Source organism: Myotis nattereri, assembly GCF_964212035.1.
Source record: "Myotis nattereri genome assembly, chromosome: 1".
NCBI lineage: Eukaryota > Metazoa > Chordata > Mammalia > Chiroptera > Vespertilionidae > Myotis > Myotis nattereri.
In genome coordinates this window covers 141,535,538-141,671,067 of record NC_138075.1, presented here as the reverse complement: position 1 = coordinate 141,671,067, position 135,530 = coordinate 141,535,538, and the positions used below count along the sequence as shown (strand labels likewise).

The window sequence follows — 135,530 nt, the reverse complement described above, 5'->3', positions numbered from 1 at the left end:
TTTCAAAGCAGAATCCAAATTTTACCACAATTCCTGTGACTTTATTTATGCCACACTATCAGCGATAGTACAAGAATCCAGTCTATTTAACTGTACTGCAAATGTGTGAAGCAGAGTCTCCTTTCAGCAGCCAGTAAGTGCAGACAGCTCAGAAACAGGGAATAATGAAGCTATTAAGCGACTCCATAAAGAATATTGTAAACTTATACAGTACTAGGAAGAAGACGTCCTGTAGCACGCAGAAGCCAGCCCTGGATAAGAGATTCTCAGACAGCTGGTCACCCACATCGCTCAGCGGAACGCCTGGTATACAGAAGTTGTAAAATTGGGCTCATTTATATTTGAAAGCAAGCATCCTGCCAATGAAGAGATGACAGAAATGGAAAACAGATTGTATAGAGGAACATGGTCTTTGAGTAATAAAGCAGTTGTTTGATCTCTTTCTATGAGAGCAATTCTGTGAATTAGAGCAGCAATTTTCAGCCGGTGTGCCAAGGTGTGCTGCAAAATTCTTTAAAACTTGCAATACCTGGCTATTTAGTGAGGGGCACTCACCTCTTGTCCCTTAGATTGTCAAATAAAAAAAATGACAATAAGCCAACACAACAATAGCCATCTGATGTGAATGAGTCAAAATTATACCTATTTTTCTGCCAGGTTGGTAAAAAATATATTTTTATGTGTCGCAGAATTTTAGTAATTCATTTACGTGTGCCATGAGATGAAAAACGGTTGAAAATCGCTGAATAAGAGGATACTTAGTAGATTTTTAAACTTCATTTCACAAAGCCAGGATTAATAAAGATGCATGGCATGGTATTATTTATGTGAACAAGAGAGAAAGCTTTTCTTTTCTGCCAGAAATATTGAAGAGCTCATATTTGAATGAGCTTCACGCAGTGGGCTGTGACCAGGCCAGACAGAGAACAATTATATTACTAGCTTGCTTTTTCCCTCTAAGCTTGGATATAAAATTTAATCTACACAGAAACAATTTAAAAAAAAATAAGAGAGATTATCATGGTTTTTCTTTTTACACACATCTGTTCAATAAAATCTTAATATCTGGTGTCTAGTAGTCAGTCAGAAAGAATAAAGAAAGAAAAGTTTTTAAAAGAAAGAACTCTATTCAAAGGTTATACTGTGGTGATGGAATTTTACACACAGCTTTCATAAATTAAAAGATCTGAATACTGTTATGCCTTTAAGTTTTCAGTCCTTCCTTTTATATCTTTTATGGAAATGATTACAAGCCATGCAAAAATATAATTTCCAAAATATTTATTTAAATATCTGCAATAGGAAAATCCAATGTCTTTTAGTACTGTTTTCTTCAATCCCAACCAAAATACTAAATTGGAAAAAAATTGGGCATAAATTAAACAAATAATTTGTGTGACTTCCCATAGCTTTCACATGCCTTATCCTAAAGCAATTCCTTTTTTAAAAGATAGTAATAAATACATTAAGATTATGCCATTTATTAAAAATATTTTTATTGATTTCAGAGAGGAAGGGAGAGGGAGAGATAGAAACATCGATGATGAGAATCATTGATCGGCTGCCCCCTGCACATCCCCTACTGGGGATCAAGCCCACAACCTGGGCATGCCCCTTGACTGGAATCCAACCCGGGACCCTTCAGGCCCCAGGCTGATGCTCTATTCACTGGGCAAAACCAGCTAGGGCAAGATGATGCCATTTTTACAAAAAAATAATCATATTGAATATTCCTTTATGCCCAACATAGCTGAGACTTCTAGCAGCCCCTCCATTCCACTCTTTAAGGCTTCTCTTTCCATAGGCATCAATGTTTAGGTAGACACATAGCCACTCATCATAAAAGATGCATTTCTCAGGCTCCCTACCAGCACAGTGTGACCACATGACTAAGAATCAAACCTCTGAACAGAGAAGTAGAGGGTTTCAGAGCAGCTTCCGTGCACATTACCGAATGTCCGCCAGTGCATGCCCTTTTGACCCTTTATTGACTTAATCCCTTTCTCATCCTACTGCTTAGAATAAGTCACCATTTTAAACTATGGGGATGAGGCCATTCTCTAGGGATGGCAAAGTGGCAATCTGGAAGGAATCGCATTCCTTGTACTACCTGCTCTAAACTTTTATAGGAGAGAAGTATCAAAATACTTATAGAGTGACCACAAATCCTTTTTGGAACAGACAGAAGCATAAGTCAATAAATTAAAAATAAAATCAAAACTTTGGTATTCAAATGCTCATAAATCTAATAATTAAGCATAGCCCACATACCTCATAGATTATTTATTGTTTTTGAACTTTTATTGCTATTTAGTAAATGTCTGTTACTTGAAATTTGAGGATCTGTACACATAAAAGCCAAATGGGAAATGAGACATTTCCTTAATAGTTCTGAATTCACTTACGTGGTACACTTTTAAACTAGTATTTTGCTTTTTATTTGTTGTTGTTGCATCTCTGTTTTTATTATTGAGGTAAAATTTGCATGCCATAAAATGAAATACTAAACTTTAAAAGTATACAATTCAGTATAATTAAGTATATTCATAATGTTCAACTTTAACTTCTATTTCCCCAAGATCTTTCACCATTCCAAAATAACCTCAAAAGAATTAAGCACTCACCTCTATTCCCTTCCCCACCTGCCCCTGACAATCACTGATCCGCTTTCTGTTTTGATGGACTTATCTATTCTGAATTACTATGTTTTCTTGGATAACTGGCCCCCTTATCATTATGTACAACCCCTCTTTATCCCTAATTGCCCTTGTTATGAAGTATGCTTTTTCTGAAATTAATAGAGCTACTCCAACTTTCTTTTAACTAATTTTAGCACGGTATATGTTTTTTCAGCTCTGTAGTTTTTCTTTCTTTTTTTAAAATACCATTTTTTATTTAAGTTATTCTTTTTAAAAATCAGAAACAGTATAGATGATTTAGCAAGTAGCAGTTACAGTCTACTAGACACTCACTACAGGCACAGTGAACATACTTCAGAGTTTACTTTGACAACTCTGGCAATTCTTTCACCCTGCATTCTCTTTACGGTATATTTAATTAAATCCCTTCATGCTCTCAAATCCAAAATCATTAATATGACATGTTTTCATGTCCACTTGGATATTGTCCTGTCTAACCTTATGACGGCCTTCTGAGATTAATTTAGTTCAATTTCAACAATTTTCTTGAATGTCTATATTTGCACTGGGTGCTGGACAGATACTAGTATGGCATATTATCTTCCAGTTAATAGCAAAAAAAATGCCTTTAGTATACACATTATTCTTCTGCTTGCATTAACTCACTTAATTTTCAAAATTACCTCCATTTAACAGATAAAAGAAATTAAGCACTAATAAAAAGATAAGAAATTAGCTAAAGTTGCATAGCTGGGTGAATCTTAAATCCAGGCTGACTGATTCTTGACCGCCATGCTTTCTACCCTCCTTTAAGAGAATTATATCTATACATACAAAAACAAAAAACAAAAAACAAAAACTATGCAATTAGGGTATTTACCAAAAAACCAATAAAGGAAAGTGCATGAGAGCATCTCTGTGATTCATTTTCTGTAAGAAAACTGAGAAGAGCTTTACAAAACAGTTAGCCTTTCGGCTGAATATTAAAAGGCTAGAATTATCAGCCGAGTTGAGAGCAAAAGACATTTCAAGCCAAAGGCTCATCTTGAGGTGATCGCCACACCCTGCATTGGGGGTTTTTATACTCCAGAGTGCACAAGAATCACATTTGAGATGCTTCACAGTCATGCAGATTCCTGACATGCACTCAGACACGTAGTTCAAAGATACTAAAGATCCACATTTTAATAAGTCTTCCAAATTATTTAAATGCAGGTAATTTTCAATTTATAGAAATTTAGCATCTGTCTTCACGCTTCCATCTTTCTACAGGCTCAAACCTTTCACCACCAATCTTGCTCCAAGCAGGAAATTCTAAAACTAATTCCAACCTCCAGCAGGCAGACTCTAAGGAACACCAATTCAATATTAGATTTAGCATCCATCACCCTCACTTCTGGTCTAGTCCTAATCTTGCATTTAAAGGCAAATAACTAGAGTATTCCACTCTTCCTTTTTTTTCTCCTCATAATCACTTCATACTAGTCTTTTTACTGTTATTAAATACTGAAAAGACTCACCTGTTCCAAAGTCTATATATGAAGTGAATTGGAATCCTTGCTTCCATCACATACTTAGAACAACATCTCCAAAACTAGGGCTCTGAATACTATATGCTGTCCAAAGCCCTACCTATCTACTATAGTTCTGACCCTGATTTTTAGCTCAGAGGATTTGGAATCCAGTTCTCCTTACTGTATTTCCAAGTGTCACCTGCTCCCAGATTGCCAAGCTATGCTCCACCTGTCAACCAAGATACCATTATTCATTCATTCTATACATATATATCATACATCTGGCCCGGTTTCTCATTATCTCCCCTAACCATGGAGAAATTTGGTGTGTTGCTAAGGAAAAAATATTGTTTCTTTGCATTTTCTATAAATTAAAGAATGTAGTACACAAAAGATAAAGGTAGCTCTAGACAGTCACAAACCAAGGATTACAGAGAGCTTTTAGAACTTACAGTAAATCAGGCAATATTTGCTGTCAATAAGAAAAACCATTTTTAATACATATATAATATAAAATTCTAAGCTTCCACTATCTCTTTTAGTTATTGAACTGGCTCTTTTAAAACATGCTATTTAGAAACTAGACCACAAACTTATACCATACACAAAAATAAACTCAAAATGGATAAAGGACTTAAATATAAGACAGGAAACCATAAAAATACTAGAGGAATCCACAGGCAGCAAAATCTCAGACATATGCCAGAGCAATTTCTTCACTGATATTGCTCCCAGGGCAATGGAAACTAAAGAGAAAATAAACAAATGGGACTACATCAAAATACAAAGCTTCTGCACAACAAAAGAAATCATCAACAAAACAACAAGAAAGCCCACTGCATGGGAGAACATATTTGCCAGTGTTATCTCCAGGGTTTAATCTCCAATATTTACAGGGAATTCATATAACTTAACAAAAGGAAGATAAACAATCCAATCAAAAAATGGGCAACGGACCTAAATAGATACTTTTTGAAAGAAGACAGAAGGAGGGCCAAGAGACATATGAAAACATGCTCAAAGTCACTAAATATCCGAGAAATGCAAATCAAAATGAAAATGCGGTACCATCTCACACCTGTCAGAATGGCTATCATCAACAAATCAACAAATGACAAGTGTTGGCAAGGATGCGGAAAAAAAAGAACCCTCTTGCACTGCTGGTGGGAATGCAGACTGGTTCAGCCACTGTTGAGAACAGTATGGAGTTTCCTCAAAAAACTAAAAATGGAACTCCCATTTGATCCCGTGATCCCACTCCTAGGAATATATCCCAAGAAACTAGAAAACCCAATCAGAGAGGATATATGCAGCCCTATGTTCATAGCAGCACAATTCACCATAGCTAAGATTTGGAAACAGCCCAAGTGCCCATCAGCAGATGAGTGGATTAAAAAAGTATGGTACATCTATACAATGGAATACTACACTGCTATAAAAAAGAAGGAATTATTACCATTTGCAATAGCATGGATGGAACTGGAGAGCACTATGCTAATGAAATAAGCCAGTCAGAGACAGATAAATATCACATGATATCATTTGTGGAATATAATGAACAACATAAACTGATGAACAAAATCAGATCCAGAGACAGAGAAGCATAGATCAGACTGTCAAATCTCAGAGGGAAGGTAGGGGAGGGTGGGGGGTAAGGGGAGAGATCAAGCAAAGGACTTGTATGCATGCATATAAGCCTAACCAATGGACACAGACAACAGGGGGTGAGGACATGAGTGGGGGGGTAGAGGAGTTGGGGGGGTAATGGGGGATAAGGACACATATGTAATACCTTAATCAATAAAGAAATTTTAAAAAATAAAATAAAACATGCTATTTAGCCCTAGCCAGTTTGGCACAGTGCATAGAGCATCTGCCTGCGACTGAAGGGTCCCAGTTTCGATTCCAGCCAAGGGCACATGCCTAGGTTGTAAGCTCAATCCCCAGTAGGAGGTAGCCAATTGTGCAGGAGGTAGCCAATCAATAAAAATATATTTAAAAAATAAAACATGTTATTTATACTTAATATTCTGTGAGATAAATTAGAGCAGTTTAGGCCTGCTCCCCACTGGCAAGTGGACATCCCCCGAGGGATCCCAGGCTGCCAGAGTGATGTCTGACTACCAGCTTAGGCCCAATCCCTTGGGGAGAGGGCCTAAGCCAGCAGGTGGACATCCCCTGAAGGGTCCCAGACTGCAAGAGGGCACAGCCAGGCTGAGGGACACCCCCCCCCCCCGAGTGCACAAATTTTTGTGCACTGAGCCTCTAGCTCTTCAATAAATCTCCACCTTTGCTATACCACTTTCTGTCCGTGGATTCATTCTTTGATTCTGGTGGACAAAGAATCCAGGTTCTAGTCCAAAAATTCCATTTCAGAAGAATGAGAATGTAAATATAAATTCAAAGGAAAATACCCATTACCTTGCCATCTCATCACAGCCAATGTTAGTATTTTGAGGCATATTTTGTGATATGTTTGCTGAATTTGAATGTCAATCAGGAAAATTGTTGGACATATACTCAGAAGCAAAACATGATCCAAATGTATAATTTTTTTTCAAGTGGAGGGGAGAGGATTCTTCCAAGGCTAATAGGAAACTATGCCTAGAGACTTTTCAGTATCTATTTATTCACTCAATCTATAACAGCTGCATGTATTTTGTTCAAGCACACTATGGATCATATTTAATTTCTTTATAAAATTTAACAGATGTTTACAATTTAAAAGTCAGAGGAAATGAAATAACAATGAACTCAGTAATCAGCTCAGAGTATGAAAGAAGTGATTATTATAGAAGCAAAGGTATCAACAAAATACCCAAGGCCTTGACTATGAAAGAATACACTTTAGTTTAATAAATAAATCACAAAGGAGGGTTGAAAAAGTGTAGAAGCCTTTTCTATCATGCCTGGAAGAATGACAATGCACAGACCATATTCACTAATCATTAATGGTATTTGACTAATCCCACAGCATCCAAACAAGACAATTTAATGCTTCATAATCAACCCAAGGATTCAACTGTGAGTCCTGGAAAAATAAACGTAGCTATTTGTGCTTTATTGGTCATTCATATTTTAAGTAAATAAATTAAAACAACAAGCTTTGGCCGGCTCTTATCCTGCCTGAAGATAAAACATAAAGAATTTGACAAAACAAAGAGCACTCAACCTACAGTTGGCTAACAAATTACAGAATTTGCATTTTAACAAGATATCTATATGGTTTATAGATACACTGAAGTTTGAGAAATACTGTTTTAAGGGCTGGTGAAGCAACAAAATAGGGATACCTTCCTCCTAGGCCTTTCCCCCCAATCAGAGCTGCCCTGCAGGAATCATGATATATGTGAAGGTGGCTGACCTTCCACACCTTACACTGGTAGGCCTCTACTCCAGAGACTTTTACCATATTATTCTTCAATATCTCTCCTAAGGCAAAGAAAACATAAAGCCACAGGATCTGAGGGGAGATTTCATTTAATTGAAGTAACAACATTCATGTTTACCTATAATTTCCACCCTGCAAATATTTGGCAAGCACAGACATTCATCCCTCAATCCAGCAAATGTTGATTGAAAACTGGCTTCATGTCAGACATAAATATTTTCCTATATAATAAAAGCCTAGGTGGCATCACGCCCTCGCGTAACGCCCTTGAGTGACGTCGTCACAAGATGGCCACCGCAAAGTCATCACAAGATGGCCACCACAAGATGGCTGGCAGGGGAGGGCAGTTGTGGGTGATCAGGTCTGCAGGGGAGGGCAGTTGGGGATGACAAGGCCTGCAGGGGAGGGCAGTTGGGGGCAATCGGGCTAGCAGGGGAGCAATTAAGCATCAATCAGGCTGGCAGGGGAGTGGTTAGGGGATAATCAGGCTGGCAGGCAGGCGAGTGGTTAGGAGCCAGCAGTCCCAGATTGTGAGAAGGATGTAAACCAGCAGTCAGACATCCCCCGAGGGGTCCCAGATTGGAGAGGGTGCAGGCCAGGCTGAGGGACATTCTCCTCCCCCCGTGCATGAATTTTGTGCACCAGGCCTCTAGTATGAAACAGAATTAAAGCTGTTGTTTGTATAAACTGATGAGAGAAAGTCTTTATTTTGATCAACTAGCATATTCAGAAATCAAGTCTGAAAATATCTAAGTTATCCAAATAATTGTATGACTTATCCTGCCAAGATATAATAAGACTACACCAAGAAAATAAAGGAAATAGCTTGTTTCCTTGAAGTCACTATTATATTTTACATGGCATTGAAAATATAAATTATGTAATTTTTTGAAAAATGTTTTGTTCTGAAAGCTGACAACGTTAACAGCAAGTATTTCTATACAAGGCAATTTCCTGACAAGTTGAAGTCCTTGTAAAATCATAAATTAACTAGGTACTTTCATATATTACATTAGAAAATAATACTTGTCATTATATTTTATAATATATATGTCAGGTACATTTTTATATTTGTACTCAGGAAATTCTTAACAATGAATGCATTTAATGAATCTAAAATACCAAACCCTGCTGAGAAAACACAACAATCTAGAAAGTGATACAGAAAGTACAGATTTTTCCATGTAGGTCTCATTCCTTTTCTAAAACTAAATGTAAATGCTTGCTAAAGGCTGTCATTCTTTTAGATCGTCAGGCTTTATTTTTTGCTTTTTTCGTGGTACAATGTGAATAATCTTCAAAAAGCACTCTATTCACTCCCACAATGGAATTCATCCCTGCAAAACACTGCCTCTGTTTTATAAATGGAAACAATGGACTTGGGGTTGACAGTTTTTTCAATCTCTCCTGCTGATAGGAATGATTTCAGGCTAAGACAGTAAAAGAGGATACCATCAATTTTTTAAATGAAGTTTGCAAAGGAAGAAAGAAACATAAACAAATATCTTTAAAATACAGATTAAAAAGTATATTCAGACATAATAGATGCCAGAGGTTTCAGAGGTGCATATAAAGAGGCCCCAAGCTAGCAGAATTAGAGTAACAGGCTGAGATAAGGTGTGAACAATACCACACAAAAAAGTCCTGCCCTAAAACTTCTTCTGCTGGCTATTATTCTGCTCCTCTCTTCCGGATCCCTTTTAAGCCTAAACCTGGAATGAGATTCTCTTTTTTATATGCAGATATATATATATATATATATATATATATATATATATATATATATATATACCTTTTGGTAATATGTAAAAATTATTTGGGAAGGATAGGCATACAGTGCACCTTCATTTATCAACATTCATTAACTAATTTGAGTGAATTCTTCATCTTCTTAAAACTTTTGAAATAAAAAATCATAAGCAATAAAAATAAATGTTGAAAATATGAGGTACCAATTCTCTACAATCTCTTTTGAAGGAGAGAAGCAGAGGAAACACTTCCTGACTCATTCTATGAGGCCACTATTATACTAATACCAAAACCAGAAAAGGACATTACAAAAAAAGAAAACTACAGACCAATATCTCTCATAGACATAGATTTAAAAAAAATCCTCAACAAAATATTATCAAACCAAATTCAACAATACACTAAAAAGATCATATACCATGATCAAGTGGATTTATCCCAGGTAGGTAAGGCTGGTTCATCAGTTATCAATTAATTATAATCCATAACACCAACAGACTAAAAATAGAAAAATCATAGAGGCCCGATGCACAAAATTTGTGCAAGGGTCTTGGCCCCTGCCGCTGTGGCTTCATCGGGAAGAACGTCGGGTCTAATTAGCATATTATGCTTTTATTATTACAGATCAGTAGATGCAAGAAAAAGCATTTGATAAAATAAAAACCAATTCATGATTTAAAAAAAAAAACTCTTAGTAAATTAAAAATAGATGCAAACTCGCTCAAACTTTATAAAAATTATTTATAAAAAGCACACAGCAAATATCATATTTGATGGTGAGAAACTTTTCCACTAAGCTTTCTCACTAAGATCAGGTGTAAGACAAGTATGTCCTCTCTGACAAATTCTTAGCCTTTGCTAATGCAATAAAGCAGACAAAAATAAAAGGTGTACATATAAGAAAGGACACAATAAAACTGTCTTTGTTCACAGATAACATGGTCATGTATTTAGAAAAGCTAAAAGAACCAACAAAAAAAACCTTGGAACTAACATTATAATAAGTTTACAAGATTAATATATAAAAGTCAATCACTTTGCTATATATCAGCAATAAACAAATGGAATTTGAAATTAAAAACACATTTATATTGGCACCAAACAGGTAAATACTTAGAAATAAGTCTAACAAAATGTGTAAAAGTTCTATAGGAGGAAAACTGAAAAATTGATTAACAAAATCAAAGAACTAAATAAATGGAGAAATATTTCATGTTCATAGACAGGAAGACTCAGTGTTGTTAGGATACCAGTTCTTCCCAACTTGACCTATAGCAGTGGTTCTCAACCTTCCTAATGCCATGACCCTTTAATACAGTTCCTCATCTTGTGGTGACCCCGAACCATAAAATTATTTTCGTTGCTACTTCATAACTGTAATTTTGCTACTGCTATGAATTGTAATGTAAATATCTGATACACAGGATGTATTTAGGTGACCCCTGTGAAAGGGTCATTCGACCCCCAAAGGGGTCGCAACCCACAGGTTGAGAACCACTGACCTATAGAATGAATGCAATCCCAATCAAAATTCCAGGAAGCATATTAGCAAACTGATTTTAAAGTTTATATGGCAGGAGAAAGGCTCAAAATAGCCAACACAATAATGAAGAAGAATAAAGTTGGAGGACTGACACTACTTGACTTCAAGAGTTACTATAAAGCTACAGTAATCAAGGCAGTGTGGTATTGGCAAAAGACTAGACAAATAGCCCAGAAATAGAGAGGGAACACAATAGAGGGCCCAGAGAGAGACCCACATAGAGTTAACTGACCTTTAATAAAGGAGTAAATGCTATGTAGTGGAGCAAAAATATCCTGTTCAACACAACCGGACATCTATATGGGAAAAAAATTTGAAACAAGACACAGACCTTATTCCCTTCACAAAATTAAGTCAAGATGGACCATAGACTTAAATCTTACCTAATAATAGACAAACATGCAAATTGACTGTACTTTTGCTATGCCTTAAGCCACACACACCAGGCAATCATAGCGACTATATGCAAATTAACCCAACCAAGATGGCGTCCGGCAGCCATGGAGCTGGAGTGAGCAGGAGGCTTGCTTGCCCCTGCTATGGAAAAAGCCAAGCTTCGCAGCGGCTGCTATCTCCTCTCAAGGCAACAAAGTTTCAATTATAGAAGGTAAATAAACCCAGATACCTGCTTCCAGTCGCCATGGCCACGGAGCTGGAGCGAATAAAAAAAAAAAAAAAAAAAAAAAAAACAGAAAAAGGAAAGGCTGGGAGCTTCCGTCACCAGGAGGCTTGGTAAGTCTGAAAATAGCCATCAGCCCCTCACCCAGGCTGTCCAGGCACCCCAGTGGGGTCACCCACCTTGAAGGGGGGCTGGGCAGCCTGAAAACAGCCATCAGCCCCTCACCCAGGCTGGCCAGGCACCCCAGCAGGACCCCAACCCTGATCCAGGACACCCTTCAGGGCAAATCAGTCAGACCCCACCCGTGCACCAGGCCTCTATTCTATATAATGAAAGGGTAATATGCAAATTGACCCTAACAGCAGAACGACTGGGAATGACTGGTCACTATGACACACACTGACCACCACGGGGCAGACGCTCAATGCCGGAGCTTCCCCCTGGTGGTCAGTGTGCTCCCACAGGGGGAGCTCTGCTCAGCCACAAGCCAGGCTGATGGCTGCCAGTACAGCGGTGGTGGTGGGAACCTCTCCCGCTTCCTCAGCAGCGCTAAGGATGTCTGACTGCAGCTTAGGTCTGCTCCCCGCTGGCAAGTGGACATCCCCCGAGGGTTGCCAGAGGGATGTCTGACTGCCAGCTTGGGCCCTATCCCCCAGGGAGCAGGCCTAAGCCAGCAGGTGGACATCCTCCGAGGGGTCCCAGGCTGCAAGAGGGTATGGGCCGGGCTGAGGGATCCCCCGGCCCCTGGTGCACAAATTTTTGTGCACCAGGCCTCTAGTGTAAAATAAAAAACTATAAAACTCTTAGAAAATAAGATAGAAGAAAATTTAGATGAACTTGTGTATGGCAATTACCTTTGAGGTATAATACTAAAAGCTCAATTCATGAAAGAAATAATTAAGCTGGACTTCATTAAAATAAAAAAAAATCTGGCCTGTGATTAACAATGCCAAGAGAATGAGAAGACAGAGTATGAGGAAAATATTTACAAAAGACACAGCTGATGGACTGTGATACAAAAAAAATAAAAAAATAAACCTGATTAAAAACTGGATCACCAATCTTAACAGACACTTCACCAAAGAAGATATGCAGATGGCAAATAGTGTTAGACTCTGGACTTTGGGTGATTATTATATGTCAGTGTAGGTTTTTCCATTGAAAAAATAAAGAAGAGAAGAGAAAATACGAGGTATCAAGCCAGGAAAATATACTCAGCATGGGCATGAATCTATAGGAGCTAAGCAAAGCTGTTGAGGACAGGACATTGTGGACATCAATCATTCACAGGGTCACTAAGGGTTGGAGCCAACTCAATGGCACGTAATACACACAGAATCTTCCCAGTGTTCTGGAAAAAGGGAGAAATAGGTTGGTATCAGATTTAAATAAGAAAGTAGAATGAAGAGCAATTACTCTTGCAGTGAAAATTTCAACTACTTCATAATTTGTTATTGTCATTCATGCTCCATGTCATAGAACAGAAGACCCTATGTTTTTTCAGCCATGACCTCTTTGGAGTTTTGGAACATATATGTGATGAAATATGTTTTCCTATATTAATTGATGTATTTTTTAGTCCTGGTTATTCATTTTACCCCATGTTCTTTCCTCTCACTTAAGCAAAATTCCTATTATTTCAATACAAGAATTTCATCATAGAAAATAATTTTAAAAAGAATTGAATCATACGTTTGGTGTTTTGAAATAACTTTCTGACACTCATGGTAGAAAAATATAGTTTTGACAGCAAAGGCTTCTTGAATTTCAAAAACTGAAACTTTGGATCTCCCAAAGTGTGATGGATTCAGCTTATAACATTTAAAAAAAAAACACAATAAATTTTGGGGGGAAAATAGAGATCGTTAATACACCCCACCCCAAACTACATAAAGAATCTTGGGACAGAAGGAATAAAGAAATCGTTCAACCTTAACTTTTTTGTTCCTTACAAGATAGAAATCTCCGGATGGCTTGAGATTTCAATGAGCTAGAAATTTAATAGAATTAGAAATTAGCTAGAATTTCTGGAGATGGAAAGTACAATAGCTGAAAGAAAATAACTAAAAATACAATTTTAAAAATCAATAGAGTAATTAAAATGATACCTTGTGAATATTCATAGCATTCCTACTCATGAGAACCATAATGTGGAAATAATCCAAAGTCCTATTAATTGATGAATGGATAAATAAAAAGTCATATAGCCACATATAGGATTATTATTCCACATTAAAATGAATAAAATGCCAATACCTGCTATAACACAGATGACCTCAAAAATATAAGTGATAGAAGCCACACACCAAAAGACTGCATGTTATATGATTCTATTTATGTGAAATATTCTGAAAAGATAAATTTAAACAAACTATTTATTTTGGGGAGGCAAAATTTTTATTTTTCAATTATAGTTGACATACAATATTATATTAATTTCAGGAGTACAGCACAGTGATTCAGCATTTATATAACTTATGAGGTGATCATCCAGATTAGTACCCGCCTGGCAGCATACGTAAGTTTACAATATTGTTGACTATATCCCTAGGTTGTACTGTACACCCCAGGACTATTTTGTGACTACAATTAGTACTTCTTTTTTTATTATTATTATTGCTTAAAGTATTACAAAGAGTATTACATATGTCTCCTTTTTTCCCCAGCCCTTGACAATCCCCTGGCCTCCCCTACCCACATGGTCTTATGTCCATTGGTTATGCTTATATGCATGCATACAAGTCCTTCGGTAGATCTCTTACTCCACCCTCCTCCTGCCCCCCAACCCTCCCCGGCCTTCCCGCTGTAGTTTGACAGTTTGTTCGAGGCAGCTCTGCCTCTGTATCTATTTTTAAACAAACAATATTAAAAAAAAATAAAGAATTTAAAGAAGCAAAAAAGCAGATTTGTGGTTACCTATAACTAAAGGGGTTGGAATTAGGCTTAATAAGAAATGAGATTGGGGGAAATTGGGGAAGTAATGGAAACGCTCTTAAAAAATGGGTTGTGATTTGTGGAATATAATGAACATAATAAACTGAAGAACCGAAATAGATACAGAGACAAAGAAACATCAAACAGACTGTCAAACTTCAGCGGGAAGGCAGGGAAGTCGGGGGCGGTAAGAGATCAACAAAGGGCTTGTATGCATGCATATAAGCATAACCAATGGACACAGACAGTAGGGGGGTGAGTGCATGTGCGGGTGGGGGGGGTAGGAAGGCCAGGGGGAGGTCAATGGGGGGGGGGGGAAAGGAGACATATGTACTACTATTTATAATTAAACAATAAAAAAATGGGTTATGGTATGTCTACACAACTCTATAAATTTACAAGAAATTATCAAAATACACATTCTTTTTCTTGCACTAAACCAGTGATGGCGAACCTTTTGAGCTCGGCGTGTCAGCATTTTGAAAAACCCTAATTTAACTCTGGTGCCATGTCACATATAGAAATTTTTTGACATTTGCAACCATAGTAAAACAAAGACATATTTTTGATATTTATTTTATATATTTAAATGCCATTTTACAAAGAAAAATCAACCCAAAAAATGAGTTCGCATGTCACCTCTGACACGCGTGTCATAGGTTCGCCATCACTGCACTAAACCCTAATCTCCAGTGAGCCTTTGCACCAAGCACTGCCTATCATTGTACTGCTTATCTAGAGGACTTCCTTTCCACCTAGGCAAAAGGCAATTCCAAATTATTAGCAAGTCAAAAAAAAAAAATGGTTTTCGTGGGACAGACATCGCACTTTGATATACAGTAGAGGACATTCTTAAATGAGTCTCTTGATTCTACTGTAAGTTTGTGGTGCCTTGATTCCTGTTAAATTCCAATAGTTTCATCTTTTTTTTCTTTTCACACTTGCTTTTTCTACTACTGTTGCAGATGTCAACACAATAAAAAAGGCAAAAAAAAAATGTCCTATTATGAGAATTGTTTTGACCTAACATACCTTCCAAAAGGGGCTCTGGGTTCTACAGAACACACTTTGAGGCCACTTTACTAGAAGGAGAAGGATAATAAAGGAGGTCTTTTAATGCACGCCTTCAACCAAATAGATAAACTGGATTTTGCAAAAGAAAAATCATGGTGACATGATCTGGTAAGAAAAATAAATCATGACCACATTTTCAGAACCAAGATTGGTGATTATCTGAGTAAAGATTTATTTTGTGTAATTTCTGAGAGCCAAGAAGTAGTCTGGATACCATATGTTAGAATTTCCAAGACACTAAGCAAGTTTATAATAAACAATGCAGAACATTTAGGATCTATATAATTTTTTAAAAAAGATACCTATATGCCACAAACACAAAGAACATCTTTTTTAAAAAAGACCAAACAATTTATTGTTCTGAATGGTCCTCAGCAAGCTATATCTACTATTTTTCTTCATTTAGCAAAAACTAAAGGCAATACAGAAACACAAAGTGAAAACTAGGAAAAAATAGAAATAAAAGCAATGCAAATAGTGCAGAAAATGAAGAATACTATCAACTTTTTCTGGAAGATTCTATGTTTTGTATGACATTTGCTGGTAGACATTAAGACTGCCATCCATCTCAGTATTTACCCACTAAATTTGGAAATCAAATTTTCTGCCTGGCATAAATGTAGTCAGCAAATATTAATTGAGTACTGATTATGCTAGGGCCAGACACAATAATAAAATGTAGAGTCTAGCTGTCAGGAACAAGCCTTCATATATGACACAATATTATTATAAAATGGTCCTGAGATATTGATTGCTCTTTACTATAAAAAGAAATCAAATGGCATTAAATTCAGTCCTGAGTCTAAAGATCTTCTTACTGAGAAGTTATACACCTGCAAGCTGCAGGCCGAATATAGCGCACAGGATTGTCTTGTTTGGCCCATGGCATATTTTATTTTTATTTTAATAAAATCTGGATTTCTGACTACTCTTGAGTAACTGCAATATATCACAATCAGGCTTACATTTTCACATGACAATTGGCACACAGTTCACCCCAGAACCTCCCTCCCCCACTTCCTATTCTTTCTCTATTGGCAACCCCTATCCTGGTCCTTTTAGACCCTTGGCTGCTCCCAATCCTGATGGTAGGGAGTAGCCAGAAAGTGGGAAGATATTTACCTATTTTTTAATTTCCCAGTGGTTGTTGACACCAAAGCAAAACTAACAAAAAGAGTACTTAGAAAACCTCAAAAGTCCTCATTTTAAAAAGAGGAAAGCTGTGGGTATCTGCACTTCTCCCCTATGGTGAATTTGAGAGAAGAGAACTCGAGTTTGAAGCAACTAATAGTGAACATAAAAAGGTAGATAAATCAACTAATATTTCCATATGGCCAACCATGTGTAAAACTTGGTGCCAGATATGTTAGGGGACCAAAGCAGAAGCCTATGGCCAGATACATTCATGGTCTAGTATCATGAGTTCCAAATCATGAGCAGCAGACACCTGAGATGCATATACCAAACATTGTCAGGCCCTATCTCCAAATACACAGTAGTCAAATTCTGAGGAACTGAGGGTCAGGGCTTCAACACCTAAATTTGCAAGTTGGGTGGAACATAATTCATCCCATAACAATACTCAAACAAGAGCCCCCTCTTGTCTGGATTTGAGGGTGGTATTATAAAGATTATTGTAAGAGCTTTTGAAATTCAGATAGTACATAATTAACATACAACATCTGCCTGGTGTGAGACTGACTGCTATATATGAGACACTATATATGAGGACTAGCCACCATGTAATAATCTTCAATTTCTACAAAATAATGAGGCAGTTGAAAGTTGGAAATCTGGGTGGAGAGGAAGAATTTTCACAAGTCAAGTAAACCCACCAGAGTATTCAGAGTAAGCATTTGTGGAATTTACATAGGGGACCAATACACTAAATATATATATTTATGTTTTAAAGTTGTATCACCTTCAACCTTGGAAATTTGCATTCATCTCTGTATTTGTTAAGCAGCAATGATTAATTTCACAATATACAAATTATATCCAACCCAAAAAAGTCTTCCACATAACAATGTTCAATAAAATGTGATGCTTTGGCTAATAAAAGAAATTATAAATTTTTAAAATTAAAATAGACTTGCAACTGAAAGAATTACTGAATCATAGAATGGCAATATTAACCAAGATTGTTGTCCAGTCTTCCTCCAATATCTTCCTTGAATTCCAGAAAGAGTGTAAACATCTTTCAACCTATTCTACTGTTAAAGGCTCTCTGAAAATTATGAAATAATTTCCCACCCCAAATACTGTGTCCCAATGACCCCATTTCTACTTTTGTCTCCCTACCTCAGTGGTAGGCAAACTGCGGCTCGCGAGCCACATGCGACTCTTTGGCCCCTTGAGTGTGGCTCTTCCTAAGCCTTAGGAGTACCCTAATTAAGTTAATAACAATGTACCTACCTATATAGTTTAAGTTTAAAAAATTTGGCTCTCAAAAGAAATTTCAATCGTTGTACTCTTGATATTTGGCTCTGTTGACTAATGAGTTTACCGACCACTGCCCTACCTGATGTCCCCAAAAGCAGGCAGAATTCCCTTCTAAAATGTAACAACCCTCACCATTGAGAATTTTTCCTCAAAACATATTTCAATCCTTCATGTGCAGTTTAATATCAATTCTTCTTTTCTTCAGCAGAAAATGGACAATATTAAATTGCTCCTCCGTCTTCAGTTTAATAAGAAAAAAAGAGTAGTTTCCAGTAATTGTATACATCGCTAGACACAGGAATCAGAGGAGAACCAAGTACTCTCATTCAGCAGCTGCACTTTTGTCAAAGCACAATTCTACTGGCTTCCTGTATCCAAGTCATTGCTTACAAAAATCAACTCATTGGAACACACACCCACAACAACCAAACTTAGAACACACACACGCACAACCACAACAACAACAACAACAACAACAACAACAACAACAACAACACAAATCAAGTGAGGGAGCGTAGTTATAACCTTTCTGAGGACACATTTTTTTCTTCATGCTAAATGTCTTAGGTATTGTAGTTGAAAGTCTCTTTAAAAATAAAACTTGGATTTTATGGTGTTGAACTAAGACAACAGACTCAAATGTTGAGGGGTACATTTTAAAAAAGAAGTAGCTAATTTTAGGACCAGTAAGCGATACTATGGTGAGATCAAATCAAACTGGTGTTGGGTAAATAGACCTGAGAGAACGCTTCTCTGCCGCTGCTTGCCATCATCTCCACAGGCCCAGGCTTTTGGAGCCATTACAATTTTATTATGAACCCACAAGAGGAGGATATTATTAGTCACTTAAAAGTCATCTAAATACATTTTAAAGCTGCATAGATATAAAAAGAGCAGAATAAACACTATAAGAATAGCTGGACACCATGGTACCCAGAAGTCAGGTTGCAAACAGCCCTGCTCCCCGGGCTTTTACCACCCACAACCACACCTTCCAATTGAAGGAGACTGTTTTTATTTTGGCTTTATTTGTTTCTTTCTTTATTTATTTTTTAATGATATGAACCCACATACTAGTATTCCTTTATTTTAGAAAACAGCAATACATGTTAGATTTTGTCCAATGCCATTTAAAAAACTGTTGAGACATCACATACATTTTCTCCTTTGAGCTATTAATATGGTGCATCATGTTAATATATTCCCAAATATTAAACCATTATTGTATCTGTGTGGCAAATTCTACTTTGCCTTGATATAATTAATATAGCAATACAAAGTTTACAAAAGTTCATAACTCTTTGAAAGCCAAAAAACAGCTCATCTGGTAGCAAAACCTGATCGGATTTGATGCAGGGTTACATATATAGACTTCTTTCTTTTAACTTAATTTTTATTGTTTACACTATTAGAGATGTCCCCATTTTCCCCACCTTTGCCCACCTCTCCTCTGCCCTCACCCTTCCTTCCCACTGCCTTTTTAAATCTTCATTTTGACTTGGTTTATTGTGGGAATTTGGGGTTTGTTATTGCTTTTTGTTTGGGGGGGTGGGGGAGAGATAATAAAGTCAAAACAAAACAAAGAAGCAAGAAACTCAGTACTTGATACCATCTATTATACTACAACACATTGATAACCAATACAGGAGAGAATTAGGTCTCCCATTTTGCTTCTATCTTTCCTTTAAGGAGAATAATCTTCAAACAAAGAAGTATATAATAAACATTTTCAAATATAGAGTTGAAATCCAAAATTGGTGCTATGAGACTTGAAGAGCTACTATCCAGTTAATTAGTTTTTTGTTTAAGTTCAAGTGGATCTAATGAGAATGAATTCTATATCTGAATAGTAAAGGAATTTGCTGGTGTAATGCAGGATAGGTATCCGCATTTGAGATGTAGTAGTGAATAAAAGAGATGTCAGAAGACTGAAGATTAGCAAGCAAATGTTCCATTTTCCAAATATATTTTCTGGAAATGACAAACTTCAAAGTTTATTTCAAACACTGGCCAAAAAAATAATATCTTGAAGAAATCAATAATAGGGTGTGTGAACATTTATTAATAGGAGCCAGTCAAGCCCTATGAAGAATAAATCATGCACTTTCACCTAATATCTTTTTTCTGATAGCCAGGCTGACATGAAATGTTATATTTGGGTTGTAGCAAGTCTTTTGAAATTTTTAATGATAAACTTACTCATTAGGAGAAAATTGACATAGATAATATTACAAGTGAGTGAATTAATAGCTAGGTGAGTAATGAGAACCAAAGAATGTTGGTTAATAGATCAAATTCTATCTGTAATAAATTATCTATTTTAATGCTTTCACCAACATTTGTATGAAAATTTTGACTATCTACTTATAAAATTTACACTAATAAAAGAGAAAGATGCAAATTGATCGTACCTTCGTGACACCCACCAAGCCAATGAGGACTGGGTATGCAAATTAACCCAACAAAGATGGTGGGTTAATTTGCATATGCAGGCGCCAAGCAGCCAAGGGTGGGGCAGGGCGAGAAGCTTGCGTCATCGCCATGGCGACAACGCAGGCATTCCTCACCGCCCCAGCGGATCCGGGCCTCTGGGCAGCATGGGAAGGTGGAAAGGCAGCTCCGGGCCAGAGCAAAGGCAGTCCCGGCAGCTAGGAGAAGGAAGGCCCATTCTTGCATGAATCTTCATGCATTGGGCCTCTAGTTTACAAATAAAAAGAAATTGGAGAAATAAGTAATATGTTGAGGGCATAATCAAGATCCAAAACATGCAGCCTATACTAAAATAACTTTAAGAAGATTAAAAAAAAGATATATTTAAAGGAAACATCTAAAATACTACCTACAGATTCCAAAACATAAGTACATAAATGCAAAATTAGGGAAACATAACTAATTTTTTTTTCCCCTCTGCTAAGATTCTTGCCTACAACCTCAGGGCAACACTATCTCCCTAATAACACAGGGAGGGGGAAAGAGAGTGTTCTAGACCTTTAATAAGGTGTGTGAAAAGGACCAGAAGCAAATTATGCTCTTTTGTTGAGGAGCCAGCAAACAACTTAGCTGAACTAGAGCCAGTAGCCTGAGGTAAAGAACAGATTGACAGATCTCAGAGGGGAGGAGAGTGGGGAGGACAGAAAGAGACCAACCAAAGAGTATATATGCATAGCCCATAGATATAGACAATGTGGTGAAGGCCTAGGGCGGGTGGGGGCAGGGTTGAGGGGATAAAGGAGGGTGAAATGGGGGACATCTGTAATGGAGTCAACAATAAAATAAAATAAAAAGAGTAGTAAGGACAGAGGAGTGAGACTAGAGGGAGGAACTGATGACAGGCTGGGAGTAACTGTTGGGACAGGAAGCAGGCAAACAGCAAGAGACTTCAGAAGAAGAGAAACAATCATGCCAATACCATCACAGCTTTTTTATTCTTCCTGCTGCCCTGTGTGTTAGAAACTGCGTTGAAGGATGGGGGCACAAATCCTGCTAAAAATGCTGTCATTACCATCCAGGCAAACTGGACGTTCTTAGTGACAGTGGAAACATGCAGTAGGCGCGAGTTATACTCTAGGAGACATGGATAATTCTTCTCCCTGCTGCCCTGTGGGGCTGGCCACTTCAAAAATAAAAACAAAAAAAAATTTAATATAAAAATTGAGTACAAGATATTGTGTGAGGCATTTTGGAAGAAACAAAAACAGTAGTCCCCTTTATCCATGGGGAGGAAATATTCTAAGACCCCCAGTGGGTGCCTGAAGCGGTGGATGGTACTAAATCCTATCTATACTATTTTTTCCTATACATACACACCTATGGTAAAGTTTCATTTAGAAAATAGGTACAATAAGAGATTAACAACAATAACTAATAATAAAATAGAATAATTATAATAATATACTACATAATCACAGTGATATGAATGTGGTCTCTCTCAAAATATAGTGTCCCCCAAAAAAATGTATACACGCACTTTGAATAATGGTAAAGGCAGTGTTTATTAAAATACATTTCATTTTCAAAATTGAGCTATCGGTTGTTAAAGTGTATATACATTTTTGAGGGACTCCCTGTATGATACTGTCCTGTACTCACTCACCATCTTCTTGTGATGATGGGAGATGATACAATGTCTACATGATGAGATGAAGTGAAGTACTCAGAATGGTGCACAATTTAAAACATATAAGTTGTTTATGCTGAAATTTTCCATTTAATATTTTCAGACTGCAGGACACTGTATAAGCAAGACACCAACTCTGCCTTGGGAGCTAAAAAAACTAGACGCTTTCATGCACATAGGCTCCAAGGCAATATCTGTATTATTCAATGAGTAGGACAAACACAGTACTAGAGATGCTCAGAAAATAGCAAGACCCTTTTTCACTGGGCTTGAGAGGAGGTCTTCTTGGAGGAAAAGGTCCTTAGCAGCTAAGTGAGTAGCCCCGGCCTTCCCTCAATATGAGACAGCCTATAATGTGGATAGTATTCTAAAACCCTCAAAATACAGAAAAATTATGATTTCTTCTGTCTGCCCTCCAGATCCTCTCCTACCCCTTTTCACCTTGTTCTTTTCGCTGGGAGTCTGGCCTGAGTGGACTGCAGCAAACGTCGAGTTGGTTACAGTCAACCTGAGACACCAGCCGGCAGAAGGCAGGAGGACAATGAGGTCAGAGTCCTTCGTGCTCTAATCTCCTCCCTACAGACCGCCCAGATTATCTGTGTCTGTCTTTCCAAGGACAGCTCCTGACCCTCTCTCTATACCTCTCTCACCGGAAGTGGGGCCCATTCTCTCCCCTTGCCCCTTTTAGCCAGATGATGCCAGCCCTGAGGAGCTGCACTCCCCCTACAGCCTTCAACGAGCCCTGCCTACACCTTTATAAATTGTCCTTTTATTTTTATTTTTTTCTAATCCTCACCTGAGAATATTTTCCCATTAATTTTTAGAGAGAGTGGAAGGGAGAGGGAGAGGGAGAGAAGCATCAATGTGAGAGAGACACATCAATTGGTTACCTCACGCACACACCCCAACCAGGGCCAGGGATGGAGCCTGCAACCGAGGTCTGTGCCTTTGGCTGGAATCAAACCCGGGATCCTCCATTCCAAGGGCTGACGCTCTATCCACTGGGTCAAACCAGGGAGGGTAAATTGTCCTTTTATTAAACACTGCTCAGTTACCCAGATTAAGCGTGCCATCTTTTTCCTGGTAAGACCCTGGCACATACCTTCTGGGTATCATATTCAGATGTCTAAACTGAAAATTCTTATCAAACCTTGAAATATGAGTCTTTGCTTATGGAAAATGAAATATTAGAGATTTAAGACCCCAATCTGACTATATAAGGATTCTTAGGAAGGAGGTGTGTTTAGGCAATCAGAAGAAGCAGGCACAAGGTCTCGCTTTTAGCCATATCAGTAGTAACTTAGGGAATGCAAATTCAGAATTGGAAGGACAGATGTGAAGTACAACACATCAATAAGATAAATAGGCCCTGCCTTTGCACTAATGGATCAAGCTAAAGACAAGTGATGCCCTAGCCCAGTGGTCGGCAAACTCATTAGTCAACAGAGCCAAATATCAACAGTACAATGATTGAAATTTCTTTTGAGAGCCAAATTTTTTAAACTTAAACTATATAGGTAGGTACATTGTAATTAACTTAATTAGGGTACTCCTAAGGCTTAGGAAGAGCCACTCTCAAGGGGCCAAAGAGTCGCATGTGGCTCGCGAGCCGCAGTTTGCCGACCACAGCCCTAGCCTTCCAGGTATAGAGAAACTGGGAGTCTTTTCAACCATGCTTAAGAAGCATGACCCATTATTCCCGCCACTGCAGCCACCACATACTTCTGTCCCAGAGGAGGTCACCACAGACCAAGCAAAATCTTAGGCCTTTGGTAACAGAAATACACTAAAGTAGTCTTCCACATTTGTTGGCATTTGTTACTTGCGTTAGTAGAACATTGCAAAGGCAGCTTCAACCTTATTGGTAATACTACTTCTTAGTATGGGGAGAGTCATGTTCTTATTTTGTTTCTCTTTTTCCCACTCCATCTGGCCTCACCATTTGTCTTTCAGTGCTCAAAACCTCAAAGCTGTGCCTGCAGGAGACTCCAATGGAAATTGGAGAGAGCAGACGAGGTTCACATCACTGCACAGCACGGCCAACAATTTAAAATTACCAATCAGACCTCCCTCTGCCATTCCACCTCAGAGGCATTTTTCAACGGTTTCATCTTCCTGAGCTCCAGCCACCCCATCAGATTGCAGGGTGTCCTCCCTCCTCCCACCCCTTTTCTCTTCTCCATCCTGAATTCCAGACGGTCTCCCATTGGTAATCAAACACACTATTAAGGTAGGTTTCCAAATGAAGATAGTTCTCTCCTTGAGATGAACCCTCTGCGATAGCTTATTAAAGTAAGACAGTGTTTTCTCCCTAACACAGCTTTTAATGGAATGCATTTTAATGAGCATATTTTTTAAATACATTTTTATTGATTTCAGAGAGGAAGGGAGAGAGGGAGAGAAAAATAGAAACATCAATGATGAGAGGGAATCATTGATCAGCTGCCTCCTGCATGCCCCCTACTGGAGATCGAGCCCACAACCTGGAATGTGCCCTTGACCCGAATCAAACCTGGAACCAGTCCATAGGCCGACGCTCTATCCACTGAGCCAAACCAGCTAGGGCTTAATGTGCATATTTTAGGATCTTCTGCTTACAGATACCATAGGTTTATGGATGAAGAACATTTTTGGAGACTTCCCTCCTGTGATAAGGACCTTTAGATTTCAGGGTTTAGAATACCCAACTCACACTTGCATAGTTCCTTTCATAGCATGAGGCAAAGGCCAAAGGGGTTGCACAACACAGCCTGACCCTGGCTGGCAGGCACAATCAGTGCTGAATACTTCAGACCTCCTGGCACAGCTTCTGCACACAGCGGATGCTCGATAAATATTACTGACTGATTGATTCTGGCTCCAGTGGTCCAGAGAGCTCACACAGAAACAACCAGTTTTAAAAAGAAACTTGAGTTTCAGGCTAATAGGAAATATTCAAGCAGATTCTGACTAGGGAAATCTTGTTCTGGAACAAATTGAATTCAGTTTTCACTTTTTTATTTTTAATTTTCAAACTAGTGCTCTGCTATGGGCTGATGCTGCCCCCCCTCCCCACACCCCAATTCATATGTTGAAGTTTTAACCCCCAATACCTCAGAAGATGACTATTTGGAAATAGAGTCCATAAAGAGGTAATTAAATTAAAGTGATGCCATTTCGGTGGACCCTAATCCAATATGATTGGTATCCTTACAAGAAAGGGAGATTAGGACACAGACATGCACAGGGGAAAGACAATGTAAAGAAACAGGGAGAAGATGGCCAAATTCCCACATTAAAAAAGAAGTTATTTTGCCCAGCTGGTGTGGCTCAGTGGTTGAGCATTGACCCACACACCAAAAGGTCCCTGGTTCAATTCCCCCCTCAGGGCATATGCGGGTTGTGGGCTCACATATGGGGTTGTGAGCTCAATCCCATGCAGAAGAAAACTGATCAATGATGTTTCTCTCTCTTAGATGTTTCTATCTCCCTATTCCTCTCCCTTCCTCTCTCTCTAAAAATCAGTAAAAAATATTTTTAAAAGAAAGCATGTCTAAAAAAGAAGTTATTTTTATTTTGAAATAGCAAATTTAGAGATAAATATAACCTAACAGTGCCTACTACTTGACACAGAGATGGCCTCTCTCTCTCTCTCTCTCTCTCTCTCTCTCTCTCTCTCTCTTTCTCTCTGGAAAAAAGAAAAGTTATTTGTTAGTGGGCCAATTTAATCTCGCACAGGTGGGGGTCCCTCAGCCCAGCCTGTACCCTCCCCAATCTGGGGCCCCTCAGGGGATGTCCGACTGCCTCTCACAGTCTGGGACCGCTGGCTCATAACAGCTCGCCTGCCTGCCTGATTGTCCCTAACTGCTACCCTACCAGCCTGATCACCCCTAACTGCCTCTGTCTCACCCTGCACCTGGAACCCAGCCTTCCCTCCCTCTATGAACCAGGAGATCACGATTTGATTCCCAGTTAGGGCACATGCCCAGGTAGCGGACTCAATCCCCAGTAGAGGGTATGTGGGAGGCAGCTGATCAATGATTTTCTCTCACCATTGATGTTTTTTCTCTCTCTCCTTCTTCCTTCATCTCTGAAATCAATAAAAATAAAATTTTTAAGACTACTTTGCACAATTATAAATAAATAAATTTTAAAATTGAATTAAATGGACAAATTTTTGATAAATTACAACTTAGCACAAGTTACAAAAGAAAGAAGAAATATAAACCTCTAAATAGGCCAATTTCTTTTCTAAAAAAATATTTTTATTGATTTTAGAGAGAGAGGAAGGGAGAGGGAGAAAGAGATAGAAACATCAATCAGCTGTCTCCTGCACCTGGGATTGAGCTGCAACCTGGGCACCAAGCCTGAAACTCAGGAAACCCAAAACTCGGGCATGTGCCAGAATTAAACTGGCAACCTCTTGGTTCATGGTCAATGCTCAACCACTGAGCCACATTGACCAGGCTAAATAGGCCAATTTTCATCAAAGAAACATGAAGAAATATGAAAGAGCTATCCAACGAAAAAGCACCAGACCCAAATGTTTCTGGGGAGAATTCTACTAAATATTTTAAGGTCCTACAATTCTAATGCTATTTAAACTGTTTCAGAGCATATGAATGAGAGAGAAACTAAATTAAAGTTAAAGATGCAGGGATAATATGTACACCTAAATTTTAAAAGTTTACATAGGAAATAAAACTACAACCCATCTCCCCGATGATTATCAATGTAAAAATTTTTAAATAATATGTTAGCAAATGGTATCTAGTAGTACACTAAAAGGCAAACACGACATGACCAACTTATTCTTATTCCAGGGATGTAAAAATTGTTCAATAGTAGGAAATCCACTAGTAGCTCAAAGGAAAGAAACATCATAGAATTATCTCCACACGTGCTGAAAAGGCATCTGGCAATATTAAAGAGCAATTCTGGATCATAAAAAGAAAGAAAATAGTTAATGAAATGGACTCACTGGTTGCTCCCTTCATCTGATCATATGCTTAACAGGAGAATATTACATGAATTTCTGCACAGGTCTACTGAGACCATTTGCTTACTATCATTAGTAGTATTTAACATTTCAAGGCAGTTAGATGATCAAACACGATTCAAAAAACATCTACCAACACCAATGAGGAGAATAAATTGGAGGAAGGGCAAAGAATTCTATAGGCCAAAAGCAGATTTAGGAAGCTGTTGCAATAATCCAGGAATAAAAGGACAAGTGCCTGAACTAAGGTAGTGATGACAGGAATGGAGAGTCACAAGCTTTAAGTTTTTAAGAGAATCAGCTCAATACGATTTAATCATCGATGAAATATTAAGAAATGAGTCCCAGATTTCTGGGCTGGGCTAGCAATGCATCAGAGGGTCATTCATTAAGAGAGAGAGCACAAGAAGATATTTGTGTAAGAAAATGACTTAATTTTAAAGAACTTGAGCTAGAAGAGATGGTGAAAATCAAAGGGGGACTATCTATTGCATGGGTTCAGGAGAGATTCCAACACAAAAAGTCGATTGCTTTATCATTTTTTTCTATTTAAGTCTCAATGTTATCATTCTAATCTTACAAATGAAGAACCAGTCTGTAAATTATAGAACAGATAAAAGCCAAGGGAGTGAGACTCTATCTCAGCACCTGCCTCCCAGATAGAAATCTGACCAACAGAGAAAGGTCCTGATACAAATGGTGCCTAACCATGCACAGGAAGAAACAACAAACAGCAAAAACAACATGGCCTCAAGGACTGATATATCAAAAGTAATAACATGAGCTTATAGTTGCATGTGTACATAAAATGTCTGAAATGTCTACTTCTGCATGTATTGTTTTCATTTGATACTAATAAAAATCTCAAATAGTATTATTTCTACTTTAAAGAATTAGAGAAGCTAGTAAGTTACACAGTGCAAGTAAATTCTAGAACCAGAATGCCAGCATTTATGTTTAACATAAATAATGTTTCGGTGTTCTTTATTTTATTTTATTTATTTTACTGTGTGTGTGTGTGTGTGTGTGTGTGTGTGTGTGTTCTTTTTATTAAAACATGCTACCTCTCCATAACGGTATATGGAGTAAGGGCTAATAATTTTTTTTAATCAACTCAAAATTTTGAAACAAGGAATGAAATGACCCCAATTAGTTAGATCACTGAGATAGAACAGAATATAACTCATGATACAGATAAAATAATTATTTTTTATAGTCGAATAGAGAAGAAGTAGCTCTGAAGAGAGTCAGGCAAAATATGAAACCCATATTGGATTTCTGCTGATTCACTCTAAGGAACAATGTAGTAGGTAATAGTGGAATTTAACTTGAGCAACCTTGAAGCCCACGTAGAAAGCAGAGGGTTTGAGGGCACAGGTGGTGTTTCTTCTGCTTCTATTGAAGATGATGATTTTGAAAATGAAACAGAACAGCAGCTACATAGATGTTGCACAAGAATATGGTTTCTTAGTTCCTAAGCCCTACTGTGCCAGTCTAGTGGAGAGCATTTCCATGAGGGAGGAAGAAATAATGACGTGATTACAGAGTCATATGTGGAAGGAGTGACATTCTCCAAAGGTACCCAATGAGGTTTATTTACTATGAAGTCATGAAATTTAACATATTTGATGTGCTTTACTCAATGCAGTTATTGTTCGTTGGGGAAGCCTCTTTAATTTGGCTCCTGTGTCATTTTGTCATTGATCATAGTAGTTATTTGGTAGCTTCCTCATTTTCTGATGACAAGATCTTTCAGACTCTTGTACATTGTCTGATGTGGACCTGAAAACACTCATTTCTAAGGAAACTCTGGATTCTTCTTATGGAGAAAAATCATTGAAGACCACAGCTAGGCTACTATAAGGTATTTCTCAGGACTTTTTCAGCCAGGAAACACTTGTTTTAAGAAAATATATATCATGAGTTTATGTTAATATTTCCAATCCAAATTTAGGATATTTCACTTTCTGTTCATACTTTTTATATGTGTGTTCTCTTTTGCTAAAAATATTAGTTCCTAAAACATTAACATAATTACTTATCAGTTTTCTAACAATAGTATCAACATTATTACTAACACTGACTACTGAAAAAAAAATTTTTAATGTTTCCTAGCTGTTCTTTTTCTCCTTCTTGGAGTATATTCACTAGAGCTGTACTGTCAAATTATTATAGTTTAAAGTCACATGAAATATCTACTCTCAGCGAGGTTCACCTAACAGCTCAATTTGTTTCATTTTACTCTCAATTTTTAGGAACTGCTTTCTATTTTGTATTAATTTTTATATGGTTACATAAAACATAAAAATGGTTCCAAAGTCAAATCTAAAACCAAAAAATAGATTCTGAGATTTCTTACCCTTCCACTCTCCCTACCACTATCAATGTGAGTCTCTAATGCAGCGGTTCTCAACCTGTGGGTCGCGACCCCTTTGGGGGTCGAACAACCCTTTCACAGGGGTCGCCTAAGACCATCGGAAAAAACATATATAATTACATATTGTTTTGTGATTAATCACTATGCTTTAATTATGTTCAATTTGTAACAATGAAATTGGGGGTCACCACAACATGAGGAACTGTATTAAAGGGTCACAGCATTAGGAAGGTTGAGAACCACTGCTCTAATGGGAAAATAGTGCCCCCTAGGGGACATCTGGTTCACCACTAAGCAGTGCTGCTGGCATCTGCATGTGCAGGCCAGAGATGCTATGAACCATCCTACCACTGCCCATGACAATCCTATAACAAACAATTGTTCATTCAAAAGTTTCAATAGTATTGTTGTCGAGAAATCCTGATCTACAAGTAACACTGTTTCCTTTTAGTTTGGAACTCTTTTTTGTTATAATACAAGCCAAAAAATATTACTTCCTTAGAATAACAGTAAGCATCATATACAGATTTCATGTTTATTTTTTACATTAATGATCTACCATGGAGTTCATTTCAAAGCAGCATATAGACATATTCTTTATTCTTTTTAAAAAATATATTTTATTGATTTTTTACAGAGAGGAAGGGAGAGGGATAGTTAGAAACATTGATGATAGAGAAACATCGATCAGCTGCCTCCTGCACACGCCCGACTGGGGATGTCCCTGCAACCCAGGTACATGCCCTTGACTGGAATCAAACCTGGGACCCTTCAGTCCACAGGCCGACGCTCTATCCACTGAGCCAAACCAGTCAGGGTCATATTCTTTATTCTTTATTAAAAGGGCATAGTACTTCATTATGGGGATGTATAATAATTTATTCAACTATCGTTTATTCATGGATATTTGACTTAAGGTTTGAGTCTTTTTCTATTGAAAACAGTTTTGCTGTGAGTAGCTGTTTTGGTACTTTTGTCTACATATTTGCAGTAAATTCCTAGAATTGGGATTTCTGGGGCCAAGATACAAATATAACTTGGCTAGATATTGCAAATTCCCCTCCTTAGAGGTGTATCTTCCTGTATTCCCACCAGCCAATAGAATATATTGTCAATTTTTTTATTATTAAGATGATTGAGAAACGATATGTTACTGTAATTTTAATTTACATTTTCAATATACATAAGGTTGAGTATTTTTTCAATTTATGTAAAACCATTAGCATTCATTATTACTTTTGAGTTAACTTCTGCCAATTTTTCTTAGGGTTACTCGTTTCTTAGTGTATTTTTAGAATTTGTTTTATATTAGATATAGTGACCGTTGGTCTGCATTGTAATTCACAAATACTTTTTCAAGTTTTTGTATTTTAATTTCCTTATAGCTTTTTTCCATGCAAATTTCTTTTTTATTTTTGTGCAAATTTATCTGTCATTACCCTATTTCTTCTAGATTTTTGAATCCTTATCATTAAAGTCTTTCCATTTACAAATTATAAAGGAATTGATATATACATGTGTGTGAGTAGTTGCATGACTTCTCTGATACATTTGGAAATTTTTCTGGTGTATGATTCAAGAAGGATCAAATTTTATCATTTCCCTGTAGCTATTCAGTTATGTTAACATCACTTATTAAAATATCTTTCTAAGAGCACTGTTTTGATGAGCTATCTTTATCCTATATATCAATTTCTATATGCATTTGGGACTACTTCTGGATTTTTTATTCTATTATATTAGTCTAATTACATTAGTTTGTCTATTATATTAGTCTGTTTGGTTCATGTTCCAATAATATCTGCTAAGACTAGCACCCCTATCACTTATCTTATTTTTTAGGGTTTTCCTGGATTTTTAGGGTTTTTCTTGCTTAATGTCTTCCAGATAAAAATTTTAATCAACTAATATAACTCCAGAAATAAATTTTAATCCAGTTTTTATTTGTATAACATTAATTTATAAATTAACTTAAGAACAGTGTTCATCTTTTGGTAGTCATCTTTTTAGCCAAGAATATCATGTGTTTTTCCATTGTCTCAAAGCTAATTTTATGCATTCTGGAGATGTCTCATAGTTTTTCTCATATAAGTTTGAATATTTCTTGTTAAGTATATGCACAAATTATAATCCTATTTTAAAAATATCCCATAATATAATTTTCAATTTACTCAACTATAAATTCAAAGTATTTAACTGTACCATGGACAAATAGATACTTTCTTTATTTCAAGTCACTACATAAGTCAAAATTCTAAATTAAAATGTCAAGAATGTGGGGATAGGTGGGAAGAGATTAACCAAAGAATTTATATGCATTTATGCATAACCCATGGACATAGGCAATAGTGGTGAAGGCCTGGAGCAGGGGAAGGGGATAGGCTAGAAGGGGTCAATGGGGGGGGGGGAGGGTACATCTGTATAACTTTCAACAATAAGCACAATTTTTTTAAAAATGTCAAGAATAATCATGGAGCAATAGTTGATACTAGAAGTAGATCAACAAACATATTTAAAAAATGGATTCTGAGGATTACTCACAAACTATAATGCAAATGAGTGTAAAGCTGTAGAACACATTAGTAAACAGATAATTTGGGAGCATTTAGAAAAGAAGATAGTGAAAACCTGAAGTTAAATAAGCATAATTCCTATTAACTGCTTACTAGACTACCAAATAAGGAGAATTAGGGTATATATTGATTTTTTAAAAAATATATTTTATTGATTTTTTACAGAGAAGAAGGGAGAGGGAATAGAGAGTTAGAAACATGGATGAGAGAGAAACATCGATCAGCTGTCTCCTGCACACCCCCTACTGGGGATGTGCCCGCAACCAAGGTACATGCCCTTGACCAGAATCGAACCTGGGATCCTTGAGTCCGCAGGCCGACGCTCTACCCACTGAGCCAAACCGATTAGGGCTATATGTTGATTTTTGACAAGGGATTTGGAAAATTCTTAGAGATATGAATTAGATAAAATAGCTAGATAGATATTGGTTAATAACATTATATAAATTTCAGGTATATAATATAATTTGATCTCTGTATACTCTATTGTGTGCTCACCTCCCAAAATTTAGTTTCCTTCCATTACCATGTATTTGACTCATTTTCCCAATTTGCCCTTTCCCTCAATCCTTTTCCCTATGGTAACCATCATTCTGTTGTCTGTATCTATGAGTTTTTTTTTATTTTTTTTGTTAATTTGTTACTTTTTGTTTTATATTCCATTTATAAGTTTTTTCCTTTTCTGCCTGACTTATTTCAGTTAGCATAATACTCTCAAATTATCTATGTTGTCACAAATGGCAATGTTTCATCTTTTTATGACTGAATAGAGTTCTGTTGTATACTAGAGGCCTGGTGCACAAATTCATGCACCAGTGAGGTCCCGAGGCCTGGCCTGTAGGATCAAGCCAAAACCAGCTCTCTGACATCCCCCGAGGGTTCCCAAATTGCGAGAGGGCACAGGCCAGCCTGAAATGCCCCACCAGTGCACAATCGGGGCCGGGAAGGGACCACTGGAGGGCTCTAGGGCGTGTCTGGCCTGTCTCACTCAGCCCTGATCAGCTGGACCTCAGCAGCAAGCTAACCTACTGGTCAGAGCGTCTGCCTCCTGATGGTCAGTGCATGTCATAGCAAGCAGTTGAGCAGTCTTAGCATATCATTAGCATATTATGCTTTGATTGGTTGAATGGCTGACTGGACACAGCATATTAGGCTTTTATTATATAGAATATGTACATTTCCAAGGAAGACAGATGTATGAAACAGACATATGAAAAGATGTTCAACATCACTAGTTATTAGGGAAATGCAAATCAAAACCACAATAGATATCACTTCACACCTTTTAGAATGGCTATCATCAAAAAGACACAAAATAAAAAGTATTGGCAAGGATGTAGAGCAAAGGGAACTCTTGTGCACTGTTGGTGAGAATGTAAATTAGTGCAGCCACCATGGAAAACAGTATGGAAGTTCCTCAAAAGTATTAAAAATAAAATTAGCATAGAATCCAACAATTTTTCTTTATGGCAAAAAAAAAGTGAAGACACTAATTCATAAAGATATATGTACTCCTATGCTCATTGTAGCACTATTTCTAATAGCTAAGACATGGGAAAAATCTAATTGTCTATTGATAGGTTATTGCTTATTGAAAATAATAACTAGGTTGCTGATTAATAAGTATCAATGAGGAGAATGTTCTCTAGTGAGTTGCTATAGAACTCTGTTCTTGGCTGTGTCCTGTTCAGCATTTTAATTGATAATTTAAATAAAGACAAAAACCATACTTCTCAAATTGTATTTGATGCAAGGATAAAACCAATTGCTACTGTAATGGGTGACAAGATCAGAATGCAAACTATTCTTCATAAGTTTAAGTAGGTTAAAAATGAACAAGAAAACATGTAAAAGTAAAACATAAAGTTTGAAGCATAGAAACAAAACTTCAATAGCTTAAGTATAAGATGAAAAAGACTGACAGAAATTCCAATAAAAACAACTAAAGAAGTTTTACATGAGCAAAAGTACATCAAATAATAATGACTCGTGATATCTAAAATAGTTATATATTTCATCATTTGCATTAACAGGAAGTTAACACCCAGATCAAAGGAGGTCATAGTACTCAATACTCACTGTAACCTGACAACGACCTGCCACAGTAATTGGTTTAATTCTGGGCACCATACCTTCAGAAGTACATTGACAAACAACAGTGTGTTGAGAGGACAAGGACAATGAGGTCCAGGGAAACTACTTTACATGAGGGCTGATATGTGAAAGAAAGGACAAATACAATATGCATCATCCAACATGGGATAATAGGATCAATGTACTGAAATTGGTAAAAAGCTGTGCTTATTAGAAATAGCCATAGACAAACTTCTACTGCACCAGCCTTGTATATAAAGAGAAAACAAAGAACAATGTACTTTAGGGATAGCATATCTTTTATTCAATGTGTCTTTTTTGCTTTGTTCACCTGAAGGATGGAAAAAACCTTTCATATCTTTATGTGTTATTGCCAAGATGTCTATTGTTGCAAACTCTGATTGTGTATAAGCCACCTATCCAACAAACAGCCTGGCAAAGGGTAAGGCTGGCAACATGGAAGAATTCTATCATTGAAACCAGTGTTGTTGGACCAGGAGTGGTGGCACCGCACCACATTTGAAAGAATGTGAAGATATTTCGGTTGTCACAATACCTAGGGGATACTGCTGTTCATTTAGTGGGTAGAACCAGAGATCATGAACATCCTGAAAGCATGTGAGGCTGTCCTTACAACAAAACATTATTCTGCCCAAAGTCTCAGTAGTGGCCATGTTGAGAAACACATGTTTAGAGCATGACTGTGTTCATGGCACACCTTAAACACTAGAATATTTGGCTGCAAGAAGGAATGCAATTGTATACGCATATTTTTACAGATAATCCTTGGATGACCTTCAGCATTATCTTGCTGTCTGAGTTGTAATTTTTACTGCCTTAACTTCCATCCCTTAAACTCACCTGGCCAATTTCTCACTCATTCCAGTAAACACGAGCTTTTCCTTGGTACCAACTTGGTGATAGACGCCACCTCTCATATGTTCATTGCAGCAAGCTGTGCTCCGCTTCTCACCACATCTTATTACACTCGTGGCTGTGGGTCCAGTCTGCCAGACATCACTACAATCATTTCTCTATGCAGTCAAAACTCAACAAGCCAAATCCGGGACCATGTTTGTGGGGGCATTTATAACACACATGCCCCAGGAAACAAATTGAGAATCACAAATTTGAGACCATCAAATTTTATTTTTACAAATTCACAACTAATTTTCCCAGCTCATTCTTTTCACATGACTTCCTTTTATATTTTTACCAAAATGAATATAAAAATTTTAAAGAAGATAATTTATCAAGTGTCTACTTCTTTTGTTATCTACATCCTCTTCCAAATGAGGTGGGCTGTTGTCAATAACAATACCCATCATTGGTTAGCTATGCCTTCTATTTCCTCTTTTTCCTAGTACATTCCAACCTAAAATGGCTTAATTGCTGTAGGGTGCTAATCAAACTCTTTTACAGTAACAGATGGCTCAACAGCTGTTAAATTTTGATAAAAACTTTTGTTCTTATCTCAGAACATTTTGTTTATTCTCATTAAATAGAAAAGGGAAGAAATGAAAGCAAACATAAGAGAGAACAAAAGTGGTCTTCAGAGAACTTTCTTGCTTAACCTATGAGCCATGAAATTAGTGATGTGTCAAATAAGCTGGAAATTTTACCATTTAAAGAGCATCACAGTATAGGGTTGGCTGCTTCCTTGCCCGTATCTATAAAGAAATACAAAAATTGCCCTATGCTGGTTTGACTCAGTAGATAGAGCATCAGCCTGCAGAATAAAGGGTCCTGGGTTCGATTCCAGCCAAGGGCACATGCCGGGGTTGCAGGCTTGGTCCTCAGTGGAGGGCATGCAGGAGGCAGCCAATTCATGATTCTTTCTCATCATTGACGTTTCTATCTCTCTCTCCCTCTCTCTTCCTCTCTGAAATCAATAAAATATATATTTATTAAAGAAAAAAAGAAATACAAAAATGATGGACATAAATTACAATTCATATCAATACTGCAAATAGATCTCCTAAAATAGGGGGTGGCAAGCTGAGGCCCACAGAACAAATCCAGTCTACCACCCATTTTTGTATGTCCCAGGAACCAACCATGGCTTTTACATTTTTGAATGATTGAAAAGAAAACAAAAGAGGAATATTTTATGATATGTAAAATTAAATTTAAGTTTCATTGTCTATATATACATTGTATTAGAACACCCCCACGCCCATTCATTTATAAATTGTCTATAGCTGCCTTCACACTACAATGGCTACAAAGCCTAAAATATTTATTATGTGGCCATAGCCTTTTAGAGAAAAAGTAAAGTGTGAAGAGTGTCAGAAAAAGTTTAATTATGCAAATGGATGTGAAGTAAACCTTTTTAAACAACTGTAGTAGTGACACAAAAGCATTGGGCCTGCATTCAGCTTCTAATTCAATGGCAAAGAACTCAATCTTTTAAGCTTAGCTTGCTCAACTGTGAAATAGAAGTAAAAATATTTAACTCACTTTAGGGAAGATGAAGTTTGATGGGTGATACGGAATGTTCACTTGACAACTTTAGATTGTTGTTTTAGAGTAGTGGGTGATTCGTTTCTTGTAGTTTTTTGTTTTTTGGGTTTTTTTTGAAATAGAGAATAATTGCTGGAGCAAGGTGCTGGAGAGGAAGGAATCAAGGGCATAAATGGGAGGATCTACCTTAGACCAGAGACCTCATTCTCAGTAACTGCATGAAAGGAGGAAAGAGTTGGTGGGGATATAGGTGAGTTGGAGTGCAGGCTAGCAGACTGGGAGAGCTGGGTGGCGAGACATCTTACCAGATTGCCCTGGTTTCTCAGTAAAGATCGACCCAGCCTTGAGGAGAATGGCCAAGGTTTGCAATAGTCAGGGAGGCAAGGGGAAAGACTGATCACCAAGGAAAAATGGGCCCATGCAGTTTTTATATCTAGGCCTAGAAGTAGCAGCCTAAGGGCAAGACAGGCTGGTATTGTAGTCTTGCTTTCTGGCCCGAAAAAAGGAGAATGAGTTAGGGTGGCCTGTCATCAGCCCCTGCATTACTGTAGCTGTATTAGACTTTCTCTGTAACCTAGAATGCTTTTCCCAACCCTTCACTCATCCGTATTCTATTTAACACTCATCCATACTCAATTTTAACAGGTGTGTTTGTTGGTTTTTTTAGGAAGATGTCATAAACTTATTGAAGCTAAGAGGAACCTTAAAAACACTCTCATCCAACCTCCTCATTTTGTGGATGATTTCCTAGTGTGGCATATAGTTCAGAAATTGTGGAGTTGGATGACCTAGGTCAGTACAGTTTCCATGATGCCACACAAATCTCGTGTAATCATAATTAAAAAGAAAAGGATAGTATGTCTGTGATCATTGCAGAGATGGCTACAAAATTAAAGTTAAGATTTGTGCTTTCAAAATTAAATGTTGTAACTATTACACAAAAATTATCCCTGTTGAGGATGATGACATAATGTGAACACATATGGCAATTGATTTTATATAAAATACATATATAAGAAGTGAGCACAAGTGAGTGATTTGAATTGATGTATACGAATGCCAGGAGCTGCTCAGAATCCTATAATTGGCAACGCATTCAAACACTGCAAAACACTATTCAAGGCTTTGCCATGCTTCTGGAGGGATGACAGTGCCCTCTGCAGCTTCAACAGAAATCAGCAGTTTGGATGGAAAAACTGTGGTTTAAACATCAACATGGAAGTGTGTGCAATTAACATGCATGCTCTTGTATTCATTTTCCCTTCCTGAACTGAATAAAAATAGCTATGTAAAGATCATATTTTAAGCAAAGTACACTACAGTATATATTGTAGGTACCTATTTATATAAAAAGACATGCAATAAAGAAAAAGAGATATGTATGTGCATATCTGTAGATTAATCTGAGGATAACACTCTAGGAAATTGCAAGTTACCTCTGGAGAGACAAACTTGTACCCTGGGGATCAGTTGTGGGAAGAAGGTTAATTTTTCACTGTGATTCTTCTTATGCTACTTACATTTTTTTCATCATACGCATGTACTAATCTTTGAGAAAAAATTAATAGTAAGAAAAAAGTTAATAGTAAAAATTTTAATCACCTTTTAGAGAAGTAGTATGCATGCAAACTTTAAAACTCTCTGAAAGTTCCATAACCTCAAATTCTTTAATCTGTTGAAAACAAGACAACAGGCCCAAAATGGAGTTGCTCATGCTAAACCTCATGCCACCAAATTAAGATTTAAATATATTCTTGGCTTTCCCAGAAATAGGATTTTAAACAGTCAATCAGGAATCAACAACTAGGTAATCTGCCTGATAGGACCCTGTCACCCCCTAAAGGAAAGTCAGTTTTTAATAACCAATCCACTTTGGGGCTGAGGGTAATTTCCCTTTTCCACTCCTTTCTGCCCATGAAAGTCATTCATTTTTGTGTAGGTCCTTAGAGTTCTTTTCGATCTGCTAGATGAGATACTGGCTGATTTGAATAGATTTTTGCTCAAATGAACCTTTACATTTTTTAAATATGCCTCAGTGTATCTTTAACAAGTCTCTTCGCCTTTCCTGACCACTCAATTTAAGTTAAAGCACAGCTTTCTTAACTCTTACCATCTTATTAGATACAGCCCGCATCTTCTAGCTGGGCTAACCATCAAATCAACAGGTTTTTAAAGTGATGGTTAAGCCAAGGCTCCCTTCCTAAAGCAGGCTTCTCTGACTCTCTTGGGCAGGAAAGGGGGAAGAATCAAAGGCTCTTTCTGCGTGTTTTGTTTCTTAACAAACAGCTTAAAATCAGTATCACAAAAGGCAGCTTCAGGGTGGCAAACTGTTAATTCCTTTCAGAACCCAACGCCAATGAAAACAGGAACTTAGAGAGATAAAAAGGAAAAGAGAAAATCTAAACCTCAGAGTTTCTGAGCACAAGATTCTTGTTTCCAGGCTGGACAGTGACTTTGAAGATTTTTCTTTCTTATTTATTTATTTATTTATTTATTTATTTATTTATTTATTTTTGTCGGGGTGGGGTTGGGGGTGGGCACTTTGATTCTTTAAAGGTCATAATTCTCTTTCGTTGGTGAAAAAAAATTCTGGGTTTTTTTTCTGCATATTGCAAACTTTTAGGGTGAAGTGGCGTCCTGCACTTCAGCGCCATGTAGCAGATAATAGCTATTTACTTATCACGGATCCCACGCCACAACCACCTTCTCCAGACCCTTTACAGTGACACCCCCTCCCATACCCGTGGACGCGCCCGCCGGCCTCGCGCCCCCCGCGCCGCGACGCAGGTGGAACGGCCCGTGACGTCAGTAGAGACCTCGCCCAATCAGCAGCGGCGTTTGGGAAAATTTAAACTTAAAGGCGGGGCGGCCCGCGGCCTCCGCATCGCGGGCGTGGAGGGCCTGGGCCACTTCCCCGGGGCCTAACGTGACAGGACGGGATGGCGGAGGAAGGGGCCGTGGCCGTCTGCGTGCGGGTCCGCCCGCTCAACAGCAGGTAGGTGTGCCCGCCCGCGACCCGGCGCCCTGCGGCCCCAGCCCAAGAGGTGAAGCCCGCGGGGTTCCCCAGAGCTGCTGCCGCCGGGCGCCGCTGCTCAGTAACGCGGCCGCTTATCCTTTTAAATATTTAATTAAAAAAACACTTTCATATTGGCGTTATCTTAGGTGTCTCCCTCCCCGGGCTTTGCCCCCGCACCCCCCTTGACCTTCTCCGAACTGTCGTCGGCGTCCTTGGGGTGTGCACAGTGGTCTGTTATCCCTTCACCTTGTTGATCCGCTTACCCTCTGCTCGCCTGGGTTCCCTCATGTGTCAAGTCGCAGGGAAGGACCGGCGGGTCTAAAAGACACACTCCAGCTGCGGATTCTCTTACATCGAAAAACTCAGTGTGGTCAGCGTGGGAGCCTTAGCCCAGCGCTGCTCCCCCCCACGCCCCATCTGCACCCACCCAGCCACCCCCGCCCCTGGGGAGGTCCTGTCGGAGGGGTCCTGCTGGCACTCAGGCGGGTGACACCGACCTGTCTCCCTCCTGCTGTGCACCCTGTAAGAGCCAGAGCGAGCCTGTCTTTTTTATTTTATTTTTTTTGCATCGTATTCAGTAGGCACCTAAGACTTCATTCAGACAGTGACTGCATACAACATGCAGAAAGTGGAATGACTGGTGATATATACAGATTGTTTATTTTTTTGGTAAGGTGTACTGTACTAAACATACTGTCATCGTGGCCCTGTGGATCTTACATGGGGCAGGAGAGACAGAAAGTAAAGTAGAAAAAAAATGTAGAATGAAAACGTTGATAGGCGAGTAATAAATGCTACAGAGAAAAAGCAGGGAGGGGAGGTACTGAAGTCTGTTTGCTTCTCTCGTCTCCGGCCTTCGCCCCATAAAGAAACTATTACAATACATCTTGGCAAGTGTTACCATATCCTGGCGGAGAGTGTTGGCTGGAGGCCTCATAGCCTTTTGGTGAGATAACAGTTTGGGGGAAGGCAGGGCTACTGTCAGGAAACTCCTGGCACTTTTCATGAATGAAAGAATAAAGTTACTTAAGGGAAAGGTTAGTCAGGGAATTCCAGGCGCAGAGGGGTTGAATCTGTTATCCCCTGGGAACCTTCAGGTCATTGATTAGTAGGGAGTTAGGATAGATATATAGATAGAGGAATTTAGGTGAGATTGAAGAGAGATAAACATAATCCAGGTCTCCAGTGCCATAGCAAGGACTTCAGATGACCTTTAAAGGATTAGATAGATAGATAGATAGATAGATAGATAGATGATAGAAAGAAAGAAAGAATAAAAACAATAAAATAAAATAAAATAAATAAAGGATTTAAGGGAGTGGGACCTAAGCAGGGTTGCATTTTGGGTGTGTCTTCTCAGCTGCTGCTACTGGGTAAGACAGTGGGAGTGAAGAGCTTCGAAATGAAACTCCCATGAGAGGGTAGGAGGTTATTGAAGCCCTGTTTAAAAGTGTTAACCCCTGCCCTATCTGGTTTGGCTCAGTGGATAGAGCGTTGGCCTGCGGACTGAAGGACCCCAGGTTTGATTCTGGTCAAGGGCACATGCTCAGGTTATTGGCTCAGTCCCCAGTGGGGAGCGTGCAGGAGGCAGCCAATCAATGATTCTCTCTCATCATTGATGTTTTAATCTCTCTCCCTCTCCCTTTCTCTCTGAAATCAATAAAAAAAAAGTATTAAAAAAAAGTGTTGACCCCTCCCCCCAAAAAGGTGGATTTTCCATGTTTATCTGATATAGATGTCATTACCGTCTTTTAAAATGGTTTTCAGAAGATGAAATATTTTAAATTATCTTTCCTATAACATTGCTTCTTTGACCAGTAATAGTAAAATGCAGTGTTTTATTGTTTTAGAGAAGAAGCTCTTGGAGAAACTACCCCAGTTTATTGGAAAACTGGCAATAATGCTGTTTATCAAGTGGATGGGAGTAAATCCTTTAATTTTGGTAAGCTTGTGCTAGCATCAAAAGGTAACCTGTTATTCTGTTCCTGTTAAGAGTACAAATTAAAAAGCCCTGGCTGGTTTGGCTCAGACTCTCAGACGGAAGGGTCTCCGGTTGGTTTGATTCCGGTCAGGGGCATGTTCCTCAGTTGCAGGCTGGATACCCAGCCCTGGTCAAGGCTTGTGCAGAGGCAACCAGTCGATGTGGTTCCCTCACATTGATGTTTCTCTCTGTCTCTCCCTCTCCCTTCCACTCTCTCTAAAAATCAATGGAAAGCCCTGGCTGGTTTGGATCAGTGGATAGAGGTTCGGCCTGTGCACTGATGGGTCCCGGGTTCGATTCCCGTCAGGGCACATGCCTGAGCTGCAGGCTCGATCACCTGTACTGGGTATTCAGGAAGCAGCTGATCAGTGATTCTCTCATCATTGATGTTTCTATCTCTCCCTCTTCCTTCCTCTCTGAAATCAATAAGAATATATATATATATATTATATATATATATATATATATATTTTTTTTTTAAATGGAAAAAATATCGTAGGGTGAGGATTAAAAACAATAACAAAAAGAGTACAAAGGCTTGTGAATAATACTGGATTTGTCATTAAAGAAGAGACCAAGCCTTTTGGTAAGTGCTTCAGTGGGTACCTTAAAAATTGTTCATCCATGTATGAAAGGTAAGATAATAAATTGATATTTAAAACAGTCATAGTCAGAGTGTCTTATGACTAAAACTATAATTTCCCCCTCTTATTTATTAGTGTATTTATGGCCTAAAACTTCGTAAGCCTAAAATGTGTCACTTAATGTGAAGTCATCTTTAAGATCATCTTTTCAATTTAGTATTTTTTCCACAATTATTTCCAAGAAATCTCTTGAAACAGTAAGTAGGGAAGATATTTGTTCTTTGCTGAAATACAGCAAGGACTCACCCCTATTTTTATGGAGCTTATCATGTGTCAGAAGGGACACCTTGATAAGTAATTACACTTATTATGACAAGCATTGGAAGCTTATAGTGGGGGATCTAGCTAGGTATCTGAAATGGTACCACTTAAACTGGGACCTGCAGGATGAGGGAGAGCTACCTAGGACAAAGGGACTTAAAGGCCCTAAAGCAAGGGTAGGGAATATACAGGCCTGTGAAACCATTTGGTCTGGCCTTGCCAAGGCACTAGGGTAAGCTAATTTAAGCAAATGTAGCAGGCTACTTTTTAAGTTGGTAATTTTGTATGGCCTGAGAATGATGTTATAAATATCCCAATGGCCCTTGGCAGAAAAATGGTTCCCCACCCCTGCCCTAAAGGTTACTAGACTGATTTGTTGTATTGATTTAATATGTATATAGTGTTGCCAGTGTGTCAAGCACTGTTCTAAGCTCTTAGAACAAGCCTGTGCAGTAGATACTATGTGATAGGTCCCTTCCCGTTTTAGAACAGGACTAAAACAGAGGCTCAGAGTCACACAGCCAGCAAGGGGAAGTCAGGCTCCAGATCTGTGTCCTAGCCACTTAGGCACCAAAGAGCGGCAGTGAGGTGTTCTCAACAACCTTAGGAATGAGTGTCAAAACAGTGTTAATGTAGAAAGCCAACATATAAGGTTCTGGAGCCAAGATGTATAGTAGAGAAAATGATTCCTGGTAAAGGACTATTTGAGGGGATTAACATAATTTTTTAAAAGGTAAAGCAATATGTGCCAGAGATTATAAAACCAAAAGCAATGAATGCGAAAGCATTTCTACTCAGGTACTACAGATTCTAGGAAGCCGTATATGCCATTGAGGATTTTGACTCATTCACCTATCTGAAGCAGATGGCATTAAGATTTGAATCATCAGGTCATCTCTCCTTACTCAGAAATTATGATGCCTAAGCAGTCTTTGGATGGAACTTTGGTTTTCCATATAGTTCTGCCAACAGGGTAGATGTATGGGCGTGGTGCAAGCAGTGTGATCACTGAATTTCTCATTGTGGGTCAATCCATTTCCCTCCTGATGCACAAATTGATTGCTTGTGAGCTTTTTAATGTGAGGCTACCACTGCAAGAGTGGTCCATTTTTAATGTGCTAACAAAAGCAGAAAACCACTTCCTACACTAGTGAATTCATCAGGGCAAATGCTGTCCTAAACCTAGTCTTTGGCAACCAGCAAACTGGGCATTCCCTCTAAATTCAGCTTTTTTCAGTACTTTTCTTTCAAATGTTTGCATTTGTTGGTTTAGTTTGGGCTAGTCCTTTTTGCTAGATATTCTAAACATTGAAATTTCCCAAAGAGTAGTAATAGTTCTCATTTCCTAAGTATTAACCTAATGTTTAGAATAATTCTGTGAGGAAGATAATATAGTGTATTGGTTTAACAAATTAGGAAACTGAGGCACAGATATATCAACCACTTGCCCAAAGTCACACAGCTAGTAAGTCTCAGAACCAGGATTTGCAGACAGTCTATTTCAAGACTCCATATTTAGCCACTATGCCCTACTGCCTCTTGAAAGTACATAGCATAGATGACGTTTTCTTGGGTGGGTTTTTTGTTTGTTTGGATGGGGTTTAGGTGTTAGGACCAACACATTTTACCTTATAGAAAAGTATATTTTCAGAGGACCAAAAAGTTGAAGAAAATATAGTCTTAAATATGTTATACTATACTAGAGGCCTGATGCACAAAATTCGTGCAAGAGTAGGCCCTCCTTCCCCCAGCTGCCAGCACCGGCTTCCCTCTGGTACCCAGAATCCGGGCTTCCCTCGCAGCCCTGACTTTGTCCAGAAGGACGTGTGGTCTAATTAGCATATTACGTTTTTATTATAGATTTTGACAATTTTATTTCTTTGAGCAACTACTAATTAAGAAAACACAGTTTGTTTGGTTTAACTCGTGTGTTTTTTTTTAGATCGTGTCTTTGATAGTAATGAAACCACTAAAGATGTTTACGAAGAAATAGCAGTGCCCATCATAGATTCTGCCATACAAGGCTATAATGGTTTGTATTCATTGCAGAAACATTTTAGTCTGGGCTGTCTGTTCAACAAATATTGATAGTTTTATACTCTGTAGTCTCTCTCTTTTTTTAATCTTTGTGTGTGTTTTGTTTTTGCAGGTACTATATTTGCCTATGGGCAGACTGCTTCGGGAAAAACATTTACTATGATGGGTTCAGGAGATTATTTGGGAGTAATACCCAGGGCAATTCATGACATTTTCCATAAAATTGAGAAGGTAAATAACTTAGCTAAATTTCTAGTATATACAAGTAAAAGTAGTAATAATAGGATAGCAACTTCAGTGTTCTCTTGTAATGATGAAAGGAAGTAGATTTATAGTTATCTCTTGATTATCTATGGGGAGAGAAGAAAGGCATGCATAGATTTACTTCTTTTCCACAAACTTACTTCAGAGCTTAAAGTTCTTCATTTTTTGCTTGAAATAGTAATACTCCGACCACAAAATGGGCATTAAGGAGCAGGAAAGTCTTATCAGAATGGTTAACTCCTCACTGCCTTTGTTTACTGCCGTTGATTACCAAGGAGCAGTAAAAATAGATGTAGATAAAAGACAAGGGCAGCAGAGGGCCAGATATGGCAGCATAATTAGTTAAGAGTTGGTTGCATTTAAATTACTTATTATTACTTTAATTAATTAATTATTATTGTTTTAATGACTTTTAATGTTTTTATTTGAACATCTGTGGGTATGGTTTTATTTTGAACTTACAGATTTGGACAGGGCACTCTTCTAATTCTATGATACTGTATTTTTCTGAAACAGTGCTTTTGCTTTTATAGTTTTGTGTTTATCATTGTTAATATAGAACCATAAGGGGATTTTTAGGGGTTTTGTTTGTTTGTTTGTTCTTTTTAAGGAGATAGTTTCTCAAACAATATTTTAATATTTAATATTAACACATAAACATTTAGTGTTAGGTTTTCCTAAATGGATGATTAATGTTTTGTTGTTTTATCTTCTAGTTTCCTGATAGGGAATTTCTCTTGCGTGTGTCTTACATGGAAATATATAATGAAACCATTACAGACTTACTTTGTGACACTCGAAAAATGAAGCCTTTAATAATTCGGGAAGACTTCAATGTGAGTAGCAGAGTTAACAAAGTAGCTCAAAAAAGAGACTTATTTATTGCGATTGTTGTTCTTGAACATTTACCTTTAATTTCTATATTTTTAAGTGCTGTATCTATGGTTTATTTTATTTTTTCTTAAGTGACTGTAAAGATCCCTTTTTAAGCAATACATAGTAGGCAAAAGTAGGTTTACAGTTGTAACATCTATATAATAAAAGGTTAATATGCAAATGACTGAACATCAGAATGACCGGTTGCTATGATGCACACTGACCACCAGGGGGCAGATGCTCAATGCAGGAGCTGCCCCCTGGTGGTCAGTGCACACCCACACGGGCAGTGCCACTCAGCCAGAAGCCCTGAGCCGGGCTCACGGCTGGTGAGCGCAGCAGTGGTGGCAGAAGCCTTTCCTGCCTTCGTGACAGCTCTAAGGATGTCTGACTGACAGCTTCAGCCGGCTCCATGAGGAGCGGACTGAAGCTGTCAGTCGGACATCTCCCAAGGGCTCCCGGACTGGGAGAGAGCACAGACTGGGCTGAGGGCGCCCTCCCACCACCCGCCCTGAGTGTATGAATTTCTTGTACCAGGCCTCTAGTAATACAATATAATACAAGAATAAATTCTAAAAAAAATAAATAAATTTTGTATTTTGTATACTCACAACTATACACCTACTTTTGCCCATTCCTATATGTGTAGTTTTTAAATATTGACAGCTGTAATATATTGGTGTAAGTGCCTAAAAAAAGCAAGATGGAAGTTTCAGGTTAGAATTTGGTGTGCTTTGATATAGGAAGTAAATTGTAAATATCATAAGTTTACCTGTTATTTTCATACTATAGTTTTCATTTGCATTTTTAACTTCTAAACATGTATTCTATCATAGTTCGCACCTTCTTTTTGATATGCAAACTTTTAAGTGTTTTCTATTTTCTTTACTCTTCCCATAATTAATCTTGTTTCAGAGGAATGTGTATGTATCTGACCTCACAGAAGAAGTTGTTTCTACATCAGAAATGGCTTTGAAGTGGATCAGAAAGGGAGAAAGTAAGACTTTATTCTGTATTTCTTCAAGACATTGTAAAAACAATTCAATTAAATGCATTTAGGCTGCCAGTCACACTTTCAGTTTTAAGCTAAAATAAAAGTTAATTTTTAAAAATTTTGACATACACTGCTGAAATATGACTCATTTTTTACAGAGAATAGACATTATGGAATTACAAAAATGAATCAAAGAAGCAGTCGCTCTCATACCATTTTTAGGATGGTAGGTAATTCTCTATTTGGTCTTTCCAGTTAAGAATGCACTAATTTTTCTACAAGTTTCCTTTTCCTTCTAGATTTTGGAAAGTAGAGAGAAAGGTGAACCTTCTAATTGTGAAGGATCTGTCAAGGTGTCCCACTTGGTGAGTATTGATAAACCATGATAATGTACCTTATAGGCCAAAGCAAAATTGGACTCAGTTGTGGGTTGTTTGGTTTTATAAGGACTGTTAACTGAACTAAATAAACCATCTATAAATGGTGTTTTAACTAGCGATATATGTAGCATGAAATTGCTAGCTAAAATGTAGGAAGAATTTAGAGGATCTTTCTTCCTATTATGTATGGCTACCATCTCCTAAAATTTAGATGTTAGGATTGTAGGATTTGAGGCTTTCTATGACAGTAATGAAGGGGGTTTGCTTTTTTGTTTGGGTTTTTTTTGTTTGTTTTTTTGTTTATTTGTTTTTCATACACATTTAAGAGTTAACGTAATTTTGGAATGGGTCAGTGTCTTTGTTTTTTGGCTATTTAGTCTCATCCAATAGAATTAAGACTTGTGCGATAAACAAAAATTTAAGTGGGATGGTTTAAAAATAAATCACATTCAAGTTCATTCTTAAGTAAATAAAAAAATATATTTTATATTATAAACACAGTGTTTTAGACTGTAAATCCCTGGAAAGCAAGAGTGATATCTTATTCATCTTGTAGTCCCAACACTTATACATAGTTTATGTTTGTTCATTTTTAGATTTTGAAAAATCAGTCTTAATTAAATCTAATTCTAGTTTACTTACTTTACCATACAAGTGCAAAGTTTATTTTAGTAAACTAGTCTTGTTTTAATTTAACAGCAAAAAACCTAACTTCTGTTTTGTTTTCTAAACCTGGTCTGTGATATATCACTACATTTCCAACTTTTCTCTTAATTTAGCTTTAATACTCTTGACATGGTCAGTGATCCATTTGATGACTTTTCTCATGTTGTTTGATGCTCTCATTTAAGGACCACAGGTCCCATCTGATCCAACAACCTTCTAGCCTCTCACTCTTAAGTATTTTCTGGGAAGAAGTCTTCCCCAAAGGATCGTTTTCTGACTCTTTGTAGGTGGCCTTTGAGTTTTCCTAGCCTTTCTGTGATAAGATCCAGGTTCTCTTAGCTGTGCGTCTTCTCTGTTCCCCTGTGTGGCCTCTTTTCTCCTACCCTTCTAACAAAAACACAGGCTGTTCTGTGGCCTTTCTTACTTCCCATGCGTGTTCTCAGACATTGTTATCACTTCTGTGTTAATGCTGACCAAATGTTTATTTTATCTAGAGTCTCTGAGTTCTAATACATGTCTTCCTAATGATTATAATTGTACTAGGGGCCCAGTGCACAAATTCGTGCACCTTGAAAGGAATTGTGGGATGCGAGGCTGCAGTGGGCACAGGGGCGGGTCTCGGCCCATCCTCCGTACCCCCTCCTAGCCCCGCCTGCCGCAGCCCCCCCACCCCGCTACCCCACCCCACCGGGGCCCCCCAGTCCCTTGTCTGCCAAAAGCCCTGCTCCCATTGCTGCTGCTCCCACACACTGACAGCACCTGTCCCACTCACAACTGCTGACAGTGCAGAGTGAGAAGGAGCCAGTGCGAGCAGTACCAGCACCGTCAGCGTGTGTCCAATCACCCCTCAGGAGCAGGGGGAGGTGGAGAAGCCCTGAGGGGCAATCAGGGCCAGCAGCCACCACTCGCATCTGCTGACGGCGCCAAGCAATTGGGACCGGTGCTGAGCACCAGCAGTGGGTGTGACGGGGACTGGCGCCAGCAGCAGGTGCGAGTACCGGCGGGACCGCGGCACAGGCAGGATCAAAGAAATTTCAGTAACCACCACAGGCTCTCCCTGATGACAGCCACCGGCGCCCTTCTTTGGTCTGGCACCCCTCCTCACCTGTTCCATCACCCTGCCGCAGCCAACACCTGCCACGTTCCGCGTTCTGCCGCTTGCTGCCAACACCCACCATGTTCCGTGCGTACCCCCTGGTGGTCAGCGTACATCATAGCAACTGGTTATTCCTTTCCGCTATTTGGTCTATTTGCATATTAACCTTTTATTATATCAGATGTCCCATTCTTGTCTCAAACTTCAGTGTGTCTAAAACCAAATTAATTCCTATTGCAATGAATATTCCTTTTTTCCAGTTGTACCAGCATTATTCTGGTCCCGTAGGCTAAAAGCCCGAGTCATTTTGGCTCTCTTTCTGCTTTCCCTTTTATCCAGTTATAACCATTTCTTACTGATTTCATCTTTCAACATTTCTCCTTGGTGTCATACTCATTTAGGTACTCATCTCTCTTAAATTGCTACATCATTCTACTGGACCTGGCTTCCATGACTCTGATCTTCATTTCAAATGTTATTAAGTACTGATTTTGTTGTGTCTCTCCCATAGTCAAGATCTGGCCACTCTTGGCCCATCTAACTTTACTTCCTTCTACTCCACACGAGCTCCTCTCTTATAGATTCTTCATATCTTCGAATACTAATGCTCATTCCCATCTTATACCTTAATTCATGCTGCCTTCATCACCACATTGTCCTGTTATTATGTATCAGGGATATCTGTAATAGATACTCTACAAAAAAGATTAGACTTCTCTGAGTATTTTAGAGAAAGAAGTATCTGAGATATAACTACAATGTAATGGTACAGAATTACCTGCCATTCCTGCAAGTCTCCACAGAGAAACAATTTAAATCTCTGACTTTAAATGCATTAAGAATATTTACTGAGCCTTTACCATGTTGTGAGCATAGTACTGGGCTCTGGAGATTAAAAGAATAAAGAAAAAATCTCTCCACTACTTACTGTCTCCACTGCTACCTGCCTAGCTCAAGCCACCATTGTCTCACACTGACATTCCTCTCTGGGCTCCCTGCTGCCTCTCTCGCCCCTCCCCAACCCTTTCTCCACCTAGGGTTTCACAGTTGACCCTTCAGAAAGTTAAATCAAGACATGTCGCTCTTGCTTAAAGCCCTCTCATGATTTCCCGTTGCATTTAGAAAATCCAGAGTTCTTACCCTATCTTGTCCTATCTTTCACTCACTCTGCCAGTGCTGCCCTTTCTGTGTTTTGAATGCACTAAGCTTGTTATTGCTTTGTGACTGGGTGTACAGTCTATTCTTTATTCTTAAATACAGTTCCCTTGGTCTTTGCATGGCTGGCTCCCTCTTCTCTGTCATTTCTGATCTTAGTCTAATGCAAGGGTGGGGAGTGTCCGCCCTGCAGGCTGCATATTTAGTCTGGCCCTGCCAAGATAACCACTGGTGGGACTGGAAATTCAATAAATCTACGAGCTTTATTCATAGCAACATAAATTTATATTAACTGAATTATATTAAGCAAATGACAGTATAAATATCCAAATGGCCCTTGGCAGAAAAAAAGTTCTCCACCCCTGGTTTAATGGAAGGCCTTCCCCAACCACCTAATCCAAAGAACTTTGTCTCTTCCTCGTCTCTCTTCAAGCACTCTTTAAATTATCTGTATTACACTTACATGATACGTTTCTTATCTGTTTGTCTTTTTGTTTCTTCTCACCAATGTCCTCCTCTTCTCATCCCACCCCATTTAGAATATAAGCTCTGAGAGCAGGGGCTTTTATTTGTCCAGTTCACGTTGTATTCTTAGTACCTAACAAACTGCCTGCAGCATGACAGGCAGTCACTTTGTTCAACAACATTTGTGAAATGAAAGAGGGGCCCGTGCTTTTAAAGATGCTACAGTGTGTTGGGAAATACAAATGACTAGCTCAGCACTATAAGAATAAGTCATTATCTATAAACACCCCTCTGAACGCAGCTGAAAATCAATTCATTCAAGGTGTGGGAGATGAAGGGTAAATTCGGCAAAACTACATTGAGGAGGTAACATTTGCCTTTGGTCCTGAATAATGAGTAAGGGCATACTAGAACATTCAAACTAACTAAAAGGGAGTGGCAAAAGATAGCACTTGCAAATGTGGAAGCACATGAGTGTGTAGGGCATAGTGCGTATAGTTCAATTTAGTGAGTAGTTAAGAATAAGCAATGGATAAATAAAATGTTGGGGCAACACAAGTGCCAGATTATAAAGAATCATATTCACCGTGGTTAGGTTTTAAACTTTGTGTAGAAATAGAGAACCTATTCTGTTAGCATTATGGAGGATATAGTTTAAAAACACGGTGTAGACATCAGTTTGACTCGGAAAAGAAAAGGCCTAGAGCAGTGATGGCGAACCTATGACACGCGTGTCAGAGGTGACACACGAACTCATTTTTTTTGGTTGATTTTTCTTTGTTAAGTGGCATTTAAATATATAAAATAAATATCAAAAATATAAATCTTTGTTTTACTATGGTTGCAAATATCAAAAAATTTCTATATGTGACATGGCACCAGAGTTAAGTTAGGGTTTTTCAAAATGCTGACACACCAGGCTCAAAAGGTTCACCATCACTGGCCTAGACAGTGGGGTGAGAGACAGCGGTATAAGAGTGGTGTTCAGATAAACCATGCATTAAAAATGTGCTTTCAGTTTGGATTTCATTATTTCAGGTTATCCTTCCTAAAGGTTTATTTCCTTCTATGTTTCAGAATTTGGTTGATCTTGCAGGCAGTGAAAGAGCTGCTCAAACAGGTGCTGAAGGTAATGAAAACTCATGCAGTGTTGGTCTGAATGTTTTTCTGTTTTACAGAATAAAAAGTGCTAGCATGCATTTTAGAAACTAATAACGTAATGGCAATAATAATTTTGTGATAAAGGTGTTTAATGCAAAAATCAGCTTCTGTATCTAGCTAGTTACTTCAGGCTACTGTAGCATCAATTAAAAAACTAAAACTATGCAGATGTTAGGATTGTGTAGCTGGAAAGCTCCTGAGAGTACCATGAAAACCAAATCGTCATAATCAGTAAGAAAATTCAGAAAGGTAGTGGGGTACAAAATTAATATGCTGACATAAATAACTCTCATGATACAAACAACAACCAGTTAGAATATTAAGCGTACGGAAGACTCTAATTACAGCAATGACTTAAAGGATGTAATACCTAGGATGAAACTCAACAAAAATTTCATAAGACCAGCATAAAGAAAACTTTAAAACAGACCCGAAGAACATAACCATATACTTACACAAGTGGATAAGCATACTTAGATGGGAAGGTTCACAATCAAAAGACGTCAAACCTCTCTACATTAATTTCCTTCAGCCTGACATAGACACATTCAGCTGAGGGTGGCCTATATCCACCAAACCAGTGAATTCTCAGACCTGTAAATAAGAAATAAATGCTTGTTTTAAGCTGGCTTGTTAAGCAGCAATATTACAGTCATAGCTGAATAATGCACCTGAAATAACAGCTGCCAAATGAAAAAAAGCAAAGTGCGAAAGTAGTGTACTTAATATACTATTATTAGTGTAAAAAAGAAAGGGGAGAAATTAATATGTATGGACTTGTATTTATAAAAATCTTTAGAAAAATAAACTAATAAATGGTTTGCTGAAATAGAAACAGGAATAGGTTGAATGAAGCATAAAAGTGAGAGTTTTTTCAATGTACTTTTTTTTTAATGTTTGAGTCATTTGAGCATATTAACAATTTTAAAATGAAAACCTTTTTGGTTGTGAGCCTATAGGAACTAACTTGATTGTATGTCTATAGTTGCTTGTGAGGTTTGAAAAAAATAGATTTGAACTGAGGAGTCAGAGGCTCTTTTGGGAACTGGGCTTTTCCTCCTTCTGATTCTTAGTCATTTTCCTTTTGCTAGTTCTCTCAGGTGACAGCTTTGCTGATTCATTCAGTAGGTGGGAGGAATAGGGAGAGGGCTCCTTCTACCAGTGGTATAAAAGGTGGGCTCAGATCTAGTGCAAAGCATAGACATTAGCATCTGACCCTTTTATTTCTAATTTGTCTTATAACTTACTGGTAAATAAGTTCATCATGTAGTATAGAAATCAATTTTAGTTTTCATATTTGTTTAATCAATGCAGGTGTGAGACTTAAGGAAGGCTGTAATATAAATCGAAGTTTATTTATTTTGGGACAAGTGATCAAGAAACTTAGTGATGGACAAGTTGGGTAAGATTATCCCACGGTGATTTACCTGTTAATGCTTACATTTTTCATGAGGTTGAAAATTTTTATAGTTCAGTGACAAAGTGCTAATTTCTTTCATGTATACAAAAGCTTTTGCGATTCTATGAGCATGCATGACTTCTTATATCTATGACTATGACCAGCTAAATTAACTTATTTTAAATACTAGAGGTCCAGTGCATGAAATTCGTGCATGGGGGGAGGGGGGCGGGGAGGTGGTCCCCTCAGCCTGGCCTGCACCCTCTCCAATCTGGGACCCCTCGGGATGTTCAACTGCCAGACATCCCTCTCAAAATCCGGGACCGCTCACATGCCTGCTGGCCTGATCCCCCTTTTCTCCCCTGCCGGCCTGATCGACCTAACTCAGTGGTCGGCAAACTGCGGCTCACGAGCCACCTGTGGTTCTTTGGCCCCTCTTCCAAAAGATACCGACTTCTGCGCATGGGCCACGAAGTTTCAATCGCACTGTACATGCGCACCCGCATGTGGTATTTTGTGGAAGAGCCACACTTAAGGGGCCAAAGAGCCGCAGTTTTCCGACCACTGCCCTAACTGCTCTCCCCTGCCGGCCTGATGGCCCCTAAACACCTCTGCCTCTGCCCCAGCACCATGGCTTTGTCTGGAAAGACATCCAGAAGGTTGTCCGGAAGACATCTGGTCTAATTAGCATATTACCCTTTTATTAGTATAGATTTCGAGTCAGTTAATTTTACCTCTCCTCTTTAATCTGAAAAGAATTTATTTATTGATTTATTTTTTTTAAATATATTTCTTTATTGATTTCAGAGAGGAAGGGAGAAGGAGAGAGAGATAGAAACATCAATGATGAGAGAGAATCATTGATTGGCTGCCTCCTGCACACCCCCCGACTGGGGATGGAGCCCGAAACCCAGGCATGTGCCCTTAGCCGGAATCAAACCCGGGATCCCTCAGTTCACAGGCTGACGCTCTATCCACTGAGCCAAGCCGGCCAGGGCAGAAGAGAATTTATTTTTAAAGTTGTAGCTAAAGTTCTGCATTAATCAAGTATCCATTTTTGTTATATAAAAATTCTTACTCTTTCTCTTCCCAAACTCATTTCTCACCTAGGGGTTTCATAAATTATCGAGATAGCAAATTAACACGAATTCTCCAAAATTCTTTGGGAGGAAATGCCAAAACACGTATTATCTGCACAATTACTCCAGTGTCTTTTGATGAAACTCTTAGTACTCTCCAGGTGGGTTTGGTTTTTTTTATCTCAACTTAATTGGCGGGGGGGGGGGGGGGGGGGGGGGCAGGGATGATCTTAAAGAAGAAAAAATACCTACTAAGCTTAGCTGTAGGTTTTTTGGGTTTATTTTGGGTTTTTTGTTTTTGTTCATTTTTCATAATTTTTTTTTTAAGAGAGAGTGGAAGGGAAGGAAGAAGGTAAGAGAGAGAAACATCAATGTGAGAGAGATGCATCAATTGGTTGCCTCCTGTGCACACCCCAACTAGGAATCGAACCTGTAACCCTTTGTGTGGGCTGATGCTCCAACCACTGAGCAACTACAGCCAGGCTAGCTGTGTTTTCTTTTTTTCTATTGACATAACATACCTGATAAAATTAATGTGCTGTCTACTAAATAGAATTTTTTAATTTTCTCAGACTTCAGTCATTCATATCTCATCTCCACAATTTTTGCCACATCTAACACTTATTGAAATTAACATATTTTTATTTAAATAACTCACTTTTTTACTTAATTTATTATAGAAGGACACTTTTTATCAGTCCCATAAATGAAAATTAGTATCACTTGCAACAAGTGGAAGTTGTTTCAAAAAAGTGTTTGTCTTTATAACAATAATTCTTAAATTCCTGCTAGCTAATTATTGCATGCCTTGACTCTGAGCTTAAAGCCTGCACTTTCTATTTTGGGTTTGTTTTTGTTTGTGGGGGAGAAGGGGAGGGTTGGGGATGTGAGTTAAAGGAAAAATGAGAAATTTCAATAGGATAGCTTTTTCAATGAAGAGTTCAGTGATTTAATGGTCATCTTCACTTAAAGTTACTTCTGATAATCGTACTTTAAGAAACATTGCTTTAAAGAGCTATTGAGCACTGGATCATGATACTGTCAGCGGAACAAAGATAGAAGATAGAGTCCCTGGCTTCACAGAATTTATAGTCTTGTGGGGAAGATTAGACTGTCTTCCAACATAATTGCCTTGGATTAATTGTTACGTGGCTAGTAAGTAGGATAGAATTCAAAGGAAGGACAGCTGCTTTTGACCTGAAGTAAAGCTTCAGGTAAAGGGAGCGATTTGCACTGGATTTTAAGGGTAGATGGGGTTCTAGTAAGCCAGTGTTTGTAGGTTTTCTGTCACCATCTATTTTTAAAACATTTGACTCTCCTTGAAGATATTTCAGTGCCAGGGCAGGTTACAGAAATTATTACAGCACACAGAATGTTCTTTGTGTTGAAAAGTATTATGCCACCCTGAAAGAGCATTGATTTTTTTCTCTAACTTAACTACAAGAAACCTAAATGTTGACTAAAATAAATGTTTTAGTGTCAAGCACTGAACACTCATATTTTTTTTCCAGTTTGCCAGTACTGCTAAATATATGAAGAATACTCCTTATGTAAATGAGGTATCGAGTGATGAAGCACTCCTGAAAAGATATAGAAAAGAAATAATGGATCTTAAAAAACAGTTAGAGGAGGTATGTATGAACCATGTATTTCAGTAAAGAATGGGACAGAAATAGAATTGAAATCTGCCTAAATGCTCAGAAAGGCTCTTAAATCATCAATATCTGTGTCATGTGACCTAACTTTAAAACAGTTTTTAACTAAGAAGAAATCAACACAAAAGTTTTAGTTTAATTCACTATAAACTGAAAGATTTGGTTTCTTGCAATTATTTTCTATTTCATTTTTCATTTCCAAAGGGAAAAATTTGGGATTTTGAAATGGGCCAAGTAAATACTTTTTGAAAAATATATATTTTTATGATTTCAGAGAGGAAGGGAAAAGGAGAGATAGAAACGTCAATGATGAAAGAGAATCATTGATCAGCTGCCTTCTCCATGCCCCCTACTGGGGATCAAGCCTGCAACCTGGGCATGTGCCTTGATCAGGAATTGAACTGAAGCTTTCTGGTTCATAGGTCAGTGCTCAACCACTGACCCACACCAGGCAGGCCAAGTAGATACTCTTTAAAAATTGTCACAAATATAGGGAAGTGGGTTAAAAAGGAAGACCATGTATGGTTATGTAAAACTACTTTCTATAGTTTCATGTTATCTTGAATTCCTCTTCTAACCCTGCAATATCTATATCTATATATATATATAAAAGCCTAGGCCAGTGGTCGGCAAACTGCGGCTTGGCAAACTGCGGCTCTCGAGCCACTTGCGGCTCTTTGGCCCCTTGAGTGTGGCTCTTCCACAAAATACTGGCTCTCCCACAAAATACCGACTTCTGCGCATGGGCCACGAAGTTTCAATCACACTATACGTGTGCACCTGCACGTGGTATTTTGTGGAAGAGCCACACTCAAGGGGCCAAAGAGCCACATGTAGCTAGCGAGGCGCGGTTTGCCAACCACAGACCTAGGCTACCGGCTGACCGGCAGGTAGCTATGATGTGCATTGACCACCAGGGGGAAGATGCCCAACACAAACGGAAACCACAGGCATGGAAACATGAAACAGGCTGATGAATCTCGGAGGAAATGGGGAAAGGGGAGAGGGCGGGAAGAGAATAACCAAAGATCTTATATGCATACTAGAGGCCCAGTGCACAGATTCATGCACCAGTGGGGTCCCTCAGCCTGGCTTGCACCCTCTCGCAATCAGGGACCCCTTGGGGGATATTGGACTGCCAGTTTCAGCCCAATCCCTGCAGGCCAGGCCGAGGGACCCACTGGTGCACGAATCCATGCACCAGGCCTCTAGTCAGTCTAATAAAATAGCATAATCACTTGTCGTAATTTATTTGTTCTAATCATTATGGTCCCCCGGTGATCTTTTAAAAGATGAACTCTAAGATACCATATGGTAGTCTTAAAAGAACATCTCTTCTTTTGCTGTAGGTATTCAGGTCTCTACTTTTCTGACGTCTCTGCCTGTTATTTATATATTTTCAGGCAATTAATAGAATTGCTCTAGCCCAGCCAGTGGCTCAGTGGTTGAGCATCAACCTATAAACCAAGAGGTCATGGTTCAACTCTGGTCAGGGCATATGCCCAGGTTGCCAGTTTGATCCCCAGTAGGAGGTGGCTGTAGATGTTTCTAATCAATGTTTCTCTCTCACCCTCCCTTTTATTTATTTTTTGTTTAAATAGAATTTCTCTAACAGCATTGTTATAATCTTATACATGGCATATGGAGTATGCACATGAGAAGAACTATATTTTACTGATTTTATTATAAGATTGAGAAACTGTTGTAATTGCATATTGGTGTTCTGCAGGTAGGATATTTTAGTTTAATAACATTAAAATGTTCATGGTTCACAAAAATTTATATTCTTTTAGGTTACTTTTCAAGGTTCTAAAGCCTAGCCATATTCATTAATATAACCGAATATTATATTCTATAGGTTTCTACAGAGACTCGGGCCCAGGCAATGGAAAAAGACCAATTGGCCCAACTTTTGGAAGAAAAAGATCTGCTTCAAAAAGTGCAGATTGAGAAAATTCAAAACTTAACACGAATGCTGGTGACCTCTTCTTCCCTCACATCACAACAGGAATTAAAGGTAAAAGTGTAAATGTTGACAGCTTAAACTTAGTATATAGAGAATAGAATTGGCATTCCTATATGTTTATTCCCTAGTTATGTATTCCTTATCCTTTTATACTGTATATTCAAGAAACTCGGAACTTTTTGTGTATTTGCCTATACACATTCCTGATTCTCACATGCAGAGATAGCAATCAAGAAGTCTGGTATATAGTCAAGGAATAGATTTGAAATGTGCTTCTTATGAAATTGATTAAGTGATTGGGAGCCACAGACATCTAGAGTGGGAATATTTTCTCTTTAAACAAATATTCATCTCAAGGAAAGTGAACTAGAATATAAGTTAACATAGTGATCAGAATTCTGGCTTCCAGTATGTGTTCTTTTTGTTTATACTAGAATAGTTGGATATCTTTTGTCCAACAGATGTTTTTGGGGTCTGGTTATGTAATAGTTAAGAGAATGACCTCTGGAGCTGAACTGTCTAGATTTGAATCCCAATTCTGTCAGTCCCTAACTCTGGACCTTAAGCAATTTCTTCCTTTATTTTTAATATATATATATATTTTAAATATATTTTATTTATTTATTTTTACAGAGAGGAAGGGAGAGGGATAGAGAGTTAGAAACATCGATGAGAGAGGAACATCAATCAGCCACCTCTTGCACACTCCCTACTGGGGATGTGCCTGCAACTAAGGTACATGCCCTTGACCGGAATCAAACCTGGGACCTTTCAGTCCGCAGGCCGACGCTCTATCCACCGAGCCAAACCGGTCAGGGCAAGCAATTTTTTAAATGCTAGAAATTCGTGCAAGAGTAGGCCTTCCTTCCCCCGGCTGCCAGCGCCAGCTTCCCTCTGGCACCCGGGACCCAGGCTTTCTTCATAGCCCCGGCTTCATCCGGAAGGACATCTGTCCTAACTAGCATATTATGCTTTTATTATTATAGATAAATTTTGCTGCAGTTTCCTAATCAGTGAGACAGCCTGATCCCCACCTTATAGGATTGATGTGAGAAGTATTATAGAATGTGCTTAATATTCCATACAGCAAATCCTCAATAAAGATTTGTTATTAAGGTTATTATTAATATACGTTATATTCAAATTACCATGCTAAGTATATAGAAGACTTCAGGAACTATGTATTGAGAGTGATGAGTAGGAAATAGCCCAATGAAAGGTGTAGAGATGAGTGGTTCAGGAAGACATCTGCATGTACAGAAGTTGTGAAAAAACATCTTCTTGGACTTAAAATGTTCTGGTGGCAGGGGCATTTAAAACCACATTGAAAGTTTTAAACATTACGTTATGCTAAGGACAGGAACAAAGCCTTGTAAGTAACATGATCGGAATTGCATTTTAAAAAGGTATAGAGCTGGTGTGCACATCAGATTGATTGGGCCTCTACAAGGATGGTGGCTCTAATATTGGATAAACTGAAGAGCTATTTGGGAGGGAGACTCAACAGGAGTTTGTGATTGTTTAGATGTGGGAGGCAGGGAAAGGGAGAAAGAGGTTTCCAGAATGACTTGCAAGCATTGCTAGGCTTACTGGATAGCTGGTAGCAGTACTCGTTGCATTAAGGGCCAAGGAATATAGAGCAGTGACGCTGCTCAGTGTTTGGATTTGAGACATCACCAGTTAAAGGTGTCAGGTAGTTGAAAATGCAAGTGTATGAAAATCAAGTGAAAGATCTGAGATGGAGATAGCCATTTGGACATAAACATTACAGATCGATTCAAATTAAAGTCTTGTGAATGGATGAGCTTGCTTTGGGAGCATGTTGAGAAAGAAAAGAACAGAGGGCCAAAGACAAAACCCCAAGAAACAGCAACTTTATAGGTATAAAGGCAGAGAAGAAGAAGCCATAATGAGCTTAGGGTTAAGCTATAGAGTTAAGGAAACAAGTGAATGTGGTCATGAGAGAAGAGACTATTCCAGAGAGGCAGTGTGTCACATTCTACTGAGAAGTTAAATAAGATACATGTAGACCAAAAAAAAATTGGGATTTAGAAACAAGAAGCTCATTTGCAAAAGCAATTTGTATTATGTGTTGGGAGTGAAAGCCACCTTGCAGTGGGTTGAGATGGCCCAAAGGGATGGGATCTTAAATACAGCAGAAGGTCTGGACTTAGAGGGAGAAACACCTGTTAATTATAACAAGGACAGAGGAAGGAATAGGCTTCAGTGCAAGTAATGCTTTCATAAATTTAGGCTTATATTATCTTTGTGAAATAGGAGGTTTATTTTTATGCTGTGGTGGCAGGAGATGGTAAAGACACAAGTTTGTAGACATGCTAAGGGTTTGGAACAGTTTAGCCTTTGTAAGGAATGGAAAAGAAAGCCCACGTGGAGAGGAGTGTGGCCAGGCAGCATTAAAGACCCAGATGATGTTGGCAGCCAGACTTTTGGTTGTGTGGCTCTGACAGCGTTCGGGAGACTGATAAAGGTGGAGGAGGTAGTGTAATTCATTTGAGTGTTCACCGGATTGGACTAGGTGTAAGGAACAGAGAATGGTCAAATAATTTGAGGCTGTTGACCCGAAAACACGATTGAAGTGATCATCTATGGAATGTAAGATGATGAGATAAGAACCAAGAGGGAGCTGGCAAGAAGAAAGTAGTGGATCAACGGAATAGAGCTCCCTCTTATGCTTGATAGCCAAAATGGGATTGACTGAATCAATGAGGTGGAAGGACAGGAACTTTAGATAGAGTAGGAGGTCTAGGTTTATGAGTTTCAGATAATGGCAAGCTCCAGGAGTGGGTTTGGGAGCAAATGGATTTGAGCTGAAAGTCATTGAAGTGAAGGATTTTTATGACTGAGCTTTTGCAGAGCAGGCTGTGTAAAGGACTGTCTATTTTAAGCAAAAAGACATTGTGTGGTAGGAGCATGAAAGCATGCAGATATATATATATTTATTTATACAAATATCTATGTTATACAGAAAATCTTGAGAGGCAATGCAATGGAGTGGTTAGTGGATAGGCTCTGAAGTTACAGGCATGGGCTCAGCCACCAATTGGGTGTAAGATTGTACACAACTTCTCCAAACTTTTTGGACCCTCATCTTCTTTATAAAATGGATGTGGTAATAGAGGATTGTTGAGAGGATCAAATAAGATGAGATAATGCTTGTACTAGTAAAGGGATAAGAGAAGAATGGTAGCTATGAAATATGGAAGACCACAAACAGGAGGTGGGCAGAGGAAAAGAAACCAGCAAAGTGGAGTGAGTGGTGAGGACAGCTAGCTGAGTGGGTTAAGAACCAGGAGGCAGGTGTCTTTGAAGGAATGAGGAAGATGGTGTAGAAACAGAAAGAAAATGGTAGCTAAGGAGAGTAAAGAATCAAGATTTTGTTTGTTTGTTTTTTGTTTTAATCAAAAGCAAACAGAGGCTTGTGCATTTGTAAAGCTGAAAAAGGAGCCTAGTGAAAATGACAAATGAACAGGTCATTAAGGGGGCAGAGTAGCACGAGAGAAAGGAACAAATGAGACCGGGGCACAGGTGGAGGCATTAGTTTGTCAACTTGGAAGATAATTGACATTGTGAAGGGCCCTGTGAGAGGAAATTCAAATGGGCCACCTGTCTGCTTCTTCCCACTTCAAGTTGGGTTTCCAAAGGTGCTTTTTGTGGTAGCTATGGTGGTGGCAGCCATAGTCGTCTCTTCTGCATAACACAGATTACTTTAAGGATTATGTGTTACCCAATTTCTTTCAATTAGGTCCCGGAGAAAGTTATAAGTAAAGATTCCAATTTTTTAAAAAAATTTAAATAGTTTCATCAAGTTTATGATGGGGTTACACATTGATTTGAAAAGCTTGAGTATGTTTTCTTATCTCAGTATGTCCTTAGGCTGTTAAGATCTTAAACTAGGCTTGATAAGAATTCTACCAAGCCAATCATTCTTTAAAACGGAAACTAGTTCCCTGTTTTATTATCTGGGGGAGGTCATTTTCATTTTTTTTTCCTTTTTAGGCAAAAATAAAACGAAGAGTCACTTGGTGCCCTGGCAAAATTAACAAAATGAAGGACTTAAACTATGTGAATGAGTTTAATATGCCAGTAAATACAACCAAAAGACAAAGGAGTGATGTAGCTTCAGTAGGAGAGATTGATGAATGTGAGTGCTTTTTTACAAAACTATCCTATGATGGGAGACTTTACTTATTATATCTCAGTTAATGTGTATAGTAAGACGTTTCCTATTTCCAGATCTCTTTAAAATGATGCACTGTCATTAGACTCCATAAGACAAATATTTTTATTGTTTTTGTTCTAATATTTATCCAATTAAATTACTATTCATATAACATCTGCCTTAAATGTTGCTAATTTTAAAAAGGTGGAATTTACACAGAAAATTTTCAAAGTTATGCCTAACACTTGAAGTATTTTTAGGGGCGTTTAAAAAACTGCTTAACAGTTATCAAATCGCAAATTCAGAATTTGTTCTTTTTACCTGTATTGTATTAAGGTGCCTATATTTTATGATTATATTCTAGCCAGTGATCTCAATTCACAAAATAATATATACAATCACATCTGTTTTTAATGTATTCTTGGCAGTCATGCTATGAACACATAATAGCTAATTTGAGCTTATTACATCTGATCAGAATTATTTTAATAATCTATACTTTGAGTTTTAGGAAACTTACCAGCATATTTATGTATAAGTTTCTTTTCCCCTAATTAACAGCTGTCTGTTCAGAGGCTGATGTTTTCAGTAACACCCTTGATACAGTAACAGATATAGAGTGGAATCCAGCAACAAAGCTACTAAGTCAGGTAACTTGAATGTATTTTACGGAACATTATACTTTTACTCTTTAAAGTCATTTGTTATTGGTGTTTACTGTTGTTATAGGACATTATGGCTCTGACTTAAGTTCAGTAACAGTGTTGGTTCTAATTAAGTCTTCTTCACTCATTAGACTCCCAACTGATAATTGTGCCATCCAGAGGGAAGCTAAAAACTTTATAAAATGAGTGTATGGTAGTAAAACTTTCAGGCCATTACCAGCAGATTTTGGTATCTTTGATTTATTTTCTTCTGTTTTGCCTTGGAAAATCACCTAAGGGTTAAAAAAAAAAAAAAGGCTGATATTAAAAGTGTCAAAATTCTCAGGCCTATAGTACAATAATACATCGGGGAGGGGTAATGTTGCCAAATAATAATAAAAAATAAAAGTAACTGCATTATATCTGGTCTTATCACAACTTTAGGAATAAGGACTCCTGTAGTGAATACCTTAGTAAATGTAGATTCCATGTTTACTTCCCCAGCTTCTAATGTTCAAAGAAATAGATATAGTTCTGTATATGTATTTGTTAAAGTAATTTCATGTTAATTTTGGAATAAAATTGGAACCTTCTTGGGAGTTATTATTAGCTAACCACTGTAATTAGTCATAAATTAGTTATTATAATTAGTTAAGTATTATTGGTAAAGTGCTTCTGTGTCCCTAAAGCATACTCCAGGAGCTTGTTGATTTTATAAAATCCTTGGTCTTAGTTTTTGGTTTTTATTGATTGTGGATTGTTGTTGTTGTTTTTCCCACTCATATTTGTTTCACCTGTGCTTATTCTCATGAGGAAGAAGGAATTAAAAACATCTTTGGGAAGGTTTAGTTAATCTTCCCATTGATGGATTTGTATGATAAAGTTTATCTCTTTATCATAAAAGTATAGAAAACAGAAGCAGGTCTCTGTTGAGGATGGCAAAAACCTAGCAGCGGTTATGAATTTTATTTTATTTTTCAGATGGATTTGAATTAGGAGTGAAACAGTGAAACTTATTGATCTCTAAAACTCTAACCACTGCTAGGTTTTTGCCACTTTCAATGGAAACATTTTATCACAGATCCTTAAGCTCCTTAGGAATAAAGCTAATGGATTTTCCATTATGCACCCTATCTCCTACTCCTGATGAACTTTTCCAGACAGGCACAGGCAGAGCATTTGATTATATGGTCTTTTTTTTTTTTTTTTTTTCTACCCCTTTCAAAGTAGTCGTGTATTCTAAGTTAACTAATTTACCAAAATGCAAATCCTTTATTTTGCTGTGGATCAAGCTAAAACATTAGGATGATATTGAAAAAGAGAATGGATTAAATTACCAAATGATTCAAGGTTAAATTTATGTGACTGATCCAAATTTTTAGTTAAGTAAACAAACATATAATCTGAATTCTCTCCAGCTTGAAAATCTGGTTTTGTTTACCACAGGAAAACTTAGAAAGTGAGTTGAATTCACTTCGTGCTGATTATGATAATCTGGTATTGGACTATGAAAAACTAAGAAAAGAAAATGAAGAAATGGAATTGAAATTAAAAGAAAAGAATGATTTGGATGAATTTGAGGCTCTAGAAAGAAAAGCAGAAAAAGATCAAGAGGTAAGGTTACGAAACAACACTAAACTAAAACAATGATATTTCTTTTGTAAGAAATATCATTTTCTTAAAGATATTTATTTGTAAGGTTGAGATTGAGGATCCAGCCATTTTCCATATGCATACACAATTAGAGAATTTAAGAAATAATTCATTTATTGTTTTTAAAATAGTTAAATCATATTTATTTCACCTGTTCTTATGCTCAAGAGGAAGTAGGAATTAAAAACATCTTTGGGAAAGTTTAGTTAATCTGTCTATTGATGGATTTGTATTGAAGAAATTTTAATATCTAGCTGAATGCTTTATGTATAGGTACTACATATTAATGGAATTTTTCCATTGAAAGTGTATTCCTAAACAACATTATTAGAAAGCTGGGGAAGCTAATTTTGCACTTTTCTTTTTCCATATAAGAGAGTTATTGTGAAACTAATACTAAATAGTTTTAATGGAAATATTAGAAACAAAATAGATCACTTGAATTTTCTAAGTATATAATATTAGGCTACTTGTTAAGAGAACCTAACCCAGAAACCATGAAACTTGGGGAACTTAAATTGTCCTAAAGATTCAATAAATTTCTTAGTCCTTTACAGTTCATAGAAACTGTGAATTCTTTTGCAGAACTTTTGAATACATATTTATTTTTATGGAACAGAAATCCCTTGCTGGTATCAGACTTGTGAAGCGATCCAAAAATACCTCCAAAAATAAGAGCCAGGGTTTTAGTATAGTTAAAATATGAATTAATTTGCAGATACTTCTCAGATTTCTATATGAATAGCCCAAAGGGACACAGTCCTTTTCCCTCAGTATCATTGATTAGTTTCTCATCCTCTACCTATTTAAACACAAAAAGAATTCTGTACCAAAACTATTATTTCCATTCTACCTAAAATTTAAGTGACTCCTGCATTTTACAGACATTATATCCTGGGAGGCAAAAGTCAATAAGTTCACAGTTCCATTTAATTTATTTTAAAATTTGCATATAACATAATGCAAAATGTCATGAAAAGAATATTGGGCTTCAATCAATAAAACCAATTTTATTGAAAGGGGTATGATCGCCCTGACCGGTTTGGCTCAGTGGATAGAGCATCGGCCTGCGGACTGAAGGGTCCCAGGTTCGATTCTGGTCAGGGGCATGTGCCTTGGTTGTGGGCACATCCCCAGTGGGGGGCGTGCAGAAGGCAGCTGATCGATGTTTCTCTCTCATCAATGTTTCTGACTCTCTCTATCCCTCTCCCTTCCTCTCTATAAAAAATCAATAAAATATATTAAAAAAAAAGGGGGGGGGGTATGATTGTCATGGTTAAGAGCCAAACTACCTGGTTTTAAGCCCCAGTTTGCTGCTTAAATAGCTCACAGATCCAAGCCTGATGTGTATTATCGGCAAGTTCTTGAGCACGCCATTGCATCTCAGGGCTTACCTTTATGTATATCTCCATGCTTCAGGTTAGATCAGGTGCAAATAACATGACAAAATTAACTTTGGGCATACATGATTACAAAGTAACACAGAATCTGTGTCTTAAAACTCACATCTGATTTTCTTTTTTTCTTTTTAACCACCATCAGGGGGAAAATAATACAGTTCTCTTCAGTTTTACTCAAACACAAATTGAAATTCTTGGTCCATAAGATAATCTAAAATATTACATACCAAAGGCTTACTCTGCTTGAAGATTGTTTTACGACATCCATTGCATGTTAAACTAAAAACATAAGTCTCTGTGCATACAGTAAAACATGTTTCAAAATGTACATCTGGAAGGAAAGTTTAACAAAAGGGGGATGAAAGTCATATGATGGCCTGAAGATATGTGCCCTGGTTTGCCTAAGGGTTGCATAAAAAATCACCAAAGTTGTGGATAATTTTCAAGTGAGAATAGGGTGTTTAAACAGTAATTTTAAAGGGCAGAATAAACAAGGTCAAGTAACGTCATACTCAGAGAACAAGAGAAACTTCAACCCTCTACCTATTTTAACTTGATCTCTTTAATTTTATAATTTTCACAACTTGGAGATTTTTGTCTTAAGAAGTTAAATTTCATTTCACCTGCTGCAAATTACAGTTGAAATCTATACTATTTTGTATGTAACAGTGGATGATCTTTTGATCATATTGTACATTTTCTCTTTGTGCTCATTAAATAATACATCAAATAGTGGTTACACTCAGATCATTACAAAAGTCACATAATCTTTTCCTGTTTCCAGTACTTAAAATAAAGTGTTGTTTCAAATAAAAGTAGAATTATTCTTGCTGAATGCTTTAAAGGTTTAAGATTGATTATTTAGTTCTGTATAAGTAAATGTGATTTTCTAATGCAAAAGTTAGAAGTGGAAGAAAAGGTAACAGATAGAGCCAATTTAAACTTTAACCAATACAGATGTCTAAAAATTTGCTGAAAAAGATAGTAGCCACTAATTATATGTGGCAATTAATCACTTGAAATGGGGTTAGTCTGAATTGACTTAAGCATAAAAAAAAAAGAATTTAAAATATTTTCTTAATTTTTATTATTGATTACAGGAAGAAATTATAATATTTTGGATATATTCAGCTAGATAAAATATATTAAAATTAATTCTACCTGTTTCTTTTTACTTCTTTTTAATGTGGCTACTAGAAAAATTACAAATGTTGCCTCCCCCAAAAAAAATTGGGAGAGAGAGATTGCATTATATTTCTATCGATTGGTGCTAATCTAAAATAACTAGCAGTAGTCTGAAATCTAAAACTAGGACTGAATTAAATACAAAAAAAAAAAATTTATTTTACCTTTTTTAGCACAAAAATTGCCAGCACTCAAATAGGTAATGCTACAACTGTTTTGATAGAAAGGAAACTTTAATAGAAATACTTACATCTTTAAGTATTTATACTTTAGACAGTTGAACAATATAAAGCAAAAACATTAACTTTCCAATATTTCCTATAAACCATCAAAGTAACAGTTGATAATTCCAAGCAAATCTCTATAGCTTTGGTGAACAGTAATAATATTGTAAAGGCTTCATGAAACTTCTATAATCCAAACCTAAATTTCAAATCACAACTCTTTGAAAAGTATGCCAGTGTAAAACCAAATAGATAATTTATGAGAAGAAAAGAAATCTTTTAGGATAAATACATTTCTGTACTTACCCAAAACAAAAGCCTAATAGAAGCATGTTTTTGTAAAGTTTGATTACTACTTTATTTCCTCCAAGTGGTGCATACTAATTTGCTTTTGAAGTTATAGCTTTATTAACAGAGGACAAACCTGTTATTTGGGTCATGCCCAAATAAGTTTCTTTTTCTTGTTTGCTTGCTTCCTGGGGTTTGCAGAGATTTTGTTTGGTTGATTGGTCTTGGGGTTTGATTTGGGGCTTTTTGGTACTTTTAAATAATGAGACGCTCTGTTACAGTAGCTTGAACAGTTATCTCTCAGTCTCTTCTTGTTGGGTGATTCTGAAGCAGTGATTCAATTTTTTTTTTTTTTTTTTTTGCTTTATTAACTATTGGTTTGCTCTATTGCCTGTTCACATGCTCTTACAGATGCAACTAATTCATGAAATTTCGAACTTAAAGAATTTAGTTAAACATGCAGAAGTATATAATCAAGACCTTGAGGTGAGCATTTATGTTCATATTTCTACTAATAAGGGACTAGAACTATAAAACAAATCATACATAATTGAATATGATTTATGATTTCAGAAAATAAATTATATTTCTTAAGTGTCAACTTTTTGAATTTTACTGTTTACCAATTTGAACTGTTAATAAGTTCCTTATAATACCCTAGAATTCAAATCCAATTAAATTGTTTTACTCTCCTTTGATTTCTTTTAGAATGAACTAAGTTCAAAAGTAGATCTACTTAGAGAAAAAGAAGACCAGATTAAAAAGTTACAGAAATACATAGACTCTCAGAATTCAGAAAGTGTGAAAATGGACTTGTCATACTCATCGGTAAAAATCAGGTTTATTTTATTATGTAATAATGTTAATATTTATAGCATACCTTCATCATCATTGTTAAAGCAAATGCTTATATTGAGCCAATTATGTGCTGAGCATTGTAATGTTTTACATACAATATTTTATTTAATCTTGTCAATAACCCTATGAGAGAGGGACTATATTAGGAACATTGCCATTTTTACCAATAAGGAACCATTCATAAAGAGTTGAGGATATCATCCTTTGAGTGAATATAAACAAGTAGGTTATGAACTTCCATTAAAAAATTAGTTATTTAAAAATGTTTTAAATTTTTTTTTATTTAAAAAAAGAAGTGTGTAGTCAGTGTCTTCAGATGAGCACTTACATTGTTGATAAATATCTAGAACTAAAACATAAATGAGCATGTTTTCATAAATGTCATTAATTTCACTGATATTAATGCATTCTCATAATTTAAGTCAATATTTTCAACAGTTTGAGTATTTTTCAGAAAATATTGTTCTAGATGACTTTATTTGATACTAGATTGTGGTATTAAGTAACATTGACATGGAGAAATTTTGATTTTTTTATTTATTTGCTATCAGTACACCTACTTCAAGAAAGCTAACAATTTCTAGCTTGAATTTTTTAAATCTTGGTTTCTGTTCTATTGGTTTTGTTTTGAGTTTTTCATAGTAATCCTTGGTACCTTCTGCAGTGGGGCCTTGACTTACGAGTGTCCCAACTAACGGGTTTTTTGAGATACCAGCTGTCTCTCCGCCGATTTTTTGCATTGAGTTGATAGAGTAATTTGAGTTAACGAGCTCCTTAACGAGCTCGGTCTCGGAACGAATTAAACTCGGAACGAATTAAACTCGTAAGTCAAGGCCCCCCTGTATTAATGACAGATGATTCTTTTTAAAAGTATTCTCACCTGGCCTGCATGGCTCAGTGGTTGAGCGTCGACGTATGAACCAGGAGGTCACAGTTCAATTCCCGGTCAGGGTACATACCCAGATTGCAGGCTCCATCCCCAGTGTGGGGTGTGCAAGGGACAGCCAATCATTGATTCTCTCTCATCATTGTTGTTTCTATCTCTCCCTCCCTTCCTCTTTGAAATCAATAAGAAATATATATACTAGTATTTTAAAAAAGTATTCTCACTGTTCTGAGCTGTGAGTAAGAAAGGTGCTTTCATATAATCCTGGAGAGTAGGACTGATACAGTAGCAAGCAGAATTGCCAATTTTTAAAAAAATTATTTCTTATGCTTCATTCACTCACGGGTGCATTATTAATTTTCCAACTACATATGGTTGAATTTATGTAAGCTAAAGTCATGTTAAAATGTCACTTTTCTCTAAACATGACTTCTGATTTTTTTTTTCATATATTTATAAGTCATTTGCATTTTCCCTTCACTAAGTTACCTGTTTGTATCTTTTCTCTATTTTCTTATTGGATAATTTTCTTTTCAAGTGGTAATTTAATTTTTTAAATAATCCTCACCTGAGGATATGTTTAGAGAGAGGAAGGGGAGGAGAGACAGAGACAGAGAAACATTGATGTGAGAAAGAAACATCTATCTGTTGCCTCCCATACGCCCCAACCAGAGATCGAACCCGAAACCAGGGTATTTCCCCTGACCAGGAATCAAACCTGAAACCTTTTGGTGTATAGGACAACACTCCAACCACCTGAGCCACCTGGCCAAGGCTAATTTAATATTATTAATCTTAATTATTAACTACTAGTCTATCGTGTTTTGGAGAGAACAACAAAATAAAAATACATAGAGAACTTTAGCATGCTAGCTGAACAAAAGTGTGCTAACGTTTTCCAATTCTGAGAAAGTTAGATTTCACTAAAATCTTTTTTGTCATGTGTATAGGAAGACAGTGACGATCTAAAACAAAAGAAACAAACTCTGCTTGATGCTGAAATTATAGCCCTTGATGCCAAGAGAGAATCAGCCTTTCTTAGAAGTGAAAATCTGGAGCTGAAAGAGAAAATGGTAGGTGATTTTTGTAATATTTTCAAAATTGAGCACTTGTAATGATCAGTACATTTTTGTAAATTTGCAATGTTTCTCTTAATAGAAAGAACTTGAAAGTATGTTCAAGCAAATGGAAAGTGATAACCAGTTACATCAAAGCCGGTTGGAGGCAAAAAAGAAAATACAAGTTGATCTGGAGAAAGAATTACAATATTCTTTTAATGAAATAACAAAACTCAACTCCCTTTTAGATGGCAAAGTTCCAAAAGGTATCTTGAAATTTCAGGCTACCTCTTTGCAAATCTAACTTTCTGTTGAAATGTACCTAAAGGATTTTGCAACAATATTCTAACGATTGGAAATCCATTATTCTCTGATTTTTAATAACTTAATATTAACTTTCAATATTATATGTATCAGTATGTATAAGTGTTTCCATGGACTTAAGATCATAGGGGTTAAAAATTATACATGTTCTTAAAAAGGTGATTCAAGAAATATTAATATGTATGGTGATGGATAGAATTTTGGGGGACAATTTATTTAATTTACCAAAAACTTTCTAGATTTGCTCTGTAATTTGGAATTGGAAAGAAAGATTACAGATCTCCAGAAAGAACTGAAGAAAGAAGTTGAAGTAAATGAAACTTTGCATGAAAAAGTTAATTTGCTCTCAGAATTGAAATCTTTACCTTCAGAAGTAGAAATGCTAAGGAAAGAGGTAAACACATTTTTAAGCAAATAACTCTTATTTTGATGGTAAAGTTAAACAAGAAAATACACTGTTAAAAGGGACAAAAAAATATTGCCTTTTCTCGGTCAGATCTTTGCTTAATTTTCAGTGTCTTTTTGTAGAAAAAGTTTTTTGTGTTTTTTTGTTTTTCTGAAAATTTCAGTAGATCATACATTATTAACAATGATAAGTATTCTTTTTTTCATAGGTAAATGATAAATCTGAAGAGCTATATCTAATAACATCAGAAAAAGACAAATTGTGTTCTGAAGTAGTTCATAAGGAGAGTAGAATTCAAGATTTACTTGAAGAAATTAAGAAAACTAAAGATGACCTTGCAACCATCCAGTTGAATTATAAAAACATGGATCAAGAATTCCAAGATTTTAAAAATTATCATATTGAATTTGAACAAAAGTATGACATGGTCCTTGAAGAGAATACAAGAATAAATCAGGAAATAGAAAATCTCTCTAAAGAATCTCAAAAACTTGGTTTAACTTTGGATGACTTAAAGACAGAGGTTGGTACAAGATACCCTCTAGAGAAATGATCTTTAGTCTGCTGCAGTTTGGTTCTATATATATGCCATAGAATGTTCTGCTTTTCACACTTTGTCTTATTTTAAAGCTTTCTCAGAAAACCCAAGAACTTCAGCAAAGTCAAGAAAGGTTAAATGAAGTGGAACAGCTGAAGGAACAATTACAAAGTAAAGATTCCAGGCTGCAAACTATAGAAAGGGAGAAAATACTGACTACTGAGAAGCTTCACCAAACCTTAGAAGAAGTAAGGATCTTAACCCAAGAAAAGGATGACTTAAAACAACTCCAAGAGAGCCTGCAAGTTGAGAGAGACCAGCTGAAAAGTGACATTGAGGATACTGTAAACATGGTAAGGTTTTGACTGGTTAAGTGTTGAAAACTTGGAACATCTTTAAAAACATTATCGGAGCCATCATTTATTATTTATGATCAAGTAGAAACTATAAAATTATTTTTATTGTTTCACTTTATTCTAACGGAAATGGTTTTGTATTTCTCTGACAAAGAACATAGACACCCAAGAACAATTACGAAATGCTCTTGAATCTTTGAAACAACACCAAGAAACTATCAACACGCTAAAAATGAAAATTTCTGAGGAAAGCTCCAAGAATTGGCCTGTAGAGAAAACCATAAAAGAAACTAAGGATGAATTTCAGGAAGAGGTAAAGAGTTCCTGTTCAAAATTTTCATATATTTACATATGAGCTTTCTTCTTAACCTCAAACACTTAAGTACATGACAGTAATCTCAATCTTATTTATTACTCACAGTGGTAATAACTAACAATAATTCATAAACTTCATCCTAATAGCTTTGAAATAATTTCAAATATAACTGCTTACAATCAATTTGGAAAATGGCAAAAAATATTAGTTCACTTTTTTTTTAATGCCCCTGACTGGAATTGAACCCGGGACCCTTCGGTCCGCAGGCCAATGCTCTATCCACTGAACAAAACCAGCTAGGGCCATTAGTTCACACTTTGAGCTGATATTTTATTTTACATCAGATTTTTATACTAAACTTCTTTAGAGTTTACTATAAAATCAATGTGTATATCATATATATGCCTATTTCTAGTTCTTCAGCCATAATTTTACTAGTAGATGCTTAAATCTTACCTTACTCATTCTAGGCAGTATGGTTTGTTTTTTCCTGAGACCTTATGAGAATAACTGCTTTACCGGTTAACTAACATACAAGAAAAGTTAGAATGGTAATGATGATTTTTTTTTAAAAAGAGGTGTATTATAGTGTGCTAAAGCTGCCATAACAAAATATCATAGACTGGGTGGCTAAAACAACAGAAATTTATTTTCTCCTAGTTGTGGTCTAGAAGGCCAAGATTAAGGCACCTGAAAATTCTGTTTATGGAGAGGCCTTTCTTTCTAGAAAGTAGATACTGTCTTTTTTTCTGCGTCTTTACAAGTCCTTGTGTGCACTAGAGCTGAGAAAGTGTTTGATATCTCTGCCTCTTTTTTAAGGGCACTAATCCTATGGGACCAGGTCCTACCCTTATGACCTCATTTAACCTTAATTGCCCTCTTTAAATGCCCTATCTGCAATAGTTATATTGGGGGTTAGGGCTTCAACAAATTTTGTGAGGACAAAAATCAGTCTATAATGAAGTAATTGGAAACAACTAAAAATTACTCATATATACTTAAAACTATTGAAAATGAAAGTTTTAGAGAAAACAGCTTTTTTCATAAATATTCAGAATTATTTAAATATTAAATAATTAAAAGCAATATTTTATTATATAGACAAAGATGAAGCCAAAACTACTTTTTTCCCCCTTCTTTAAATCTATTCCTTCAGCATCTCACAAGGCACTACTGTCTTTCTTATTGATTCAGTAAGAAATAAATTTATTCTCCATTCTGAGCCCAATCTTTTCTTCTTAAAACCCTTTGATGACACATTTTTACTTTAGACATCAAGGCCGGAATCCTTCGTAAAGCAGAGAATCCCAGACCTTGCTGGTCTCTAGCATTATTTCAGTTCTCTCATCGTCCTGCTCATTATACTCCAGCAACTCTAGTCCATTGTTCTTCCTCATCTCATGGCTTTCAGATGGTCTCCCTACCTGCAGCATTGCCATACCGACTCCCCCACTTCATAAACACTCACCATAGGTTGGGTTTGCCACTAATACTCTAGGAGAAGCAGTACTTCTGTTTGGTAAGATTTGAATTAATGTCTACTTTTCCCCTAAAGTGTCTCAAAATGGCAGAGATCCTGTAAGTCTCATTCCCGTTTTATCTCCAACCGCCAGTAGTACACTGACATCACAGCGAGCCCTCCATAAATAACTGCTAAATACCCGCATAATGGAGGAGTAGGGAAGTGGGAGAATGCTCTGTAAATGAACCATTAAATCCTGTCTTAATTGTTTTAGAAAATTTCCTGACTTCTTTTCCCCTAAAATAAAGTATCTTTGGATATCAACTGTACTATTTTATGATTCTCTTAAGATACAAGAGGCTCAAGACATACCAGAACAGTCCTTTAATATTCAGGAAAAAGACAATGAGATTAAGAAAATAATCAGTGAGATGGAGCAATTGAAGGAGCAACTCAAAGCTAAAGAGTCAGCACTGCTAAGATTAGAAAAGGAAAAACTCAAGTTGTCGGAGCGACTTCAAGAAAGTCATCAGGAAATGAAATCGATAGCGAAGGAGAGAGATGACCTACAGAGGCTGCAGGAAGCTCTTCAGGCTCAAAGTGACCAACTCAAAGAACACATGAGAGAACTCACAGCTAAGGTAGGTTACATTCTTTTCCATTTGTGTGTGTGTGTGTGTGTGTGTGTGTGTGTGTGTGTGTGTGTGTTTTAACTAATTTGTAAGCAAATATTTTTGTGGAAAATAAATTTTTGGAAAAAGGAATCAGAGTGTAATGGTTATAATGTTTCTATAAATTTCTTAAAATTTCCTCTACTAATAAAGCACCTAGAAACTGAAGAGGAACTTAAAGTTGCTCATTGTCGCCTGGAAGAACAGGAGGAAACTATTGATAAGTTGAGAGTGAATCTTTCAGAGAGAGAAACTGAACTATCAAGCTTTCAAAAGGAATTAGAAACAACCAATGATGAATTACAGAAAAAGGTAAATTGGGCATGAAGGGACAGTGGGGAAAAAAACCTGAGGGAGGTAGCTAACCGAATTGCAAATACTTACTTTTTACACACTAAATTGTTTTGGCGAGCATACTGGATTTTTTACCTAAAAAACAAAAATCTGTATATATATCTGTATATATATATATATATATACAGATATATACACACATATATATATCTGTATATATATATATATACAGATATATATATATATATATATATATATATATACACAGATATATATACACACACACACACACACACACTCACACACACACACACACATATATACACACACACAACATACACATACAAGAGTAGGTAAAAGTACATTTACAATTGTTCAGAAGGAAAGACGTACTGGTTATGAGTATTACAAACAAAGAATAAACTGCTTTGTGTACTCGCAACTATAAACCTACTGCCCATATATATGCATACACACACACACACACACACATACATATACACACACATATATACACACATATATATATCACATAAAAACACAACATACATACATGTATATACAGATGCACACATATAAAAACAAATTTTATGCATTTGTGTATATATATTTTTTGGCTATTATTATTTTAAGATGCAAGAGCTTCATGAAAAACAGGAACAGTTTATTTGCATCAGAGAAATCAGTGAGACTCAGGAAAAAATGAGTGAACTGGAACAATTAAGGGAGCAACTCAAAGCCAAAGATTCATCACTAGAAAGCACGGAAAGGGAGAGGCTCAAGTTAACTGAGAGACTTCAGAAAAGTGAAGAAGAAATAAACATTATAATTAAAGAAAGAGATGAACTGAAAGGGGTGCAAGAGGTCCTTCAGATGGAGAGAGACCAACTCAAAGAAAACATTAAAGAACTTGTAGCTGAAGTAAGTTTCCCTCTTCTGATGTTTTTGGGAACACAAGTAGTGTGTTAAGGTGATAGCAATGCTCACTATTAACTTCTATTCATTATTAACTTTTATTCATTTTGCTCCAATCATAGAGACAGAAAATCAAAGAGGAACTACAAACTACTTACATTCTTCTAAAGGAGTACCAAGAAACTATTAGTACAAGGAATATTTCAAAGAAGACAGATCAAGGAGCAAATATTCAGAGAGATTTAGAAAATTCCGATGCTGAACTATGGGGAAAGGTAGGTCTTGTTAAGTTGGAAAATGACATCAGATTATTGTGCTCCTCATGTTCTTGGGGGAAAAAAAGAGTACATACATTAAACTAAATGTAAAAATGATTGACTTAATTTAGAAACAAATCTTCTAAAAACCTGCCTTTGCCCTCACTTGTTTTATGATTTTCTCAGATTCAAGAATTTCCGGAAAAAGAACATCAGCTTCTTAAGATGAAAGCTGTAACTGAGACTGAGGAGACAATGTGTGAAATAGAATACTTGAAGAAGCAATTTGAAACCCAAAAGTCAACTGTGGAAAACCTAGAAATAGAGAACATAAGATTAACCCAGAGACTCCAGGACAACCTTGAAGAAATGAGATTTGTTACAAAAGAAAGAGATGACCTTAGGAGTATGGAGGAGACTCTCAAAGTAGAGAGAGACCAGCTCAAGGAAAACCTAAGAGAAACTGCAATTAGAGTGAGTTACCATCTTTTCCCCATCTAGTAAAAATGACACTGTATCTCAAAAGAACCATAGCCAATAGGGCTGGTGGGAGTGTAAAACTGGTCCAACCTTCTAAGGTTGAAGGAGGAAGAGGGAGTGTATTTGGTAATATCTTCCAAATATTTTAGTAAGTTTATTCATTTACCCAAAAAGTTCAGTTGTAGCTATTTATTCTGCACACATTAGCGCAACCATACGAAGATATTTGTAGAAGGATATTTTTAGCAGCATGTTGCAATAACAAAATAAAGCAAACAAAAAAAAAATAGGGAAAATTCTAACTATCTGTTAGTAGGAGACTGGTTAAATAAGTGCAGCACATTCAAACCGTGGGATGCGAGGCCACAGATAAAGAATGAGGTAGAGCTATAGTGTTGACTTGGAAGTATCCTGGTGGGGGAAATTGTAAAGTAGTATATGTAGCTTATATTAGCACCTGAGAGTCAATTGGAGGATGAGCACTAGGAGGTATAAGGAGGGAGAGGAAATTTTATTTCTTACTCTGTACTTTTGTGCATATGGTCTGAATTGCGTTCATCTGAATGTATTATTTTTCTTTCTCTAATAAAGGACCTGGAAAGACAAGAGGAACTAAGAATTGCTCACAAACATCTGAAGGAACATGAGGAAATTATTGATGAACTCCAAAGGATTGTTTCTGAGAAAACAAATGAAATATCAAATATGCAAATGGATTTAGAAAACAAAAATAGTGCCTTAAAAGCACAGGTATTTCTTTTAAGTTCTTACCTAAGTAACAATTTTAATCAAGTCTTTTGTGTAGTGAAACAGGATATGAATTAGCCTAAAATTGAGGCCAAATAGAGATTTTGTCTGCATAATTTAGAAACTACTGTTTAGCTTTTGTAATCTGTTTATATCTGAATTTATTGTATGATTATTTCAAGATCCAAGAAGTTCAGGAGAAAGAACATCATCTTCTTGAGGTAAAAAATGATCTCAAAGAAACTGTGTATCAAACAGAGCAATTAAAGAAGCAATTGGAGGCCCAGAATTCAATCTTGGAAAATACAGAAACAGAGAAATTAAGGTTGACTCAGAAACTTCATGAAAACCTTGAAGAAATAAAATGTGTTACTAAGGAAAGAGATAGCCTAAGGAGAATGGAGGGAACCCTCAAAATGGAGCGAGACCAGCTCAAAGAAAACCTCAGAGAAACAGAAGCTAAAGTAAGTTACACTCATACCTCTTCTTAGTGAGGAAATGTGAGCCCTTCTTTGATAGAAGCATACACAAAGCACACATAAACCACAAGGTTGTTCATTGTAACAGTATATAACAGAAAATGGGAAACAACCAAAATGTTAATCAGGAGGAAACTGCGTAAAGATAAGCAATGTGTCAAGAATATTATACAACAGGTAAAAAGAAAAAAAAATTAAATAGATTTGAGTGTCCTAATTGGGAATCCCAAAATAACCCTCAGTGAGAAAAGCAGGTGGTAAAATAGTATGTGCATAATGTGTTTGCCTCTGGAAAAGAGAGGTTTGTGGGGAAGGGGAGGAACGGAAGAGGGAAAAACTTTTAACTTTCTAACAAAAATGTAGAGTAAGAATTAGAGTTCTGTTATTTTTACTACGAAAATATATTACTTCATTTAAAAATACTAGTTACCTTGCCTAGCTGTGTGGCTCAGTGATTGAGTGTTGACCTATGAACCAGGAGTTCACGGTTAGATTCCCGGTCAGGGCACATGCCCAGGTTGTGGGCGATCTCCAGTAGAGGGTGTGCAGGAGGCAGCTGATCAGTGATTCTCATCATTGATGTTTCTATCTGTCTCTCCCTCTTCCTTCCTCTCTAAAATCAATAAAAAAATATATATTTAAAAAAATACTAGTTAGAGTAAGAAGTAATAGTTTTATTATTTTTACTAAGAAAATGTAGTACTTTCATTAAAAATAATACCAGTTAACATTAACATATGTCACTGTTCTTAAAATTTCGTTAATGATAAAGAATCTGGTGGGGGAGGGGGCGGGGAGGGGGGTATAGAAAGAGGAGCTAAGAATTGCTCACATGCATCTGAAAAAGCACCGGGCAGGGATTGTTTCTGAGAAGACAGATGAAATGTCAAATATGCAAATGGTTTTAGAAAATTTAAACACTATATTACAAGAAAAGATATAGGGGGGGAGGCTTTGATTAGATATCTGATTTATTTTTGCCTAAAATACATTGGGAATGTAAAATGGTTTAGCCACATTGGAAAACAGCTTGGCAGTTTTTACTAACACCAAAAATATACCGGCCTGTGACCCAGTATTTCTACTTGGTTATGTACCTAAAAGAAAAATGTACATACTTCAACATAAAGATATGTACAAGAATGTTCTTAGTAGTTCTAATCATAATAGGGAAAAACTGAAAATAATGCAAATGTCTATCAAAAGAATTGTAATTTATAAGATCAAAAGCAGGCAAAACTCATCTAGGATGAGAAAAGTCAGAATAATGATTATAGGATGGTATACATAAGAACTTGAGGATGGCTGCTTTAGAAAGGTTCTATATTTTAATCTGGGTTGTAAGTACATAAATGTTAAGAATAATTGATCTATATATACACTTAAAAGTAGACCACTTATTTATTTATACCTCAAAAGAAAATAATTTCCGGGTGGAATTATGTATTCATTAAAGCAACATGAGAAAACAGTTGTCTAAATCAATTTAGAAACTTCTTTATCCTTTCCCTAAAAACCAACTGTCTGCTAACATGTTATTTTATGATCATCTTAAGATCCAAGAACTTAGGGCAAATGAACATCAACTCTTGAAGTTAAAAGAAGACTTCAGTGAGACACAGAAGAAAATGTCTGAAATGGAGCAATTAAAGAAACAATTCAACACCCAAAGTTTAACTCTGGATAAAATAGAAATGGAGAACTTAAATTTGGCTCAGAAGCTTCATGAAAACCTTGAAGAAATGAAATCTGTAATGAAAGAAAGAGATCATCTAAGGAGAGTAGAAGAGACTCTCAAACTGGAAAGAGACCAACTCAAGGCAAATCTAGAAGAAACCATAGTTAGAGTAAGTTGTGCTCCTTTCTGTCCAGTAAACATGTTTTTAATATAAGAGGCTCCATTCTTTGAAAATAAATGATACTGTTGGTGATCTTTTAGGAAATGTTATAATCTTTTAAGAAGACAGTTTGATAATATCTTATTAAAAATTTATCAGCATATGCATTTGCTACAGCAATTCCATGTCTATGAATTTAACCTATCAGTATATTCACACATTTGGGGCAGAAATACAGCAGCACTTACTACAACATTGTAATCCAAATGTCCACCCATAAGACACTGGCTAGGTGGAGCTCATCTGTGTAATGGAATACTAAGCTTAAGAACAGGGCATGTGATAATGATTTAGAGAGATGTCCAAATGATATGAAAGGTGAAAAGTAAGTGGCAGAGTTTATCAGGGAACAGGACTGGGGTAGGTGGAACTTTTGCTTTAGATCCTCTGCACTATTCTAATGTAGTGGTGGAATGGTGGTGGTTTTTAACGACAAGCATGCATTTTTTTAAGATTTTGTTTAACCAGTTCATTAAGAAAAAGTAATGTTTTTTTATGTCATCATTTCTCAATTCTAATGATAAAGGATCTGGAAACACAAAAGGAACTAAAAATTGCTCGTATTCATTTGAAAGAGCACCAAGAAACAATTGATAAATTCAGAGAAAGTGTTTCAGAGAAAACAACTCAGATCTCAAATATTCAAAAGGATTTTAATAAATCAAAAGATGATTTACAGATAAAGGTATGTGTTGTTTTGTTCTTTTGGGCGTGTCCAAAATTATTTGTGAAATAAGAGGATATAGATACAGATATGTAGACATAGCAATATATATATATACATATGTACATATATAACAAATAGACACTAGTTTCCTTCCTTTAAGGGATTCTCATTGCATTCTAACTTGTTTTATAATTATCTCAAGATCCAAGAACTTCATAAAAAAGATATTCAACTTCTTAAAATGAAAGAAGATGTCAATAAAAGTCATAAAAAAGTGAATGAAATGGAACAATTGAAGAAACAGTTTGAGGCTCAAAATTTATCTATGCTAAGTTTGGAAATGGATAACTTACACTTGACTAAGAAACTTCATGAAAGCTTTGAAGAAATAAGAATTGTAGCTAAGGAAAGAGATGAGCTAAGGAAGATAAAAGAGTCTCTCAAAATGGAAAGAGACCAATGCAGAGAAACCTTAAGAAAAATGATAGCTAGAGTGAGTTCAGAATCTTCTCCTATCTAGTAACTATTTATAAGAATCAAGCTTTTTTGAAAAGGGTAACAGTGGTTTGTTTTGTTGTTTTTCTGCAAATATCTACAAACAATAAAGGGTAATGGGGAAACTATTACTATAATTTTTCACACAAATAAGAAATACAGGGTTTTTCTTAAAGCCAAAATGTTTTTTAAAGTGTTTCAAAATAGAGAAATAGTATTATTCTCAATTTGCAGAATTATATTTGTAAAAGATTAAACATTCCATTTCACTACTTCTATATGATAAGAGTTTTATCATGTAGAAGGGAAAAAGGTAGACAAGATGAATACAAAAAAAAAAAATGAAGTTCTAGTATGACTTTTTAAATTGAATATCAGAAAACAAAATTCAGATAAGAAAATGTGTGAAATCTGTAAAGAATCAAGAGGAAAACAACATCATTTGTAATCTCAATAGAAATATCAGACACTTGGGAATCATCTTTATCTTGACCTAACTAAATGTATAGAGATTTAAATCACTCAAAAAATATTTTATTGAACAATTAATCATTCTTTTAGGTCCTATAATATATAAGATAAACAAATGGGAGAAAATATTTTGTTTTATACAGAAATTCAAAGTGTGAACAGGATATGAGTTTTCTGCTTCCAGGTGCTGGGAGGAATGTATTCGTAGGGCTTGGAACACTGTAGATAGTACAGATGTGTTTGCTAGTGTGTTTAGTTGGCAGCAGTGATTCTGATTCAGACATTTGGAGGAATTGGAACCAGAGATAAATCTAAAACCTAACTTGCAACTATGAATATTAGAAGAACAAATTCTTTCTCTAAAAAGTATGTGGCTCTCCCATTTTTTCCCCAATGAGTTGAGGCCACACATTACAAGACTTAGTAGTGCTATTATTCCTTTTCTGGCCATTTTTAACGTTGCTTTTGAACTACAGATATAATATTTAATTCCATTATTGAACCTTGATATATAATACATAATTGAAAAAGTATGTGTAGACATTTCCTATGAATGTAGTTATAGTTGACACCTTATTTATTTCTTTGTGTCAAAGCAGGACCAACAGAACCACAAAGAAGTAGTAAAACATGAAAAAAAGTTACTGTGTGATGAAAAAGAGCACCCTACAGAAAGCCTGAGAGAAAAGTGCTTTAGGATAAAAGTAAGTGCCCCCTGTTTAAATTACAAATGAATATTTGTACCCTTCAGAGGTCGATAGCAGCGATTTTCAAACAGTGTGCAGCAAGAATTTTTAAAAACATGCAATACCTGTCCTGGTTGGATAGTTCAGTTGGTTAGAGCATCATCCCGATATGCCAAGGTTGCAGGTTCGATCCCCGGTCAGGACACATGCAAAAATCAACCAGTGAATGCATAAACAAGTGGAACAATAAATCGATCTTTCTCTCTCTCTACTTACCCTCCTCCTCCCCACCTCAGTCTCTCTCTGTCTCCCTCTTCCTTTCTGTCTCTAAAATCAGGTGTGTGTGTGTGTGTGTCTATGTTTTTGTTTTGTTTTTTAATTTTTAAACACGTAATACCTGACTAGTCAGGGGCACTGACCTCTTTCCCCTTAGATTGTCAAATAAAAAAATGACAACAGCCAGCACAACAATCGGTTGTGAATGAATCAAAAGTATACCTTTATTGTTGTTTTTGTTGCTAGATGGGCAAAAAATATACTTTAGGGTGAGCCGTAGAATTTTAATAGTTTATGTGTGCCATGAGATGAAAAAGGTTGAAAATTGTTTGTCTGTGGATTCAAGGGAACCTCTGTGGAATGAAAAGATAATGGTCTATATGTTCCTAAACTTTCTAGTGCAGGTATATAGGTGTGCATATACTAGTATACATATTATAAACAAACCAGTGGGGGGCTTGCGGTTTAAGGCCTCACTGGCAAGATGACATTTGAGTAAATACCTGAAAGAGGTGAAAGATTGAGCCATCCAGGTATCTGCTGGACCAGAGTATGGGCAGGAGGAACAGCAAGTACAAAGCTCCTGTGAAGAGCCTGCCATGTGGATCCCAGGAACATCACGAAGACAGAAAGCTAGTAAGAAATGAGGTCAGAGAGTTAATGGGGAAGAGGCGAGCTGTTGGGCTTTAAAAAGACGGCCTTTTACTCTGAGTCGAGATGGAGATCCATTGCAGACTTTGACCACATGACAGACATGATCTGACTTACATTTTAAGGGGTGACTCTCACTGCTGTGTTGAACATAGAGTGGAAGCGGGAAGACCATTTGTAATACAGACAGATAGCAGCTTGGACCAGAGATGTAGAAATGGAAGTAGTGAGGAGTGTTTGGAGTCTGTATATTGAGGGTAAAACCAACAATATTTTCCGTTGCTCCCGTTAGAATGCAAGATCACTGAAGACTTATTTTGTGGTTAGCACATCCCTAATGGGAGTCAACATTCAATCTCTCTCTCTCTCTCTCTCTCTCTCTCTCTCTCTCTCTCTCTCTCTCTCCTCTCTCTCTCTCTCTCTCTCTCTCTCGTTGTTCTCTCAGTTCTTTGTACTGTTTTCTCTGTTCTTTCTGGGGTTTTCTTTTTTGTCTTTGTTCTTTGTTTCCCCTTAGTTTTTTTGTTCTCTCTTTTCCCTCTTTTCGCTTTGTTCTCTCTGATTTTCTGTTTCTTTTATTTTCACTTTCTCTCAATTTTCTCTTTTCTCTCGCCTTAGTCATTTGTTTTATCTGCTACCTCACTCTGCCATTATAAACATGAGACAGCATTCAGCCTTGAACTACAATATATACTACATTGAATTCACTTAAATTTCTCCTCAGACTTTGTAAATGCTCGTTCAAATCATGAATGTTCAGAAGACTAAAAGAAAATATCAAATGTTAATTCTGATTTTCTTTGTTGGATTTGCTTAAAATTTTTATTTTCACAATAATTGTGTATTATTTCTATAATCCAAAATCAATAATATTAGTTTCCTTTTGTTGTTTTTTAATCACAATGGTTTTAATTTATTACTCTCCTACAGAAAATATAAAAGCATAAGTTTTGTTATAATTCTAAGGCTAGAACTACTTATTGTTAAATTAGAATCATTTTTTAAGTTGAATGAATTCTAATTTTCTTTAGGAGCTTCTGAAGAGATACTCAGAGATGGATAACCATTATGAATTCTTACATAGATTGTCTCTTGACTTGGAGAAGGAGATTGAAACCCAAAAACAGCTTTCAGTTAAAATAAAAGCAAACCTCTCACTTCCATATCAACAAACCAAAGAGATTCAAAAACTTCTCACTGTAAACCAAAGGTGTTCCATGGAATTCCACAGAGTCATGAAGAATCTAAAGGTAACACCTTTTTAGTAATATCTTTGTAAATATTGCTATAAATTTTGGTTACAAACTTCATTTTATTTAAGTCCAACTTTGCAAGTTGACACATTTGCTTCTTAGTAAATGTACTTCTGTCTGAATTAAAGATTACATGGGTCTAAGAATAGTGTGCAAGATTCTCAGTGCACCAGAACCTGGTCATTCAGTAAAACCTGAACTCTGCCTATGGGCACAGACACAGGTATGAATAACATCTCAAATATTTCATAGTCTAAAGGGTGAGGCAGATATATAGACAGATAATAGTAAGTGCAGTGATAGAAGTATGTGCAGGTTATAGGACATACTAGGGAAAAAGTTAAAGAAGATAAGACCGTAGTGGAAGACAGACTCATTCAATGAAGCTGGGATGGAGTTCATTTTGCAGATAATGGGGAGCCACTGGAAAGTTATTTTTAAGTTTGGGCAGTAATGTGATTAGATTGTGATTTTAGATACTTCACTCTAGATAAAGAAGATATGAGTTTGCAGGGGAAAAGCCTAGTGGCAGAAAGAAGAGCCAAGAAGCAATTGTCCCGATGGGATATTATGGGTGTCTGAACTACTAGTGAAGGATTCTATAGGGATAGAAGAGATGAAATAAATGAAATATTTAGCAGTTTAAAATCACAGGTCTGTTGGATAGTGGAGGTAGGGAGAAAAGTTGAGATTGCATCCCCAGGATTTGAGTTTAGCCAAGTTTGTGAGTATTGGAAGGAGGAGTGGGGTGAGGCAGGAAAGGAAGATCAGGTGTTTACTTTGAGATGTTTTGAGGTAGAAATACCTATCAGGGGACATTCAAGAAGAGAAACTCACTAGGCATTGTCAACCAGTGTCAGTGGTGCCAATTCAGTGCCAATGGAATCCCCAGTTTGGGGTGTGGTGAAGAAGGAAAGTTTATTCAGTGCAAAACAGCTCAATTGTGATACAGCATAGATGTGAAAACAGCAGAGCTATAGACCAGCTCTGGGGCCAGACCCCCCTCCAGCTAGACAGCTCTGCTCTGCTCCATGCTGTTCCACCCTGCATTGTGTTGGTCTGCTCCATTCTGCTCTAGCAAGACATCTTCAGTGTTTCACCTCAGCCAGGGAGATGCAGACTTCAGGCTTCCGTAGAAAGGGGAAGTACTCTCTCAGAGCCAGCGAAGAGTTGGCTTACATGGGCAGAAGTTCCCACCCCTGTCTCATGCCAGTGAGGACTCCAAATCCTCACAGTTTGATTGGTCCAAAAGGCACTGTCCTAATTGGTTAGAATAGAACCACTCTGACTGAAGCTGCACAGCTGATAGGGAAAGCCTCAGTCCTTTGGTTGAAATGGGATTCCAGGAACTCCTTTATAAGGGCTGGCTCAGATGGCTGAAACAGTGCAGAAACAGGCTGTGCAATGCAGAGTCAGGCAATTCAGTGTAGGCTTCTTCATGAAATGCAATTTGCATGAGAGGCCGCTGTGCAAGAATGGCTGCTAGGCTTTGCTTTTTAAAATTTATTTGAGCCCAGTTAGCCGCTAGGAGCCCTCCTTAGTAGGTGTCCTTCCCCCCCCCCCCCCCCCCCCCCCAAGGCTCACAGCATTTAGCTGTAAGTCTGAAGTTTGTCAGAAGAGTCAGGACTAAAGATAAAGATTTGGGATTCATCAGCATATACATGATGGATAATATGTGTAAGTTCACCCAGAAAGCATAATCCTATATAATAAAAGCCTAATATGCTAAGTGTCCAGTCGTCCATTCAACCAATCAAAGTGTAATATGCTAATGATATGCTAAGGTCACTCAACTGCTAGCTATGACATGCACTGACCACCAAGGGGCAGACAGTCAACTGGTGGACCAGTTGCTATGATGTGCACTGACCACCAGGGAGCAGATGCTCTAACTGGTAGGTTAGCTTGCTACTGGGATCCAGCCAATCAGGACTGAGCGAGATGAGCCAGACACACCCTGGAGTCCTCCTGTGGTCCCTGCCTGCCTGGCCAAACTCCTGTGTCCCTCCCCTGCCCTGATCGTGCACTGGTGGGGTCTCTTGGCCTAGCCTGTGCCCTTTTGCAATCCGGAACCCCTTGGGGATGTCAAAGAGCCAGTTTCGGGTCGATCCTACTCAATGCAGGAGCTTCCCCCTGGTAGTCAGTGCACTCCCACGGGGGGGAAGCGCTGCTCAACCAGAAGCCAGGCTTATGGCTGGCAAGTACAGCAGTGGTGGTGGGAGCCTCTCCTGCCTCCATGGCAGCACTAAGGATGTCCAACTACCATCAGTTGAATATTCCCCAAGGGCTCCCAGACTGTGAGAGGGCACAGGCTAGGCTGATGGACACCCCCACTTCCCCAAGTGCACGAATTTTGTGCACCAGGCCTCTAGTAGAGGAATAAAAGCCTTGGGGTAATAAGAGAACTCTGGAAAAGATAAAGTTTCAAGAGCAGTAACAGAAAAGAGAGCAACACATGGGATCGAGGTTGGAAAAGTGAGACAGGAGAGAACCAAACCAAAGTGTGTCACTCAGGTCAGTAAAGGAGAGTAAGTCAAATAACTCAGCAGCCAGAATATGAACTGAAGAGGTCCCCTCAATTTGTTGATAATAGAGCTCATTAGGACCTTTGTCAGAGCAGTTTTTGTTGATTGGTTAAGGAAGAGGCCAAATTATAAGAGGTTAAGGAATGGTGGAAGTTGAGGAAGTAGGAAGCAAGTGTCTCCTATTTAGTTAAATTGCCCCTCAGGTTCTGATAGTCGTTCCCAAATCCTATCAGATATCCAGAATTTATTCATGAAGTCCATGGACCATATGACATTCAAATTATTGTCACCTTGAAGTCAAATATCTAAATATGCTTGACAAGAAAGTCTTGAGGCATGGCACACCCATGCTGATTACCAAACCAAGATAGGCAGAAGAGGGTGTTGAAAATGAATTATCAGGTATCTAGCTGGAAAACCTGGGTGATTGGTGATATAATTAACCAGAAGGAGCCAATAAAGAAAGTTGGATTTTTAGGAAGGAAAGATCATGTAACCTTTTAAACATTGAATCTGGGGTATTTTTATGATAACAATAAGGTATATCCAGTAAGAAGTCAGAAATAAGGACCCAGAAGTTACTCTTCCAAGATGCTGAGAGGAGAAAGTTGGGGACAGAGAGGCTGTTTCCTTTTTCCTCACTTGTCAGAGGATATAGATAAATGCAGTGCCATCCACCTTCAGTCTTGAGGGTTTAAGACATCCTCTAAATGTGAGATAAGTTTAATTTCCCAATGTTTGTTTCTCTTCCAGTATGCGTTAAGCAATGTTATAATGATAAAGAAAGAACAGCATGAATCCATCAATAAATTTGAAATGGTTTTCATTGATGAAGTGGAAAAACAAAATGAGCTGATAAGTCAACTTGAGCACCTTCCCCAAGGTTATGATGTATCATCCAGAGAATTAAGGGACCTCAAATTGAGCCAGAAGGTGGATCTACATATTCAGGTATAATTTATTTTAAATGGATTTAATTAGATTTTGAGCCTTTTTTAGCAAGTAGGTACCTTTTCATGTGCTTAGAGGCATTTTAATTTACCAAAAATTAAAAATAAGCTACAGAATAACAGCTGGCCAGATGTAAAGAGTACTAAGTCATAGAGGAGCCTCCTTTCAGAACTCGGCTGATTCAGAAAAAATGTAACAATATCAGCAAGTGGGAATTCGTGGAACCCCAGAATAAGTTTCTAAGTGCCGTCTAACGCTTCCTAGACATGTGACTAGGAGTCAGAAACATTTTTATTGCAACAGCTGCACATGGAATGTTTGCTCTCGGCCAGAAGTGTGAGGCTAGTATCTAATTCCTAACGTGCATGTACATCTTGCTATATGCACAGAAAAGTGATATCCAGAAGCATTTCACATATTATTGTTGGTCACAGATTTATAGTTTTGACAGATTTTAATTCTAACAGGCAGAATTTGTGGGCATGCCTCTGTTACGTAGCCTATACTGCCAAAATTTTATTCAAATAACTAAAATAAAGTTTTAGACTAGAATTTTATTTCTAATATTATTAGAAGAACTAGAATTATATTTACTTCAAAAATATCAAGAGTGAGAGTTCAGTAAGAGATTTTCCTCTTTTTATGATATTTGTGTGATATTTAGATAAAAACTTCCCCAATGTTCATGAATTTACTGCTTACTTTTTAACACAGGAAATTCTCAAAGATTTTTCAGAAAGTGACTCCCACATCATAAAGGCTGAATTTCAACAAGTACTCAGTAATAGGAAAGAGATAACCCACTTTTTGGGAGAGTGGTTGAATACTCATTTTGATATAGAAAAGCTTAAAAGTGGAATCCAGAAAGAAAACGAAAGGATTTTTCAAGTGAATAAGTTCTATAATAACAGAATAATTGTAAGTAGCAGTTTTTATTGTGCTACCTATTCTTTTCGTTGTGTGCTTTAATTTTTCTACCTCATTCTTAAAAGGACTTAGAGCAACCGGATTTTTAAGTATGTTTTCTTTCACTTATTTGTGGGGGGGAAAATTGACTATGTTGAACATGTTCTTCCTCTAACATTATGCTTCCCTAAGATAAATATACCAACTTATACTTGTAAAGAAGATAACAAAACATGGGTGTGTGATACCACTTCCCACTTGTGAAATCGTGAATCCTCTCGTCACTCTTCTTTCTTTCCTCGCTTTTCACTGCTTCTGTAGGAACTGAGCCCTTTCCCTAAGTAGCCTCAGACACGGGGAGACGTGCGCTGTGGTGCGGCCATAGACAAGTCTGGAGAGCTACTCTAGTGAGGCCTCATGTGCTTTTCATCTAGTGGGTCACTATCATATGCTCTGTCCTTCAACTTGAGGTTTGAAAATGTAGTTTGTATCATTGTTCCCAAGTTGATCAGCCTGGTAGATTGATGCATAAGAACCAGCCTTGCTTAAGATCAGTTTATTAATTTGTTATACTTTCCACTGATCAGAATATTAATGCTGCTTTTTGAAGTAATCTCTGCTTTATATATATATATCTGATAAGACATGTAGTAATCAGAAAGTTGCTTCTTATATATGCAATTGGAGCAAAGGGTGCTAGAGTATGTAGCTTTTAAGATTGTTTTTTAATTTCGTGTGTTTGGGTAGTTCTTAACACTTCGATTTCATCTGAAAACTATTTAAGTTACATTGAAATATAGATACTGTTAAATGGATAATTAAAAAGTCCGCAACCAATAGAGAAAAGAATAAAACCAATGTTTAGAAAAACTCCGTATAATTCAGAGTTTTTTGTAATATGGGGGATTTCTACCATGTGAGTCAGCATGGAGATGAGGCGTCTGTCAGCACCCTGACAGTAGGAATTGGTAACTTTTTATGGTGTGAGGTCGGTAGTCCAGTGCCAAGGGAAGTCCAGGGTACCAGTAAGAATACAACTAATTTAGGATGCAGGTCTGACAGAATGACCAATAAGCCATTTGTGATGAGAGCAAAAAGAATATCCTATAGGAATTAACAAAAGAAAGGATGAGTAATTTCAGAGTTACTTATCCTTCAATGTAAAAGACAGTATTGATTGCTATTCCCCTCAATGCAGGAGCTTCCCCCTGGTGGTCAGTACACTCCCACAGGGGGAGCACTGCTCAGCCAGAAGCCAGGTTCACAGCTGGTTAGCACAGCGGTGGTGGTGGGAGCCTCTCCCCTCTCTGTGGCAGCACTAAGAACCCCTAAGGGGATGTCCACCAAGGGGTTCTGGACTGCAAGAGGGCATAGGCCGGGCTGAGGGACCCCCGCACCCCAGTGCATGAATGTTGTGCACCAGGCCTCTAATGTTTTACAAATAAATATAATCCTCTCCAGTCCTTAGCCTTCTTTTATTCTCCTCAACATCATCTAAAATGTTAGGAACCAATGCAAACCACAAAGAATGTTTATAGCCCTGGCCAGTGTGGCTCAGTTGATTGAGCATCATCCCATGCACTGAAAGGTCACCACTGGTTCGATTCCTGCTCAGGGCGCATGCCCAGGTTGGGAGTTTGATCCCCAGTTGGGGTGCGGACGGGAGGCAGTCGATGAGTACTAGGTTCTCATATCAATCAATCTCTCTCTCTCTCTCTCTCTCTCTCTCTCTCTCTCTCTCTCTTTCTCCCCCCTTCTTCTCTCCCTCCCTCTCTCCCTCTCCCTCTACTTCTACTTCTCCCTCTCCACCTCCTTCCCTCCCCCTCTCCCTTTTTCTCTCTCTAAAATCAATAAAAGTATTAAAAATAAAAAAGAATGTTTACATTCTTTTATGTTCTTCACAAACTGTTCTAGAATGTTTGGAAAATGAATTTCAACATATACTAATATCTTGTCCTAGAATTCTAATATTTTTCATAGGGTTTTTTTTCTTTTAAGAATGTAATTCGCTTTAGAGTTATAATGGTATTTTTACTATTCAATAGACTATAGTGAATGAATCAACAGAATTTGAGGAAAGAAATGCTACTTTAGCCAAAGAATGGGAACTTGACCTGAAATCAATGAAAGAGGAAAATGAAAAACTGTTTAAAAACTACCAAACTTTGAAGATCTCTCGGACACCAGGTGCCCTTGCTAATCCTACTACACAAAACGATAAGAATCTTCATGTTACATCGAGAGACACACAGCCAATCACAGAGGTATGTTAATTTTTTATATTTCTCAATTTGCAGCTTCATCACAAAGTTAAAGATGTATCTCATACAACATTTCAGAGCAGAATTATACTATTGAATACATCAGTTAAGGAACATGGACCAGTCTTTGTGTGTGTGTGTGTGTGTGTGTGTGTGTGTGTGTGTGTGTGTGTGTATGATAGGCTTGTTTGATTTATTGATGATAACCATTCTGATAGGCCTGAGGTTTTAATTTACATCACTCTGATGATTAGTGACATTGAACACTTTTTCATATGTCTGTCAGCCATCTGTATGTCCTCTGTGGAGAAGTGTCTCTTTGTTTCCTTTGCCCATTTTTTCATTGGATTGTCTTCTTGGTGTTGGGTTGTATAAGTTTATATATATTTAATTGATTTCAGAGAGGAAGGGAGAGGGAGAGAAAGATAAAAACATCAATAATGAGAATCATTGATTGGCTGCCTCCTGCATGCCCCACACTGGGGAACCCATAACCCGGGCATGTGCCCTAACTGGAATCGAACTGTGACTTCCTCATTCACAGGTCAACATTCAACCGCTGAGCCAGCCAGCCAGGCGAGTTGTAGAAGTTCTTTATATATTTGGGGAATTAACCCCTTATCAGATGTATCATTGGCAAATATGTTCACCCATACAGTGGATTCCCTTTTCATTTTGTTGCTGGTTTTTTATGGATTTTTTTTGTTTGTTTTTGCTTTTTGTTTTTTTGCTGTGTGGAACCTTATTAGTTTGATGTAGTGCCATTTGTTTGTTTTATTCTTTGTTCCCTTTGCCCTATGAGATATATCAACAAAAATATTATTACGCAAGATATCTAAGATTTTATTGCCTATGTTTCCTTCTAGGCTTTTTATGGTTTCATGACTTACATTTAATTTAAGTCTTTTATTCAGTTTGAGTTTATTGTGTTTAGTGAGAGTTTGTGGCCTAGTTTCATGTTTTCGCATGTACCTGTCCAATTTTACGATATGTGTCTTTTTTTTATAGAAAATTCAAGAGCTGGAAGCTTCACTGCATGAAGCTAAAGAAAGTGCTATGCATAAGGAAGGCAAGATTATAAACATGCAGAAAGAACTTCAGATGACTTATGATGTAATATCAAAACTACAAGCACAAGTTAATGAATCAAATAAATGCCTTGAGAAAACAAAAGAAATGACCCAAGAACTTCAGGTAACTTCACAAATTCATAAATAAGAGGGGTTGTTTTTTTCCTTTTACTGTTGAATTTGGCAGATCATTTGGGAACCCAGGCTTTTACTTCAACTTCCTATTAGCTAGGTATGTCTCAAATTCAATACTCAGGCTTTGAAAAAGCAAGTAACAACTCAGAAATGAAATACAGGAATATAATAATGATTATTTATATCTTTCTAGAAAAAATTTTAAAAGAAATAGATATTTTTAATAATTTAAGATGTCTGCTCATTTTTCAAAAATGCTTCTTAATATTTAACACTCCTTATAAGATAAGTACACTTTGAAAAATTTTTTCTATTTTAATGCCCTACTTATTGAGTCTACCTATTAGCCAATAGCCTATGGCTGAATCTGACCTATGTTCTTTAGAAGTAACAGTCATTTCAGTGTTTTTTAACTTGAACATTTCAGTGTTTTTTACACAACACATCCTCATTTATCACATCCTTAACCCACTCCCTTTTGTTTTAGCTCCAGCCACTTCTCACACTTCTGCTACTTGAGTCTGTCCCTAATAGACATTTAAGTTTGCTATTCTGGCTCCAGTGTCGTGTCATTCCAGTTAATTAGAAAGAAGTAAAATGTGTGTGCTCTTCCCTAGTTGGTTTGGCTCAGTGGAAAGAACATTGGCCCATGGACTGAAGGGTTCTGGGTTCAGTTCTGGCCAAGGGCACATATCTCAGGTGCAGGCTCTATCCCAGCCTTGGTTGGGGCACATGCGGGAGGCAACCAATTGATGTGTCTCTCTCAAATGGATATTTCTCTCTCTGTCTCCCTCCCTCCCTTCCACTCTCTCTAAAAATCAATGGAAAAATATCCTCAGGTGAGGATTAACAACAACAAAAAAGAATGTGTACTCTTTTTATTACTTAACATTTGTTCAATGAGACATTCATTAAAAAAAAGAATTCTATATGTATGTATTTATATATGGACTAGAGGCCCGGTGCACGAAATTCGTGCATGGGGTCGGGGGAGGGTGTCCCTCAGCCCAGCCTGCACCCTCTCCAATCTGGGACCACTCGAGGGATGTCCAACTGCCTGTTTAGGCCCGATCCCATTGGGCCTAAATGGGCAGTCGGACATTTCTCTCACAATCCAGGACTGCTGGCTTTCAACCACTCACCTGCCTGATTGCCCCTAACCACTTCTGCCTGCCAGTCTGATCACCCCCTAACCACTCCCCTGCCAGCCTGATAGACTCCTAACTGCTCCCCTGCTGGCCCAGTCACCCCTTACTGCCCTCCTCTGCCATTCTGGTCACCCCCAATTTTCAGGCCTCCCTTTCAGGCCTGGTCCCTCCCCTCCTGACCTGATAGCCCACAACTGCCCTCCCCTGCTGGCCATCTTGTCGTGGCCATCTTGTGTGTTGGAGTGATGGTCAATTTGCATATTGCCTCTTTATTAGATAGGATAATTTGTTTCTGAGTGGAAAATAGATATATTTATGTCACTGGATTGAACCATCTTTGAATACAATGCTATATAATACTTTGTGCCTTGAATTCAATTCTATTTTTATAATTTCTGATGGTTTTTTTTGTTTCATTTTCCTAACTTTGTTTCATTTCTCTACCCATTTCTTTATTTTCAACTTTTGTGTTTTATTTTGTAGTTACTGTTTTTTAATTGGGGAAATAATTTGTTTTAAGAAATAAAATTCTTCATATGTTCTCTACACACTAGTTTCCAATAGCTTCAAATATACTTCACATCAAATATCTATTTGTTATTCATTTTAGGGTTCAAATTTGTGCCTTTCCCATTTTTCATATATGTAGAGTTTGCTGTTTGAAAATGTTTCTACCAATAAAGTGAAACTGCTCTAAACTTATATCTTTCTTTTCTCTAAAAAAAGGACAAACTTGCTTTAGGAGCCAAACCCTATAAAGAAGAAATTGAAGATCTCAAAATGAAGCTGGTGAAAACAGATCTAGAGAATATGAAAATTGTCAAGCAGCTTGAAAAGGAGTATGTCCTTGCCTTAATTGAACATGACTTTACTATCTTAAATTTTCTTTCCAAATGATATATTTCTTTTCATTAGTTAACTTTTGAAAATACTGTTGTTATGGCTTTTTTTAAAATGAATACAAACAACCACAGGGTTTTAATTTGTTAATTTCTCATTATATATGCAAAGATTTTAAAAAGTAAGCACAATTCTGACCAATTACTAACACACTATGTGTTTGGATGCTTCCTGCTTAATCACATATCAGTAGCTTAAAATGGCCTTTTTATGCTTGAAAGTGAATGTTAAGAAGGTGCGTGTGTGGCCCTGGCAGGTTGCTAAGTTGGTTGGAGCACCATCCCGTACAACCCAAGGGTTTCAGATTCGATTCTGGTCAGGGCACCATGCATACCTACTTTGCTGAGCAGGCAATTGATTGAGATAACTGATTGATGTTTCTCACATCAATGTTTCTACCTCTCTTCTCTCTTTTCTCCTCCTTCTCCTTCTCCTTCTCCTTCTCCTCCTCCTCCTTCTCCTCTCCTCCTCCTTCTCCTCTCCTCCTTCTCCTCCTCCTCCTCCTCCTCCTCCTCCTCCTCCTCCTCCTCCTCCTCCTCCTCCTCCTCCTTCTTCTTCTTCTTCTTCTTCTCTCTCTCTCTCTCTCTCTCTCTCTCTCTCTCTCTCTCTCTCTCTCCCCCCCCCTCTGTCTCCATTCCCCCCCTCCCCCCATCCCTTCTCCTTCCCTCCAGTCCTTTCTCCCTTCCTCTCAGAATCAATTAAAAAAAATCCTGCCCAGCCAGTGTGGGTCAGTGATTGAGCGTGGACCTATGAACCGGGAGGACATGATTCTATTCCTGGTCAGGACACATGCCCAAGTTGAGGGCTTGATTGATCCCCTGTGTGGAGCATGCAGGAGGCAGCCAATCAAATGATTCTTTCTCATCATTGATGTTTCTCTCTCTCTCTCCCTTCCTCTCTGAAATCAATAAAAATACATTTTTTTAAATCCTCAGGTGAGGATTTTTTTAAAAAATGTGTATGTGTATGTAAATGTGTATTTAGCAGTTTGACTAAGGTTTCTGTTGCTTCTCAGTTTCATTTGTTCTTCCTATTGTGTTTTTATGTAAAGGTTGTATAGGGTGGAGCCAAAGTAGGTTCACAGTTTTTCATATGGAAAATAATACAATAATTAGTATTACAAGAATAAACTGTTTCCCATATTCACAACTGTAAACCTACTTTTACCACACCCTGTAATTCCTTTGAAATTATAGTACCTAGCGCTCAAAAGCATGTCCTCTTGTTGTTGCTTTATCTATGTATGTACTGCACATACTAGCATGCCTCAAGTTCATTGTGGTATAGCATGATGAAGATAACATTAAAAGAAAGTTGGGTAACCTGAATTAGAAATATAATGTTGCCATTTATTAATATATCAATTTGCAAGTTGTTTAATCTCTCTGCTCCTCAGTAATAATTAATAAAAGGATAGATTTGTATTAGAAGATTTCTGAAGATCCCTTCTGATTTCTAACACTTTATTCTTCCTATAAATCTTTAATAAATATTTAATGATAATATATATAAATTTGTGCCAAAAGATAGCACTCTGAATCTTTATGCATTCTAATCAGCCTTCCATTGATAACACTACTGGTTTTAATGAAACTAATATCCAATTAATAGCTATTGAGCTTCCACAAATTTAAAAGGCTGGTTTCTCAATGTTAAATCATTGCCCCTGAAAGCAAACAGGATACTTCCAATTTGATGGTATTATAGCTACAAAGTGCATGATACCAGGGTATTATGTCAGTGTGATATACCTTAATAGAAAATTCTTGTCGGCAGTTTTGTTTATTTTTCTATTAAAAGTTAGTTGCTGGGTTCTTACATATATCTATTGTTGTTTTTATTAGAATTGCTTCTACAAAAGCCACTGTAGAATATCAAAAAGAAGCTATAAGGGTATTGAGAGAAAATCTTAGAAGAAATCAACAAGCCCAAGATACCTCAAGTAAGTAGAAACTGCTGGTATTTCCAGGTCCTGTTCATCTTACTTCTCAATACACTTATACAGTTTGAGAACTACTATTAATGTGATAGTCAAGAACAAATCACTAATTTAGAAAGAACTGCTTTTAAAATGAATTTATTGTAATTATATTTCTCTTGTGACATCTCCTATAATGTCAGCTGTTTACCCATTATAGGTTCTTGAAAAATATTAATTTTACCATTGTATTATCAGAACTTTACATATTAGGGAAGATATTCAGTACTATAAAAGAATGACTTAACTATCAAGATAGAAGTACCTTCCCAATAAAAATCCAAACATATCTTAATAGATTTTAATATTATACATAGTAAAATATAATGTGCATAATACAAATAAGGAAATATCCTACTTGTTCTTAATACTGAAAATACAGGGTTTATGCTTACTTGTAAACTCTTTAAAATATCTTAGGTATAGTTATCAAATCTAATAATCAAATTTCTGCATATACATTCCTCAAACTATACTTTATTCCATATCCCTATCTCTTGTGTTTCATCTTCCAAGAGAGAATGCTGAACAGTACTTAGGGCAGCTTCATATAATATACCAAGCAATGAACTAAAAATCAGGGGCAGGTCAATCAACTGATTGCCCTCACTTAATGGCTGTGAGAAATCGAGGGGACCACACCTGACCTTCTAGCATACGTGTGTACACATGTTGTGAGGATCACACTAAAAGTGGTGTATGAAAGCACACTGAATATTCTAAATGTCAAGCAAATGTAAGATGATATTTGTGTGTATTGTCTGTTTACTTAAAAAAGAAATTAGAGATAGTGTTAAAGATGTTGTCTAGAACATAATTTAGTTGAATGTCCCTACTGCCTATTGCAGCTCCTACATGGGAAACTTCAATGGGTAAAAATAGAACGAGGACTCTTTGTTGTGACATTAGGGTCAGGATAATAGTTCTTGAATAGTAAGTGATTTTTAAGTATACCTTGTGCCTGAAATCAAAATAATTCAAAAGAAAATGGACATTGAGTATCTTCACACTTTACCCCCTTTATAATTATCAGTGATTGTTTCTAATTATTTAGTGGACTCTTCTAAGCTACTCACATTTTTATGCAGTTTTACCTAAAATTTACAAAACAATTCCTCATACCACTTTTTTTTATACATATAGTGTAGAATATAGGATAATATATGCTTTCACATAATTCTAAGGTTTGTTTAGTTAACAAGTATGTGTTGAGCATTTACAGGGCACTGAGTGGCTGGGGTGGGCCCCACACACACATTCTGTGTTGGAAGAAGCCCTTCAGGTGATTCCTCTGATGCAAGAGATAGATCAGTGGAGGACAACTCTAATTAGAGAGGGTTGCTGCTGTGCAGTCATGGGGAAAGCCTTCAGCAGGATTATGGTCGCAAAATTGGTGGATGGAGAACAGCAGGAAGAATTCTAGAGATATTTAGAATTGATGATGGAACAGGCACTGGAAGTCAGGTAGAAGAAGAAATTCAAGGATGATTTCCAGGGAGATGGTGGTTGAGACGTGTTGGGTTTTAGAATGACTTATTGCATTTAGTAATGTTTCCTTTATTTGCCTCCCACAGTTGTACTAGAAGTTAATGATTCTAAACCTTCCAATAAACCCCTCACATGTGGGGGTGGCAGTGGCATTGTACAAAGCACAAAAGCTCTTATTTTGAAAAGTGAAAATGTACGACTAAAAAAGGAAATTTCTAAATTGAAGCAGCAAAATGAACAGCTAATACACCAAAAGAATGAACCATTAAGGTAAGAGCTGCTTACATGGTACAGAAATTATGTTTATGGCTGTTAAATGTTGGGGAGGAAAGTATATATCCATACATATATGTTTTTTGCAATTAGCAACCCTTCAAACATGAGGAAAGTAATTTTTAGAGTTCATGTAATGTGTCTTCTTTAAAAGGAATAAGAATATGGTAACACTAGTCCAGATGTTTACTATCAGTCAACTGACCTCTTTTTGACTAAACCAAGAACCAAGATGTGAACAGAGATCTTTGAGGGGGCAGCTTAAATATACTGCATGTCCGTATACCAAAGTCATAAGGCCTTACTCAATAGAGGACTCCTTAGGGCCATTTTTGTAACCTGCTTCCTTTTACTTTACAAGTAGTTTTAACAAACTTATTTGGCTTCTACCAAAGATTAGAATCCTGTGCTAATCCTATATATTAAAACCCTAATATGCAAATAGACCAAATGACGGAATGACCAGTCACTATGACACACACCACCAGGGGGCAGACACTCAACGCAGGAGCTGCCCCCTGGTGGTCAGTGCGTTCCCACAGGGGGAGTGCCGCTCAGCCAGAAGCCGGCCTCACGGCTGGCAAGTGCAGTGGTGGTGGTGAGAGCCTCTTCCGCCTCCACTAAAGGTGGGCAATAAGGAGCGAGGAGTCCCAGACTGTGAAAGGGTGCAGGCCAGGCTGAGGGGACACCCCCACCCCCAGTGCACAAAATTTCATGCACCGGGCCTCTAGTCTACTAATGATATAGTAGAAGAAAAGTAGTCATCAAGTAATTACACAAATAACTAATTCTTTCTAATGAGTGTTGTTAAACAAATGAAAGAGTTTACCAGAGGGATCAAACTTTAAGTGATAAAAGAGGGCTGGTGATGAAGAGACTAATCAATGAATAAATCTGGATAATGAGTACAAGTTGAGCTGGATGAAAGGAGAGATAGGTAAGCCTCCTGGGCCCACAGAGCAGCATGTGCACAAGCTGTGAGTGAGAAAGAATAACAAGTTAGGTGGAACTGAAAGACATCCACTGTGGCCAGAGCATAGAGAATGAGACAAATGCAAGATGAGGTGCCATGGGTGCTAGATTCCACAGGCCCTCATAGATCATTCTGAGGAAGTTTGGGTGGTATCCTAGATGTAATAGGAGGATGACCTCCACTGCAGGATTTGAAGCTGGGGCCTGGTGAGATCAGGTAGCATCTCTGGCTACTCGAGGTCTATACGGAAACCCAATTTAGGAATCTTGTTTGTTGTAGTCTTACAGTCTTCTTTCTCTTCCTCTTTCCTCCCGTCCCCCCCATTTAAGCAATAATCATCATCTTTCCAATGAGGCTCTCAAAGATGTAACTTGTGAGAATTCTCCAAAGACTCCAAAAAGAACAGCTTCTGAAAAGAGACACCGAACACCTTCTCAGTGCAAGGAGCAGAATTTACAAGATCCTGTGCCAAAGGAATCACCAAAATCTCGGTTTTTTGACAGCCGGTCGAAGTCCTTTCCAGTACCCCATCCAGTTCGCTATTTTGATAACTCAGGTTTAGGCCTTTGTCCAGGTGGGTAAATATGTACTGGTTCCTTGGGAATCAGGGGTAACAGTTGGGACTTAACTGTACTATGTGGCCCCAAAGGGCAACTTTTGACGAGAAGGAGGTGAGCCGGTGATGTGCACAGCCTTCATTTGCTGCCTTTGTGAGAGTTTCTCCAAAGCCCAGCACTGAGGTCCAGTCACTCCAAGTGAAGACTTTATTCTGCCTCTTAAACCCTCAAGCTTTTCCCAAAGATAGACAAAGCAACTCTCTCAAGGACATAAAGACACTACCCTATATACAAAACTTACTGAAAAAGACTTTCTCATTTATTCAGTGGGCCAGTAGTCCCAATAGCATTATATTCATTGGCTTGTATCATTTACTTATTAACTCATTCAGTAAACAATATTTTGACCAACTATGTGCCACACATTAGACCCCGATGGTACGTAGATGAGCAAAGCCAGACATGGTCCCTGCCCACTGGAGTTTGCAGTCTAATAGGAGGTATAGTTGGGAATCAAGTAGCCCACAAAGGGTAAAATTCTAAGAGTGCACCAGACTCTAAGGCTTATCACAGGTTTTTGTTCCATGAAGGTTAAGGCAGTCTTCCTTGAAGAGGGGAACTGAGATCTAAGAGGTTAATGTGAGTTAGCTTAACAAAGAGGAGAGGGAAAAGCATTCAGGCAGATGGAACAGTGACAGCCCCAGGGTAGTGTTGCCAGGAAACCCCAGTTGGGCTTGGGCTGCCTGTCCCTGTGTCAGATAACGAAGGCAGGGTTGAATCATATTAGGCGTTTATTGAAAAGGCCAGCCAACCAAGAAGACAGGGCGCTTACAAGCATCCAATCCTGCCTTCCCAGCAAGGTACAGGGGACAGGATTATAAAGGGGAAGGGGCTAGTGCTACCTGCAGCCCTGGGGGTCCACAGACGTCAGCTATTGTAGACATCAGGCGATGAGATGATGTTGCTGAGATGATGTTTTGACTCCTGGTCTGATCATGCTTATTGGTTCTGCTTGCTGGATTCACAGCTGAGTCACCTCCTCAATCGCTTCGCACAGGCTTTGGAAAGGAAAACGTAACGCCCTATTCACATAAATATATGTGTTCTAAGATTTAAAATAATGTGATTATTTTTCAGATTAATTCAGGTGCTCTATCAGATATGGGTCCCCTATCAGTAGGAGGGACCACAACAGGGAAGGTTGGGAAGACACTGGTGGCCAGAGCACAGTGAGCACTGGCCTGTGGGGATGAAGTCAGGGAAGTGGGAGAGAGAAGAGCCAAGCTGTGGGCTTTTTAGAGCACACAGAGGGGGTTTTACTCCCTCCTGAAAGCATGTGGAGAAAGCCTTTGAAAGATTTTAAATAACGGCAGGGAACATAATGAGTTACACATTGTGAAAACATTACCTCTGCTGTGAGGTAACCAGCAAAGAATAAGAGCAAGACTGACAGTTGCCTCAGCAAGAGTGACAGTGGTGTGGACTTGGGCAAGTGCCCCAGCGGTGGAGAGAAGTAGGCAGATGGGAGAGATCTGGAAGTAAAGTCAGCAGTGCTGGGGGCCTGGTGGGAGGGAGTGGGGCGGTGTCAAGGGTCACTCCCAGGGTGCTGCACTAGGTGGGTCATGGCAAGGGAAGCTCTGTAATGTGTTGCTTGTAGTGTTTCTCACCACATGGCATTCAGCGTGCCCAGGTGTGCGGGACTAAGCCCTGTGTGACAGTGTGTCTGCCTGTCTGAAATACCCTATTACACAGCTGTAGACAACTAAAGCAACAAAATCGTACACTAAGAAAGGCACCTGCCAAATCATCTTAAAGCCCTGACTAAAGGTTGTCAGGGTTTATGAGAGCTCTGCTTTGTGATGGAGAAATCTTACCTATTCTAAGAAACCTATTCTCATCAACCACACATCCAAATTCTGTCAGCAGCAGCCTGAACATGCTCTTGGGAATATTGTAAGACACAGAACATTCTGAATTTTTTTTAAAACTATTCACTTCATGGAGTAGTATTTAACAACCATTTAAGACCTTCCATTAGCTAACACTTATATGGAACTTTTGCTGTATACATATACACTATTTTAGAAGAGTTTGGAAAAACAGATTTTTATAACCACCCTTCTCTCTTTACCTGACAGTGCCTGAAGCACAGGCATAGTAGGAATTAATCCAACCACAAATAAATCTGTTTCAGTCTATTCATCAATAACAGATCCCTCTGGTACTATTTTTCAGTGAAATTAACAAGAGTAGGCTGGAGGAATATACAAATCAAAAAAACTTACCGATTCAGAATTAAAAGACATAGTCCCACTTAAATTAGTAAAATGACAGTCTAAAAAATTTTGTCAGTTTTTAATTATAAAAGGGAATCTAAGTTATCCCAAGAACTTGAGATGACTGGCCAGAGCAGTTAAGCGAGATTTACAGTCGATCCTTGAACAACGTGAGGGTTTGGGAGTGCTGACCGTCCTGCACATTCGAAAATCCAAGTAACTTTTGACTCCTGTAGAAACAGCTACTAATAACCTAGTGTTAACTGGAAGGCTTACTGGTAACATAGTCAGTTATCACCTATTTTGTATGTTATATTTATTACATACTGTATTCTTACAATAACATAAGCCAGAAAAAATGAAATGTTAATAAACTCATAAAGAACAGAAAATAATTTATAGTTATTCACTGAAAAAAATCCACATGTAGCCCAGCCAGTGAGGCTCAGTGCCGAGTTGGGGTTTTGATCCCCAGCAAGGGCGTACAGGAGGCAGCCAATTGACGATGTTTCTCTCTCATCGATGTTTCTATCCTCCCTTTCTCTCTCTCAAAAATCAATAAAAACTTTTTTTTAAAAATCCATATAAGTTTTCCTGTGCAGTTCAAACCTGTTGTTCAAGGGTCAGCTGTACTGTATACTGTTCATAAACAAATAGATGCAGCTAAAGTGCTTTTAAAGGCTCAGAGTTTTCCAAAGGTGTCTCGATATTCTCTAAACTACTATTTTAGCACACCATTTTTTTTTCTAAAAATAGGACAAAGGAAAATCAAACTTAATCCATGTTTGATTCACTTTTTATCTCAAACTTATGAAATCAAGTAAGACTTTATCACTCCTTGGTTTTATGTACAGCAAGGTTTTTCTCACAATTCATTGTATGAGAAAATGGAGAATAAACTTCTCTGTCTCTGATGAAGTGAAATATACCTTTTTTATGACCGGACATGAGGATGGTAATGATCATGTTGCCATGTTTCATTTTTCATATCTCCACTGTCTTGACATCCTTTGCATTTCCAGTTGTATTTGAGTTTTGTATTTTTAAGATTGCTTCTGTTTTTTATTTTCTTTCCTCAGAAGAGCCAGCTGCTGGAGAGGAGAATGTGGATCCTCAGTCAGCTGCTTGTCAGGCCTTCTCAGAAAAGGACCTGCCCGAGTGCAAGATGCAGTAGTCACCTGTCACTTTCCCGGGCCCCGCATTCCTCGGCTGTTACTTCATGTGTCTACGCCTGGCGATTATGTCACAGTCCAACTTAATTTCAATTCTGTTTTAGTTTTGCCACTAGATTGAAAGGTGAAGGAACAGGAGATTGAGGCATTCTAGTAGTTTAGGTGATAGCAATGTCGTCGTCTTGAATGTCATACTAAGAAGTGGAACTGTCTTATTTATTTATATATTTTTAAAGAATAAAGTTATTGAAGGAAACATTTAATCTAAATTGATATCCATTTTTATTACTGTAGCATTATCCACATGGAACTTAACAAAATTATAAATTCTTTGTTTAGTGCCTTGAACATTCAGTCAGTATTTAATTAGTACTGAATCCAACTCCTATAATATTAACTAATGGTTTTCTGGTAGGATATTCAGGATATCTTTGGTTCTCCTGTCTCGTTTGTTGTTAATATTTATAATTTTGCTAATGAACAAAATGAATGGACCAACAAAATAAGATCCGAAGCATGGAGGCATGGAACAGACTGACATGCCTCAGTGAGGGGGTAGGGGGACGAAGAGATACACCAAAGAACTGATATCCCCTGGACACTGGCAATAGGGAAGTGAAGGCCTGGATGGGGAGGGGCTGGCCGGAGGGGGGTAGAGGAGGGGAGGATGGTCTGTAATACTATCAATAATAAAAATTATTTTTTAAGAGATGTAATTGCTAGGGAAAAATGCACATGCTTTCTGGATTTAAATTGTTATGGGATAGTAAATGCTATGACCATTTTTTTATTTTCTAATCCTAATCTTCCTTTTACTGTAGTAACTACAAAACTTTTCTGTTACCCACCCAGCCCATTTCCTATATAAGCACTCTAAATTGGTTGGTTGGTTCCTGAAATATGTACTCTATTGCTCTTTACTCCCAGGTGAAGGGATTCCTATGTCATTCTACCCTTTATTTTAGAGACGAGGAAATGGCACCAGAGTTTCTATCTAAATGCCGTGTCCTAAACCTGAGACCCCACATATTCAAGGCATCTGTGAATGAGCTTCATGCAGGCTGTATAGCCTGAAAAATGGTTAGCTTGTGTGCGGATTCATTTTCTAGGATACTTAGGTTTATACTTTCTTTTATCATCTTCTCAAAGGGCTCTATGACTCTCTAAGAGGTCAAGGACTATGATTTCAGAGAGTATCTGATATTTTATATCACAGGACTGGAAAAGCACAAAACAAGTTACATAAAGTTCAGAACAGAGTTAGTCATTTCGAGGCATTCTTGGCCTTTTTGGTAAGATTCATTTCCAGGAAAGAAATTATGAAGTACATCATAGCTGTCATTTTTAGTCAATGTATTGCATATTTTTGCTTAACATACTATCATAGCAATTTCTAGAGCTAAGGAGAAATTGTCCCTAAAATCCTCTCCTCTCCAGCTCTGTACCTTGGGAGTGTTGTTTCTCCTTTCTATACTTACCCAAACAAGACACTATAACAGAGCTGCAGATTTGATTTTATGCAATATCTGCTCCTCTACTGAATAAAAATAATGCAAATTAGTAGGTAAGCACACCTGGGTAATAAAACTACCTTGAGGCCATTAATAATACAGTCAGTCATCAGGTGTCCAGTCTAGTAGAATGTTGCTTGACTCTGAATTTGGATGTCCATTGCCTTCCTCACATTTGGGAAGTGTTTTACCATTATCTTCTGGCAGTACCACTGTGCATATATTGGTGCACGTGCAGATGTCTCACAAGTACCTTAGGCTCTTCACTTTTTTTTTTCTTTTTTGCTTCTCTGAATGGATAACTTCCAATGACCTGTCTTCAACTTTGTTGATTCTTCTGCTGCTTGATCAAGTCTGCTGTTGAGCCCCTCTAGTGTATTTTTCAATCTCCTCAGCTCCAGAATTTCTGTTTGGTTTTTATAGTTTCTCTCTCTTTGTTAATATTCTTTTTTTAAAAAAATTTAAAGGACAATTTTTGCTATCCATTATTTAATTTCTAATAATAGCATTGGCGGAGACTAGTTCCAGCATGTACAGCAGGGCTGCATCTGGGAATGGCTGAAGGCATTTCCCCAAACCTGAATAGGATACATTAAATTTATTTCTTGGCTGCCAGACAGCTAAAGGGCATCTTAATCTACATGTTATTGCCTCCTACTGGCCAAATACCTGAACTGCCTTAGGCTAATTCTTCCATTCTGACAATGGACTCTGTAGGAAACCTTGACCCTTTGAAGTGTATATCTCTGCCTTGCTTCAGGACAAATTGTGTTAATAAAAAGCATGGGGTCCTGGGAAGAGGAGCCTTAGACCTGAGAACTTAGATCTTGGATCTTAGCTCCTTTCACTAAGCTCCTCTGACCCCCAAATGCCTTTCAAAATTATATTTCGTCTCTGGACTATTTATGCACAGCCTTCTCCAGATTCCTGAACCCTTCTTGATGCTGGAACAAGAACCCCGGCATAACATTAAGTTCAGATGGAACACTTTGTGCTGGTGGTTTTACATGCTAAGTCCTTCCCTGAGGTAGGTGCTACAGTTACCTTCATTTCGCAGGTTAGAAAGCAGGTTTGGGAGTTAAGTGACTTAACTACTGAGGAAGAGATAGGAACCTACCTTCATCTTTCTGACTCCACAATGTTCTCAACCACTATGACTGTTATGAACACACTTAGCTCCAAGAACAATAAACCTAAAGGAAAACGGGAATCTAAAGAAGTTTATTTTTCTCACATAAAAACTCCAGAGGAGTTAGTCTAGGGCTCTTACCTTGAGGCTGTCTTCAAGGAACCAGGCTCTTACCTGGCTGTCTTTAACATGTGCCTCTTACCTCACACCAAGTCACAAAGTGGCTGCTGTGTCCCAAGGCATCATAGCTGCATTCCAGGAGAAAGGGGTGGGGGAGAGCAAAAGTCAAAAGCCTTTCAGAGAAGCCTCACCTCTCTAAAAGAGAAGCCCTCAGAAATTCCAGACTACATTTCATTGGCCAGCCAACTCTAGCAGGAATTGAGAGTTTTGCTTTCTGGCCTTTTGAAAGTAACAGGCATGGAAAAGTGAGGGGTGAGTGTTGAGTAAACCAACTTCTATATTACATGCACAAATAACCAACACAGTCATTCTGCCCAATGAAATGCCAGATAAAATTCCAGTTATTAAGCCTAGTATAGAGGGCCCACATGACCTAGTCCCTTCTTTTTGATCTGATATCTGTTCTCTTCTGCCACACTTAATTTTTCTCACCCAATGTGTACTTCTACTGAAGATCCCCAGCCCCCCTCCCTTAGTGTAGTCAGGATGGCTGCCTTCTGCCACTAAATGTATTAGTGATTAGGATAAACTGAGCATGACAGAATAACCACAACAATACCTTAACCAATAGACAATTTTGATTTCCCTCCCTCAAAACAATCTAGGGCCTGGCTGGCATGGCTCAGTGGTTGAGTATCGACCTATGAACCAGGAGGTCACGGTTTGATTCCCAGTCAGGGCACATACCTGGGGTGTGGGCTCGAGCTAGATCCCCAGTGTGGGGTGTGCAGGAGGCAGCCAATCAATGATTTTCTCTCATCATTGATGTTTCTATTTCTCCTCCCTTCTTCTGAAATCAATAAAAAATCAATCTACTTGGTGGGAGGCCCCAGCATCTTCAATGGCCTGGATTCCTTCTATTTTGTTGCTGCTGTCTTCCACAGGCAATTTCTGGCTCAATAGTTTTGTTAATCCTCACTGAGGATATTTTTTCCATTGATTTTTAGATAGTGAAAGGGAGGGAGGGAAGGGTGAGAAAAATATCAATGTGAGAGAGACACATCAATTGGTTGCCTCCCACGTAAGCCCTGACCCACCCGTGCATGGAACCTGCAACCCCTCTGCTACTCTTGACTGGGAATTGAACCCGAGACCCTTAGATGATTGGGCTGAGGCTCTAAACCACTGTGCACACTGTCCAGGGCCTGGCTTATTCAATCTTGTGAACCTCGGAACAGCAAATAGTAGGTGCAAACAAACGACAAGGACTTAGAGAGAGATTAAACTTTAAGTGAAGAAAATGGTTTCACATCCTAAGCAAGCTGTAAAATGCTTTCCACTTTTCACCTTCTACGTGGACTTAACAGTTCCAACCGAGCTCCACTAGGGGGCAGCACGTACACATATACAGTATGAACGTGACACTCCTCTTCAAAAGGGAAGCGACCTGAACTACAAATCCCAGTATGCACAGTTAAGCGCCTGACTTGCTTCTGCACAAAGGTCTTAGGTTTGTTAGTAGCTGAGTGATCCAAGACGCCACTCATTTGCTGCTCTAAAGTAAGATTTCCCAATGTATTTTAAATGAAACTTTGGAGTGGGAAGAGGGGAGGTGGAATTTTTAGATGTTGCTTTTTTTCTGCACATTACCTATTTCAGGATTAATTTTAGCAGTTAGATCAGGATAAGGGTGGGTTTTTTAGCGAGTTTGAAACTCTGGTATTTTAGTAAGTTTTTCAAAATAGCCAAAGAAAAGAGCATTTTACGTGTTTTACGTGAACATTTTTCTTCCTGGCTCATGAAGATAGAGTTCGTCAAAATGCTCTGTTTGTGTCTGTGCTCGTCGGGAATTAACATTTTGATTCCGATGTTTCGAGTAAGAAAGACATCGTGTGTGGCTCTCACGTTGGACGTATTGAAAGTTGCCTCGTTTCACCATTTCAGGCCATGTTGGCACTCATTTTCCTTAATAACTGTTTTCGTTTGTTAGTCCAGGTGTATCTAATAGTAAACCTTTGGATCCAAAATCTGGCCCCAGAAAGGCAGGGCGGGCAGCGAGGGGCAGGTTCTCAGAGGGAGCAAACGGGCTGCTCTGTGCTTCAGCAGTTGTTCAGCCCCTGCTTCTCAGCGTGTCACAGGGGAACCTTTGGCTGCGCCTTCCAGTGCCACGTGTCAGATGTCACTAATGGCAAGAGTGTGAACTAACAGCTTTGTAATGCACCCTGCTCAGGGTTGGAGGAGGGTACAGACTGTTGGAACCTCTGACCCCTTCACCTAAAGGTGTTATTTCAGGACTAATCTCAGATTGTTAGTACTTCTGGAAAGCCTATAGTTTCATAAGTATAATATTCCAGGATGTACTGCAGAAACTTGCTTCTTCAAAATAATTTGAAGACTCTACTCCCTACTTCCCCAAATTCCCACATCACGAGTCAATAACTCAGTGGCTATCCCTCCAACAATCTCTTTAATCTGATTATATCTGTATTCCTTCAATTTTTTTTTCTACCTCTCTCCTCAGCTGGTTCAAAGTTAGTGGATAGGTAGCAGAGAAATCATCAGAAGCCAGGTGTTAGGGGAAAACGTCCTTACCCTACTCAGCAGGTTCAGCACCAAGGACAGGGGCATCCGTGCTGTCCGAACTGACTTGTCCCATTCACATGCTTTTAGTCATGCCATGATTGTGTTCCCTAAGAGCTCCCCCTCGTTGCTGAATTTATCTCAGTCATAGCTGTCATCTTATATTAAAATTGTTTCTTAGTTATCGTCCCTAATACACTTAAGGTACCTTCCTCAGCCTCACTTAGTACAATTCCTGGGACTTAGTAGACTCAGTAAATTATACATGAACTAATAAATGAATCAATGACTCAATAAATAAACAAATACATTTCAGGAAAAGAAACAGTAAAATCTTAGGACACACTTAGAAAAAAACAAGTATGCAAGGATTCAAAAATCATATATTTGCTACTAGCCCTTCAGACATCAGTTCTCAACCTTGGCTGTTCATCAGAATGATCTGTAGAGATTATTAAAAATGCAAAATCCGAGTTGCTGCCTCAGAAATGTAGAATACGAATCCCGAGAGTGGGGGACAGGTGATATCTGCGGGCATGAAGTAATTATTCCATATATAGCTTAAAGTGCTGCTATCCTAGAGGGGGAAGTAGGCATTTTGGAGGGAGGAAGCTCCAGCTGTATTTCTATGGGCGACAGGCAGGACCCAATCTTTTCAGCTAGGTTAAAGGGAACTCAAGAAAAAGTATGTCTTTATGCTGACATCTGCTGATCTCCCACTCCTGCTGGTAAAGTTTTTCTTTCTGGTCCTCCCCTTCCTATCTGCAACCTACAGGTACACAGTCCTCAGAACCACTTCGCTTCCCAGCTGGTGCCAGTAGCACAGGGCAGGCCCACCCTGCTTCAAAGAAATGCCCAAACTAGCACAGTGGACATGAGAGAAAATCCCTTTCAGCTTTTGATTTCCTTTCTTTTATCAAACGTCACCGTTCAGGCTATCTTTGTAGAACTTGCTGCGAAAAGTTCTTACCAAACTGTGAGTGCTAAACATTTTTATTAAAACTTGAAAGCTCCTATATCTGTAAGTAATTTGAGCTGCCAGGCACATTTCAGTTATTTCAATTAAGGTAATCTGTTGTGTTTTTCTTTTTGTCCAGAAAGAGTAAATTTTAACTTTAAACACTTATGTAAAAGGATTTCTGCCAGATTTTTCACAGATCTGAAGGCATATATTAACTGGACTTCATTATTCAATGCAATTCAGAAATATCATTCCTGGGTCTTTAATTGTGCCCATTGTTATAACAATTGGCCCAGTCCTTTCCTTAAGTAGCTTATGGTGTGGTTAAAGTATGCAGGGCTGGCCTCAAATGATGTGAATCCATCCTCTTCATCACTCTTCTGCAAAACCTAGGAGCCTCATGACTTTTATGACATAACTATGCTGACCAAGAACAATTTACTTGACAAATCTACAAGGTGACATCATTTTTAAATTGAATTTTAAAACCTTGATTTATTAACTCTGTTATTTAAAACTTGTGTTTTAATATTTCTAAATTCCATATTAATATGGTATTAGAGTTGTTCTTTTGCAGGAGAATATTCAAACTCTAAAAATTATAATCAGTTTTAAAAGATAACATTTGGCCCTACCCTGTTTGGCTCAGTGGATAAAGTGTTGCCCGCGGACTGAAGGGTATCTGGTTTGATTCCGGTCAAAGGCACATACCTCAGGTGCGGACTTGATCCCTGGTCCCACTTGGGGTATATGCTGGAGACAACCAACAATTGTCTTTCTCACATTGATGTTTATCTCTCCATCTCTCCCACTCCCTTCCACTCTCTCTAAAAATCAATGGAAAAATATCCTCAGATGAGGATTAACAACAACAAAAAAAGATATTTGATGAAAGGTTGAACTCCACAGTGTATTTGAAACCATTTAGAATTATATAAAAATGTATATCTCCTACAGTTAATATAATATGTATATATTATATAAATATATATGTATATATTTCCATTCTTTAAAATTAAAAAAATCTACATTCCTAATCTTTTCAGAAAGGCTAACTATTAAAATATAACAAAAACTTTGTTATAGTATTTCTGTTGTTCAAGGAAGGAAAAGCTTTCTTTAAGTACAACTAAAATCAATGTACTTATAGTTATACAGAGGCCTGGTGCACAAAATGCGTGAACTGGGTGATGGGGTCCCCTCAGCTGGCCTGTGCCCTCTCGCAGTCCAGGATCCTTGCTCCTTACCACCCGCCTACTCACTGCTCCTTACTGCTTGGCTCACTGCTCCTTAGTGCTGTGATGGAGGTAGGAGAGGCTCCCGCACCACCTCTGCGCTCACCAGCCATGAACCTGGCTTCTGGCTGAGCGGCACTCCCCCTTTGAGAGTGCACTGACCACCAGGGGGAAGCTCCTGCATTGATCGTCTACCTCCTGGTGGTCAGTGCACATCATGGTGACTGGTCCTTCTGCCATTCAGTTGATTTGCATATTAGGTTTTTATTATATAGGACTAGAGGCCCAGTACACAAAAATTTTTGCACTTGGGGGGTCCTTCAGCCCAGCCTGTACCCTCTCACAGTCTGGGACCCCTCGGGGGCTGTTCAACTGCTGGCTGGGGGATTGGGCCTAAGCTAGCAGTCAGATATCCCTTTGGAAGCCTAGGAGCCCTTGGGGGATGTCCACTTGCCAGTAGGGAGCAAGCCTAAGCTGCAGTCGGACATCCTTAGCACTGCTGAGGAGGAGGGAGAGGCTCCCACCACCACCGCTGTACACACAGCCATCAGCCTGGCTTGTGGCTGAGCAGAGCTCCCCCTGTGGGAGCGCACTGACCATCAGGGGGCAGCTCCTGCATTGAGCAACTGCCCCCTGGTGGTCAGTGTGTGTCATAGTAACCAGTTATTCCCAATCATTCTGCTGTTAGGATCAATTTGCATATTATCCTTTTATTATATAGGATAGAGGCCTGGTGCATGGGTGGGGGCCAGCTGGTTTGCCCTGAAGGGTGTCCCTGATCAGGGTGGGGATCCCGCTGGGGTGCCTGGCCAACCTGGGTGAGGGTATGAGGGCCATTTTCAGACTGGCCACACCCCCTTCAGGGTGGGGGTCCCCACTGGGGTGCCTGGCCAGCCTGGGTGAGGGGCTGATGGCCGTTTTCAGGCTGGCCACACTCCCTTCAGGATGGTGGTCCTGCTGGGGTGCCTGGCCAGCCTGGGTGAGTGGCTGGTGGCTGTTTGCAGGCTGTCCAAGCCCCCCAGCAGGGACCCTTACCCGATGAGGGTGTGGCCACCCTGGGTGAGGGGCTGATGGCTGTATGCAGGCTGGCCACGGCCCCCAGCCACCCAAACTCCCAGTGGAGGCTGGCTGGAAGCAGGTATCTGAGATTTATTTATCTTCTAAAATTGAAACTTTGTTGCCTTGAGCGGAGGCTACAGCTGGCCAGGGCAAGCAGGAAGCTTGGCTTCCTACATCGCCAGGGCAACCAAGCCTCCTGCTTGCTCCAGCTCCCTGGCTGCCGGCCGCCATCTTGGTTGGGTTAATTTGCATATAGTCGCTCTGATTGGCTGGCAGGCATGGCTTGTGAGTATAGCAGAGGGAAGGTCAATTTGCATGTTTCTCTTTTATTAGATAAGATTACTATAGTACCTGCCACATGGCTTCCATCTCCTGGTCTTGTCAAAATAGAAGTGATAAAAAGAGAAGAAGAGACAGTGCCAAAGATACAATGAAAATGAGGAAACCATTACAGATGAACATAAACTTTATAACTAAATACTCTTGTGAATTGTCATACAGAGAAAGCTATTTAAAGCATGATTCAAAATTGTGTCTGTATTGATTTATGTTCTTGGAAGCTTAAAAAGTAAGATACTACAAGTGTTGTGCATTTAAGAAATGTTTTGAAGAGTTCTGTCAAGATGGCAGTGTAGGTAAACACCATACTTAGAACCTCCAACAACTACATCAGAATTACAACTAAACTCCTGAAATCTAGCTGAACATAAGTTCTATCACTAAGGATATACAGAAGAAGCCACATTGACACTGGTAGGAGGGGTGAAGATACAAAATGGGCTGGTCTTACACCCATGTGTGATGAATAAAAATCAGGAGGAATATCTCACCTGCAGTGGCCTCCCCTAAGAAGTGAGGGGGTCCCAGCCTCACACAAGGCCTGCCAGCTCAGGGTTTTAGTATCAGGAGGATAAGTCCCCAAACCTCTGACTGTGAAAACCAGCAGGGATTGTGGCTGAGTGAGACAGAGAGCTGCTGGAGTCTCTGGCAGTTCCTCTTAAAAGGCCCATGCACAAACTTACTCAGACTCACTCTCTCTGAGCTCCAGCACTGGGGCACCAGGCACACACAAGGAGGAACTGAGTTATCTGGCATCAGGGCAAGAGCTGGAGGGGCAGCTTTCTGCCAGAAAAAAAGTTCTTGAAAAGGCCATTGTTCCTTTGCTAAGCCCTCCACACACAGAGCCTACAGGTGAGCCCCATAACTGAGTCAACCTGGCTAACACTGTTTGCCCCATAACTGTGATTCCCTGAAACCCAGCCTCACCAAACTTGTGGGCCCAGCCAAGCTGTTTCTAGGGACATTTCCATACAAATGGGCTTTCTTGGCTCATGCTTCAGACATTCCTAAAATTTCTCAAACAAGCAGCATCTGGCCTAGCAAACCCCATACATCTTGCTAAGTGGCTTCAGGCCTGGTACTAGCAACAGTCAGCCTCAGTTTAGAGCTTTGTCTCTCCCCAGCAGGGCATAGGCAGTGGCTCACCTTGTACCTCCTGGGAGGCCTTAGAGCCAGTAAACATGGTGGTGAGCTTCAGACCATGCCAGATTACAACCCAACCACCTCCACAAGCAACACACTCAAAGGGAAGACTTGCCACGCACAAACCCTCACTGAACCAGGTCCTGCTCTGTCGGATCAATGCTGCCCAGCAGATTCTAAGCTATAGCTGCAGCCAGTCCTCACAGCCAATTGCCCCGGGGGTCAGTCCTTCCCAGGGACTTGCCAACAACAATCAAGACTCAACTACAATAGGACAGTGCACACAGCCCATACATAGGGTGCACACCAGCTCAGTGACTGGGGAAGCTGCACCACTAGGTCCTATAGGAAACCTACTATATTAGGCCACTATACCAAGATCTAATACAGTGATGGTGAACCTATGACACGCGTGCCTTGAGCGGAGGCTACAGCTGGCCAGGGCAAGCAGGAAGCTTGGCTTCCTACATCGCCAGGGCAACCAAGCCTCCTGCTTGCTCCAGCTCCCTGGCTGCCGGCCGCCATCTTGGTTGGGTTAATTTGCATATAGTCGCTCTGATTGGCTGGCAGGCATGGCTTGTGAGTATAGCAGAGGGAAGGTCAATTTGCATGTTTCTCTTTTATTAGATAAGATTACTATAGTACCTGCCACATGGCTTCCATCTCCTGGTCTTGTCAAAATAGAAGTGATAAAAAGAGAAGAAGAAAGAGACAGTGCCAAAGATACAATGAAAATGAGGAAACCGGAGAGAAACTAAGATGGCGGCATAGATAAACACCGGGAAATAGTCGCCTCCCACAGCAATTGAAAATTATCCCAAAGGACGGAGCAAACATCGTCTAGAAAAACAGGAAGGCTGGCTGAGTGTAATTTCTACAACTAGAAGAAAAGAAAAGCACTCTGAGAGCCAGAGGAGCTGCGGAGGCTGAGTGCAGAGGTACGGCGGCGGCTCGCGCGCGCGGAAAGGGGGTGGCACCTGAGGACGCGGCTGTCTTTTTGAATCACAAGCTCCCGACTGCTCTGAACTCCGGTTCTGGGAAGTCTCTGGGGACCCAGGACACATACGGGGAGAGGCTGCTCTCTCAGGCGGCAGCGGGCGAATTTGAGGGCGGATTTCCCTCAGAGGTGCTTGCAGCCATTACCGGGACACTGAGACGCGCGACTCCGGGCACGGAGAATCAGCCATTGCTTCTTTCTCTGGCCTTTTGACTCCCTGAGACCCCGCCCCACCCAGGCTGCAGCAGAGGCTTTTGCATGTGAATGCCCCGGCCCTTTGCAACCTGATAATTACCTAACTGCAGCCGGGCCAGCCAGACCCGGAACTTCCAAGAGAAGGCCCAAGGCCCCGCAGCGGCTTGCATTGCTTCACAGCTGAGCCTCTTCGTGGCCCGGCTGTGAGGCCTCAGGCAGGGGCTGAATTAGCACCTCCTTAGATCCAGGAGCCACTGTACCCAGTGGTCAGAGGGGGACCATTCTCCCACTTCAGACACAGCTGCTTCCCACAGCCAATTGGCCTGGAGGTCAATTCCTCCCAGTGATCCTACAACAACCGAGGCACCAAGAGTGCACCAAGAGTGTCCACCCCAGGTAACTGGGGAGGCTGAGCCACTGGGCCCTACAGGACACCTGGCGCGCAGGGCCACTCTATCAACACAAGGAAGCAGCCAAAATGCGGAGACAGAGAAACAGGTCACAATTGTCAGAAACGGAGGAGGACAGACGACTGGATATAGAGTTCAAGGCCACGTTTATAAGGTTTGTCAAGAATTTTATGGAAACCGCCGATAAATTTAATGAATCCCTCAAGGAGTATAGTGAGACCATGGAGGACATGAAAAAGGACCAACTAGAAATTAAGCATACACTGACTGAAATAAAGAATATTTTACAGAGATCCAACAGCAGACAAGAGGATCCCAAGAATCAAGTCAAAGATTTGAAATACAAAGAAACAAAAAATACCCAACCGAAAAAGAAAAAAGAAAAGAGATTCAAAAAGTATGAAGATAGTGTAAGGAACCTCTGGGACAACTTCAAGCGTACCAACATCAGAATTATAGGGGTACCAGAAGGAGAGAGAGGGCAAGATACTGAAAACCTTTTTGAAGAAATAATGACAGAAAACTTCCCCCACCTGGTGAAAGAAATGGACCTACAAGTCCAAGAAGCACAGAGAACCCCAAACAAAAGGAATCCAAAGAGGACCACACCAAGACACATCATAATTAAAATGCCAAGAGCAAAAGATAAAGAGAGAATCTTAAAAGCAGCAAGAGAAAGACAGTCAGTTACCTACAAGGGAGTACCCATCCGACTGTCAGCTGATTTCTCAACAGAAACCATGCAGGCCAGAAGAGAGTGGCAAGAAATATTCAAAGAGATGAATAGCAAGAACCTGCAACCAAGATTACTTTATCCAGCAAAGCTATCATTCAGAATGGAAGGTCAGATAAAGAGCTTCACGGATAAGAAAAAGCTAAAGGAGTTCATCACCACCAAACCAGCATTATATGAAATGCTGAAAGGTATTCTTTAAGAAGAGGAAGAAGAAAAAGGAACTTTTACCATTTGCCACAGCATCGATGGAACTGGAGAGCGGATAAATACCACAAGATCTCACTTATTTGTGGAATATAATGAACAACATAAACTGATGAACAAGGGCTGATCCAGAGACGGAGAGGCTTTGATTGGACTGTTGGGCCTTGGAGGGAAGGTAGGGGAGGGTGGGGGCAAGGGGGAAGGATCAACCAAAGGACTTATATGCAAGCATATAGGACTAACCAATGGACACGGACAACAAGGGGGTGAGGGGATGAGCGGGGGGGGGGGGGGGTAGAGGGTACACATATGTAATATCTTAATCAATAAAAAAATATTAAAAAAAAAAGAAAATGAGGAAACCATTACAGATGAACATAAACTTTATAACTAAATACTCTTGTGAATTGTCATACAGAGAACGCTATTTAAAGCATGATTCAAAATTGTGTCTGTATTGATTTATGTTATTGGAAGCTTAAAAAGTAAGCTCATTTTTTTTATTTTTCTTTGTTAAATGGCATTTAAATATATAAAATAAATATCAAAAATATAAATCTTTGTTTTACTATGGTTGTAAATATCAAAAAATTTCTATATGTGACACTGCACCAGAGTTAAGTTAGGGTTTTTCAAAATGCTGACATGCTGAGCTCAAAAGGTTTGCCATCACTGATCTAATACATGGAAACACACACGGGAAAGCAGCCAAAATGAGAAGACAAAGAAAGAGATCCCAAATGAAAGAACAGAAGTCTTCAGAAAAAAAGAAGTAAATGAAAAGAGGTAGCAGATACAGAGTTAAAAGCAATTGTTAAAAGGATGTTCAAAGAACTTAGTGAGAAATACAACAGCATAAAAAAGTATGTGCAAAACTAAAACAGCAACAACAACAAAAAAGAAACAGAAATGAAGAATACATTTATTAAAATGAAGAGTACATTTCAGGGAATCAACAGTAGAGTAGATGAAACTAAGAGTCAAACCAGCGATTTGGAATATATGGAAGCAGAAAACAATCAGAATAGCAAAAAGAAAAGAACAAAAGGAATGAAGGTAGTTTAAGATGTGCTGGGACAACTTCAAGTGGTTATAATGTGGCCAACTTTCACATCATGGGGTGCCTCAAGGAGAAGACAGAGGAAGGAAGGAAGAACCTATGGGAAAAAATGACAGAAAAATTCCCTAATATGGTGAAGGAAATGGACATACAAGCGCAATAACTGCAGAGAGCCCCAAACAAGATGAACCCAAAGAGGCCTACACCAGGACACATCATAATAAAAATGCCACAGGTTAAAAACAAAGAGAGAATCTTAAAAGCAGCAATAGAAAAGCAATTAATTACCTACACCAGAGCTCTCATAAGACTATTAGCCAATTTATCAACAAAAACTTTACAGAATAGAAGGGACTGGCACAAAATTTTCAATGTGATGAAAAACATGGACCTACAACAAGATTATTTTGCCAAGCAAAGCTATCATTTAGAATTGAAGAACATAAAAGAGACTCCCAGACAAGATAAAGCTAAAGGAGCTCATCACCACCAAACCAGCATTCCAAGAAAAGTTAAAGCATCTTCTTTAAGAAGAAGAAGGGGGGGAGGAATAAAAATATGAATAATATAATGACAATAAGTACATATCAATCAACAATTGCTTTAAATGAAAATGGATTAAATGCTCCAATCAAAAGACATGTGGTGACTGAATGGATAACAAAACAAGACCCTTACTTATAATGTCTACAAGAGACTCATTTCAGATTGAAATGAACACACAGAGTTAAAGGGATGAGAAAAGATAGTTCATGAAAATGGAAACAAAACAGAAAAGCTGGGATAGTAATAATTATACCAGACAAAATAGACTTTAAAACAAAGGCTATCTAACGAAAGACAAGGAAGGACTTGGCACTGCCACTTCTGGGTATTTATACAAATAAACGTAAAAGGCTAAATCGAAAAGATATAAACATCCATATGATCATCAAAGCATTATTTACAATAGCCAAATATGGAAGCAACCTCTGTGTCCATGAATAGAGGAATGGATAAAGAAGTGGTGCATGGAATATGACTCAGCCATAATAAAGAATTAAATCTTCATATTACTCTGGGCGAAATAGGTCAGACAGGGACAAATGCCAGTTAATTTCACTTATATGTGGAACCTAAAGAACAAAATAAATGAGGGAGGGAAAATGGCGGAGGTATAAACGGAAGTGTCCCATGCCTTGTCCTGGAGCAGATAAGGGTGAGCAGCTGAAACGGGTAACATACAGCCCGAATAGGCAAAGGATTTTCGGCTGAGAGACTGCAGCTAGGAAAGACCGAGAACCCCCAGGAAAAAAAGGACGGTTGGAGACTGCGGCTGAAGCCTCTCCTGGTGCGCCAGCTAAGCAGCGGAGACTGCGCCATCTTGGGTGGTTGTTGCCTGCATCCAGAGACCAGCTACTAACCTGGAAACGAGGGATCTCAAGCAGCATGACTGCGTGAACTCAGACGAGCACTGCTTCTTCTCACGGAAAGGTTGGACATCCCCTAAAGGTGCAGTTTGCAGTTCGGGTTGGAGGGAGGACCAAGCTCGCGCGCGCGGGGCGGAATCTGCGCCCCACAGAGTCCGCAGCCTTGGGACCAGCGTGACCCGCGAGTGGGGAAGGGGCCCCACAGGGCTGCTGGCAGAAGGGAACGTGAAAAATGAGCCCATAGCTGGACTGGATGTAAAGGAGCAGCCTTGGACTTTGCCAATCTGCTGGCTGCTTGGTGCCAGGGGCGAGTGGGCACGCGGAGACTGCGCGCGGAGACTGTGCGCAGACCTGGAAGGTGGAGGCTTGCGAATTCGCACAACTATCAGGCTCTTGTTACAGTTCCCCTTGGATCCGTGCGTTTGATTATTAAACCCAGTGCATGGGATTCCCCAGTTGGGGTCATTCGCAGAGCCTGTAGGGGAAAGTTCTTTTTGGGGAGCCTGGGAAACAGCGGGCAGTGGCAAGGAACCAGCTCTGGGCAGTGGTCTTTTCCAAATACCATAGAGGAAAAAAAAAAAAAAACCCGTCTGATAGAAAGGACTTATAGCCTCTGAGGTCAATTCAGACACACTGCCACCCAGAGGCAGAGCCACGAACTGTCTCTTCTGTGATCACAAATAAAGGCAGTCTGGTAAACAAAAACAACCTGCCTTAAAATCAGGTCTGTGATTTACTGCACGAGGGACAGTGTATCGCAGGGAAGTTCAACACTCCCCTGAATGCCTGACAGGACTAAGGCATGCCAAAAAGAAGAGTGAAAGATCTGAAGCACCTTCACTTCCGAATATTTTTATATATATTTTTTTAAATTCTTTTTTCACCATTTCATTAAGAACCTATTTTATTATTTTTTATTTTTTTCATCACTTGATTTTACCTTTTTAATTACTACATTTTTTAACCAGTATTATTGCTATCCTTTTACCATTTTTTCAAGTGTCATTTTATTTTTTATTTTTATTTTTTTATTTTTCTTTATTTTATTTTGGGATTAGTGTTCTACACTCTATTTTCATCGTTCCTTTAGCGTCATTTCTCTCTATCTCACATTTACCCTTAAGCCAAAACTCTCTTCCTCACTTTTCCCCTTTTGTTGTCCTGTTTCTCTTACCCTATTCCTGCTTTGGATTTTCCCTATTCCTTCTTTCTACCCACTGTCTAAATTTCACCCTACTTATATATCTAATTTCCAATCCCTCGCTCTAAATCCATATACACCTCTCTCTTATCTTTCTTCACTATCTAATTTCTCTCTCTCTCTTTCTCTGTCGTTTTGCTAGTGTTTGCTTGATTTTGAGTATATTGAGGTTTTTTATGCTTGTGTGGGAAATTGTTTTGTTTTTCAATTTCATTTTTCTGTTTTGCTTACTTTTTCTTTATCTGGTTATTTTTGTGCTTCTGTTTTCCCTTGCCTCGCTTGATATTGGTGGTTGTTTGTAGTTTGCATTAGTCTCCAGGGATCTGGTGCTGGAGTTCATTGAGATTGGTTGTGGTTCTCTTGGAGTTTTCTCCCCATACAAATAGCCTCTTCCCCACCTCTATTTCATTCTCTTACTTTTTTGTTTGTTTTTTTTTGTTTTTGTTTTTTGTTTTTTTGTTTTTGTTTTTGGTGTTGTTTTTTTTTTGTCTTTTTGTTTTTTTCTTCTCTCCCTTTTCCCAATCTCATTTCGGCACTCCTTTTTGTTTTTTATTTTTCTCTTTAATCTATTTCCTCTTTTTCCTTCTTTATCCCCTAATTCTCTTCACTCGGGGGGTCACCTTTATTTGGGGTTATTAATATCGTGAATGCATTTAGTTCGGTGCCTTGTACGTTGTGCCTTGTTGTGTTGTATTTTGTGCCTTTGAATCAGCGCAGCAGAGAGACAACTACATAACCAAACACCTTGAGAAGAGAAATCATGGTGAAACAAAGAACCAACCCAAATATGAAAGAAAAACAGGCATCATCAGAAAAGGAAGTAAACGAAATGGAGGCAATGGAGGCAAGCAACCTGTCAGAGAAAGAATTCAGAGTAATGGCCATAAGGTGGATGAAAAGAATGGAAGACCAATTCAACAATATGTGTAGGAACCAAGAGGAAATGAAGAAGAACCAAGAGGAAATGAAGAGAAACCAAGAAGAAATGAAAAATGACATCACTGCCATAAAGAACTCAATAGAAAGCATCAACAGTAGACTAGAAGAAGCAGAGGACCGCATCAGCGAGCTAGAAGACAAGGTAGAAAAAAATACCCAAACAGAACAGCTTCTAGAAAAAAAAATTAAAAAGCAGGAGAGCCTAAGAGAACTCTGGGACAATGCTAAACGAAACAACATCCGAATAATAGGGGTGCCAGAAGGAGAGGAAACTGAGCAAGGACTAGAAAACCTGTTTGAAAAAATAGTAACAGAAAATTTCCCTGATATAGGGAGGAAAAAACTCACACAAATCCAAGAAGCTCACAGAGTCCCAAACAAAATGAACCCGAAAAGACCAACACCAAGGCACATAATAATTAAATTGGCAAACACCAACGACAAAGCAAGAATCTTAAAAGCAGCCAGAGAGAGACAGAAAGTTACCTACAAAGGATCCCCCATCAGACTAGCGACCGATTTCTCAACAGAAACACATCAGGCAAGAAGGGAATGGAATGAAATATACAAAGTCATGCAAAGGAAGGGTCTGAATCCAAGAATACTATACCCAGCGAGGCTATCAATCAAAATTGAGGGTCAAATCAGGAGCTTCACAGACAAAAACGGTCTACGGGAGTTTATTACAACCAAACCAGCAATGCAAGAAATGCTAAAGGGTCTGCTGTAAATAGAAAAAACAGGAAACAAAGAAGGAATGCAGCGGTAAAGAACAAAAATGGCGACTAACAAGTTTCTATCAATAATAACTTTAAATGTAAATGGATTAAATTCCCCAGTCAAAAGGCATAGGGTAAATGAGTGGATAAGAAAACATGACCCATATATCTGCTGTCTAAAGGAAACCCACCTCAGAAAAAAAGACGCACACAGATTGATGGTGAAGGGATGGAAAAAGGTTTTTCAGGCCAATGGAAGTGAAAAAAAAGCCGGGGTAGCAATACTTATATCTGACAAATTAGATCTCAAAGTGAAGGACATAAAAAGAGATCAAGAAGGCCACTTCATAATACTAAAGGGAGCAGTCCAACAAGAAGAAATAACTCTGGTAAATATATATGCACCCAATATAGGAGCACCCAAATATGTAAGAAATCTTCTGGAGGAGATCAAGGGAGAGATTGACAGCAACACAATCATAGTAGGGGACCTTAACACCCCATTATCGCCACTGGACAAATCCTCTAAACAGAAACTCAGCAAAGAAACATCAATCCTAAATGACTCACTAGATCAGATGGAATTAATTGACATCTTCAGAACATTTCACCCCAAAGCCACAGAATATACATTCTCCTCAGGTGCACATTTGTCATCTTCAAAGATAGACCATATATTGGGTCATATACAAAGTCTCTTCAAATTCAAGAAAATTGAAATCATATCAAGCATCTTCTCAGACCACAAAGGCATAAAACTGGAAATCAACTACAACAAAAACATCCAAAAAAATCAAACACATGGAGACTAAATAGCATGCTATTAAACAACGACTGGGTTACCAGTGAAATCAAAGAAGAAATAAAAAACATCATGGCAACAAATGACAATGAAAACACAACAATCCAAAACCTATGGGACACAGCAAAAGCAGTCTTGAGAGGGAAGTTCATAGCTCTACAAGCCTACTGCAAGAAACAAGAAACAATGAGAATAAATGACCTAACTCTACAACTTGAAGAGTTAGAAAGAGAGCAACAAAAAAGGCCCACTGTAAGCAGAAGGAAGGAAATAACAAAGATCAGAGCGGAGATAAACGACATAGAGACCAAAAAAACAATACAAAAGATCAACAAAACCAAGAGCTGGTTCTTTGAAAGGATAAACAAGATTGATACACCTCTAGCCAGGCTCACCAAGAAACAAAGAGAGAGGACCCAAATAAACAAAATCAGAAATGAAAGAGGAGAAATAACAACAGACCCCATAGAAATACAAAGGATTGTTAAAAAATACTATGAACAACTCTACTCCAACACACTAGACAACCTGGAGGAAATGGACATATTCCTAGATAAATACAACCTTCCAAAACTTAACCAGGAAGAATCTAAAAATCTCAATAGGCCAATAACTATGGAGGAAATCGAAGCAGTAATCAAAAAGCTTCCAGCAAACAAAAGCCCGGGGCCAGATGGCTTCACAGGGGAGTTTTACCAAACATTCAAGGAAGACCTAAAACCTATCCTTCTCAGACTATGTCGAAAGATCCAAGAGGAAGGAACACTTCCCAGCTCATTCTATGAAGCCAACATCACCCTAATCCCAAAACCAGATAAAGACAATACAATGAAAGAGAATTATAGGCCAATATCCCTCATGAACATAGATGCCAAAATCCTCAACAAAATCCTAGCAAATCGGATCCAGCAGTACATCAAAAAGATCATACACCATGACCAAGTAGGATTTATCCCAGGGATGCAAGGATGGTACAATATCCGCAAATCAATAAACGTGATACATCACATAAACAAATTGAGAGAAAAAAATCACATAGTCATATCAATTGATGCGGAAAAAGCATTTGACAAAACCCAACACCCTTTCTTGATTAAAACTCTCAGCAAGATAGGAATTGAGGGATCATACCTCAACATAATAAAAGCCATATATGACAAACCCACAGCCAACATCATAATCAATGGGCAAAAACTAAAACCATTCCCCCTAAAAACAGGAACAAGACAGGGATGCCCCCTCTCACCACTCCTGTTCAACATAGTACTGGAAGTACTAGCCATTGCGATCAGACACGAAGAAGAAATAAAAGGCATCCAGATTGGAAAAGAAGAAGTAAAACTGTCCTTATTTGCAGATGACATGATACTGTACATACAGAACCCTAAAGACTCCATCAAAAAATTATTAGACTTAATAAATGAATTCGGCAATGTAGCAGGATACAAAATTAATGCTAAGAAATCCATGGCATTTCTTTACACCAATAGTGAACTTACAGAAAGTGAAACTACAGAAGCAATCCCATTTACCATTGCACCAAAAAAATTAAAATACCTAGGAATAAACTTAACTAAGGAGGTAAAAGACTTATATGCTGAAAACTACAGGACACTGAAAAAAGAGATAGAGGAAGACATAAACAGATGGAAGAATATACCGTGTTCATGGATTGGTAGAATCAACATCATCAAAATGTCCATACTACCCAAAGCAATTTATAGATTCAATGCAATCCCCATTAAATTACCAACGGCATATTTCACAAATCTAGAACGAACGTTCCAAAAATTCATCTGGAATAAAAAAAGACCCCGAATAGCTGCAGCAATCCTGAAAAAGAACAAAGTAGGTGGGATCTCAATACCAGATATCAAACTGTATTACAAAGCCACTGTTCTTAAAACAGCTTGGTACTGGCACAAGAACAGACATATAGATCAATGGAATAGGATAGAGACCCCAGAAATCGACCCAAACCACTATGCCCAATTAATATTCGACAAAGGAGGCAAGAGCATACAATGGAGTCAAGACAGTCTTTTCAATAAATGGTGTTGGGAAAATTGGACAGATACATGCAAAAGGATGAAACTAGATCACCAACTCACACCATACACAAAAATACACTCAAAATGGATAAAAGACTTAAACGTAAGACGGGAAACCATAAAAATACTAGAGGAATCCACAGGCAGCGAAATCGCAAACATATGCCGAAGCAATTTCTTCACTGATAATGCTCCTAGGGCAATGGAAACTAAAGAGAAAATAAACAAATGGGACTACATCAAAATAAGAAGCTTTTGCACAGCAAAGGAAACCATCAACAAAACAACAAGAAGACCCACTACATGGGAGAACATATTTGCCAATGATACCACCGATAAGGGTTTAATTTCCAACATTTACAGGGACCTCATGAAACTTAACAAAAGGAAGATAAACAATCCAATCAAAAAATGGGCAACGGACCTAGATAGACACTTCTCGAAAGAGGACATACAGAAGGCCGAAAGACATATGAAAACCTGCTCAAAGTCACTAATTATACGAGAGATGCAAATCAAAACGACAATGCGGTATCATCTCACACCTGTCAGAATGGCTATCATCAACAAATCAACAAACAACAAGTGTTGGAGAGGATGTGGAGAAAAAGGAACCCTTCTGCACTGCTGGTGGGAATGCAGACTGGTGCAGCCTCTGTGGAGAACAGTATGGAGCTACCTCAGAAGACTAAAAATGGAACTCCCATTTGACCCTGTGATCCCACTACTAGGAATATATCCCAAGAAACCAGAAACGCCAATAAGAAAAGATATATGCACCCCTATATTCATAGCAGCACAATTCACCATAGCTAAGATTTGGAAACAGCCTAAGTGCCCATCAGCAGATGAGTGGATTAGAAAACTGTGGTACATATACACAATGGAATACTACGCTGCGGTAAAAAAAAAAGGAACTCTTGCCTTTTGCAACAGCATGGATGGAACTGGAGAGCATTATGCTAAGTGAAATAAGCCAGTCAGAGAAAGATAAATGCCACATGATCTCACTCATTTGTGGATTATAGAGAACAACATAGACTGATGAAAAGGGACAGATCCAAAGACTGAGAAACAGCGATCAGGCTATCAATCCCCAGAAGGAAAGTAGGGGAGGGCGGGGGTAAGGGGAAGAGATCAACCGAAGGACTTGTATACATGTATATAAGCCAAACCAATGGACATGGACAACAGGGGGATGGGAGCATGAGTTTGTGTGTGTGTGGGGGGGGAGGTTGGGGGTTAATGGGGGGGGATGTGGACACATTTGTAATACCTTAACTAATAATAAAAAAGAAAAAAAGAAAAAAAAAGAAAAAAAAGAAATGAGCAAGTAGAACAGAAACAGACTCACAGAGAACATTTTGAGGGATGCCAGTATGGGGTGGCAGGGAGGAGATGAAGGATGGGTAAAAAAAGTTGGAGAGATTCAGAAGTACAAATTGGTAGTTACAAAATACTCCCAGGGATGTAAAATGCAACACAGGGAATGTAGTCAATAATCCTATATAATAAAAGCCTAAGCAACCATTCAACTGTTTGACCAATCAACTAGTAGCTATGATGTGCACTGATCATCAGGGGGTAGACACTCCGACTGGTAGGTTAGCTTGCTGCTGGTGTCAGGCCAATGGGGGCTGGGTGAGATGGGACGGACCTGCCCTGGAGCCCTCCCACGGTCCCTCCCATGCCCTGATCATGCACCGGCTGGGTCCCTCGGCCTGGTCTGTGCCCTCTTGCAATCCGGGACCCCTCAGGGGATGTCCGCCGGCCAAGCCAAGCCACCCCATCAGTGCATGAATCCATGCACAGGGCCTCTATTATTGTAATAACTATGTATGGTGTCAGATGGGTACTAGATTCATTGGGTGGTCACTTCATAAGTTATACCAATGTCTAATAATGTGGTTGTACACCTGAAACAAATATAATATTGTACCATCAACTGTAATTTAAAATATTAAAATTAAGAAAAACAAAATAGGATCTTTGTAATATTGTTATTAAGCTATAATTCATATACCCTATAATACATCACTAAATTATACAATTTTTAAAAGGTTTTTTCTCTTGTATTGTGTTCCAAAGACCAATGTGGCCGCACATCTGAACCTCATCCTCCAATTCATTACGGCATGTTGGTAACCAAGCTAGTAATTTCACCTCCATCTGCCTGACTCCCAGGTTCTAATATCAGAAGGGAAAGAGGGCAGTCATTTGCCACCTACCCCACCACAGCTCCAACAAGAGGGATAACTACACAACACTTACAGAAATGTTTCTTCTTCCTTGATTTTACAATGATGTACATTGTCCAAAACAACCCCCACTATTAAGAGGGGGAAAGTTACATTTTAGAAAGAATTATAATGAAGCCAATACCAACAAAAGCACAGCAAATACAAGTAGATGTTCATTCATGCAACACTAATTTATTGATAGGCTACCATTAAATTATATCTGAGATTATGGGTTAGAAAATAATGTTGCATTCTCTCACTGAGACCAATTCGATAAACATATACAAACCAGACACATGTGCACATTTTCAAATTTAATATATTTTCAGTAACTGTTGATACTGTTAAATTTGATAAAGTTAAATTTTGATATCATTCTTATTTTAAATGGTATAGAAATAAATGTAATGTAAAATGTAATAAAATCAAGTCCATTTGCCCATTTAAAGTATTGCAATTCATTATCCAAATGTGAATAGATTAATGTGCTAAAGGAAATACACTGGGCAGTTTGTAAATATTAAAATCATTTATTTCGCTGCAAAAAAAATGAGGAAAAATTTATTAAAACTAAAAAGTTAAGTACAGAGAAAATGAGCAGAAAAAAAAGAATAGGAATAAGTTGAGCAAATATCTGTATCCTTCAAAAGATAAATGACTATGGGACAAATATCTAAGTGAGCAAAGTGAAGTGAGGTCATGAGCAGTTACATAGAGCAATATAAAAACAAGTTGATTAAACTCATCTCTGTCTTATGAGAAACTAGCATAACTACTGTGATAATAGAGTTAAAATTCAGAGGAGAAAGGCACTTCCTTGGTAATGTAAATGTGAGGCCTGCGTTTAGTCAGGAAGATATCTGACTCAGCATTCTGTTGAGACACAATGTTCTGTCTGCCATGTACAAAGTTAAAGTCTTAGAAGTAGTAAATGTTTTAGCTTTCATATATTTGTATACAGAGTGGCTAAACTATTGAATACACATTTGAGGAATGGAAAAACTTTAATACATCATTAGCATTCTAATATTTTATGAAAGTGTCACAAATGGACCACAAGTCTAAAACCAATCAATGTAAAATTGAGTCTCCCTATTTAACACAGATTTAAAGAGCAATGATTGAGGAACTGTCATGCCAGGAATTGTGTTAGAAACACAAATACTGAAAAACACTTGCACATAAAATATTTTGAAACCAGAGAAATTTCATCTGTTAAAAAATTTCCCAGAATAAATTGTTAAGTTTTCAGTTATTAGTAAAATATTTTAGGTGCAAGAAAATCTAACTAGTCCCTGGCAGGGTGGCTCAGCTGGCTAGAGTGTCATCCAGTACCCCAAAGGCCGCAGCTGCCATTACCAGCAGGGCACATATCTAGGTTGCTGATTTGATCAATTGCTGGGAAGCAACTGATCCATGTTGCTCTCTCACATCTCTCTCTCTCTCTCTCTCTCTCTCTCTCTCTCTCTCTCTCGAAAACAATTAAAAAAAAACATTCTTGGGTAAAGATTAAAGAAAAAACAAAGAAAACCTAACTAGTGAGATATTTGTCCTTTTATCTTTTGTATTTTATAATATCATCAAATAACACTGAAATTACTTCTGATGTACAGAATAAACATCCCAGAATTAAACTAGAATGCAAATACTAAAGGTAAAAATCATCAAAACAGACAGGCCGTCATCTATACCACTAAATGGAATCAAGTGGGCAAGGCTAACCTTCATGTTATGGTGAGAGAAGCAACACATCTAAATATTCTGAAAGTAGAGAAAACTGAAAGCACCGATTAGTGATACTTTATTATAATTATTGTGCTTAAAGTTGGAAAAACAAGGTAGGAATATTTCAAAATGTTAAAACCTTGCCAATAAAGGGAATTGAAAAACAAATTCAATATTAAGGCGTTTTTAACATTTTACTCTCCAGAATCACAGCTTAAAAATCTGTAGAAATGTATTGTTTTGTAATGGCCCATCCCACAGCCCACCCCATTCTTTTAATTTAGACAGCATGTTAGCACCTCTCATAGTATTGCTTTGTTTTCCTAGTGGCAATAATTAAATCTCCAGCAGCTCTAGAAGGCACCTCTGTCTGTAAGTCTCAGGACTCTGTAAATTACAGCTGTACAACAAGTCTTTCCAGGCATTCTGCAGGGATTTGTGACTGATCGCTGTATCTGGATAAAAGTGGAGCTTTTTTACTCTGTATAAAGTCTAGCATGATTTGGCGAACCAATACCCCACAAGGAAATTATTCATACCTTGGAACCAACATTAAGTTTAAACTATTTTATTTCAAATTATCTAGAAACTAGAGGCCCGGTGCACAAAAATTTGTGCACTCAGAGGGGAGGGGGGTCCCTCAGCCCGGCCTGTGCCCTCTCGCAGTCTGGGACCTCTCGGGAGATAATGACCTGCTGGCTTAGGCCCGCTCCCAGGTGGCAGGGGGCAGGCCCAATCCCTAGGTGCAGCCCCTGATCGGGCTCAGAGCAGGGCCGATTGGGGAGTTGGAGCGCCACCCCCTGTTCATGCACAGAGCAGGGCCAATCAAGGGGTTGGGGCGCAGCCCCCGTCACTCACAGAGCAGGGCCCATTAGGGGGGTTGGGGCTCCGTACCCTGTCACGCACAGAGCAGGGCCCAACAGGGGGTTGGGGAGCTTCCCCCTGTCACGCACAGAGCAGGGCCGATCAGGGGGGTGAGGAGCTCCCCCCGTCACTCACAGAGTAGGGCTGATAGGGGAGTTGGGGCACTGCCCCCTGTCACACACAGAGCAGGGTGGATCAGGGGGTTGGGGCGCCGCCACTGTGACACTCAGGGCAGGGCTGATGGGGAGGTTATGGCTCTACCCCATCACACACAGAGCAGGGCCGATCAGGGGGTTAGGGCACCGCAGCCTGTAACACACAGAGCCGCAGGGTGATCAGGGGGTTAGGGAGCTCCCCCCTATCAGGCACAGAGCAGGGCTGATCAGGGGGTTGGGGTGCCTTCCCCTGTCACGAACAGAGCAGGGCGATAGGGAGGTTGTGGCCCCGCCCCCTGTCACACACAGAGCCATAGGGCGATCAGGGGGTTTGGGCGCTGCCCCCGTCACGCTGAATCTGGTGCCGGGAGGCCTCGCGGCTCTGCTGATCCTGGTGCTGGGAGGCATATTACCCTTTTACTATATAGGATAGAGGCCTGGTGCACATATGGGGGCCTGCTGGTTTGCCCTGGTGTCCTGAATCAGGGTGGGGGTCCCCACTGGGGTGCCTGGCCAGCCTGGATGAGGGGATGATGGCTGTTTGCAGCTGGTCACACACCCTTCAGGGTGGGGGTCCCCACTGGGGTCCCTGGCCAGTCTGGGTGAGGGGCTGAGGGCTGTTTTCAGGCTGGCGGGTGACTGAAGCTCCCAACCGCTCCTTTTTTTCTTTTTTTCTTTATTCTGGGCCAGCTTTAGCTCTGAGGCTTGGCTCCACTCTTAGGCCTCCGCTGCTGAAAGCAGGTATCTGGTTTGTTTGGGTTCTATAATTGAAACACTGTTTCAACTCCAGCTCTGAGATGCCGGTTGCTTGAAAGCAGGTTTTTGGGGTTTTGTTTAGCTTCTATATTTGTAACAATGTTTCAAACTGCAAGCTCAGAGGCCGGCAGCGGCAGGCGGGGAACATTGGAGTCCTCCATCACTGAAGCAAGCAAGCCTCATGTTCGCTTCCAGCTGCCTGGCTGCCAGCCTCCATCTTGGCTGGCAGTTAATTTGCATATCGCCCTGATTAGCCAATGGGAACGGTAGCGGAGGTATGGCTAATTACCATGTTTCTCTTTTATTAGATAGGACTGTAAAAAAACAAACACACTTTTTTCTTTCCAAAAAATTAAAGACTTTTTCACAAATATCTTCTCTTGTATTGCTTCTGCAGCTACACACTCTTTCATCTTCAATCATCTAAAATTAGACATTATCTAATTTTCCTGGTGAGGACGAACAAGAACATTTTAGGTTTGCCTCATGCTTACCAATTTACAGAAGTATTTGCCATTCATTTTCTTTTTGTACCCAATAGTCCAGTTTCACAACTTTGAAGCATTTAGACTGTATTTGCCCAAAAGGTGATCTAAAAATCCTCAGCTTTGCTCTTCTATGATGTGATCCAATGAAGCCAAACGGAAAAACAAGGTTGAAGCCTCATTAGCACAGGCCTATGCTGTTTTTCTCTGCATTAGGACCGTAAAAGTACCATCAAAACCATAAGCCAACGTGCACTGATTGAAATGGGTATTTTAATGAGTGACAGCATCATGGTGAAGTGAGACCTCCTTTGCATGTCCCCTGAAATCCACAACTAGTCAGATATCCAGAACCCAACAAAGGGTCCTGTGCGCCACACACTGAAAAGTCCATGGCCAGTATTTCCGAAGGTGGGCATATTGGAATGTGTAGGAGAGGCAGGATGAGAGGGGGAAGAGGGGACGACAGGGACAGACCCATCACTGCAGCAAGGCTGAACCTACAGGTCCAGCAAACACAGAAGAAGTGGTTGAGTCGGGGTGCAGCTCCCACACCACAAACCAGTGCAAGGCAACTGCCAGCAGCATTCCTAACTCTCCCTCCCGCCAAGTCCAGATCCCTCCCCAGTTGCAGCTGTGCTCACACTATTACAGACCAGCAGCAGCAGCAGAGCAAAGCCTCCAGCCTCCAGGCCACAGTACCTTGCTGCCAGTGGCCATAGGGAATGAGGTAGCAGCTCAGTGGGCTCACACACTGGCTCCCCTCAACTGACCACATCCCCTATCAGGGGGGTGGTGCCCTGAGACCCAGGCCACCCGGATCCAACACCAGAACCCACTACCCTGGTCACCCCACCTCCACTCCCATGTCCAAGGCAAAGCCTCCTACACCTTTACTCACAAGCATCCTCCTCCCCAAGCTTAAGTAGTACAGGTGAGAGAAAACAAAAATTGCGCTATACTACCATCTACTGGATAACAAAAGAAAGACCTCAAATTATCAACCTGCTGAATTGTGGAAAGGAAAATGCTCCCAAATAAGAAAAGTGTTCACCACTTCAAATGTGCCCGCAGAGGAACGACCCATCAAGCAGCATGGACCACCAAGGTAACAATTACATGGGAAGACAATGACAATTCTCCAGAAAGGAACTCAAAATGTCTCAGCAAGACATTTTATAAAAACTGAAAAAAAAATGCTGTAAGTAAAGTAGCAATTAAGAATGTTCTCTACGTAAGAAGATGACAAAAATTCACACTTAAACACAGAAATTAATCAGTTTAGTATTACATGTTTATTTAATTCATAAGAAAAGATTCTCGGCGTAGGAATCACCAAGGTTTCTATTGCATGCAAAACTACTATTAGGATTTCCAACACAAGGTGTCTCCAGGACTGGCCTCGTATTAGTAGTGCTCAGTCATCTGTTTTGTTGTTTCTACAAGAAGGAGAACTTCAGTGCTGACCTCTGCTAGCTGCTTCTGAGCCCTGTAAAGATTGTAAACAACAGGTGCTTAGTATTTTTTTCCCTAAGTAACTTGCATTTTTATAAGTATCCAGGATAGTATATGGAATTTCCCATTAAATGGCATTTTAACAATGAAAATGTGTCAGAGCAGAGCTACTCTATTCAATTATAGGTTCTAAACTGTTCTAAAAAGTACTTATGTTTTTAGGGAGTGGGGAGAAGGGGGTCCCAGTTAAGTAATCCAAAATAGGGAGATGATGCAGACGGCTTATCAGGTAATACTTGCTGCCTCTGGAAGGGCTGTACTTACGAGATCCTTAAAGATGCCCTTGGACATATTTAGCAGCCACTTTAGAGATTTTAAAAAAAAATCCCTCAAAGACATTGTCAAGCATTTGCCTTCACCACCCTTATACAGTACACTCCTTACCTTGGAGATATTAATAATTTGACACCCAGGAGTAATTTAGAGCAACAACCTCTAAGGGAGAACAGGATAGCCTGGCTGGTGATCAAATGAACAAAAACAGCTCCAGAGGCTATTGCTTATAACATTGTTACCAAGGCGTTGGAGGTGGCATCTGCCCTTTCTGTCTTCCCCACACCCTCCTCCTGCAGATCACATTATTTTTAGCCACTTTGTCAATTATACTGCCCCTCACCCCGATGTTAAGCTTTGCCTATTTAACACGTATGGCTCTATGTGGAGTAGAAAAACTATAAAGGATAGTTTGTCTAAAGGAGGCAAGAACATACAATGGAGCCAAGATAGTCTCTTCAATAAATGGTGTTGGGAAAATTGGACAGATATATGCAAGAAAATGAAACTAGACCACCAACTTACACCATACACAAAAATAAACTCAAAATGGATAAAGGCCTTAAATGTACGACAGGAAACCATAAAAATTCTAGAAGAATCCAAAGGCAACAAAATCTCAGACATATGCCGAAGCAATTTCTTCACTGACACAGCTCCTAGGGCACTTGAAACTAAAGAGAAAATAAACAAATGGGACTTCATCAAAATAAAAGGCTTCTGCACAGCAAAAGAAACCATCAACAAAACAACAAGAAAACCCACTGTGTGGGAAAACATATTTGCCAATGTCATATCTGATAAGGGCCTAATCTCCAAAATTTATAGGGAACTCATACAACTCAACAAAAGGAAGATAAACAATCCAATCAAAAAGTGGGCAAAGGACCTAAATAGACACCTTTTAAAAGAGGACATTCAGAAAGCCAAGAGACATATGAAAACATGCTCAAAGTCACTAATCATCCGAGAGATGCAAATCAAAACAACAATGAGGTATCATCTCACACCTGTCAGACTGGCTATCATCAACAAATCAACAAACGACAAGTGCTGGAGAGGATGTGGAGAAAAAGGATCACTTGTGCACTGCTGGTGGAATGCAGACTGGTGCAGCCACTATGGAAGACAGTATGGAGTTTCCTTAAAAAACTGAAAATGGAACTCCCATTTGACCCTGTGATCCCACTTCTAGGAATATATCCCAAGAAACCAGAAACACCAATCAGAAAGGATATATGCACCCCTATGTTCATAGCAGCACAATTCACCATAGCTAAGATCTGGAAACAGCCTAAGTGCCCATCAGTAGATGAATGGATTAGAAAACTGTGGTACATCTACACGATGGACTACTATGCTGCTGTAAAAAGGAAGGAACTCTTACCATTTGCAACGTCATGGATGGAACTGGAGAGCATTATGCTAAGTGAAATAAGCCAGTCAATGAAGGAAAAATACCACATGATCTCACTCATTCATGGATAATAGAGACCATTATAAACTTTTGAACAATAATAGATACAGAGGCAGAGCAGCCTCAAACAGATTGTCAAACTGCAGCAGGAAGGCCGGGGAGGGTTGGGGGGCAGGAGGTAGGGGGGTAAGAGATCAACTAAAGGACTTGTATGCATGCATATAAGCATAACCAATGGACATAAGACACTGGGGGATAGGGGAGGCTAGGGGACTGTCTAGGGCGGGGTGATAAAATGGACACATATGTAATACCCTTTATAATACTTTAAGCAATAAAAAAAAAAAAAAAAAAAAAGGATAGTTTGTCTAAAGGCGCCCTCTAGTGATAATAAAAAATATCACAATAAAGAAAGTAAATTTACCAAGTACCAGATTGTGTTGGAGGAACTTAACCCTTTGTGTGTAAGTTGTCTTAAATGTTTCTATTTAGGGGAATTCTGACACGCGATTTTATAATAATATTGATACATTTTAGAGCTTCAAGACATTCAGCTTAAAGACTAGTAGATCAGGTTAACTACATGGAAATATTAAGGGGAAAACACTAAAGGCACGTAAAACCAAAAAAGGAGGAGAGATGAAACTGTCGTGAAGGAACATTTGAAAGGTAAGTTTATTTACTAACATCATTTGCCAAAGTTATACTATTTAGTTAGCTTTCACGCCCTACTAATCTCATGAACCTGGCACAATAGTAATTATGTTTTAAGTTTAGAGGCTAATTGACAAGTTAAATTTATTCTCTCTGATTCTGCATTTGACGTATAAAGTTCATTTCTTTTCCAATACTTTTCTGGGTTCCAATTTTTTTTGGTAGAGTCGCACATATTTTTTTGATTCTCTTTCTGCTGTCATCTTGAGAAGTTTGTAAAAAGAGGAGTTCTGAGTTTCAAATGACATCTTATTGAAGCATTACGAGTACATATGAACTCCTCTGAGGTTTCTTGAGATGCTCTGTGTCTAAAGCAAATAAAAGGATACATTTTCAAAGTAAGTATAACTTGAACAGTTTATAATTGTTTTCTTTAGTTTTGAGTCAATGACTCAGAGATCAGCTTTAAGTGTGAAAGAAAAGCTGACATTTAAAATATTTTTGATCAATGTCCACTGAATTAAATCTGAGTTATAAAGTTAATCATTCTTCTATTAGTACTCATGTAATCTGATAATTCAAAGAATAATAGAATCAGTTTAAACATTTTAAAGTAGAATGACATAACTTAATTCAAGAGTATGGAACAATTTTTAAATCACATTTTTCCCTTTTCTTTCAAATAGTCTTGTTTAACATCAACTGGTCTTAAAAATAAAATGATCCTCTAATTAGAATCATTTGGAAAGATCAATTCAGTGATAATAATGATGGAAACTGAAATACTAAAAAGGAAAAACAAATGCCACCTTCCTTCCAGAAATCTACAAAATAAATTGCTATTAAAGGAAGTAGAAGAAAGGCAAAACACTATCCAAAATGTAATTTGCAGGGAAGTGAATTAAAGCCCATTAAATCAATAAATTAACCTGTAAAAATAAGTCGAGTTGTGTCACTTTGTCTGCTAGATCCTTTGCAGTTTCTTCAATCTTTACTTTATACTTTTCTCCTACGCAGTCCTCTGCCCTGCGCACATCCATTCGTGTTCTGAGTTTTACTGCCCTTTGTTTCCACTTGACTTGTTTAGGCTTTAGTTCTTCACGTCTCTTTAGAAGCGCTTCCTTTGCTAACTCCTGTTGAGGTGTCTTTTCTTCATCCAGATTTATACATTTTGAAGATGATGGTTGCAGTTTTGCTATAAGATCATCATTCTGCATGAATAAAAGAATATAGTTTGATTATGAAGGTGTGGACACCAGTATGAAATTTTGAAATGAGATCAGTGGCAATAAAATGTTATCTGTACAGTGGTAGAGTCTTCGGATGTGGAACCTTAAATTACTCAGAATCAAAACCAAAGTTAAAACGACCAGGAGACAAAAGTATATTTACTGTTGTTGTCTTTGCCACACGTCTGCACGTGACTTTATACTCCTTTTCCTGTGACTGTTTCATGTCTGTCATCCACAAAATGACTACATGCTGCCCCTTAGTAGAAAGTCTCTTACCTTTCCCTCATGTTAACGCTTCATAATCTTTAAAAAAGTTTTAGAGATATCATATTGTGGTATTCAGAATTGTCAACAAATGCTTCCCAAGATAAGACTTTCAAAATGAGACTAATTAATTAATCTTATGAATATGGATTCGAATGGCATAGGTCTTTTACTGAACCAGAAACATTTGATGCTAATTTGAATTGCATTCCAAGAAGAAATGATTCCCTGGATTACAGAGAAATTAAAACTCTTACTGTTAAAGTTTAGTGACATAAGCCCTACATTTTTTAGAACCAAAAAAAGTGGGGGTGGGAGGCTGAATTCAATAATGCTATCTTGAAATTCTTTTACTTCCCACAAAGTAAGGGAAGATACTAAACAAAACAACGTCATCATCACCAATAACAAACTTGCTGGAATGTCAGTGATAATGGTGACTGCTGTGTGACTGTGCTGTCTGGTGCCATCTGACTCTCTCCCCAGGGAGCTCACCCTGGGAACCCACCACCATGTTGTGAAGAACAAAGCAGCCAGGCCACATGGTCAGTCCTCACACAGGTGTCCAGCTGAGACTGCCTCAGGGAGCGTCCCAGCCAAAAGCCCCCTGCACCTGACAAACCCGTGAACAAACAAGCCTTTAGATCAGCGGTTCTCAACCTGTGGGTCGCGACCCCTTTGGGGGTCAAACGACCCTTTCACAGGGGTCACTTAAGACCATCGGAAAACACATATATAATTACATATTGTTTTTGTGATTAATCACTATGCTTTAATTATGCTCAATTTGTAACAATGAAAATACATCCTGCATATCAGATATTTACATTACAATTCATAACAGTAGCAAAATTACAGTTATGAAGTAGCAATGAAAATAATTTTATGGTTGGGAGTCTCCCCAACATGAAGAACTTTAT

The 135,530-nt window shown here is 38.5% G+C and overlaps 1 protein-coding gene across 1 annotated transcript; it reads left to right on the top strand.

Moving 5' to 3' along the window:
* Positions 1–39,446: 39,446 nt before the first annotated feature.
* On the top strand, positions 39,447–102,491 carry CENPE (centromere protein E; the record flags this gene model as incomplete). Its single annotated transcript, XM_081107022.1, has 45 exons — positions 39,447–39,502; positions 41,374–41,465; positions 44,352–44,441; positions 44,559–44,677; positions 45,427–45,546; positions 46,502–46,583; positions 46,739–46,806; positions 46,880–46,945; positions 51,420–51,471; positions 52,818–52,905; positions 54,013–54,142; positions 55,493–55,612; positions 57,495–57,653; positions 61,620–61,764; positions 62,344–62,432; positions 63,873–64,040; positions 67,588–67,662; positions 67,885–68,004; positions 69,871–69,993; positions 70,079–70,244; positions 70,542–70,696; positions 70,917–71,231; positions 71,339–71,599; positions 71,757–71,915; positions 73,731–74,021; positions 74,205–74,363; positions 74,979–75,266; positions 75,383–75,535; positions 75,704–75,991; positions 76,589–76,747; positions 76,927–77,208; positions 78,780–79,070; positions 79,648–79,806; positions 79,991–80,281; positions 81,354–81,458; positions 83,396–83,614; positions 86,896–87,093; positions 87,808–88,011; positions 90,045–90,263; positions 91,269–91,454; positions 93,340–93,452; positions 95,358–95,455; positions 97,066–97,249; positions 98,555–98,799; positions 102,138–102,491. 45 exons carry the CDS (start codon positions 39,447–39,449, stop codon positions 102,230–102,232), a joined length of 7,245 nt encoding a protein of 2,414 aa, XP_080963148.1. The 3' UTR covers positions 102,233–102,491.
* Positions 102,492–135,530: the final 33,039 nt, after the last annotated feature.